Raw genomic sequence first — 144,179 nt, 5'->3', positions numbered from 1 at the left:
TAATTACAATTGTTATATCTTCTTCTTGGATTCATCCCTTGATCATTATGTAGTGTCCTTGTCTCTTGTAATAGTGTTTGTTTTAAAGTCTATTTTTTCTGATATGAGAATTGCTACTCCAGCTTTCTTTTGATTTCCATTTGCATGGAATATCTTTTTCCATCCCCTCGTTTTCAGTCTGTATGTGCCCCTAGGTCTGAAGTGGGTGTCTTGTAGACAGCATATATACGGGTCTTCTTTTTGTATCCATTCAGCCAGTCTAATTCTTTTGGTTGGAGCATTTAATCCGTTCATATTTAAGGTAATTATCGATATGTATGTTCCTATTACCATTTTCTTAATTGCCTGGGGTTCATTATTGTAGGTCTTTCCTTCTCTTGTATTTCCTGCCTAGAGAAGTTCCTTTAGCATTTGTTGTAAAGCTGGTTTGGTGGTGCTGAATTCTCAGCTTTTGCTTGTCTGTAAAGCTTTTAATTTCTCTGTCAAATCTGAATGAGATCCTTGCTGGGTAGAGTAATCTTGGTTGTAGGTTTTTCCCTTTCATCACTTTAAATATGTCCTGCCACTCCCTTCTGGCTTGCAGACTTTCTGCTGAAAGATCAGCTGTTAACCTTATGGGGATTCCCTTATGTGTTACTTGTTGTTTTTCCCTTGCTGCTTTTAATATTTGTTCTTTGTATTTAATTTTGATGGTTTGATTCATATGTGTCTTGGCATGTTTCTCCTTGGATTTATCCTGTATGGGACTCTCTGTGCTTCCTGGACTTGATTAACTATTTCCTTTCCCATATTAGGGAAGTTTTCAACTATAATCTCTTCAAATATTTTCTCATTCCCTTTCTTTTTCTCTTCTTCTTCTGGAACCCCTATAATTCGAATGGTGGTGCGTTTAATGTTGTCCCAGGGGTCTCTGACACTGTCCTTAATTCTTTTCATTCTTTTTTCTTTATTCTGCTCTGCAGGAATTATTTCCACTATTTTTTCTTCTAGGTCACTTATCCGTTCTTCTGCCTCAGTTATTCTTCTATTAATCCCTTCTAGAGAATTTTTAATTTCATTTATTGTGTTGTTCATCTCTGTTGGTTTGCTCTTTCGTTGTTCTAGGTCCTTGTTATATGTTTCTTGTATTTTCTCCATTCTCTTTCCAAGATTTTGGATCATCTTTACTATCATTATTCTGAATTCTTTTTCAGGTAGGCTGCCTATTTCCTCTTCACTTGTTAGGTCTGGTGGGTTTTTGCCTTTCTCCTTCATGTGCTGTGTGTTTCTCTGTCATCTCATTTTGCTTAACTTACTGTGTTTGAGGTTTCCTTTTCATAGGCTGCATGCTCGTAGTTTCCATTGTTTTTGGTGTCTGTCCCCAGTGGCTAAGGTTGGTTCAGTGGGCTGTGTAGGCTTCCTGGTGGAGGGGACTAGTGCCTGTGTTCTGGTGGATGAGGCTGGATCTTGTCTTTCTGGTGGGTAGGTCCACGTCTGGTGGTGTGTTTTGGGGTGTCTGTGGCCTTATTATAATTTTAGGTAGCTTCTGTGCTAATGGATGGAGTTGTGTTCCTGTCTTGCTAGTTGTTTGGCATAGGGTGTCCTGCAGTGTAGCTTGCTGGTCGTTGAATGGAGCTGGGTCTTGGTGTGAAGATGGAGATCTCTGGGAGATTTCTGCCATTTGATATTACGTGGAGCTGGGAGGTCTCCTGTGGACAAGTGTCCTGAACTTGACTCTCCCACCTCAGTGGCCCAGCTCTGACACCTGACTGGAGCACCAAGAGCCTATCCTCCACACTGCTCAGACTAAAAGGGAGAAGGAAAAAAAAAAGGAAGAAAGAAAGAAAGAAAGAAGATAAAATAAAATAAAGTAAAACAAAATAAAATAAAGTTATTAAAATAAAAAATATTAAGAAAAAAAAATTTTTTAAGTAATAAAAAAAACCAGACATAACCCTAGGACAAATGGTAAAAGCAAAGCTATACAGACAAAATGACACACAGAAGCATATCCCGGGAGGGGAGGTGTGGAGAGTGACCTGTCCTAGTACACAGGCTTCTTGGTGGCTTCAGCAGCAGCCTTAGCGTCTCATGCCTGTCTCTGGGGTCCGCGCTGATAGCTTCGGCTCGCGCCTGTCTCTGGAGCTCCTTTAAGCGGAGCTCTTATAATCCCCTCTCCTTGCGCACCACGAAACAAAGAGGCAAGAAAGTCTCTTGCCTCTTAGGCAGGTCCAGACTTTTCCCCGGACTCCCTCCCGGCTAGCTGTGGTGCACTAGCCCCCTTCAGGCTGTGTTCATGCAGCCAACCCCAGTCCTCTCCCTGCAATCCGACCTCCGAAGCCCGAGCCTCAGCTCCCAGCCCCCGCCCGCCCCAGCGGGTGAGCAGACAAGCCTCTTGGGCTGGTGAGTGCTGGTCGGCACCAATCTTCCGTGCGGGAATCTCCGCACTTTGCCCTCCGCACCCCTGTTGCTGTGGTCTCCTCTGCGGCACCGAAGCTTCCCCCTCCGCCACCCGCAGTCTCTGCCCACGAAGGGGCTTCCTATTGTGTGGAAACCTTTCCTCCTTCACGGCTCCCTCCCACTGGTGCAAGTCCCTTACCTATTCTTTGTCTCTGTTTTTTCTTTTACCCTACCCAGGTACGTGGGGAGTTTCTTGCCTTTTGGGAGGTTTGAGGTCTTCTGCCAGCGTTCAGTAGGTGTTCTGTAGGAGTTGTTCCACATGTAGATGTATTTCTGATGTATTTGTGGGGAGGAAGGTCATCTCCGCGTCTTACTCTCCCGCCATCTTGAAGCTCCTCCCCGTCCTAGACTTCTTACTTCTGAGCCTGTGCGTGTGCATACCTTGGATTTCTGAGTGAGATGTATAATTATTCTGAGTTGATTTTAACAATCCATCTCTCTCTCTTAATTCACCAACAAGTAAGTTTTGAAATATTACATTTTGGTTTCTCTCTCCCTCACCCCCTTGGGTGTAAAATTACTCAAAAAATATCTGTTGGATGAATTAATGCATTTTGCTTTATTAATGAGATAAAAGTATTGGCCTTTTATCAATATTTTAAATTAATGAGCCAAATAGGTAATATTTTAGGGTATATTCAAATTGTGGTTATTATTGAGCCACTCATATATTTAAAGAAACATTAATGTGTTTAAATATCTGTGAAGTGTCAGGACTCTCAATAAATTGATTTCTTTATTCAACTTAGGCATCTTTAGGGGATATTTATGGAAAGAACAAAATATTCACTAACAAATAGTACGATGTGATTCAGGAGTCTGAAGCCATGGCCAAGATCTATCATCTTCAGAAGTTAGTTGAATCAAACAATTCTCATGATTCCAAGATGGGGAATTTTGTTCCTGCTCTTAGATCTAAGTATAGCGTGACTTGAGATGACTTTTTCTAAGTTTGTAAAGAAACAGAGTTTACTGGTATAGGCTAAGAGAAAAGTAAAAATAACACCTTTCCTGTGGAGTTCCACAGATTTATATTTTAAAACTGGCCTCTATCCCTTCCTGTATAGGTTATTCAGTAAAGCTTCAAGGAAAGTTGAAATTCTCCATGCTTCTCAGTAATGTTGCCAGAAATTGTGCAACTCTGAGAAAACATGTAGGGAAAAGTTGCTTTGCACCCTAGTACAATACACGCAGTTCATCTGCCTCTGACAATGCAAGGCATATCTTAGTTAAATGAACAAAGAGAAGTGGCAGCTTGGAAAAGTAAGTAAAGAAAGGAGAAAAATATTTTATTAAAGTAACATGAAATACAGTTATAAAAACCTTAGACTCTGAGGACTAGAAGGGATTTTAATGCCTATCCTATCCAACTTACCATCAAAATCTGAATCTCTTTTGCAGCTTTCTCTCTCACTGGCTACCAGAACATATTTGGAAATTAGTTGTGACAGTGGACTTATTTTATATATAGCAATTCCTTTTAACTTTGAACAGTATTAATAGCAAGTCATGTCTTTTACTGAACATCGTCATATTCAACAATGAGGGTATGATCATTAATATTTTTGGAGTCAGTCTTCCTGGGCTCAAACACTGGCTCTTCTGTTTTCTAGCTGTGTACTTTGAGCAAGTTACCAATGAGTAAAACATGTTCATAATAATAATATTCACCTCTTATAGTTCTTACTTTCCTTCTCTTTATGGAAATGGAGATAATAAAACTTCCTTTGTAGGAGTGATGGAGGGAATGAATAAAACTGATGAATAAAGTATCTATTACAAGTCAGTGCTCAATACTGACAGCAATTTTTATTATTAAATTACTTCACTATATTGTCCTACATTCTCTGACTTTATTCTAGGTCATCTATTTAAGGGGTGTGCCAAGCATCAGATGCAGAGCTTCAGATATTATCAGATCATACCAGTGCAAAGTAAAGCAAAATTATATCACTCCCTTTTTGTAAAATACACAACTTCCATTAAAATCTAAAAATTCAATTTATGTTTTTGGTTTGATCTGTTATTCATACTATTATCACATTTATTGTTGAATATTGTCCTGAAGTCCTTGGGTAATCTTTTTATTTAAAATATCTTCTGTCCACTCTCTGATAAAGTCTCAAACATCTTCTAGAATGCCATTAATGACTCATGAACTGTGTGGACATATATCTTTCAAAACAAGCACTAGAAACCAGCATTGATGTCCAGTCTCCTACCAGAATTTCACAGGGATTTCCATTAACTAAGAACAAAATAATCAATATTTTAAAAATTGTCATTGTGAGCCCACTTCTGTTTGGACCATCTAAACAAAAGTGGAAATATTGTTTTCCCCTGCCACAACATCCTCCAGTTAAAAAGTACAATATAAATGACAACCAGAACACAACACCTATTATTTTTGCTTTTCTTTGAAAAAAACCTGATTACTGAATAACTACTCATAGTCTTAATCCTACAATCTTTCTTCATTGGATGTATTTTTGCTGATGAAATTTCTCCATATGTTATAAAGAAAGCCTGCTAGAAGCCAGGAAATGAACATCAAACTACTGATCAAACTAATAGTGAATCAGGCTACTATTTTTACATCATTGTGAAGACTGGAACACATAAACATTATTAGGCAAGATGGAAATTATACACACACACACACACACACACACACATACTGGTTTCACCATAAAAAGTGTAGACCGCTCAAGTAAAGATAGGATAAACACTATGAGAAGTAGTCATACTTAGGATTGTAGTTATTTTATAGTCATTGTGACCCCATGATAGAAAAAAATTTGCCTAGCAAAACATTACTTCATGAATGCCTACTGGAAGCTGGGGATTGGACATCAAACTTCTCATCAAACTAAGGAGAATAGGTCCAAGGGAAATTATTATACCATCCTTTGTTTAACTGGGGGTGAGTAAAGAAGTAAAAGCAGTTTTGTGATCTGCATAAAAACAAAACAAAAACCCCACAACTTTTAGAACAAGGGGAAAAGGGTATCATACTGCACATTCAATGGAAGATGAATTTTCGAATATGACTTACAGGAACTGGAAAAAACAATAAAAACTATCTTATACAGTCAGAAGGATGATGAAGCATGGTATCTTTGAAATAGGAGCAGAAATACATTAGCAGATAAAAGATTGAGAAGGAAATGCAACAGGATAGTATTTTTAAAGGATATGGGTAAGTTAAGAAAGAATTTGGAATAAAGTGAGAAACAACAAAAAATTTAAAGCACATTAAAAATTTACTCATGACTGCAAAGAATTAAGTCAATATGATATTTACAGATAACAAATATCAATTTTCTCAGATTCCAAAGGAAAAGCAATAATTGATTAAATGATAGAGAAAGAGGTAAGACATGGAAAGTGGATAATAGAAATATAATATGGAACTCCCTCTTGTGAGAGCAATGGAGTCACAACTAACTGCTGAACAATCATCAACAGAGAGACACTGGAACTCACCAAAAAAGATTCCTGACATCCAAAGACAGAGGAGAAGTCACAATGAGATGACAGGAGGGGCGCAATCACAATAAAATCAAATATCATAACCATTGGGTGGGTCACTCACAAAACTGGAGAACAATTATGCCACAGAAGTCCATCCACTGGAGTGAAGGTTCTGAGTCCCACATCAGGCTTTCCAACCTGAGGGTCCTGCAATGGGAGGAGGAATTCCCAGAGAATCAGACTTTGAAGGCTAGCGGGATTTGACTGCAGGACTTTGACAGGACTGGGGGAAACAGACACTGCACTCTTGGAGGGCACACACAAAGTAGTGTGTGTATCAGGACCCAGGGGGTAGAACTCAGCCTCACCTATCAGCAGACAAGTGGATTAAAGTTTCACTGAGCTCTGCCCACCAGAGCAACACCTGGCTCTACCAACCACCAGTCCCTCCCATCAGGAAGCTTGCACAAGCCGCTTGGATAGCCTCAGCCACCAGAGGGCAGACAGCAGAAGCAAGAAGAACTACAATCCCGCAGCCTGTGGAACAAAACCACATTCATAGAAAGACAGACAAAACAAAAACGCAGAGGACTATGTACCAGATGAAGTGACAAGATTAAACCCCAGAAAAACAACTAAATGAAGTGGAGATAGGCAACCTTCCAGAAAAAGAATTCAGAATAATGATAGTGAAGATGAACCAGGACCTTGGAAAAAGAATGGAGGCAAAGATCGAGAAGATGCAAGAAATGTTTAATAAAGACCTAGAAGAATTAGAGAACCACTTAGAAGAAATAAAGAACAAACAAACTGAGATGAACAATACAATAACTGAAATAGAAAGTACACTAGAAGGAATCAATGGCAGAATAACTGAGGCAGAAGAACGGGTAAGTGACCTGGAAGACAGAATGGTGGAATTCACTGCTGCAGAACAGAATAAAGGAAAAAGAATGAAAAGAAATGAAGACCGCTTAAGAGATCTCTGGAACAATATTAAATGCACCAACATTCACATTATAGGGGTCCCAGAAGGAGAAGAGAGAGAGAAAGGACCCAAGAAAATATGTGAGGAGAAAAACTTCCCTAACATGGGAAAGAAAATAGCCACCCAAGTCTGGGAAGTGCAGAGAGTCCCAGGCAGGATAAACCCAAGGAGAAACATGCCGAGACACACAGTATTCAAATTCACAAAAATTAAAGACAAAGAAAAATTATTAAAAGCAACAAAGGAAAAATGACAAATAACATTCACAGGAACTCCCATAAGGTTAACAGCCGATTTCTCAGCAGAAATTCTACAAGCCAGAAGGGAGTGGTATGATATATTTCAAGTGATGAAAGGGAAGAAGCTACAACCAAGATTACTCTACCCAGTAAGTATCTCATTCAGATTTGATGAAGAAATCAAAAGCTTTACAGACAAGCAAAAGCTAAAAGAATTCAGCACCACCAAACCAGCTCTACAACAAATGCAAAAGGAACTTCTCTAAGTGGGAAACACAAGAGAAGAAAAGGACCTACAAAAACAAACCCAAAACAATTCAGAAAATGGTCATAGGAACATACATATCAATAATTAACTTAAATGTGAATGGATTAAATGCCCCAACCAAAAGACACAGGTTTGCTGAATGGATATAAAAACAAGACCATATATATGCTATCTACAAGAGACCCACTTCAGACCTAGGGACACATACAGACTGAAAGTGAGGGGATGGAAAAAGATATTCCATGCAAAAGGAAGTCAAAAGAATGCTGGAGTAGCAATACTCAGATAAAATAGACTTTAAAATAAAGAACATTACAAGAGACAAAGAAGGACACTACATAATGATCAAGGGATCAATCAAAGAAGAACATATAACAATTATAAATATATAGGCATCCAACGTAGGAGAACCTCAATACATAAGGCAAATGACAACAGCTATAAAAGAGGAAATTGACAGTAACAAAATAATAGTGGGGGATTTTAACACCTCACTTACACGAATGGACAGATCATGCAGACAGAAAATTAATAAGGAAACACAAGCTTTAAATGACACAATAGACCAGATAGACTTAATTGATATTTATAGGACATTCCATCCAAAAACAGCAGATAACACTTTCTTCTCAAGTGCACACGGAACATCCTCCAGGATAGATTACATCTTGGATCACAAATCAAGCCTCAGTAAATTTAAGAAAACTGAAATCATGTCAACCATCTTTTGTGGTTATGTTTTCCAACCACAACGCTCTGAGATTAGAAATAAATTACAGGGAAAAAAACGAAAAAACACAAACACATGGAGGTTAAACAATACGTTATGAAATAACCAAGAGATCACTGAAGAAATCAAAGAGGATAAAAAATATCTAGAGACATATGACAATGAAAACACAACAATCCAAAACCTATGGAATGCGGAAAGAGCAGTACTAAGAGGGAAGTTTATAGCAATACAAGCCTACCTCAAGAAACAAGAAAAATCTCAAATAAACAAGTTAATCTGACACCTAAAGGAACTAGAGAAAGAAGAACAAACAAAACCCAAAGTTAGTAGAAGGAAAGAAAACATAAAGATCAGAGCAGAAATAAATGAAATAGAAACAAAGAAAACAATAGCAAAGATCAATAAACCTAATAGCTGGTTCTTTGAGAAGATAAACAAAATTGATAAACCTTTAGCCAGACTCATCAGGAAAAGAGGGAGAGGACTGAAATCAGTAAAATTAGAAATGAAAAAGGAGAAGTTACAATGGACACCACAGAAATACAAAGCATCCTAAGAGATTACTACAAGAAACTCTATGCCAATAAAATGGACAACCTGGAAGAAATGGAAAAATTCTTAGAAAGGTATATGCTTCCAAGACTGAACCAGGAAGAAGAAGAAAATATGAACAGGTCAATCACAAGTAATGAAATTGAAACTGCTTAAAAATCTTCCAGCAAACAAAAGTCCAGGACCAGACAGCTTCACAGGTGAATTCTAGCAAACATTTAGAGAGGAGCTAACCCCCGTCCTTCTCAAACTCTTCCAAAGAATTGCAGAGGGAGGAACACTCCCAAACTCATTCTACGAGGCCACCATCACCCTGATATCAAAACCAGATAAAGATATTACTAAAAAAGAGAATTACAGACCAATATCACTAATGAATATAGATACAAAAATCCTCAACAAAATACTAGCAACGAGAATCCAAAAACACACTAAAAAGATCACACACCATGATCAAGTGGGATGTACCACAGGGATGCAAGGATTCTTCAGTTTATGCTAATCAATCAATGTGATACACCATATTAACAAACTGAAGAAGAAAAACCATATGATCATCTCAATAGTTGCAGAAAAAGCTTTTGACAAAATTCAACACCAATTTATGATAAAAACTCTCCATAAAGTGGGCCCAGAGGGAACCTACCTCAACATAATAAAGGCCATAAATGACAAACCCACAGCCAACATCATTCTCAATGGTGAAAAACTGTAAGCATGTCCTCTAAGATCAGGAATAAGACAAGGATGCCCACTCTCACCATTTTTATTCAACATAGTTTTGGAAGTCCTAGCCACAGCCATCAGAGATGAAAAAGAAATAAAAGAACTCCAAATTGGAAAAGAAGTAAAACTGTCACTGTTTGCAGATGACATGATACTATACATAGAAAATTCTAAAGATGCCACCAGAAAACTACTGGAGCTCATCACTGAATTTGGTAAAGTTGCAGGATACAAAATTAATACACAGAAATCTGTTGCATTTCTATACACAAACAATGAAAGATCAGAAAGAGAAATTAAGGAAACAATCTCATTTACCATCCATTAAAAAGAATAAAATACCTAGGAATAAACCTACCTAAGGAGGTAAAAGACCTGTACTCAAAAAACTATAAGACACTGATGAAAGAAATCACAGATGACACAAACAGATGCAAAGATATACCATGTTCTTGGAAGAATCATTATTGTGAAAATGATTATATTACACAAAGCAATCTACAGATTCAGTGCAATCCCTATCAAATTACCAACGGCATTTTGTATGGAACTAGAACAAAAAATCTTAAAATTTGTATGGAGACAAAAAAGACCCTGAATAGCCAAAGCAATCTTGAGGGATAAAAATGGAGCTGGAGGAATCAGACTCCCTGACTTCAGATCATACTACAAAGCTACAGTAACCAAGGCAATATGGTACTGGCACAAAAATAGAAATATAGATCAATGGAACAGGATAGAAAGCCCGGAGATAAACCCATGCACCTATGGTCAACTCATCTATGACAAAGGAAGCAAGTATATACAATGGAGAAAACAGTCTCTTCAATAAGTGGTGCTGGGAAAACTGTACAGCTACATGTAAAAGAATGACATTAGAACACTCCCTAACACCATACACAAAAATAAACTCAAAATGGATTAGAGTTATAAAGCAGAAACTAACACACCATTGTAAAGCAATTATACCCCAATAAAGATGTTAAAAAAAAAAATGGATTAGAGACCTAAATGTAAGACCGGACACTATAAAACTCTTAGAGGAAAACATGGAAAGAACAAGCTTTGACATAAATCTTGGCAAGATCTTTCTTGACCCATCTCCTAGAGTAACGGAAATAAAAACAAAAATAAACAAATGAGACCTAACGAAACTTAAAAGCCTTTGCACAGCAAAGGAAACTATCAACAAGACGAAAAGACAACCCTCAAAATGGAAGAAAATATTTGCAAGGGAATCAGTGGACAAAGGATTAATCCCCAAAATATATAAACAGCTCCTGCAGCTCAATGTTAAAAAAACAAACAACCCAATCAAAAAGTGGGCAGAAGACCTAAATAGACATCTTTCCAAAGAAAACATACAGATGGCCAAGAAGCACATGAAAGCTGTTCAACATCACTAATTATTAGAGAAAATCAAAACTACAATGAGGTATCACCTCACACCAGTTACAATGGGCATCATCAGAAAATCTACAAACAACAAATGCCGGAGAGGGTGTGGAGGAAAGGGAACCCTCTTGCACTGTTAGTGGGAATGTAAATTGATACAGCCACTATGGAGAACAGTATGGAGGCTCCTTAAAAAACTAAAAATAGAACTACCATATGATCCAGCAATCCCACTACTGGGCATATACCCTGAGAAAACCATAATTCAAAAAGACACATGCACCCCAATGTTCATTGCAGCACTATTTACAATAGCCAGGTCATGGAAGCAACCTAAATGCCCATCGACAGACGAATGGATAAAGAACTATGATACATATATACAATGGAATTACTCAGCCATGAGAAAGAATGAAATTGGGTCATTTGTAGAGATGTGGATGGACCTAGAAACTGCCATACAGAGTGAAGTAAGTCAGAAAGAGAAAAACAAATATTGTATATCAACTCATATATGTGGACTCTAGAAAAATGGTACAGATGAACCAGTCTGCAAGGCAGAAATAGAGACACAGATATAGAGAACAAACGTATGGATACCAAAGGGAGAAAGGGGAGGTGGGTGGTGGTGGTTGTGGTGGTGGTGGTGGGATGAATTGGAAGATTGGGATTGACATATATACACTAATATGTATAAAGTGGATAACTAATAAGAACCTGCTGTATAAAAATAAATAAATAAAATTCAATATTCCAAAAAAATAAATATGGGAATAATTTCTATTCTGAAAGAAGAAATCACCAAGTATTATAGAAGGCAGTATTCCTAAACTGGAATTATGCATACTTAATGGGATTCCTAAATTATAGTGAAAATCAATGAAGAGCAGCCCATTCTACAAACCATACTGATAATCTAGTTTGCATTACAAGAATAAAGTAGGATCTATCAAGCATTCAGAAAATAATTATACACATAAGATTGAAACATATAAGTATGATATTTAGGGCATTAGAATTTTTCTCCTGCAGTATCAAATTCCAGAATTCAATACAGAATTTTGGAAGGAAAATTTGTGAACTAAGAATTTTACTCCAATTAAATTTTCTTTCGTGTGAGGGTTACAGAAATACAAACTGATATGAAACCACAGGAGAAATACATCATACATACAAATGTAAAAATGTTGGTGCATGATGTAATTCACCCACTCTGCAGAAAGGTTAAAATTAATAATCCAGGATTGCATAAATCATATAATAATAATAATAGTAATAATACACTTTATCAATTACAGAATACCCAAGGTACCATAAATATTAAAAGAAACATTACTTCAGCAAACCATATCTGATTGACAATTCTAATGTACTTACTTAAACATTACTCTAATGTACCTTTTCTAGTGATACCTATCTGCTGCTTAAAAGCAAACTACTTTATTGTTATCCCTTACTATGAAAACCAATATGCAATTCTACAGAAGAAATTCTTCTCTAAGAACACTTCATCTATCAGAGTTTAGTATTGTTTGGTATCATAGCAAAGTAATTCACAGAAATCATATATGCATATCTATCTATCTATATAGATATATATATATATAATTTACACGATATTAAACTCACATGAAACAACTGGGAAAATAAATCACATATATAAAAATTGAAATGTTAGTAATGATGTAGGAAAATATAAATTTGTATATAAAATGAAAAAACAAAATATATGAAAGTATTATGGCCATTATTGTTGGCTCCTTTCTAGATTTCTACATTTGCTGAATTTTCTTTGATAAACATGTACTACTTTTAAATTAAAAAAAAAGAATTTCATAAAAAATAAGTTTTGGCCAGCCACTCTTTTTAATCCATATAACTGTATCTTTACTTATTTAAATGGTTTTCAGAACTAGTATAGGATATATTGATTTTTATTCTATTAGATTAGGTCAAACTTTTTTCAAATGGATCTTATTACTTAATTTATTTACTACGAGGTCCAGCCTAATGTCATCCACTTATTTGATGAGCATGTCCTCAATCTTTTATCCAAACCTTAAGTTAGAACCAAGAGCAGAGCCAAGAGAATCTCACTCTATCTTGATATAAATCCATTCATTAGTAATCCTTGGTCGATTCAACCAATGACTAATTTACCTAACTGCCCTGGATTCACATTCATATTCTTCCCCTCTTATTCACAAGTCTAGCATGAAGAATTAACATAAACACCTTACTGATTTTCACATATGTCCTGAGGATTACTTTACTCTGATCTACTAATGTGATACCTGTCAAAGAAGACTAGGATAGTCAAATATCTTGTTCATACCTATGTATCTAAATGAAAATGTTGCTGATGAATTTATAAAGATGTCAAAAATATGTAAAAAAGTTTACTCTTTATACCCATTAAAATAAAAACTCATTATCTCAAAATACTAAAAAACATTTTACTAGTTGACTAAGTATTATGAGAATGTATAACATGACATGAAATTAGCGTTAACTCACCAAATACTTTGTAAGCCTTCTAAAATTCTTTTAACAAAATACTTTTTAAAAAAATTATAAGGAAAAGGCATTTCAGAAAGTTGAAAAGTAAACCTGAAAACTACAAAAAATGATTAAGTTGCTGCCACTGTGAACATTTTCTGGAAAATACTTTTTTTAAAAAGTCAAAGGGTTTGGTTGATATTTGTAGAGATGTGGATGGACCTAGATGGACTTAGGGTACTCATATATGAGTATCCTAAGAATCAGAGACAGCAAAAAAGGAGTGAGGGAGCCAGAGGCTTTAAACAAGGAAACTCAACTCCATTTAATGGTAACAAGCTACCCTGTCCAGGGACCCACAGGAATATCAGAAATCAACAAATACAATAGGCTTATTCTCATTAAAGAATACAAAGCATATAGTGGCCACCCCATGCACCATTCCTCTGTGCACTAAGGATTTGCTATCATTTTACTACATATATTATAAACATTAAATAATACCTAGAAATAATTATTTAAAAAATTTTAATGATAAAATTACAGCTTGCTATTTTTCATTATTCTATTGTCACACAATCTTCAAATAATTATTGGCCGAACATGCACATGATTGCTCTAATTGTGTATTCGCCGGCTAGAGTACCAATTTAATTCCACTTTTCTAGTTCTACAATGTAAAGTGTTGCCCCAGCTGATTTCTCAGTGAAGAATTTCAAAAGAATAGCTGAATTCTTTCACCCCTAGGTAACTTACAAAGACCCACAGTCTTATCTCTGCCTAGTGGGTTATAGAAATTAATGTATTCCTTGACTGAATAAAAGGTACATGAATGAATGAGTGGAACATAAATGAATGGTCGATTTCTCATCAAGAATTAATAAAAATGGAAAGGGAGAAAAAAAGGAGAAAGTGTACTATTGTAGAAAAAATGCTTAAATCAACTATAAATCAGTATAGTTAGACAGGTTTCTGGATGGATTTACCTGTCCTTAGACTAAACAAATATGAAGATCCTGGGGCAAAACTCAAGTATTAACTGTTTGGTCTAATCTTGAACTCTTTCTAGCAAATGGAATTATATATCTTTAACATTTTAATTGCTGAAGTGTATAACATGTTAAGTATTTTAGTGGGATTGAAAAACACTTTCTGTTTAGGGTTTCATCAAATTGTATTTATAGGACATTGTTTAGGAATTTTTGCTAGTGCAAATCCTAGCAAACTGGTAATATTTTGGCTTTAAAGTAGATAAACCAGGGTTCAAAATCCAAATGCAGCTCTAACTAGCTACTGGCTCTCAGATAAATAACTATCAGTGAAATAACTTTACTGTAGTATTTCAATATAATCATGTAAATAAAGCAAATGTCACTTTGATTCATATAAGCTTATCATTCATTAATATATGCAACTTACTTAGACCATCAGTTTATTTGTAATCACAGATATTAATTCCTTATTAATTTGCAGAATAAAAGGCTGTTCAAGCACTTAGAAAGTGGCAAAGAAGTCCATGTATGTTCGAGCTAATCATACTGCTTAAAAAAATTTCCCATAGTAGGCTTTATTTTGTTTTCAGCCAGTTGGTAGGAGAACACTGTCCTGCCAAAATCAGAGCAGGTTGGAAGACTGTCATTCTGCAATGGCTCAATTAAAAAACAACAAACAAAAAAACACCTAAACTAAAATATTCACAGCTAATCCTGTCACCCTGTTGTAGCATCACCATCCAGGGACAAATGAAGTGTTTGGCACACCAGAAATGCTAGAATTCTAATTTGTTCCAACCAACTTAATCCTCAATTTGCATACATGGTTTGGATTGCTTTACTGACCTCCCTGCCCCATGTCATCTTCCATCTTCTGTAAAATTGGATTGCCTATCCATAATTTCATTCGTCTATTTAAGCAAGTTCTTTTGGTCTTGCTCTTATGTGTCTCTTCATATGAAGGAGAACAGGTTTAGATCCATGTTATTTCTGATTTTATTAAACCAGTGGTTTTTAATTAGGGGCAATTTACCATCACCTCTCCCCCAACGCCAATGTCTGGAGACCTTTTTGTTTGTTACAACTTGGTGAGGGGAGCTACTGGTATCTAGAAGATGGAGTCCAGGAATACTGCTAAACATCTTACAATACACAGGACAGACTCTCACAACAAAGATTTATTCTGTTCAAAATGTCAGCAGTGATGAAGTTGAGAAACAAGAAACTGTACATTAAAAATAGATACTGAGGTCCATCATGTACTCTTCTATGTGGTAACAATAGAGTGAATACGACAGAGAAAATCCCTGCTCTCATGAAGCTTACATTTTAATGAGAATTATAGAAAATAAACAGATAAATAGCTAATATAGTTTTAGAATTGGCAAGTGTCATAAAAACAAAACAGTAAATGAATCAACTGTGAGTGATGGAAGAGGTAGGGATGGAGATAGGAGCTAGAATATTATATTCAATAGAAAAATACATGATTGCCATATAATGTTCATTTCCACCCATCCTCTCTCATTGGTTTTACTTTCTTTTATACAATTACCTTGGTCATAAATTAAGCAGAAAAAAAAAACAGGAAAGACATCACACATTTATTAAACACACTTCAGGCTATTTTTTGGTGTGTTTTGATTATAGTAGGCTTGATTTCATAAAATTGGAAAATATAGTTTTTAATCTAAATATCTGCCTACGTAGATTAACCTATCTGGCTCTTCTATGGAGGGTTTTACTTTAATTTCAACTTTTTAAAACAAGAATCACTCAAAAAGTGTTATTGAAGATGAACAAAAAGTAAAAGCTAGAAAGCAATGTTATCTAAAACCCTAGGTTGAAAAACAGTTAAGACAAGCGTAAGGGAAATACAAAAACACTCAGGAAAAGATGGTGTACTCCATGTAATTGTTGTTGATCAAAATCCATATAATGCAGATGGAGCCAGCAAACCTTCTATAAAGTAACTCAAGCTGCATTGTGATTTAGAAACAGGTAATTCATGAGATTAAGGTGTCCTTTATATATCATCAGGAAGCAGTCAACCTAAAATGTAATCAATGTAAAATAAGCCATAAATTTAGAAAAGTTATGAAAGTATATTGAAAAAAGAATGAATGAGGCTATAAAGATGAATACAAATGAACAATGCTCAGCAAGGAGCCTGTCCAGAGATGCGCTGGAGGGGAAGGATGCGTCCGTGAGTCTCCGTCACTGTGGAGATGTATCTCTAACCTCTACCCAGAGTAGGGTGTCAATTCAGCCGATGAATCTTTCACAAATTTTCTGATTATAGTTCGCTAAAAAGATATGAAATGAACTACTGGTACACAATCCAGTCTGTATTGAGCCCCTTTTTTCTAGTACCAAAGCGCCTCAAAAATGGAAATTTTATTTTGTGTTTGATCTAAAAATACCTATTTACATTTCTCTGCATACCCTGTAACATACTTGTTTGTTTTAATACAAACATTTTTAAATGGCTTAACTAATTCCTGATAGAAAAAATAAAATTTTGTAGTAAAATTAGTACTCTAAGGCTATGCAACATGTACCCACACGTACTCTCAAAGTACTTCAGTTTGGAAATGACAGTTTAGGCTGCCAGCTGGAATAAAAATATATATTCTCCTAAAGCTACAACTTACCAAGTAGATTTTTCAATATTAATTAAGTTTTTCAATTGCCTCGATTCTTGGAACAGGATCTCCTGACACTGGACACGGATGTTTTGCTATGATAACAGACTGATTCCCAATACAAATTAGTAAATTGGCATTTTCATTTACAAAACCATCTGAGAATGTTGGTTATATGACTTGCACATTTGTCTCTACTAATAATCATGTCAGCCTTTCACAGGCTAAAGAACCGGATGCTATATCCAATGGTTCTGACTTAAGAACACTATCTCATGCAATTCATCTGTAAACAGGGGACCAGTTTGCATCTATGCCTTGGTTGGCTTCTTTGTGTGAATGAGGAAACCCAGTGAGAAAGATGAGAAACACAGAAGGGCGCTAATGTATCCTTCTCTCCCTGCCAGCCCTTACTTCAAAACTTTAAATCCTAGACTATTTTATCACTCCCTCAACCAAACAAAATTGTACCCATCTAACCAATACCCTACCACTAATGTTGGGACAGAGAGAGACTATAGTCTATTACCAACAGATATTCAACAGATGTTAACAAAAGATTAATTCTACATGCAAAGACCCAAGAACATACAAAACACGTGTGACTGTAGGTCTGCATTATGATTTGTAAGCTGTAGAGCTCCATCCAGTGAAGGTCTAGGAGTAGTGTCTCAGTTGAATCTCATGGTATCTCAGTTGTTAACATATGGCCCCTGTGATAACCTTTGTCTGGCTCCTTTACTTCTCTGCTTTCCTCCCCTCTCTCTCAGGACATTCAGTCTACTGACCTTTAGCTCCCTGATTTCCTCTCATCTCACCCTGAAAATGAGTACCTTTATTTCATTATGTGCTTGGTCTTCAGAATTGGCAGATGTCATTCAAGAGATTCTGGTTCTGTTATTAGAAGGGAGAATTAGGGCTCTGGATTCTTTGTGTAGAAAATGGCTAAACGGAACCTTTAACAAAGTCTTCTTTCTATCTTCTTTGTCTTAACATGTGGTAGGGAAATGTGGGAGTAGAATGAGAGTGAATGAGACTAAATATACAAATATATACCTCTATAAGGCAGACTTCTAAAAAAAATTCATTTGACTGATAATCTTAAAAATAAAAAACTTGAGGTAGAAGGAACACTAGAATTAGCCCCTATGAATGCAGGAAAAAAAATACTAATAGGCAAGGTTGACCAGAATCCTGTTGCTATGTTGTCTTACTTTCTTTCCCCATCACTCTGTAATGCAATTTAAGATACAGAGCCAGAAGTTATTTTAAGATGCGATACTTCTACTGTTGAAAAATCCTGGAAACAGAGCTGATGGCTTTATTTCATATCAAGTAACCAAATAGAAAGGTGGCTGATAAATAGACGGTTTGCCAGCTAGAAAAGGGGGCATGACAATTTAGATGGTATGAGTTCCTGACATGTCTTCCAGAACGTCTCAGTGATACACAAGTTGGTTACCTCACTACCACTCAACACCTTGTATCTGCCTGGAACTAATATTTAGCATCTCTTACATTTTATTTTAGGACTAAAAGACAGAATAATGGTTTGAAAAGGAAGAGTGATGTGGATACTTCTCTAATAGAATACAGTATTAGTATGTAGAAAAGAAGTGTTAAATATGTTTCACTTTGTTGGAGCAGCCAGGATTCAAGTATAATGTCCCATGTAAGAAGTTCACTATGGCCCAACTAAAAGTAGATATCTTTTAGTACACTGTGAAGGTTTCTGTTTATTTTGCCAAGTTGACTTAAGATTTATAATTACTGGACTTCCCTGGTAGCGCAGTGGATAGGAATCCACCTGCCAGTACAGCAGACACAGGTTCGATCCCTGGTCTGGGAAAATCCCATTTGCCGCAGAGCAACTAAGCCCATATGCCACAACTACTGTGTCCACGTGTCGCAACTACTGAAGCCTGTGCACCTAGAGCCCGTGCTCTGCAAGAAGAGAAGCCACTGCAATGAGAAGCCCACATGCCGCAACGAAGAGTAGCCCCCGCTCACCACAACTAGAGAAAGCCCACACACAGCAACAAAGACCCAATGCAGCCAAAAATTTAAAAATTAAAAAAAGATTTATAATTACATAGTGACATAATATTTGAAAAATATTTTTAAAATACTTGGTAATTTTTTATGTGTAATTGATAGTACAACACACATAAAAAGGAAAGATATGGACCTATAATGTATGTCATATATGATGGTCAAATTGCTACTGACAGCAAAGATAATTTGAGGAAATCACCTGACTTTATAGCTGAAAAGCCTTAGAGTCTCATGTCCAGAAAACAGACCATTTCTTGATAACTCATGAATGGGTTACCATAGCACTGTACCCCAGAAAGCCCATACTTTCACTCTGTTGATCATTTGTGGATACTTTTCTTAATTACTTGCAACTAGGAGATATTGAACTATTAATAGCATGTACTTTAATTAATTGCTTTGTTTTCTCTTCAACTATTTTTTATTTCCTTGGCATAAAATCTGCAACAACTTTTGATATACAAATAATCAACTTTCAAGGGGAAAAGTCTGAGAAAGAAGAGACTACCCTGCCTATTCCCACCACTGAGGCAACTGCAAGAAATGATTGCTCGGGAGGAATGAAATGCAAAGCCTCAAGCTTCTTCAGAACTGCTGACCAAGGTCTTAAAAACAAACCTTTCTTTAAATCTAGGTTTTGTCCTCTGGAAAATGGGCATATTGTATACCCTGATATGGACATTTACAAATAAAAAAATAATAATTCCTCCTGAGTAAAACAAACAAACAACAAAGCCTTCTAGAACTACAGAATGTAAGAGCTAATTATTAGTTAATTTAAATTGAATCCAGAGGAGCTTCAAGAGGGCATAAGAGTAAGACGTGGAGATCACCTTCCTCCCCACAAATACAACAGAAATACGTCTACATGTGGAACAACTCCTACAGAACAACTACTGAACGCTGGCAGAAGACCTCAGACCTCCCAAAAGGCAAGAAACTCCCCACATACCTGGGTAGGGCACATGAAAAAAGAAAAAACAGAGACAAAGCAATAGGGACGGGACCTGCACCTCTGGGAGGGAGCTGTGAAGGAGGAAAGGTTTCCACACACTAGGAAGCCCCTTCATTGGTGGAGACTGGAGGTGGGTGGCGGGGGAGAAGCTTCAGAGCCACGGAGGACAGCACAGCAACAGGGGTGCAGAGGGCAAAGTAGAGAGATTCCCGCACAGAGGATCGGTGCCGACCAGCACTCACCAGGCCGAAAGGCTTGTCTGCTCACCCGCCAGGACGGGTGGGGGCTGGGAGCTGAGGCTCAGGCTTCAGAGGTCAGACCCCAGGAAGAGGACTGGGTGAAGCGGGATAGTGCGCCACAGCTAGGCGGGAGGGAGTCCAGGAAAAAGTCTGGAGCTGCCGAAGAGGCAAGAGACTTTTTCTTGCCTCTTTATTTCCTGGTGCACGAGGAGAGGGGATTAAGGGCGCCACTTAAAGGAGCTCCAGAGATGGGCGTGAGCCGCGGCTATTAGCGCGGACCCCAGAGACGAGCATGAGACGCTAAGGCTGCTGCTGAAGCCACCAAGAAGACTGTGCGAGCACAGGTCACTCTCCACATCTCCCCTCCTGGAAGCCTGTGCAGCCCGCCACTGCCAGGGTCCCGTGATCCAGGGACAACCTCCCCGGGAGAACACACGGCGCGCCTCAGGCTTGTGCAACGTCACGCCAGTCTCTGCCACTACAAGCTCGCACCACACTCCGTACTCCTCCCTTCCCCCGACCTGAGTGAGCCAGAGCCCCCTAATCAGCTCCTCCTTTAACCCCGTCCTGTCTGAGTGGGGAACAGATGCCCTCAGGTGACCTACATGCAGAGGCAGGTCCAAATCCATAGCTGAACCCCAGGAGCTGTGTGAACAAAGAGAAAAGTAAATCTCTCCCAGCAGCCCCAGGAGCAGCAAATTAAATCTCCAAAGTCAATTTGATGCTCCCTGCACCTGTGGAATACCTGAATAGACACTGAATCATCCCAAATTGAGGAGGTGGACTTTGGGAGCAACGATATACATATATTTTTCCCTTTTTCTCTTTTTGTCACTGTGTATGTGTATGCTTCTGTGTGTGATTTTGTCTGTATAGTTTTGCTTTTACCATTTGTTCCAGGGCTCTGTCTCTCCATTTTATTTCATTTTCTTTTCTTTAGTATAGTTTTTAGTGTTTGTTATCATTGGCAGATTTGTTTTTTGGTTTGGTTGCTCCTTTCTTTCTTTTTTAAAATTATTTTTAAAATTTATTTTAATAATTATTTTTTATTTTAATAACTATTTTATTTTATTTTTTCATTCTTTCTTTTTTCCTCCCTTTTATTCTGAGCCATGTGGATGACAGGCTCTTGGTGCTCCACCCAGGCATCAGTGCTGTGCCTCTGAGGTGGGAGAGCCAAGTTCAGGACATTGGTCCACCAGAGACCTCCCAGCTCCATATAATATCTAACGGTGAAAATCTCCCAGAGATCTCAATCTCAATGCCAAGACCAAGCTCCACTCAACAACCAGCAAGCTACAGTGCTGGACACCCTATGCCAAAAAACGAGCAAGACAGGAACACAACCCCACCAATTAGCAGAGAGGCTGCCTAAAATCATAAGGTCACAGACACCCCAAAACACACCACCAGACGTGGACCTGCCCACCAGAAAGACAGGATTCAGCTTCATCCACCAGAACACAGGCACTAGCTCCTCCACCAGGAAGTCTACACAGCCCACTGAACCAACCTTAGCCACTGGGGACAGACACCAAAAACAACAGGAACTGCAAACATGCAGCCTGTGAAAGGAGATCCCAAACACAGTAAGTTGAGCAAAATGAGAAGACAGAGAAATACACAGCAGATGAAGGAGCAAGGTAAAAACCCACCAGACCTAACAAATGAAGAGGAAATAGACAGTCTACCTGAAAAAGAATTCAGAATAATGATAGCAAACATGATCCAAAATCTTGGAAATAGAATAGAGAAGATGCAAGAAACGTTTAACAAGGACCTAGAAGAACTAAAGATGAAACAAACAACGATGATCAACACAATAAATGAAATTAAAAATTCTCTAGAAGGGATCAATAGCAGAATAACTGAGGCAGAAGAACGGATAAGTGACCTAGAAGATAAAATAGTGGAAACAACTACTTCAGGGCAGAATAAAGAAAAAAGAATGAAAAGAGGGGCTTCCCTGGTGGTGCAGTGGTTGAGAGTCCGCCTGCCAATGCACAGGACACGTGTTCGTGCCCCTGTCCGGGAAGATCCCACATGCCGTGGAGCGGCTAGGCCCGTGAGCCATGGCCGCTGAGCCTGTGCGTCCAGAACCTGTGCTCCGCAACAGGAGAGGCCACAACAGTGAGAGCCCCGTGTACCACACACACACACAAAAAAAAAGAATGAAAAGAAATTTGAACAGTATCAGAGACCTCTGGGACAACAGTAAATGCACCAACATTTGAATTATAGGGTCCCAGAAGAAGAAGAGAAAAAGAAAGTGACTGAGAAAATATATGAGGAGATTATAGTTGAAAACTTCCCTAATACAGGAAAGGAAATAGTTAATCAAGTCCAGGAAGCACAGAGAGTCCCATACAGGATAAACCCAACGAGAAACACGCCACACACATATAAATCAAACTGTCAAAAATAAAATATGAAGAAAAATATTAAAAGCAGCAAGGGAAAAACAACAAATAACATAAAAGGGCATCTCCATAAGGTTAACAGCTGATCTTTCAGCAGAAACTCTGCAAGCCAGAAGAGAGTGGCAGGACATATTTAAAATAATGAAAGGGAAAAACCTACAACCAAGATTACTCTACCCAGCAAGGATCTCATTCAGATTTGATGGAGAAATTTAAACCTTTACAGACAAGCAAAACCTAAGAGAATTCAGCACCACCAAACCAGCTCTACAACAAATGCTAAAGGAACTTCTCTAGGCAGGAAACACAAGAAAAAGAAAAGACCTAAAAAACAAATCAAAACAATTAAGAAAATGGTAATAGGAATATACATATCGATAATTACCTTAAATTTAAATGGACTGTGTGCTCCAACCAAAAGATATAGACTGGCTGAATGGATTCAAAAACAAGACCTGTATATATGCTGTCTACAAGAGACCCACTTCAGACCTAGGGACACATTCAGACTGAAAGTGAGGAGATGGAAAAAAGATATTCCATGCAAATGGAAATCAAAAGACAGCTGGAGTAGCAATTCTCATATCAGAAAAAAATAAACTTTAAAACAAACACTATTACAAGAGACAAAGGACACTACATAATGATCAAGGGATCGATCCAAGAAGAAGATATAACAATTGTAAATATTTATGCACTCAACATAGGAGCACCTCAATACATAGCACAAATACTAACAGCCATAAAAGGGGAAATCGACAGTAACACAATCATACTAAGGGACTTTAACACCCCACTTTCACCAATGGACAGATCATCCAAAATGAAAATAAATAAGGACACAAAAGCTTTAAATGATACATTAAACAAAATGGACTCAATTGGTATTTATAGGACATTCCACCCCAAAACAACAGAATACTCTTTCTTCTCAAGTGCTCATGGAATATTTTTAAGGATAAATTATATCTTGGATCACATATCAAGCCTTGGTAAATTTAAGAAAATTGAAATTGTATCAAGTATCTTTTCTGACCACAACTCTATGAGACTAGATATCAATTACAGGAAAAAATCTGTAAAAAATACAAACACATGTAGGCTATTAATACACTACTTAATAACCAAGAGATCACTGAAGAAATCAAAAAATACCTAGAAACAAATGACAATGAAAACACAATGACCCAAAACCTATGGGATGCAGCAAAATCAGTTCTAAGAGGGAAGTTTAGAGCAATACATCCTACCTTCAGAAACAAGAAACATCTCAAATAAACAACCTAACCTTACACCTAATACAATTAGAGAAAGAAGAACAAAAAAGTGCCAAAGTTAGCAGAAAGAAAGAAATCATAAAGATTAGATCAGAACTAAATGAAAAAGAAATGAAGGAAACAATAGCAAAGATCAATAAAACTAAAAGCTGGTTCTTCTTTGAGAAGATAAAAAGATTGATAAACCATTAGCCAGACTCATCAAGAAAAAAAGGGAGAAGATTCAAATCAATAGAATTAGAAATGAAAAAGGAGAAGTAACAACTGACACTGCAAAAATACAAAGGATCATGAGAGATTACTACAAGCAATTATATGCCAATAAAATGGACAACCTGGAAGAGATGGACAAATTCTTAGAAATGCACAACCTTCCAAGACTAAACCAGGAAGAAATAGAAAATATGAACAGACCAATCACAAGCACTGAAATTGAGATTGTGATTAAAAATCTTCCAACAGGGCTTTCCTGGTGGTGCAGTGGTTGTGGGTCCGCCTGCTGGTGCTGGGGACACAGGTTCGTGCCCTGGTCCTGTAGGATCTCGCATGCTGCAGAGTGGCTGGGCCCGTGAGCCATGGCCGCTGGGCCTGCGTGTCCGGAGCCTGTGCTCCATGGCAGGAGAGGCCACGGCAGTGAGAGGTCCGTGTACCACAAAAAAAAAAAAAAAAATCTTCCAACAAACTAAAGCCCAGGACCAGATGGCTTCACAGTCAAATTCTTTCAAACATTTAGAGAAGAGCTAACACCTATCCTTCTCAAACTCTTCCAAAATATAGCAGAGGGAGGAACACTCCCAAACTCATTCTACAAGGCCACCATCACCCTGATACCAAAACCAAAGATGTAACAAAGGAAGAAAACTACAGGCCAATATCACTGATGAACACAGATGCAAAAATCCTCAACAAAATACTAGTAAACAGAATCCAACAGCACTTTAAAAGGATCATACATCATGATCAAGTGGGGTTTATTCCAGGAATGCAAGGATTCTTCAATGTATGCAAATCAATCAATGTGATACACCATATTAATAAACTGAAGGAGATAAACCATATGATCATCTCAATAAATGCAGAGAAAGCTTTTGACAAAATTCAACACCCAGTTATGATAAAAACCCTCCAGAAAGCAGGAATAGAGGGAACTTTCCTCAACATAATAAAGCCCATATATGACAAACCCACAGCCAACATTGTCCTCAATGGTGAAAAACTGAAAACATTTCCACTAAGATCAGGAAAGAAACAAGGTTGCCCACTCTCACCACTCTTATTCAACATAGTTTTGGAAGTTTTAGCCACAGCAATCAGAGATGAAAAAGAAATAAGAGTAATCTAAATCAGAAAAGAGGAAGTAAAGTTGTCACTGTTTGCAGATGACATGATACTATACATAGAGAATCCTAAAGATGCTACCAGAAAACTACTAGAGCTAATCAATGCATTTGGTAAAGTTCCAGGATATAAAATTAATGCACAGAAATCTCTTATATTCCTATACACTAATGAAGAAAAATCTGAAAGTGAGATTAAGAAAACACTCCCATTTACCATTTCAACACAAAGAATAAAATACCTAGGAATAAACCTATCTAAGGAGACAAAAGATCTGTATGCAGAAAATTATGACACTGATGAAAGAAATTAAAGATGATACAAAGAGATGGAGAGATATACCATGTTCTTGGATTGGAAGAATCAACATTGTGTAAATGACTATACTACCCAAAGCAATCTACAGATTCAATGCAATCCCCATCAAACTACCACTGGCATTTTCACAGAACTAGAAGAAAAAATTTCACAATTTGTATGGAAACACAAAAGACCCTGAATAGCAAAAGCAGTCTTGAGAAAGAAAAACGGAGCTGGAGGCATCAGGCTCCCTGACTTCATACTATACTACAAAGCTACAGTAACCAAGACAGTATGGTACTGGCTCAAAAAAAGAAATATAGATCAATGGAACAGGATAGAAAGTCCAGAGATAAACCCACGCACATATGGTCACCTTATATTTGATAAAGGAGGCAAGAATATACAATGTTGAAAAGACAGCCTGTTTAATAAGTGGTGCTGGGAAAACTGGACAGCTACATGTAAAAGGATGCAATTAGAACACTCCCAAACATCACACACACAAAAAAACTCCAAATGGATTAAAGACCTAAATGTAAGGCCAGACACTATAAGACTCTTAGAGGAAAACATAGGCAGAACACTCTATGACATAAATCACAGCAAGATCCTGTTTGACCCACATCCTAGAGAAATGGAAACAAAAACAAAAATAAAGAAATGGGACCTAATGAAACTTAAAAGCTTTTGCACAGCAAAGGAAACCAGAAACATGACGAAAAGACAACCCTCAGAATGGGAGAAAATATTTCCAAATGAAGCAACTGACAAAGGATTAATCTCCAATATTTACAAGGAGCTCGTGCAGCTCAATATCAAAAAAACAAACAGTCCAATCCAAAAGTGGGCAGAAGAGCTAAACAGACATTTCTCCAAAGAAGATATACAGATTGCCAACAAACACATGAAAGAATGCTCTACATCATTAATCACTGGAGAAATGCAAATCAAAACTACAATGAGATAATATCTCACGCCGGTCAGAATGACCAGCATGAAAAAATGTACAAACAATAAATGCTGGAGAGGGTGTGGAGACAAGGGAACCCTCTTGCACTGTTGGTGGGAATGTAAATTGATACAGCCACTATGGAGAACAGTATGGAGGTTCCTTAAAAAACTAAAAATAGAACTACCATATGACCCAGCAATCCCACTCCTGGGCATATACCCTGAGAAAACCATAATTCAAAAAGAGTCATGTACCACAATGTTCATTGCAGCACTATTTACAATAGCTAGGACATGGAAGCAACCTAAGTGTGCATCATCAGATGAATGGATAAAGAAGATGTGGCACATATATACAATGGAATATTACTCAGCCATAAGAAGAAAGCAAATTGAGTTATTTGTAATGAGATGGATGGACTTCGAGTCTGTCATACAGAGTGAAGTAAGTCAGAAAGAGATAACCAAATACCGTATGCTAACACATATATATGCAATCTAAAAAAAAAAAAAATAGCCATGAAGAACCTAGGGGCAAGACAGGAATAAAAATGCAGACCTACTAGAGAATGGACTTGAGGTCATGGGCAGGGGGAAGGGTAAACTATGACAACGTGAGAGAGTGGCATGGATACATATACACTACCAAATGTAAAATAGATGGATAATGGGAGGGGCCGCATGGCACAGGGAGATCAGCTTGGTGCTTTGTGACCACCTAGAGGGGTGGGATATGGAGGGGGGAAGGGGGGAGATGCAAGAAGTAGGAGATACGGGGATGTATGTATATGTATGGCTGATGCACTTTGTTGTAGGTCAGAAGCTAACACACCATTGTAAAGCAATTATACTGCAATAAAGATGTTAAAAATTTTTTTAAATAAAATAAAATGTATCCAAAGACATGTGGCCCAAATAAATTTTGTATTAATATTAATTAATAGATTAAATTCAAAGATAAAGCACAAAGCAAATTTTGGAAGTAATGGCAGTTTGTTTATGTTTTTATTATTTTACCCTTGTTTTTCTCCATTAGTACATGATATCATTTATCTCTCCCTTTTAAAAAGTCTCTTGCTCCTTACCTCTTGTCTTCCTTCTGTTTGTGTGTGTGTATGTGTGTGTGTATTTATATCTGCATTTCCTTCTAGGATCATATTTTTCTTAAGGGCTTTTGAAAACATTTTGGTAATCTAGTAAGTTGAGACTTCTTTACGTACTGAAATGTTATTAATAAAATCAAAATAGTTACACTACATAATGGAAAATCATTCTTCCTACAATATCTAAACTTCAGGCAATACAATGATACCTAAGAATTAAAACACCTTTCTTTAGAATTTTTCATAGTCATTTAAAAAATAAGTATACAGTTTACACTGTTACTTATAGGTATTATCAAAGAAATGAAGTTTTATTATAACAAAGAAATTGGTTAAATATGACCAACTTCATAGTTCTGAAAAATTAAAAGTGGAATTATATATTGGTATTCTGTTCAATTTGATATTCTGAATAATTGAGCATTCCCACATGTATTCTTGATGGAGTTCCAAATCTCAAAAAATAATAAAATAAATCACTAAAACTATAATGAATACTCTTTAATTATTAATGAGGCACTTTGGGATGATTAGTCATACTAAACATCAATTAGCTTTTCTCTTGTATTCTCATGTTTCCTGATTCTTTTTTAATTTTGATTGTTTCTATTTCAGACAAACAGGAGGTTACTGTAACAGCAATTCACAAAAAGGTTTGCATGGTGTCTACTTTTTAAGTAACATTAACTGCAGTATTTCTAAAAAAGGGAGGGGCCTCCTTAACAATGCTACAGGAGGAAAGGAGGAGATGTTGAGGTTAATTGGAAGAAAAGATTTTTTCTAACAAATGAAAGAAATGTCAAATGTCATAGCAGTTCAAACTGTCATTTTTTTTTTTTAATTTGCACTTCTGTATATCATTTTTGGAAACTTCTAAAATGTCTTTCTTTCCTAAGATATTCTGGCTGGCATTCAGCATATTTTATTTTTATGTTATCTCATGTGACTTTCGGTTAAGAGACACTTCAGGGTATTTTTCATAAAATTTGTTCAGTTTAGAGCCTCGGGTTTATTTTATTTTTTACACTAATGGGGCATTATCTTTGCTTGCCTTACAAGAACAAAGATATCTCAAAAGAGTAAAGCTTCCCAAGGTCATTGGCCTGTGTCTTTCCGACTCCTAAACTAGGTATTCATTTTTCTTAGTTTCTTGTCAGTGCGCCGTGATACCCTTCACATCTGTCTGTGCCTTTGCTTTTATTAGCAGAAAATACAGCTATAGCTCTAGTGTCATGTGTACTATAAAGACAGGATTTTCAAGAGATTTGACAACTCTCATATTTCCCGAAGTATTCTCAGTGTAACACAGAAACAGTTTATTACTGTTAAGTAGTGACTGTCTCTCCAGCTTGAATAATGAAGTTCTCCAGGTCAATATTTTATACAATGATACATTTAAGGAAGCATTCCTCTTCAACTTGGCACTAAAACAATGGCTGTCATAACACAGATCTACGTATTATCAATCTCACACGCCACCAGAATCAATCTAATTCGCAGTGCAGGGAAAGTATGTTACTGACTTAAACCAGGAATTCTCTTCTACCAAAATGTTTATAAAGGAGCATAAAACAATTATTTACAGACATGAACTCCTACTCTATAGCATGGAATAAATTTAACCTTCTGTGAAGAGTGCTTACAGCTGCAGGTGATTTACCTGTGTTGCTGAGAAAGGCCTTTCAGTTCTTAAAGCCTCAAGGCTGAGCTTCACAAATCCATTCAGTCATGAGATGGGAGAAAGAGGCAGATAGGCATTAAAAAAGTCTGGCTCTTGAATCTGACAACACACACACACACACACACAAAAGCACAACACACACACACACACACACACAAAAGCACAAAGTGGGCTTTATGGAATCATTAAAAATTAAAACCCTGCCTGTCTTTTGTTTGAAAATTTCATGACCAGAGACCATTTCTAAGGGAGAACTGTTTCCTTGCTGGTCAGATAACAGTGGGTTTTGGCATGGAATAAATTCACAAACTTTTCATATCAGTCTAAAGAAGTCAAAGTGTACATCTGCATCGATCCTCTTGGCAGCAAAAACAAGTCCCTTTGAAGCTTTAAGTTTGTACCAACACCTGTTAAGACTCTGCCTGCCCTCGATTCCATTTTCTATCTACCATCATTGCAAGTTTACTCCAATTGAAGATGTTTCCATAGAATAAAGAAAATGTACCTTGGGCCAGAGATACACATCTATTTTTTCTTTCTCATCTTTTTCTTCTCCTCATATCCTCTGCCCCTGTTGCTCTGAGTGAGGAAAATCTCACTGGGTAAGTCTTCTCATCACTATGGATTGGTGAGTAATTCATTCCAAAGGGAAAAACCATTTTGATTTATACTTTGACCTGCATTTTCCACTGAAGCTTTATGCATTATCAAGCTGACTCCTGTATATATTTTTCAATTGGTTCAGAACCAATAGGAGGAAAAGTATGATTGGCACCCCAGAACAAAGCACAATAAACATGCTCATCATTTTTCATCACTTTTGACTTCTCTCATGGCAGATTGCATCATACCGAGATGGATACACCTATATATATTCTGTCCAACAAGTTTTTCTTTAATGTGACCGTAATACAACTCCATCAAGAGACAGGGCTTCCCTGGTGGCGCAGTGGTTGAGAGTCCACCTGCCGATGCAGGGGACATGGGTTCGTGCCCCGGTCCAGGAAGATCCCACATGCCGTGGAGCGGCTGGGCCCGTGAGCCATGGCCACTGAGTCTGGGCGTCTGGAGCCTGTACTCTGCAACGGGAGAAGCCACAACAGTGAGAGGCCCGCGTACCGCAAAAAAAAAAAAAAAAAAAAAGAGATATAATCCATGTTCTTTCCTCTTGAACTTGGTGCATCTTTGTAACTGCCTTAAATAGAAGTTGGTGAAAGTAACTCTCAAATTTCTGTGACTATATTATACCAGGTGCAATGACTTCTGCCTGGTTCTCTTTCTCTGTCTGTCTTTCTGGACTTGGCCAACATGTTGTGTGGAAGGCTAGACCATATGTAGACATCATGTTAAAGTGTTCCAGGGAACAGTTTCAGCTAAGTCCCCAGCTGATAGCCAGCGTCAACTGCCATACATGTTAGTGGCATGACTTCAGATTATTTTAGCACTCAACTTTCAACTTTTCCAGTTGAAGCCCAAAATGTCATGAAAGAGACAAGCCATCTCCATTATGCCTTACACACATTTCTGGCACAGAAATCATGAGAGATAATAAATTATTTTGTTTTAAACCACTAAATTTGGGGGGGTTTGTTACACAGCAGCAGATAACTAACATAGTCTTCCACATCTTTTAATCTCTTATCTTTCAAATTTGTGTTTGCAAACTGCTACACTAGGCTCTGTATGCTGTCATTCTCTCAACCGTGGAACTCTGTCCCCTGCCAAAACCCTTCTTAACAGTGACCCTCTCAGTGTCAAAGGAAACTGTCTCTTTTCCTGTATTTTCCCATTACAATGTCTACAGAAACCTTAGTGAAGTAATTATGTGTTTCAAGATATACTGATTTGGGACCTGAGAAAATAAACGTGTGCCTCAGATGCCTCCAGAATGATCTTGTCTATAAAAACGCCTTAGGCCAAGTGACCTTGTCCAGAGCATGATGTGTAACTCGCCAGAGCAGAGGCCTGAAGGATTTAGTGAGTCCATGAGGAGGACCTCTTTCTGCCCTGCCTGCTCTGAGCACTAGAAGCCTGAATATAATCATCACTGCATATCATCAAGTCCACATACTATTCAAATCAATATCCAAAAAGGGGTTCTTTGACTCAAGACTTTCCATAGAGATCGTAATAACTGCACTGATACTAGTAAACGAGAAGGACATTGCTATAAAGTTTATTCTAACAATTGTGTTCAAGTATTACAAACACCATAAAGTGATAATTTACAGTTCTTTTAGTCATGGAATTATTTCTTCAAGTAGAATTTTTTAATGGTGAGCTCCATACATAAAACAGATGAATGGCTCAGCTTTGAAAGGACACTTGGAAACCCAAATCCCCAGCTGCTCTGCCCTGCTCTATTTCCCACTGCAGAAGTCAGTCCCAAGGAATTTCTCCAGAAACCCTGCTGTGATCCAGGGGAGCAGTTTGTGAACCAATATTTTCATTCTTTAACTCCTCTTTAATATGAAACCAATTTTGAAACTAGTAAAAAAAAAAAAAAAGTCCTCAGTTTGTTATGACAGGGGAATATTGTTTACAGGATCTAGGTGGGATTTCTCATAGGTTCTTTAGATTCTACCATTTCTGAGTAACTGAAGAACTCGCATGCTAACAGAAAGGGCCTTATCATTAATTTCACAGACCTCTGTTTCTGTAATTGCTCCAAGTAAAAAATTCAAAATGACTCATCTGTATAACTAAGAATATTTTGCTTTTTCCTTCAGCAAGCTCTATAAGAAATGCCTGATTATTAATTATTATTGGGGGAAATTACTTGATCCTGTGTATATTTGACTGCTTCCACTTATTTGTCCCAGTTTCTAATCATTTTTCCAAGTTCCACCGATTCCATCTCCTCAAATTTACCATCTCTGTCTAACTCCTACACACACTGCTATATTCTATTCATGACCTCAGACTGAGTTTTTACCTCTTAGCTCACCTCCATGCTTTCTGTTCCCTTCCCTTTCTACTTTTTAAATACTAATGACAGAATAATTTCCAAAATCATTATGACCTCTCCTGTTCAGGTATTTGCACGCACCCCCTCACTGGGTAAAGATCTTTGCTTGATTGGCAAAGTTTTCCAGTCTCTGATATTCGCGTGCAGTTTTTGTTTTTTGTTTTTGTTTTTGGTTTTTTTTGCTGTACTCGGGCTTCTCACTGTTGTGGCCTCTCCCGTTGCGGAGCACAGGCTCCGGACGCGCAGGCTCAGCGGCCATGGCTCACGGTCCCAGCCGCTCCGCAGCATGTGGGATTTTCCCGGACCGGGGCACGAACCCGTGTCCCCCGCAGCGGCAGGCGGACCCTCAACCACTGCGCCACCAGGGAAGGCCTCGTGTGCAGTTTTTATCATGACTCTTCACAAACCCTATACACCAACCAACACCAATATCATTCGGCTCACCTAAAAGGATTTGATGATGCTTAGAGAAACTCAATGGTTAAAAGAAAAAAGTAACTGGATGAAGAAAGCAGGGTGAAGAATAAAATAAATAGGAATTTTATTCAAAAAAGATATATAGTATCAAGTCCCATTGAATTTTCAAATCAGAATAAAAATGGAAACATGATCATTGTTAATATTCATAGCATCCATATATTAAAATTAGATTTCAGTTCAGGGTGTTATATATACACATTTCTGTTTCACTGCTTTTTGGAAAAATGACCATTATTCCACGGTAGTAATAAAAGCAGTTTTAGCAGCTGCAGAAATGCTATTTATTATATACCCAGCAGTGTGTTTATATTACTTATTAATCACACCTACTCAGGGCATAAGTCCAACTTCTACTATCTTTGATAGGGAAACTGAGGTGAAGAAAATTTAATTAACCTACCCTATGGACCCACAGCTTCTTAGTGGCATTGAGGCACTAAGCTAATTCAGAGCTAACATTCCCAACCATTATTCCAAGCTGCATTCAAAGGCTCTCATGGATATCTGTTGAAATAGTGGACAAGTGAAATTTATGTGCACTTCCTCCAGCTCTCTCACAGAAATGTGGTGGGGAACACTAAAGGATACTACAGGGAAGGATACATGTCTCAGGTTTGTGTCCATATTACCTTCTCATTCACCACTCATTCTTTTTGTACCCTGTTCTTGGCCTATCACTGTGACTCCTGTGTCTGTCTCTGAATATGTTTGGGAAATCTGGGGAACTATATGAACTGTTACGGGTATGGTTTGTGCTAACCTGCTGATCTTGCCCTACCTCCATGTTCTACTCTGCTAAATACCCTCGTGTATTGAACTCTGGTAAGAGGTCCTCCTATATATGGGCGTCCTCAGCCATATCCAACAACCCTGCCCAGGCCCTACACTTAGGCTTTCTCCATCTTTTTCCCAAGCCTGTCAGTTATGATGAGTGTTTATACCCCTGCCACTACAAGCCGCCTCCCTAAAGCCCTCATATACTCACGTACCTGTGGAGATCTGAGGAGGCAGGAGATGGGTTGTTTTCGTCCAACCCATGATATCATCCCTAATTCTCTTTAAGAAAAGTTTCCTAATAAATTTAAACTCTTTCATGTCTTGAGTTTGGTGATCACGTTAAGAAGAAAGCCAAATTTTGATCACCTTTCTACTAAGAAAAAGAATAAATCACTTCCAAATATGTGAAATTTCACCAATGTTCCACGTTCCATTTCAATGCTCTTATATCCAAAGTCCCCAAGGACACAAAAAATATTGAGATATTTTCTCCCCATTCTACTCTTCTAATTTACAGAAGTTTCTATTTGCTCGGGTTTGATTTTCTACATGAATTGTAACTAAGTTTCATAATATCTGTGATAGAGCCCTGATACTACATGTGAGCAGGCTATGTGTTTTAACATAATTTTGTGGCTTCTTTCCATGAAGACTTAAAGCGCAATTAAAAGACATGCAAGATGTGGGTATTTAAAATAAGAAAGAAATCACTTAAAAGCATATGTGTTTATATTAAAGTAATAATACTGTATAACTTCATATGTAAGATAATGATCTTGTTGAGAATTTGCTATGATGCTCAATGTCTGGGTTTAGTGTCAAAAGCTCAACAGTGAAGCTCTGGAGAAGGCTTCTTAGCTGAAAGGAAACACTGAAATAAAATCATATTTCCCATCTTTAGTTTTATAGGTGTGTTTCTACAAAAGGATGTAGTAATTGCTTCTTAGGAGGGGTTATTTTGGTTTTGGAGAAGATATATTAATAAGAGAATTGTACTTAATGAAAATATAATGAGAGTGAGGTAATAAAAATATACTCAGAGGAAAATGAAACTAAATATTATAAAGTGTGATTGAATATAACCCTAAACATTATCTGAACCAATATAAATTAATTTCATATAAAGTATGTAAAATATATAAAATAATTATACTTTAATTCAGGGACCTCATTAAGAACATAATATTGTTGTATTAATAGACACTGTTAAATGTCTATCAAAAAGTTTCAGGTTTACTGGTCAGGATATTCTAGTGTATGCTGTAGTCAAAACAATCCCCAAATCTCAGCGGCACATTATAAGGAGTTTATTTCTCAGTCACATAAATTCCACTGTGGGTACAGGTAGCTCTTCAGGGCTGCAGCTAGTATTCTAGACTTCTCTAAACTTATGGCATCTCCTATATGAATGTATCATTCCAACTCAAATTTTATTGGTCAAAGCAAGACCCATGACCACACAGAACTCCAGGGACGCAGAGAAATACAGTTCTTTCTGTGTCTAGAAAGTTATTTTGGTGAATAACTGTAACATTGACCACGAAAGTCAACTGGATTTTCATAATCGCTGACAAATGCCCTCTGTCTCTGTTTGCAAAATCAAATTGTCATCAGGTTACTTTGTGAATGTAAGATGAGAACAAGGGTGGTTAAATTATTTTCTTCTCTTATGCCATCAAGTAATTATGTCTATACTAGTATAATGCAACAGAGACAAAATATTAATTATAAATAATATCTGAGTTTATAAACAGCTTCTAAAAATGTTAAATGAATTGGATTAACCAGTCAAAATATATTACCTGAGAACCCATAAGGAAGTTACCAGTGTTTAACATACTTAGGGCATGGACAAAACCAAAAAATAAGCTATTGTCAGACATAAATAAAAAGCTAGGCACATATTATATATTATGTTAGAAATGGGTTGACCACAAAATTGTAGAAATCAATCTGACCAACTCCTTCATTTGAACAAAATGTTATATAATTAATTAAAGGAAACCTCTATGATAATGAGTTAAGTGAAATACAAAAAGTTCAACTGCATATGTAACACACAGAATTGCTTTATATCAAGGTCACTGAAGTAAGTTGGCACAACTAGTTAGCCAGGAGTCTGTAGGGTAAACCAGAGACTTCCATATCTGTCCTGATCCAGCTATACCTTTGTGCTACCTGGCAGTTGTCCACACAGATGGCCAAGAGGCACATGAAAAGATTCTCAACATCACTAATTATTATAGAAATGCAAATCAAAACTACAATGAGGTATCACCTCACACTGGTCAGAATGGCCATCATCAAAAAAATCTACAAACATTAAATGCTGGAGAGGGTGTGGAGAAAAGGGAACATTCTTGCACTGTTGGTGGGAATGTAAATCGATACAACCACTATGGAGAAAAGTATGGAGGTTCCTTAAAAACCTAAAAATAGAATTACCATACGACTTAGCAATCCCACTACTGGGCATATACGCTGAGAAAATGATAATTCAAAAATACACATGTACCCGAGAAGATGTGGTACATATATATAATGGAATATTACTCAGCCATAAAAAGGAATAAAATTGGGTCATTTGTAGAGATGTGGATGGACCTACAGTCTGTCATACAGAGTGAAGTAAGTCAGAAAGAGAAAAACAAATATCGTATATTAACGCATATATGTGGAATCTAGAAAAATGGTACAGGTGAACATATTTGCAGGGCAGGAATAGAGACGCAGATGTAGAGAATGGACATGTGGACACATGGGGAGGGTGGGATGAACTGGAAGATTAGGGTTGACATATATACACTACCATGTGTAAAATAGATAGTTAGTGGGAACCTGCTGTATAGCACAGGGAGCTCAGCTCAGTGCTCTGTGATGACCTAGATGGGTGGGAGGGAGGGGAGGGAGGTCAAAGAGGGAAGGGATATATGTATACATATAGCTGATTCACTTTGTTGTACAACGGAAACTAACACAACATTGTAAAACAACCATACTCCAATTAAAAAAAAAAGGATTTATAGGGATGAAGCAAACCCTGTGGTTCCGTGATTTCTAGCACAGTGGCCATCATTTTAGTAAATCTTTTAGCTAGTAGATGTGCATTTTCTAAGGCTGTGGAGTTTGGGTCAGGAGAATACTAGGGTTAAGGGAAACTGGCATTCGATTTCTCCTTCCCCCCAAAGGGGACTGCCTGCTGTTTCCTCATCCGGCCTAACTTTCCATATACTCCCTTCCCACGTCCAACAGTTTAAAAATTTACCCTACTCTGATTCGACAACAGGGCTGGATGGGTAATGGTAGCCTGTAGAAAATCGAATCATATGTATTTATATTTTAAATTCAAGCAATTCTGAAAGTTCTAAAGTAAAAGAGTAAAAGTCTATCTCTTAACTCCATCCTTATCCCACCCTCCAGACAAAATACTTTATTCTACAAATTCAAACATGGTGACATACACAATCTGAACATACCATTTAAAGTCATAATACTTTTTAATAAAAGTATTAAGAGATTATCTGTTACCTTTGTATAGTACAATACTAAAGAGAGTGGGTATTTTGCTTTCACTTTGCAACTATGATACAAAAACTAGATATAAACACAAAACCAAAGTTTGGAAAATTTGATATTAATCAAATTAGTGATAATCACCATTTAATTTAGAAGGAAAATACCTTAATAAAATACATTTGGAGACCTGGATTTCCATTTTATGTCCTAAAATAAATTGCCAATTCTTTATTATACTTTAATCTTTAATATTTCTTAAGCTGATGAAACATTTTCTACAGAAATGTTATTAACTTACCAACTCAATGGGGCTTAATCATGAATAATTTTCAACATTCTTAAAGTTGTACACCACCCATCAGAGTTTCCATTGAATCAGTTCCCACAGCTCAACCAGTGCTTTTATAAGTATATCCAGCTTTAAGCAATTATTGCAATTTTAGAAACCACAGGCATTTTGATTTTTCTCCTGATGAATTAATTTAGTTCTAGTAATTGGTCATGGCCTTTGTTCAGAAGTTCCAACTCAGTAACCCAGTATTAAAACTTGATTCTTCTCTTGTCCACTCTGCATTATTGATTCTATATTACATAAAGATTAATCCTCCAATCCCAACACAGTCATGTCATTTCACCACTAAACTCATTTCATTGGCTACCCTTCACATATGTTTAAATTCCATTTTCTTCCTCATTGTCTATAAGGTGTTTGCCCACTCATCCAACTTCATTTAGTCCCATTTCCCCTCTGTTCACTAGGCTCTAGCCACAATGGTAAATTTTTAGAAGAAAGTATATGGGAAACATCAATATACTGTACTGCATTGAACAGATATTTTCTAAACGGTACTCCAGTGACTAGATACAGCTCTTGTCACTTCAAAAGCTACACATCTTATTCTTCACTGTTTACTACTTGAAGAATCAGCAGCAACTTAATACTAGCCATTACAGCATCCTATATTTTAGTCATTTTTATGTTATTTCTAGAGGCATCTGCCATAGTGTTTAAGTGGAAATTGATTCAGTTTCTGCTGTACAGCTTACACTATAAGTGTATGTAGGCATCCATTTAAGATCAAGAAGGAATTTAAAATTTCCATTTCTGAGATGATATGCTCTTAAAATTTAGAGTTCACAGATATAAGGCTCTACAGATAGAATTAATTTGAATTCTATGAAACTAGAAGTCTATACCATAATTTTGTAATTAATTATTCATATATGTTCACCTTAATTATTTAAACCAATTTACTTGTTAACTCTATATACTTTTAACAATGTTCTTTATGCTAGAGAGAGCTATAACACAGAAATATTCTTAGCTTTTACTCTAGATTCTCCTCGGGGCCTCAAGAGATTTAATGTGTCAGTCTAGCTCTTGTAAATGCCCTAGCTACAGCTCTTTTTATTATGTTCTCATATAATCTTCTCATGTCAAGGGTCTTCATTCGTTTGGAGCATACTTTTGGGCTTAGACAGAGACTCTGCAGACTCAGCATATTTCCGTATTGTGTCTTTGAGACCTATTATTGGAGAGACTTGAATAACTGACACAAAACAGCCATTAGATGACACACAGAGGATTTGATGAACTGATATGATATCCTCCCAAGCAAATTTTAAAAATCAGAATTCAAACTCTCCTTGTAAGTAACAAAATTAGACAAACATATTTTCTTCTTGTTCTTCTTTTTAATACTTTTGTTATTTCACATCTTTGTTTGATTTCAAGAGGTCATAATAAAACCTGAGTTGTGGTATTTTCTAACATGATTCAAATCTATTTGTTCATGACATAATTGTATGTGTATAAAATCCAAAAGAATTATTATAAAGCAAAACCAAACCAAAACACTATTGATCTAATAAGTGAATTCAGCAAAGTCTCAGTATAAAGGGTTGACATAAAAAAGTACATATGCATACAACATACAGTAGCAACACACAAATAGAAAATAAAATTTCAACATTAATGCTGGAGTTTACAAAAATTAAGACTGTTTACGAAAATAAACTGTTAAAATAAATAAAAAAGCAAGCCACTGACTGGGAGAAAATATTCCACATTACATATATCAGACAAAAAGATGCGTATCTAGACCTTTACTGTCTCTTTTGCCACTAGTCACATGTGGCTATTTAAATCAGAATTAAAAATTCTGTTCCTTGGTCACACTAGCCTCATCTTAAGTGCTCAATGGTCATATCTGGCTAGTGGACAGCATATAAAGTTCTATTAGACAGAGCTAACCTATATAACATAAAGAACTTTTTAAAAGCAATTAATGAAAATACTATGTCCACAAACTGGGAACAACTCAAATTTATAATCAAGAGGTGAATGAATAAATAATGCTAACTTTATAAAATAAAATACTACTTACTAATAAAAAGAAACACAAGTCTCATCAATATTAAACATGGAAGAATTGCAAAGGCCTTATGTTGAACCACAAAGGCCAGATCTATGTATCATGCGATTCCATTTAGGTGAAGGTTAAGAACTTATAAAACTGACCTACGGAGACTGAAAACATAGTTGTTACCTTTAAGAGGGATAGACAGAGTATGAGGGAACTTTCTAGAATTAATAGCCACTACACACACATGTGTAGCCAATACTTCAGAGAAGATGATCACCTTCATCGACCATCACAGAATCAACCGCAAATTAATCACACAAACCAATACTAGTATGCACCAACCCAAATGTCTAAAATAAAAACTGCAGTCACCAGTGCAGTTACTAATGCTGAAGAGTCAGGATTAACTGGAACACGCATACACTCCTGCTGGGATTATAAACTGGTATGACCACTTTGGAAAATGCTTTAGCAATATGTGATAGAGCTAAATATGTGCATATGTTATGAACAAGCAATTCCACTCCTAGATATTTACTCCAGAGAAATTCACACATCTGTTTGCCAGGAAACATACAGAAGAATATTCACAGCAGCACTATTTATAGTAACTCTAAATAGAAACAACATAAATGTTCTATAACAATATAGTGGGTCAATGATGTAATATCTGTATGATGAATTTCTATACAGCAATAAAAATGAACAAATCACAACTATATGCATCAACATGCTTGAATCACATAAATACAGTGTCAAGTAAAAGGATCCAGGCAGAAAAACAGTTCATACTCTATGATGCCATTTATATAAAGTTTAAGAATAGACTAAACTCTTCTATGGTGTTAGGATAATGATTATCTTTTGAGGGCAGGAAGAACAGGAAGTGGTATAAGGGAGCCTCTGAGGTGCTGATAATGTTCTAAGTACTGCTTACATGGTAGGTTCACTTTAATGAAACTCATCACTTCTGTACTGTTCTGACATGTGCCATCTTCTCTACTTATTTTACACTTAAAATATTTATGAAAGAACTTTTGTTCATCAAAAGATACCATTGAGAAATTGAAAAGAAAGAACGAGAGAATATATTCGCAGTGCATGAAACAGATCTATTGTATCAGGGAAAGTTTATTGATGGTTCCCTATGAGTTACTAAATGGCTGCCTTAACATCCATCATCTCAGATAATCTTCACAGCAACCGCATGATTAACCCCATTTTACTGAGGAAAGTAAGGCTTAGAAGGTTTGAGTGATTTTCTTCAGGTCACAAACACAGGCTGACTTCAAACCCACGCTCTCAAGCTCATAAGTCATACAGTAAACTGCTGGAAGGATTTGCCCAGCCATTATTCAAGCCATAATTATATATCCATTTTTCTTCAGATTGTATAATATAAAGAATTAAGATAGATCTTCGAATGTACATATGTACATACAGGTAATATACTCCCTGAACTACTGTACAAAGAGAAGCAATATGGTATATCAGAGCACAAGTTCTGGAGTAAGAAGGACTCCTGGGTCCATCAATCACTGTCTGGTCTTGGAAAGTAACTGCTCTGAACCTTGGTCTCCTCCTTGGTAAAATGGTAGTACTTTCATAGGTATCTAGAACAGTGCTTGGCCCTATGGAATGAATGAGTACTCTTTTAACATGACAAAGTGGTAAGTACTTATAATGAATATTCTTTGTTTTTTTAAGATTCTATGTAGAGAATTTATCTATCTATCTATCTATCTTTTGGCTGGGTTGGGTCTTCATTGCCGCGTGCAGGCTTTCTCTAGTTGCAGCGAGCGGGGGCTACTCTTCATTATGGTACGCGAGCTTCTCATTGTGGTGGCTTCTCTTGTTGCAGAGCACGGGCTCTAGGTGTGCGGGCCTCAGTAGTTGCAGCATGCAGGCTCAGTAGTTGTGGTGCGTGGGCTCAGTAGTTGTGGCTCATGGGCTCTAGAGCACAGGCTCAGTAGTTGTGGCACAAGGGCTTAGTTGCTGCATGGCATGTGGGATCTTCCCAGACTAGGGATTGAACCCATATCCCCTGCATTGGCAGGCAGATTCTTAACCACTGCGCTACCAGGCAAGTCCCCTGAATATTCTTTTAAATGTGTTTAAAAGTATGAAATATTATCACGTGCAGTCTAGTGTGTTGCACAATTTAATTTGAAGCTGAGTAATAGTTTTGTGTTTCAATACATTTTATAATGTGCAGAACAGGTCTACTGTATAATAATAAATGGAATCATCATGTATAAGAAACTAGTGGAAATATAACAAAATCTATTTTTATGAAAAGATTATATGTTTAGCATAATAGTTTTAGATATATTTTAATTTCAAAATAAATATAAAACATGAATAAATAAAAGTTTAATAGCAATTTGTTACTCCTTTGACTTAATACCAGAAGGTAAGTCAAAAAGTGTCTGTCCATTTTCACAGTATTTGAGATTTTTAAATCCATATATATATGTGTGTGTTTTCAACCTTTAAAACTCCAATTTTTGGAAAGTAATTCAGGCCATCACTTATTTCATTTCTGGAATCTGATATTAGTATAGCAAATTTGGACATGTTATTCCTTTCCAAATGAATTAAAGCACATATTTGTATAACTACTTTTGAACTCATTTGCAGAGAATTATTCAAAGTGTTTATTCAAATGAATTATAATGCCAATTTTAAAAAAAGCCAAGTTTTTGATCCAATATTTTCTAGTGAGATGACATAGCCATTTTCTCTCAAATGATATTAACAAATTGGTGTCTCTCATAAGTAAAAATCATCTCTTGGTGTATTATACCAACATTGTCATCTGATCTCCCTATAGTACACCAGACCTCTATATTCACCAAGCAGTCTTAAACTTACTGTGACTTAAATCAAGATTGTTTAATTCATGATGATCATTGCCATATCCATGACTTGCTCCATTTTTAATATTTTAGCACCCCCCTCCCGCAAAAAATGTTCCTGGAGAATAATGCAATAAAGAGAACTATGTTCAAAATAGTGTCACCTTGAATTTATCTTTTATAATCAGACCAGCCTCAACAGCAACCAATGAAAAGAAATCACCTTTTGTGGTTTTGACTTATTTACATTAACTTTTCAAGACATTTCTTAACATATAAAAATAATTTTTTATTGTATTCAGAGACACTCGATCAAAAATGTCTTTAATCACATTGTTGTTGGTTGAATCATGTAGCCCCATATTCATATGTTGAAATAATATAGGGCTACATACCATAACCACCAGTTCCTCAGACTGCGGCCTTATGTGGGAAAAGGGTCACTGCAGATGTAATTAGTTAAAATGAGGTAATATTAGAGTAGGGTGAGCCTCTAATCCAATATGACTGATAACCTAATACTGTAGAAAACTTTGATGTAGAGGCACGCACACAAGGAGAACACTGTGTAAATACTGGAGATACACTGCCACAAGCCAAGGAAATACCAGAGGTTAGGAGAAAGATCTGGAATAGATTCTTCCCTAGTACCTTCAAAAAGAAACATGGCCCACTGACACCTTGATCTTAGACTTTTGGCCTCCAGAACTATGATACAGTACCTTTCTGTTGTTTAACCTACTCAGTTTCAGATACTCTAACAGCCCTAGCAAACTAATATATACATCATATACTTTTTAAGACCATTAGTAAAATTAAGTGACAGGAATTAACTGAAATGGTAGGCACCTACAAATTATTTCTCTTTTCACTTAACTTCCAAGTTCAGCTGCATATGCAAGACTAAATGAAACAATACTACTAATTAGACTATCTTTGGAAATGCTTCTTTCTGTTTGGAACACGTAATTCTTACATTGCTAAGTAGACAATATTTTTTAAACTTTCCATCTGAAAATTATGGTATCAGATTTATATTTTTAGTTGTTAAATAGCTTTACTTCATAATACTGTCATTATTTCATTTTCATTCCCAAAAACAGACTACTGAAATCTTATTCAATTTCACTGAAGTTTTTTTTTTTTTTGCGGTACGCGGGCCTCTCACTGTTGTGGCCTCTCCCATTGCAGAGCACAGGCTCCGGACGCGCAGGCTCAGCAGCCATGCCTCACGGGCCCAGCCGCTCCGCAGCATGTGGGATCTTCCCGGACCGGGGCACGAACCCGTGTCCCCTACATCAGCAGGCGGACTCTCAACCACTGCGCCACCAGGGAAGCCCTTCACTGAAGTTTTTATCATATATCTTTTCTGAAGTGTACTTAGAGTTCTTACTACAGATTTTTTCACAATGACATATTTTCAGTAAAGGTACACTCTGCACATTAAACAGATACCAGTAATCTATACCCCCATCAAGAAAACATTTACTCCAATTTTCCTTGAATCATGTAGCCTATTGGACGATCTATTATATGTCAATTTCTAAATAAAAGTTTTAAGTTCTTTTAAGAAAGAATGCAATGTAATAACAAACAATGCCCAGCCCCAGTGTTGGGAGACGATAGGATGTAATGGAGCTTCCTGAGGTCATGTCCTGTATACAGGGGGTGTCAGCCATTCAATTCCAGTGACATCCTCCTAGCATGTTGACATATCTGCCAATTTTAAATGATAGTAAATTTTAAGAAAACACAGTGGAGATTTAAACATGTGTTTGGTTCATTTATGCCTTCTGGGATTCCAGTTAGACACTTTTGATCTGTGAGTGTCACTATGTACTCACAGAAACTTAGACTCAAAATAGCCAAGCTTTTGTTTGTCTTTGAGCCTGTGGCCTTCGTTCGTGGCCTCCCAGGCTGAGACATGACTCCTGATCAAAGCAGAAAAACCAGAGGTTGTGGACTCCAGGTTACATTCCCTGATTCCCCCACCCCAGACACCCTCCTGTGAGCCACATGTGTAGAAAGTGCTGGCCTGTGATGATCCTCTGGGAAAGGCCAAAGGGTGCAAAAGCCCCACCCCTGGATGAAGGCAGCAGGGAGAAGGAAGCTCATGTCTGGCAGAATATAGGCCTAGGTCCCCAGAAGACTGGGATGGAGGGAGAGCCTACTGCCACCACCATGGGGCCTGGGGAAATTCCATGCACTCCTGGGCTCATGGGAACTGGCAAAGGGAAGCTTCAGCATGGAGTTCTAGGAGGGTGTGACTGGGAGGGATGGGTCATTTCTGTACCCCTGTGAGGGGAGGTAGGCATGAAGGGAGAACTTAGGGATCTCAGAGGATGGGAGGCCCCTTCAGTGTCCATTGTTGCAGACCTGGAGGCTCATCTGAGTGGCCATTTCAAATAACCCTTCTCCTTGGTCCTGACTGAGCACCAGAGATAGCTAATAGCACTGATCAGGCATGCCATGTCCCAGCCTTCCTCAGAACCAGCTGACTTTGCTCTGCCTTAGCCAGCTCTCTCCTGATATGTCTGTCCTGCCTTAGGTCCTTCTTCTCCACTAGGGCACATTGGGGCATAATTATTCTTTAAACTAGATCCTTTTTTTTTGTAATTTTTGCCTCATCATCATTTCACCTAGACATCCAAGAGCAGAAATCTTGCCATCATAGACTTACACATCCAAACAGTACTTCTGTTTTTACTTTTTCAAAACCTTAAACCTATCCTTCTTCTTCAAATTCTACCTTTTTACAGATTATCATCATCAATGTTCTTTTCAAAGTTTTTTTTTAAAGTTCTATTAATAGATTTCCTCTCTAACACCAGAGTTCCCTTTCGGCAACAAAAACTATATATATATAAATATATATATATATTTATATATATATATATACACACACATACACACACATGAATACTTTTAATCAGAGATATTTAAATTCCAAAATGGAAAAGTATAAAACAAAATTAAACCAATAAATAAATGAATACCAGTTGGTTACTTCTTTAAGTTGGTATCAAAAGTCTGACACTTTTTCATTCGCACTAAGGTCTCACTGTCAGGGATTATATTTTTCAAGATCTATAGCATTCCAGGCCCCTTGCAAAATGGTGACTGGGATAAACTGGTGAACAAAACTGGTAGGACTCTACCTTCTTAAACCTTATATTTTATTAGAATAAAATTTAGTTATATAGACAAAAAAATGTGTATAATATTAAAATATATGGCCTAGTATATAAAAATCCAAATTCCTAAGACTTCTTGGTCTTTCATGGTTTTGTACCTGACGCACCTTTTCAAAATTATTTTGTCTCACCCCAGACAAAATATGAGAGCAGAGTCTGAGCTATGAGCTACTACTATGAGCTCCTTGAGAGTAGCGTTTGCATCATTCTCCTTCATACCCTGACTTTCTTACATAAGCCTGGGACATAATCAGTAATCACATGTTTTTTAATCAAAAATGATTACTCTTTATATTGTTCTTTACTTGATCATTTCTTTAACCTCTATAAATTCCTAAGAAGAAGAATTGTTCTTGTTCTCTTTCATATATCTATTCTATTTCTCTAGAACTACTATTTCTATTTCTCTAGAATTACTGCTGAGCTTATAGAGGAATCTTAACAGTATATGCTGGATGCCTGATTATTTTCAACATGCTGGACCAGGTTCCCCTGGAAAAAGGTAATAGTGCTTTTGTAAGATACATACATTCCTTCAATAGTCTCAGTACTCTGTATCCTACAGAGAAGTGTGCTAGAAGCTTCTGAAACTCATCACTTTTACCTATATAATTTAAAAAAGGCTGATAAAAATGATTTGTGGTTGTTTCAACAGTTACGTTGATTATGCTAAATGACTAACCTGTAAAATGATGTAGAAAGTACAGATAAAAGGAGATAAATAAAACAAATCATCCTTAAATGGTCAATTTTAATGTAGTCATACACTGAATAACTTACACATGGAAAGAATCTGATTTAGTTTTTGACTTGAATCATCTATTCCTTCATTCAAATGACTCTGTATACTGAGTATCCTAAGAATATAGGGTACTTTTAAACATTTCTTTAATACAAATAATTAACATTTCTTATTCCCAACTGAGAAATAAATTTGGCCATATATAAATCTGATAGTTTGATTGTATTAAGTAAAAAGTTTGAATGAGATCTAGGAATTATTAGGTCTGTCTCACATCCTTTCTTACACGATTGTGGCTTATAAATTCCAGAAATATCTTAATCCCTGTGATAAATCAATTAACTAAAATTAGTACTGTACTTTGCCACATAGATAGTGAATTGGCACCTACCTCCAGACAATGAATTATGACATAATACTATATAACATCTTTATATTTCATTTAAACACTGATATATAACATCAGTTTGTATAATGTAATAGACCTTTCAGAAATTATAAACTTAGGATAAGTGTGTACTAAAAGAAAATAATGGAAGACAGTGGAGAAGTAGGAGGAGGTGGAGTTTCTCTCTCTTCACAAATGCATCAAGGATACATCTACAGATGGAACAATTCTCACAGAGCACCAGCTAAACACTAGCAGAAGACCTTGGATGCCAGAAAGGACAGGAAAGGTCTCCACATAACCAGGTAGGATGAAAGAAAAAAGAAGGGAAAAAGAAGAGGAACGGAAGTGGGATGGAACCTGCACCCCTTGTGGGGAGCTGAGGAACAGGAGAGGTTCCTGTATGTGGGGAAGGCAGCTCATCGACGGGGAAATCAGCTGGGACAGAAGGGGAGCATATGAGGCTCTTGGAAGAGGATGAAACAGCCAATCTGTGGCAGAAAGGACAGAGTGAGACTGTCACAGCCCTGCGTGCCCCAGACTGGGATGTGTGCCCACTGGTACTCACAAGGGCTGGGAGCTGGAACATGGGGACTGGAGAGCAAACCCGGGGAAAGGACTGCCATTGGCTGTGAGGAGACAGCCTGAGGGGTTGGAAGGAAGGAAATCTGCAACCAGGAATGCTTATGAAGGAAACTTGGTCTGCCATAGAAGCAAGGTACTGCTGTTGAGTGATACGCAGGGGGTGGAGCCACCATTGCAGCCTCTCTCTCCCCATGCACCACCCCTGCCCCCCAGGCACTAGGAAAGGGCCCTACCAGGGCTGGCCTTCTCACACCTGCTGCTGGGCACTAGGAAATGCCACCAGGGCCTGATCCTCTCATGACGCCTGCTAGGCTAGGAAAGGCTCCCATTAGGGCTGGATCTCTTGCATCCATGGCCGCTGGCTAACCTGTGCACCTCCTTACTGGTGGGACTGGATCTCTCACGGCCACTGACCCACCCACCCCCATGTACTTGGTGCCACTGGGGTTTCCTGTGATCCTGGCAACCATGACACCTCCATGCCCTGTCCTCACCAGAGCAGACCTGAGTGCTCCAGGGCAGCCTCAGGAGCAGAACCCTGTGGGTGGCCCACACCCAGAGGTGGGGCTAAAACAACAGCTGAGCCCCAGAGGTGGGGTGACTAGGGAAGAGGAACAAAAATTTTTCCGTGCAGCTACACAAGCCGCATATTAAATCTCCACAATCAGCATGCTAAACTCTGCATCTATGGAATATTTAAAGGGACAAAAAGTGTTCCCACAACTGAGAATGGTCTAGCCCTAGCAGCTGTGGACTTTGGGGGCAAGTGCACGTGGGAATTGGGTCAGGTCAGAGTCTGAGCTGCCCCTACAGTGACCACAATGGGTCCAGAGACCTACCCAAACGTATTGGAGGGCCTCCTGGGGAGGCAGAGTTCAGCTGTGGCTCATGGGGGGGCAAAGACACTGACAGCTGAGACATCAGGAAAATATTATTATTACTATTGTTTTGTTCTGTTGTTTTATTACTTTTTAGTTTTAATTTTAAAAAAATTTTTAATATATTTTTATTTTTTCATTTTTCTATTTTTACTTTACTTTTCATTGCTTTGTGTTTTTTTCCTTTTATTCTTTGTTCTGTTTTTAATCTTTTTAAATCATTTTTGTGTGTTTTATATTTTCTTTGCTTTTTTTTAGTTTGCATTCTACCTTGTCTCCTGTTTGTTTTTGTTAGTTTTCTTTTTAATTGCTTGATTTCATTTTTGGGTCCTATTATTTGTCTGGTGGTTCTCTTCTTTTTTGTTTTCCCTGTTTTTCTTTTTTTAATGTATGTGTGTGTGTTTCTTTGTTACTTTTTGTTCTTGTTTGGTTTTGCTTTTACCATATGCCTTGGCTTTTATCCATCTGTTCATTTGTTTTCGTTTTTTTTTTAATTGTTGCTGTTGCTGTTTGTTTGCTTTTGTCTTTGCTATTTCTCTTGGGTTTTGTTCGTCTGTTTGTTTTCTCCCCGCCCCCTCCCTTTTTTTTTTTTTTTTTTTTTTTGCCACACTGTGCAGCTTGCAGGGTCTTGGTTGCCCAGGCAGGGGTCGGGCCTGAGCCTCCAGGGTGGAAGCTCCGAGTCCAGGATGCTGAGCCACCAGAGAATTCCCAGCCCCAGGGAATATTAATTGGCAAAAGCTTTCCCAGAAGTCTCCATCTTGACTCCAAGACCCGGCTCCATCCAACTGCCTGCAGACTCCAGTGCTGGACACCTCACACCAAAAAACAAGCAAGACAGGAACACAAAGCCACCCATCAGCAGACAGGCTGCCTAAAGTCATACTAAGCTCACAGACACTCCAAAACACACCACCTGATGTGGTCCTGCCCATCAGAGGAACAAAATCCAGCTCCACCCACCAGAATGAATGCCAGTCCCTCCCACCAGGGAGCCTACAAAAACCCTGGACCAACCTTGCCCACTGGGAGCAGACACCAGAAGCAAGAGGAACAATGACCCTGTAGCCTGAAGAAAGGAGACCTCAAACACAGTAAGTCAGACAAAATGAGAAGATAAATACGTTGCAGATGAAGGAGCAAGGTAAAAACCCACAAGGTCAAATAAATGAAGAGGAAATAGGCAATCTACCTGAAAAAGAATTCAGAGTGATGACAGTAAAGATGATCCAAAATCTCAGAAATAGAATGGAGGCACAGATCAAGAAAATACAAGAAATGGTTAACAAGGACCTCAAAGAACTAAAGATAAACAGAGATGAACAACACAATAACTGAAATTAAAAATACACTAGAAGGAATCAACAGCAGAAAAATGAAGACAGAAGAATGGATAAGTGAGATGGAAGACAGAATGGTGGAAATAACTGCCAGAGAGCAGAATAAAGAAAAAAGAATGAAAAGAAATGAGGACAAACCCAGAGACATCTGGGACAACACTAAATGCACCAACATTCTAATTGGGGGGTCCCAGAAGGAGAGAAAGAGAAAGGGTCTCGGAAAATATTTGAAGATATTATAACTGAAAACTTCCCTAACATGGGAAAGGAAACAGCCACGCAAGTCCAGGAAGCACAGAGAGTCCCATACAGAATAAACCCAAGGATAAACATGCTGAGACACGTATTAATCAAACTAATGAAAATTAAAGACAAAGAAAAAATATTAAAACAGGAAGGGAGGGCTTCCCTGGTGGCGCAGTGGTTGCGAGTCCACCTGCCAATGCAGGGGATACGGGTTCGTGCCCCGGTCCGGGAATATCCCACATGCCGCGGGGCGGCTGGGCCCGTGAGCCATGGCCGCTGAGCCTACGCGTCCAGAGCCTGTGCTCTGCAGCAGGAGGGGCCACGGTGGTGGGAGGCCCACGTACTGCAAAAAAAACAAACAAAAAAACAGCAAGGGAAAAGCAACAAGTAACATGCAAGGGAATCCCTATAAGGTTATCAGCTGAGTTTTCAGCAGAAACTGTGCATTTAATGTGATGAAAGAGAAAAACCTACAACCAAGATTACACTAGCCAGCAAAGATCTCATTCAGATTCAATGGAGAAATCAAAAGCTTTACAGACAAGCAAAAGTTAAGAGAATTCACACCACCAAACCACCTGTACAACAACGCTAAAGGAACTTCTCTAGGTGGGAAACACAAGAGAAGAAGAAAAAGACTTATAAAACAAGCCCAAAACTACAAAGAAAATGGTAATAGGAACATACATATGGATAATTGCCTTAAATGTAAATGCATTAAATGCTCTAACCAAAAGACACAGACTAGTTGAATGGATATAAAAACAAGAACTGTAATATGCTGTCTACAAGAGACTCACTTCAGACCTAGGGACACACAGAGACTGAAAGTGAGGGGATGGAAAAAGATATTCCATGCAAATGGAAATCAAAAGAAAGTTGGAGTAGTAATTCTCATATCAGACAAAATAGACTTTAAAATAAAGACTGTTACAAGAGACAAGGAAAGACACTACATAATGATCAAGGGATCAATCCAAGAAGAAGATATAATAATTGTAAACACTCATGCACCCAACATAGGAGCACCTCAATACACAAGGCAAATGCTAACAGCCATAAAAGGGGAAATCAACTGTAACACAATGATAGTGAGGACTTTAACACCCCACTTACACCAAAGGACAGATCATCCAGGCAGAAAATTAATAAGGAAACACAAGCTTTCAATGACACATTAAACGAGATAGATTTAATTGACATTTATAGGACATTCCATCTGAAAGCAGCAGAATATACTTTCTTCTCTACTGCACACGGAACATTCTCCAGAATAGCTTACATCTTGGGTCACAAATCAAGCCTTGGTAAATTTAAGAAAATTGAAATCATATCAAGCATCTTTTCCGACCACAACACTATGAGATTAGAAACCAATTACAGGAAAAAAAACTATAAAAAAACACAAACACATGGAGGCTAAACAATATGCCACTAAATAACCAACAGTTCACTGAAGAAATCAAAGAGGAAATTAAAAAATACCTAGAAACAAATGACAATGAAAACACAATGACCCAAATCCTATGGGATTCAGCAAAAGCAGTTCTAAGAGGGAAGTTTATTGCAATACAATCCTACCTCAAGAAACAAGAAAAATCTCAAACAACCTAACCTTACACCTAAAGGAACTAGGGAAAGAAGAACAAACAAAACTCAAAGGTAGTAGAAGGAAAGAAATCATGAAGATCAGAGCAGAAATGAATGAAAGAGAAATGAAAACAATAGCAAAGATCAATAAAAGTAAAACCTGGTGTTTTGAGAAGATAAACAAAATTGATAAACTTTAGCAAGACACATCAAGATAAAAAGAGAGAGGACTAAAATCAATAAAATTAGAAATGGAAAAGGAAAAGTTACAAAAGACACCACAGAAATACAAAGGATCATAAGAGACTAATATAAGCAACTATATGCCAATAAAATGGACAACTTGGAAGAAATGGACAAATTCTTAGAAAAGCACAACCTTCCAACACTGAACCAGGAAGAAATAGAAAATATGAACAGACCAATCACAAGTGATGAAATTGCAACTGATTCAAACTGAAATTTTCTAACAAACAGAAGTCCAGGACCAGATGGCTTCACAGGCAAATTGTATCAAACATTTAGAGAAGAGCTAACACCTATCCTTCTCAAACTCTTCCAAAAAAACTGCAGAGGAGAGGCCTGCATACCGCAAAAAAAAAAAAAAAAAAAATAGAGAGGAATGGATAAAGAAGATGTGGTACATATATATAATGGAATATTACTCAGCCATAAAAGCAATGAAATTGGGTCATTTGTAGAGACGTGGATGAACCTAGAGAGTGTCATACAGAGTGAAGTCAGTCAGAAAGAGAAAATCAAATATATTAATGTATATATGTAGAATCTAGAGAAATGGTATAGATGATTTATTTGCAAAGCAGAAATAGAGACAGAGACATAGAGAACAAATGTATGGATGTCAAGGGGGGAAGGGGGAGTGTGGGATGAATTGGGACATTGAGATTGACATATATACACTATTGATACTATGTATAAAATAGATAACTAATGAGAACCTACAGTATAGCTCAGGGAACTCTACTCAATGCTCTGTGGTGACCTAAATGGGAAGGAAATCCAAAAAAATAGGGGACATATGTATACGTATAGCTGATTCACTTTGCTGTATAGTAGAAACTAACACAACATTATAAAGCAGCTATACTCCAATAAAAATTCATTAAAAAACAAGAAAATAATGGGATACATGATTTTCTATTATTTGTCTTTCTGGTAATAAAGTTTACATATTTCATAATTCTAGAGAGTATCTGTGGATATATGTTTTCTATTAATAATGGCATTCAATAAATGATCTCTAAGACTTAAGTAATTTTCTATTTTTCTTTATGCTATTTTATAGCATAGAAATATAGAAATAGCTATTAAACCAGAAACAGAATTAACAGAATTTGAACCCACTTAAAAACCAGTAACTTTTTTTCAAAGGAGATGTAGCATCAATATCAACCTATAAAATTATATGAACACTTCAGTAAAGCAATCCTTATATCTCATAGGAAGAAAACAGAGTGCGAGAAAACAAAGCACTAAAAGTAAGTCATTAAAAGTAAGCCATTATTAAGAAACTATTCTAGAAGTAGTACACATTACCAAATTCCAGGAATTCTAGAGATGCGCCTACTCCCTCAGAATACTTAGAAATAATGCAAATAACAGTATCTACTAAAAGTTAAACATGACAACCAACACAGTGGATCACTTAAAAAACCTGACTGAAGTTCCTAACATAAAAAAGAAAGTAACAATTAAAAGAGGCACTTGGCAATAACAGAAGCAATGATGTATTCTATTAGCAAGCTCATAACCATTTCCAGAAAACAGATATTCTGAGAGCAGATGTGAACATGCCTCTAAAAAGATTGGGTGCCTCATGATAATATAGCCTAGTGCCATTACACATCCAGACTTGTTCTTCTGAATACTGACTACCAAGCAATATCCTAATTATAATTTGGCTAACATGGCCTATAAGGAGAGATTACACTAGCCAGAAATTGTTTGTAGGTATCCTCGCACCACATATGAAAAATTAGAATTGTAAGGTATTACAATCAGTGCCAGACAATTTTTCTGAAGTCAGTCAACACTAAATGATCAAGAGTACTAACAACTGTATCAGTAAAATTACAGTGATGAAGCTAAAATTGACTGAAGGCTTTACCATGTGCCAGACACCATACTGAGCACTTTAAGACTTTAAACTCACTATCTCATTTAATCTACCCACACACCATCCCTGTAGGTAGGTCCTTACATTATTATTGTATTATTACATTATGATATCCATTTTTCCAGTAGACAAATTAAGTTGCAAAGCAATGAGGCCACTTGCTCAGGGGCCCTAGAAAGTAGAACACAAGTGCAATTACAGGTCTGTCTGGGTTTGGAGCCTGGGCCTCAAGCTTCACTCCACTATTCCCAGAGCCATGCTACTTTAGGAATGACCTCTTGACCTCATTGACCAATTGTTTTATTTTAGATTTCCACAAGTAGTGTATTTGAAGGGAAAAAGATACGGTAGAAATTGTATTTGGGACCTGCTGGGCCTATAAATTTTCAGTCTAAAACAACTAAATCAGTGTTCTGAATAGGAGTTTTAGAGAAGAGATAAGAGAATCAAAGGGGACAAGGACAGGGGCAATCCTTTGTTAGGTATGAGTGCTGCAGCATAGTAACAGGCACTGACTGCCCCTCCTGAGTTGTAGTTGCTTTCTGAAACTGAGGCACTTTAGTCTTCATGGATGTCAGTCTTCACAAGCATTCATGTAGCTTTAAAAAAAAAAACAAAGCACGGCAGCTCCATCCATCTCCTGAGACGTCGTATCATGACTTACTACAGAAGCACTGTGTATTTAAAGCACTGAAAATATTCAGAAACATTATGCTTTGAATCTAAGAGTTAGAAGCTTTAAACACAGGCTATAGTAACCAACTTAAAGCAATGAACATAGAAATATAGTAGCAGTACCATAAGCAATATTAATGGATGATCCCGTGACTCAGTGTCGCATTAATAAATGTATGACATAAAATCCAATTTGACAATCTACTAATAAAAACCCCCGCAAAGGACAGGAAATAGATAAATGCATGCGATTAGGCCCCTATGTTTTCAACTTCATAACTCATTGGATGCCATCATTTTGCCAGCTTTAACTCCATCATACATTTTTTTAAAGAATTTTGTCATTTCCTTGGTCTTCTATCAGAACAGCATCACTGAAAGAAATATTTACAGATAAAACTATATCTTATCATCCAATCATTTATAACTAATAATGTATATTTGGAGAGAAGAGAAAAAATTCTGAATGAAAAAGAAATAGTGTTAAATCTACTTCATTCTGCAGTAAAGACTAGGGAATAAAAGTCAAGAGCTACTCCCCTAGGTTCACGAGAGAACCTGTTTCCTAAAGTCACCAATGTTGTACTTTGAGCTGAGTTAGGAAAATACCACTATGTGGCAATTAAGAGTAATGGCTTGGTATGAATGACATGTCAGGTTGACACTATATTCAGAATTCCAAGAGGTTCAGTGTTTGATAAATATGATTTAACATAAATGATACTTTCCCACTAGAAGATTCAAATAGGATGTGCCTATTCATAAATATAATCAGTAGCATCAGATATATATATAATAAATGAAGAATGGGGATGAGCTAGGTTCTGACTTCAAGGAATTCAGAATCCATCTGAAAATAAGACATATATGTATATAACAGAAAAATAAAATACATATAATAAAAAAGAAATTAAATATTCAAGTGAAAGAAAGTAGCTGAGAAAGGAGATAATGTGATACGAATCTTAAAATTGGTAAAAACTTCATCACCAAAGAAGCTGGTCAATTCAGGAAGAGGGTGATGACATAAGCAAAGTATAAAGAAGCATACATCTAACATTTCTCAAACGCCAATATTCATCAGGAACTAAGCTATAAACTAAGTATGTTTACATCATTTCACTTAGTCTTATGAAAAACTGTCAAGTACACATTATTATGCTCATTTTATACTTGGGTAAACTTAGATTCAAAGAAAGTTACTTGACTAAGTCATACAAGCATGTAATAGCTAATAGGTAACAAATTACATCCACAGAGGTAAAATGATAATTAGGATAGTACATACAGTATAAGCCAACGAAATATAGAATTTCAGAAAAAGGTGGTGTAGCAGAGAGGATAAAGTCATGGATCTGTGCTCAGAAATACTTGGTTCTAAACTCTGGCTCCATTAGACACCAGCTATGTGACCTTGAGGATGCTAGTAGGTACTTATAAATATGTAAAATTACATATAAGTATATATCATATGTATATATGACATGTAATACCAATTTTAACAAAGTTTCATAGAGAGGAAAAAAATATGACCATATTTTATTAAATTATTTGAAGTGAAGATATTTACTTAATTAAACATTGTCTCAGAAGAAGCAGATGATCATTGTATAAGGATTACAGTTACAAGGTTGGCACTCTACAATTTTTCCTTTGTCACTGATGCACAAAAAGTTACAGAAATATTCTTATTCTATCTCAACTCTTTCAGGATCATGGATAGCAAGATCAACACCTAAACATAAAGGCATATTAGTCAGGACACTTTTGGCTATTTTATGGAATATGCTCAACATCTCAGTGGCCCAAAATTACGTTTCCTTCTCTATTCATGAAAATATAATCTGCTGACTCCATGACAACTAGCTTCCATGCTTCCATAACAGTTCAGACTGACAGAAGGTCCACTACTTTATAGTTTCCTGATTCGGATCATAAGGTCTCCAGGTCAAAAAAGGCAGGGGAGGAGAATGCTAGATGTCCTCCACTGAGAGTAACTCAGAATCTGTTTCTATTTAGAACCCTCTGATCCTACCCAAGAAAAAGAAAGTGGGGAAGCAAAATCATCCGTATGGAAGAGAGAAGAACCAAATGAACCAAATACGAACTGGCACCAGAAGTCCAACACAGAGCAAGAGGAGGTGGGGTCTGAAACTTGAGAAGTGTGGAACATGTTTGACACAGTCACTGAGAAATAGGAGAGTCACAAAAAGCTTAACAAAAAGCATAGTCAAGTAGGACTGAAGGTCCAATTAGAGATCATGGATTTATGATAGTTTCAGTCCTCATGTGATTTTAATTTTTGGAATATATAAGAAGAAAGACTATGAACTGACATAGTTGAGAGTCAAGGGGGAGAAAATTACATTGCAATCTCAGGGAGAATTTAAATAATTTTCTTATAAAATATTGAGTCTAGGCCAAAAGCCAAGTGAAGCCAAAAGGTTCTAAAAGCCTGGGCCAAATGGATTTCAGTGGTGACTGCTGCTGTAGGTGCCTAAATGTATGAGTAGGTAAATTACAGTCAAGTAGTAAGAAGAGCCAGTTTCAGCATCAGCATCTTTTCTGACCAAGGGTCAATAACATCTCTGAAGTCTTAAATTTAGAAATAAAATTGTTCTATTGGATGAATGGACAGTGAAAAAAGAAGCTATGTACTCACTGCCTACCCATATGAGCCTAACAATGACCTTTTGCTAAAACTGCCTCTCTTGAGTAATGCTTTACTTTTTGCATGACAGGCTGCCTCCAATCTCACTGCTAAAGCTTATGGTACTATTTCACAGGCCACTAAAAAGGAACAGATCACACTTGAAGTTGATGTTCATATGAACAAAGTATTGTGCCAGAAAAAAGCATGCTCTAAATGAAAGAAAACAGCACATCTAGGATTATTTTTTGCTATTTGTATGTTAGCCTGTAGTGTATAACAACAATAGCAATCATATAAGAAAAAGGAAAAAGAAAAGCCTGATATCTTCATCATCATTATGAAGAAGTTAGAGAGTAGTAATTTGGACCAGTGATGGGGCTCTTTGGCCTCCATTTTGTTGAAAGGAATGACATCCATAGATTAACCTGAACTATGAAATTAGTTAATCATGCAAAACCACTTATAATGTGACTGCCCCTCATCAGTTAGTTGTCACTGTCGTTTGTTGACAAAAAGGAAAGAGTATTCATTAAAAATACTGACTCAAGTGTTTGATTATATTTTCAGATTAAAAGAAAACTACAGTTACTTTAAACAAGAGATTGTTAAACATTTTAGGAAAATATTTGTAGTTTCAGATGACCAATGTGTCATTGAAAATGTACTGTTGGGATTTTATAAGTCAGAAGCATATAATCTTAAGTTATAAAGCTTTGATTTTGGATCTCTACCCTACTTAAAACTTTCTCAAGAGATGTCTCATCAGTAGCCAACTTGGCATTTAAGCTATTAAAGTCCATCGTAAGCATGTTTGGGGTTTTGTATCTAATTTCACTGCTAGGTATTTGGTGATTTAAGCCAAATTCAGTGTCATTAATTTGTGAATATCTCTGCTTGGTCCTTAAACTGGCCCCAGTCTGATCAATATTCGAAATAAAATCCTACAGAAGCCTCTAGGTCATATGTATATTACAAATGTGATACCAAAAATATAATGAACCAAAAAAATGATCATGTGAATTTTTTTCATTATTTAAAGTTGAACTGAAAGGCAATTAATTATGATTTAACATTTAGAAAAATATATTGAAGAATGTAAAACTTTCCCTTTGACCTTTTACTACAAAGTCTTCAATGAATGGGTATTCCAAAGGGTGAATATGGATTAGGGCTTGGTGTGTTTTCCTCTCTACTGTTTTCTTGTGTGGGCTGAAAATACACTTTTTCTCTACCTTGCTAGCCCTTATCACATAATTGATATTAAACAAATGTTTGTTTATTAAACAATCACATTAAACAATTCTGCTGGACGTCCTTCTACTTATCACTAAAAGGCAATTTTTTTTAAATTAAATTCATACTGAAGGACATTTTCCTTCTATATTTCAGTGTACTCTCACAATACAGTGCATTCTTTTTGCTTCTGTCACAAAAACAAGTTGTTTTATGAACTATGGCTTTGTGTTAGAGTTTTATAATATTTATAATACTATATTTGAGCTTTATTCAAATCAAAGTCTTGGCCTTCTTGCTTTCCTTTAATATGTATTGAATTTTTTTTATTTGAATATCATTTCTCCTTATATTTTTCTCATCTAGCACACTGAACATATTACAGATACAATAAATTTCTGCTTAATGAAAAAAATGAAGGAATAAATGAATACACTAAGGACACTTACATGGCATAGTTGCAAATAGGAGACAGGACTGGTGAACTTTGAAATGAAATGCGTTGCTAAGGAGGGAGCGGTGCAAAGGTCATATCTACTGTTCATGGTATAGAGTAATCCTTGAACATGTAAGGCTTACAGAAATTATTTAACAAATATTTCCTATTGTGTAGTCAATTATGTTCAGATAATTTATAGGAGTAAATGGGTGGTTAACAACATAATCCCCCTTTTTACTTGTGAAGATAGTTGATTACAATTTTTATTAAAACAGGTTTTGCTCTTTTTCATTTTTTATTAATTAAAAGTGGCAGACAATAAATTAAATTTTTTAAATGGCTTACCTTAAATAAATCAACACATAATTTTATAAATGTTTCCAATGACTTTGGCTATCTAGAAATGTTGTTCTATGAAAATAATGAAGCCATTTGAAGGAGAAGATTCAGGTTTTAAGGAAATGTATGCAGTGTAAGCCTTAGCTATTAACACAGAGCATAGAAGAGTAATTGTGTAGTTCATGAGAGCATGTCTTTGCAAACTTGCCAGCCTATAAGAGTTCCAATGTCATACTAAGCTCTCAGGGTCCCCTCAGTCAAGAGACTCCTCATGTTAGGTTGCCATATAAGCCCATATGGCTTCATCTTGAATTTTAGATTCCTTCAGGGGAAAATCACCCCCTCCCAAATTTTCTATGCTCCTTTGTTTTTTACAGTCTCTGAGGCTGATTGGGGAAACTCCCCTAGAACTGTCCAAACTATCATGTCTCTTTAAGAAAAATAAATTATCACTAAGATTCACCCTATATACACACAAAAATACACACTAATTAGAGATTATATCGCAGATACACCAGGGACTTGTTTTCAGCACACTGTTTATGATATATTATTCTTCTATTATTTGCATTTATAAGACATCAGAAAATTATAAATAAGAGCTAAGTTTAGATTCTATGAACATACAGCAAGATCATTTGGGGACTCAATATTCACACATTGTTGGATACTAATATTTATTGTGAACACAGCATAAATTTATCTTGGCTAAAACCACAAAATATTTACTAGTTTTACTTGTTAACACATACAATATGCAGACCATTAAGAGTTAACAGCTCTAGGCCAGGTCTAAGTCAGTATTATATTCACACATCTTAGCTTTTCTTTTTCCAAAATCAATATCTGCAAATAATAAATGAGATCTCAGAGGGTTGAGTTAAGCTCCAACCACCACAGAGCAACTCTGCAATTGGTCATTGACTCAATAACGCAGGTGAGTGCCACACTATAGAGCATCTCTAGCACACGGTAATAGAAAATTAATAGCTTTCAAATCAGCACTAGGGTTACCCTAAGGATTATATAATAGCTTGAGTTAGAACAATCGTCCAACTCCAAGAATTATAAAATGCCATAAAACCTGAGAAAGATACAAAAGCCTGAACATTATGCTTAATTTGTTCCATGCACACTGTTTTCTACTCAGACAACAAAAGGCTAATGATATGAAAGTGTCATGTTGAAAACAATGTGCTAATAAGCCGCATTGCAGTGGTGTCCATGGTGTCTATATGGAGTTCATATATCACTGGACAGAGATTTGCATATCAGAATCAGGAACCTGTGCATTGTGAATATTCCTTCTTAAAATCAGTAATAAGTTAAACATTCTACACATGTCCTCATTACTATCCTAACACTTACAGAGGTAAAATTTCCCCACCAGAAGAAAAGCTTTATTTCCTCTGCTGTGTGACCCTTTCATTCATGGAGTCCAGAATGATTCCCTGACTGTAGGTTTGCAAACTAAATTCAAGCAGGATAGCATAAAGAAAAAAAAAATTAAAGGGTAACTTTCTTATTAATACATACATTAGTTTACAGGGCTGACTACCAGTAGTAGCAACAGCTAAAAAGCACTCAGTCAAGAAACCGGATCACCACCATCCTAACATGATGTCAGAAAACTTGTGAGCTGCACAGCATAAAACATCCTTCTGTAAGGAAACAATAGCGTGGGATAAAATATCAATTACTCATTTATCCATTTTCCAATGCTAGAGAAATGTATGGATACAGAGGGCCCAAAAAGAAAACTTGGAAGAGTACATTTCTACAATGAGCATGTTAAAGACAGGCAGAGAGGAAACAAATTATTTCTAAGCTTCATAAAGTTATTCTGTTTCCTTCCATTACTTGACATTTTAAAAACAGATCAGATCATATCTTTACAAAATTGTTCTTTTCACCTCAAAAGTCACAAATAAGTCAGATTGTTAAAGGAGCAGATATATCTCCTAATGCCTTGTCAAGGAAAGTACATGGCTTAAATGTATATTTCTGGGTGTTGGATATGGAATCCAAATTTTAATAACTATATCTCAAACTCTAAGATTGGCAATTAATCTTAAAACCCAAAACCAAACAAGACAAAAACCACAACAAATATTCTTGAGAAAGCATAGACACTAAAGGACAGCAGATACTTACCCACAGGCTGCCAACATCCAGTCATTTGCTAAAGCTAAAAGCATATGACATTTTCCTGCAGGCTACTTGTCTTTTACTTTTCAAAGGAGTTTCATCACCTAATTTAGCACTATCTGCAAAGATTTGGGATAGCAAAAAAAAATTTTCCTTCCTGGTTTTTTCCTTCTAGTTCTCTTAGTGGCTTATGCCCCACACACAAAATGGCACCTTTCTTTCAATGTGGAAGCAGGCTTTTATATACCAGGCATGAATGTGAGTATGCCACAAAACACCCGTTCCTTATCATGCGCTTGTTAGCTTGTCCAATCTATGGCAATCACTTCCGTCCCAGGGGTTGAAAGACACAGACGCAGGGAAAAAAGAAAGCAAAAGCTGAAGAAAGATCAATACTGCACAGTGAAACAAGAAATGTAGGCTATTTACTTTTCATTGATCTGATGATGCAGGAGAAACACCTCAAACTGGCATTAAATTGAAGGAATACATCTTCTGTGTTTTTTCACCTCAAGGTCAGGAAGGAGTGAAAAAGAAATTAGAACAAACAGAAACTAATCACACGAGTACAATAAAACTATTAATCCACATTACAAACCCACATAGTAACATAATTAAATTTCAGGTTGAACGAGATTCACGATAAGACAGATACCATCGGGTTTTTCGGTTTGTTTAAGTTGTTTTAACTTGCACCTAGAACAGCTACAAAACATACACAATTGTATATGAGGACTGAATCAGACCGACATTTAATGCTTGGCTAGAGGCCCAGCCTTATTTTGCAATAATCCCAGAAAACTAGAAACAGGCTCTATTCCAGCCACAGAGAAAAGTATTGAACATTAATTCTTAGGTTCTACAGTAAAGATCACAAATGGTTTTCCAAAAGAGTTTATCCTAGAATTCTGTGCCATTTTTTTCTTCAGGTTAGAAAACTCTAATATATTTAGATAAAAGAAATTTCAATATATTCAAACAAGCCATAGACTAAAACATCTGCAACTCTTATAGTGATATGATGTGACTGGACTTAAGAGAGATTGGTTATACCTCTTTGACATCAACGTTATGTGAAGAAAACCTAAACTTTTATTCATTTATCTGTTCACTCATCCATTCACGTAAGTTTCTGTAAGGGTAACCATATGCACACATATATACACAGACACATATTTTTACTATGATTTTTAAGAATATCCTGGTTTTATCTGGATCAAAATTTTGGAATTGGAGAAACAAAGGCAGTAAAATTAAATGCTAAAGTTAATCTTCCGTGTATCTACTACAGATTTTTTGCTTTGTAGTTATCTTGAGGCTTACATAAAACATAATTATAATGATCTATTCTAATCTGATAAATTAACATTTAAAAAACTTGAAGTATAGTTGATTTACAATGTGTTAGTTTCTGTTGTACAGCAGAGGGGAAGGGGAATAGGATAAATTAGGAGTTTGAGATTAGCAGATGCAAAGTACTATATACAATAGATAAACAACAAAGTCCTACTGTATAGTACAGGGAACTATATTCAATATCTTGTAATAAACTATAATGGAAAATATCTGAAATAATATATATACGTATAACTGATAAATTAACTTTGATCCCATATAAAAACTCTACCCTTTCCCACATTTTGTGTTTTAATGTCATAATCTACATCTTTTTATACTGTGTATCTAGCAACAAATTATTGTACCTATATTTATTTTTAATGCTTTTGTCTTTTAACATTATACTAAAGTGATTTACACACCCCTATTAGTTTTTTTTTTCTCCCTCTCAAAACTTTGAATGTATCATCCATTTTCTCCTGGCCTGCAAGTTTACTGCTGAAAACCCCACTGATAGCCTTACAGGAGCCCCCCTGTATGAAATTAAGATTTTTCTTTTTTTCTCTTGATGCTGTCAAAATTTTCTCTTTGATTTTTGATAGTTTTATTATGATACCTCTCAGTGAAATCTTCTTTTGGTTGAATCTGTATGGAGACCTATGAGTTTCATGTACCTAGATATGGGAAGTTTTCAGTGTGGTAAATATTTCACAATGTAGACATATGTCAAACCTTCAGGTTGTACAATTTAAGTATATAAAATTTTAGTTGTCAATCATGCCTCAATAAAGCTGGGAAAAATAAAACTAAAACATAATTCAGGTGATAGAAAAAAGTCAAGTTTATCAAATTCACCCTAAATCATCTAAGACAGGTATTTGTTTTCTAACTTCTGAATTCATGCATTTTAATATTTAATCACAATTATGATGCATGCACTCTCTATAAAAAACATCCTGCTTTGAGTTTGCTAAATGAGGATCTTGGACATTTTAGAAGAAATAAATGACAAAAACTCAGGGTCAGGCATGACAACTATAAAATTTTGTCAACAAGACAGAGACATTGTTCTTGCCTACTGTCACAGTCTTGCTCCATTCTCATCAAGTTTGCGACAAAAGTTATTTTGCAGGCTAAAATTTTTTAATGCAACAGTTATTTCTTTTTCTTTGATCCAGAGCCAAAGATGAGATAGTCCTTAAAATTGATTTTATTAAGTGAAACTATTAGTGAAGTTGTACCTCAACTTTTCTATTTCTAAAATGTCACCATAATTTTCCTTTAAAGTGCTGAAATACACAATATTTTTGCTATGAGTGCATCTTAATGTCAACGATTTTATATCTAAAAATCTTAATGGTAATTCATTTTAATTCCCCCATGTATTCATTTCTAGAGATTCTATCATTTTGTGTCTATTTTAAACATAAATTGAATTTTTAAAATTTGAAATAAGTTGTCATTGCTGAGTATTCAAAATATGAACGAGTCTGGAAACAAATAATTATAGAGATACATATTTATGAAAGCTATAAATATGTAAAAATAAGCTAATATCCCTTATTTGCTATGGGTAGCTCAAGCATTCTTTTTATATTTGGAACCATCTTTGAAAATATATTTCCATGTTTCCTATAAAATCTTAATTTTGTACCTACTCTATTATGAGGAAATTGAAGAGATTTCTCATGCATTTAGAAATTTTTCAAAAGCTAGACACTCTTTAAACTATCATTTCAACGTTCATTTAAATGTTTTCAATTTATCAAAATTTAGAGTAATAGTTGAACAAATCTGAAGATGAACTTTTATGAAATTTTAAAATTAACGACATGGGAATTATTTTATTCTAAAGCTTTGTTTACCTGAAAACTAATTATGGAATGACTTTTTACAAAGTGAACCTTTTTGTATTCATACCTTTTTTAATACAACTTCACTTTAAATTGAACAGCTTTGTGAATATGTCACTATTTTGCCTGTTTGGCAGAAGTCCAGAAATCTTCTCTATTAGGTCAATCTGCTAAGAGTATGCTTGGCTACGAAGTAACTTTTTGGAAAGAAACCAACTTGATGCAGTCACTGTAGCAAGGATGGTACTTGTCAGATGCTGCCCAGTCCAGACTCATTCTCAGAAACTAAGGCTAATCATGGCTGGCAGAAAGGGCAAAGCGGCAGAACCAGTGTTACAATGAATGGTTTCTTAGGTGGAACATGATGGAAAGTTGTCTTTTCATCATAAATTCTACATCTTATTATAATTCATTTGGTGGGGTAATAACTGACAAGGTTTTGTTTCATAATCAAAAATTGTTCAATGTTTGAATCTCGAAAGAGGTAAAGGAGAAATTATCTTTCCATCCATGCAATCTAGATTCCCATCTTTATTTCTGAAACATTATCCCTACAGATTTGAAGAGTTTTAAAGAATCTGCATAACTTCTATAATCCCAGTTTTCCTACAAAACATTTTAAAAGTTGAAGCATTTTATTTTTTTAAAATATATTAAACTTCATTTAAAAAGGATCTAAGATTTATTATATTGAATGAATCTAAAGATACAAAAATATTTTACAGTTATGTTTATTATTCTCAATCCCCACATGCTTTTTAAGGTTTCTTGATTGATGATGACCTGTTTTAACCATATTAAAATATTAAAATAACTATAAGAATATAATTATTTCTTTTAACAAAATTACCAGGAAATATGAATTGAAATTAATTATAGATTAACATTTTGGGCTAAGATGAGGGTCATTTCTATGTTACATTTCCTAACATGACGTAAACCATGATACCAGTTCTTGGTCATATTCAATCACCTAACTGAAGTACTGTGTGTGTCAATTAATTTCACATCCATCACAGGATCTTTAGACAGTAGAAGTTGTTGGAGGTCACTTTGCTGAGTTGGTTAGGACCTTCAGGCAATAAGGAATCAGGAGGTTTTTTAGAGAAGAGTATGAGGAAGTAACTACAAATTTAACATGTCACATGGTAACATATATTCTCTAAATATCATTCTTGCTCTCATCTTGAACAAATAATAATATCTTTCAATGGAGAATTTTTGCATACATTTCTACTTTTTATTCCTAATCTATGCTTCTCAACTCTCGAAATATGGTCTACATCTGCCCATAATCATGTCAAAACCAAATGTTCATTAAGTACTTACAAGCAATATTGTAACTCTAGTGTTTATTTAAAGAAACAAAAGAGAGATTCTGTGGTCTTAAAATGTGTAATGACATCATGAAACAAAGAAGCCATGTTTTTTTAAAAAAGGAAAAAAGAATGCCAGATAACCACAAAAAAATTTTATCTTTATCTTTCTTTATGGCCTTTGTTTTAAAGTATATATTGTCTGATAAAAAATTTTAATGTTATATAATTATTCATTACTTATTACATAGCTTTCAAAGTTTTTATAATCTTGTCATTAAAACTGTCCATATCAGCTCATCCCAATCCAGCAGGCAGATTGTTGAGCAAGGGGAAATGGTCCTAATAATTCATCACTGGATTGCTGTTCAGAGTTCCAGGAAATTGCTCATTACCTTTCATTGCCTAAAATCTCTGTATAAAGGAAAGAATAAAAATGCACTTTTTGTAATTTAGCATTTCCATATTTTCTATTTAAACGTTGACATGTATCTCTTTGAGGGATTCATCTTGACATGCCTGTCAGGCTTGCCATCTCCATTTTTAATAGGGTGAATAATAGGTGATAAAGGTTGATTAGAAATGAACCTGAAGATGTATTTTATTAAAGTTTTGCTTTATTTCATACATAAGCATGAAATCTAATTTTTTTGCCACTAAGAAGTCACATGAAGGGACTACATTGCTTCTTTAGAATTCTGAATTGAATATATTTTCAGATGTGTCACATTGGATCAAGCATACGATGATCTTGAAAGGTGGTCTTTTTCAAAATAAATACATAGGAAAATTGTGAAATTATTACTTGTTAAACATTTCTTCTTTTACAATTAGGAAATAAATTTTGCCTTTGATATTGAAAGTCTTAATGTGAACAGTTCTGTAATAACAAATTGGGCATTTATAAGCTCTGAAAACTCCATTACATGAATTCAGAATTTATCAAAATTTATTTATAATTCTTGGGTATTTATTCATAAGATCCTAGATATTAATAAATATATCTAACTAGTTCTTTTTATAACTGAAATTTTAAGTAAATCAATGAAATCTGATTCCTCCTCCTACAGTGGTTTTATCTGATGCTTTAACTGAAGGAACACTGTTGCTTCTGGAAGCAAGGGTTATATGATACCTTCCTTGGTCCTAACTGGAAGTCAGTAATCAAGCTGCTGAGTGCTGAATGTCAACCCCAGAAGAAATTTATCTTTATCCTGGTATAAATGAAGCTATGGAACTCTACCCTCACTCACAGAGAATGGGGAATAATATGGTCCTAAATCTGGAGTTAGATGCTGCAGAGGCTACTGAATTGGACAGAAAATAAAATAAGAATGTTCTCACTCTTGATAGAGAAGGGCAGCAATAAGAAAGGAGGCAAAAGAATGAGGGTAAGAGGATAAAGAGCAGAGAAGGGGCTGATCGAAGAACTGTTAAAGGAGAGCTTTTTAAAAAATAGAGATGACTAGTATTAACTCGAGATTAGTATTATTGCAATATAAACCTACTTTGCTCCGAACTCTCAGTAAATTCTGCCATTTATATAGCTACTGAAAGAGAGGGAGAGGGAGGAGAAAGAGGGAGGGAGGGAGGGAGAGAGAGAGGTAGGAAGGGAGGGGGAGGGAGGGAAATACACTGTATGTATAAGCTATGGAAAGAGAAGACATTTCACATCATGTTCAATAATGTACAGAGAAGGACAGCAAAATGGAACCAAAAAAGTCATGAAGAAATTCTACTGCTCCAAGTTTGAAGCCATTAGGTGTAAGGTTTCCAGTCTATTTTAATGTAGACCTTAACAAGCTGTCTGATAGCAACTAACATCAGGAATGAAGAAATGATCTAAATATTTAGTCAGTAGTTGATGGTATTAGATTTTAATTTTATTCATGTGAGGAGATCATACTCACATGATACCTCTGTCCCTACTTTCTAAGAAGGATACTGATTTACTTTTCATAGGATAAGAGGCAGAAATTCACAAAAGCAGGATATGAGAGTGTAGTATAGCCTATTCACATCCAAGTCTTCTCTCTTGGGTGTAGAAGAGGATTATACTTGCTTGCCCCTTTATAGACAATCACATCCATGTGACAAGTGATCAGATCGTCCACTGGGCTGTGAGAGTCACGTACATCATCTATGGGTAGAAGCTTTCCATTGCTGTGTGAGACCCTTTAGTGCTCTCTATCCTCCTCATGACAACAATGACAGCTACGCATTCCAGATGGTGGAACCATAAAATTGTAGGGACTCTAGTCATGCTGGATTACTTGGTTGTTGCATGTATGACTATTTCCTTGGAAACTCATCCAGGCCTGCAGTGTATTCTGCAGAAACAAGAAATAAATGTTTGATCTCTTAAGCCACTGAGATCTTAAGGTAGTTTTTTTTATTGTAATGTATTTCAGCTTATCCTAACACAGAAATTAATCCTCTAAGTCAGAAGTTTCTGAAACAAATAACTAAAATATGTGACCTTGCTTTACTGATAGGTTGAGGAAGACACTGATCATTGTCATCTGGAAAGATAGTGATCTTTCTACTGCTTATAGTGACAAAGAATGTTTGGGAAACTAGATCATAAACCTAATGAATGTGAACTCCTAAGAACTGATTTTAGAAAACTAAATGTTACTCATCTGAGTTAACTGCTGTTATCTACTTTTGACAGGGTATTATTTAAAAATTAGTAAGCTCAGATAAGAACTGGTTAATTTGCAGGTTAAAATGAAAGAAATGGAGACATTCAAGGAATTCTGGAATTTGTAGTATGGGACAAACCAAGTGCCCTGAGATAACAAACACTAGGAGATAAAATTGAATTATTTTAAGTAACAAAGATAATTTAAACTCAGCTTTGCAATAAAGAGGGAACTAAAGATGTTGCTTCCATACCTTCTGTTAAGATCTTCCAAAAATTGAGACTCAAGGTAAAGATCATATTATAAATGCAGTAAATAGTAACTCTTTTTATATGATACAATAACTCAGAGGAAATATCCTTTAAAGGGCTGATATTTATTCAACAAGAAGCCTACTAAGTTTTTAAGGGAGATGGTTTGCCAAAGAAACCACAGATTGGTTTAAAATTGTCTGGGCTTAAAACACATCTTGGTTTCCCGAACTTCTAAGGGCAGGAACAGACTGAGAAAGCCATCCAGTCCCAAAAAGGACATGGACTTGATTTCCCATTTGAAGATGTGACTAAGAAGGAAAATGGAAAAAAAAAAAATCTGAGAAGGAAAAGCCAACAGCCATAGAGCAAAATGAACAAGAGAGTTCCTCACAGAGGGCAAAAAATAATGTGTATAAGCCTTCAAATCAAGCAAGAATTGTCAACATCTTCAAATGAAAAGAGTAAGACAAAGAGGTTTTATATCAGGAAAACATCTATGTCAGCACTCTTTGAATATGACTGGAATTAGTGTTCGCTACATCTATAAAATTTCCATATTATGGAACATGGAGTTAGAAATATAGTTAAATATTTGTATGGGCAAATGTATGTAAATAGTCTATTTTAAGAAAGTTTTATTAACAATAATCTGTTGAAAAATTTTCAAAGGCTAAGTCAAAATTAGAGAGAAAAGCAGGTAAATAAAGTTACTAGTTTTGTGACTTAACAAGTATTCCTCCCCAGTCTTATTTGAGTAAGAAAAATCCCAACAAGAATTGAATGATCTGATGGAGGGGTTATTTGGTTATAATAACGGAGATCAAGAGAGAGGAGAGAGGGGAAACCCCATTACTCCATCTTGGTTGTGTGAAGGACTTGACGGTCCAGAGTGTGCACTACCTGTGAGATCTGACTTTCTCTACAGCCTACTCCCCACCCCAACCCCTGAACTTCTGCGGAGTGGAGGTAAAGTTATCTGGATCACTGGTAACGTATATTAGAGATTCAGAGAAAAGGTAGGCACATTGGGAGGGTAACCAAAGAGGATATGGAGACTGAGAGGATATAGGAGAAATGAAGAAAATGGAGAAAAGTAGTGATTAGTTAAGTCTAAGGGACTTTAGATTTAAAAGACAAAAAAGGAACCAAGCAGTGAAGAAGTCTGGTTAAGTTGAGTAGAATTTTTAAAAAATGCTCTGGAACCCTAATTCCATGAGTCCTCTATAGGATGGAACATATGCCTTGAATAATGGCCTTTAGCACATTCTTTTAGATTTCTTATGGGTCCTCAATTGGATGTAATAGCATTTTTAATATTAAATAGTAAATTGTACAGTTAATTTCCAATTTAAGGCAAAACACTTGAGTCCCAAATTTCAAAAGGAGGAGTGGGGAAGAAATGCATTTTGTGATATGATTTGGAAATTTAAGGAGGGAGATTAAAATATAATTGAAAGTTGTGATTTGAAATAATGTCAAACTTTTAAGAGTAGTTTCAGCATTAAAGTTATAAAGTTTACTAAAGTTATAAAGGTTATGGAATGGTGGAGGTGAAAAGTTTTTAAATTTGTTCTCTCTTCTCATACTCTTTGGTCAAATACAGAAGCCACATCCTTATTCCAGACTCACATAAACTGTACATTTCTCATCTGTTATTCTAGCTTCCCACTCTGTTCTTCAATCTAGCCTTCTATTTTGATTAAACTCTTATAAAGACTGTATTTCCTGCACTAAGTCCTACCAAGATTCACATTTACTAGCTTTGATAGGCAAAAAAAAAAAATGTAAAAAAAAAAAAGGAATAAAAATGTATTTAATAGAACACCATTTAACTTATATACGAAGATTTGGCTCCTGCTGTTTATCTTGTGTTAGTCAAATTTCAATTTGTTCCAATGTGTTCAAATGGCAAAAATCACAGGGTTTCCATAACAAACTGTGCTTATATAAATAGTACTTATTATGTGCACCATAATTATCTATGTTCTCTATGCTTTCCATTAAGTTTGAAACAGGACTAATTTGTGTCTCTCTCAAAGATCTAGCTCAACAGCTGGTAAATTGTGGTCACTTCATAAGCTTTTGTTATTTTATAAGTAATAAAACACTAAATTCACAGATATGATCTCTGCCAAGTAACTTTGGTTTGGCTCCAGACCACAACTTTTCTCAGCTACCCTGTTCACCCTTAACACAAGGGAAAGAAATCAATTTAAAATGTTTAAAAGACAACTGGCAGTGTATATTCTACTGATAATAGATTACTTGGGTACTAAAATCTCAGTAAGGTTAAGAGTGACTAACTAACCTGGGTTTTAGTCTATTTGTTGCAATATTGTCCACATTCAGTGCTAGCGATAGGGGATTTTAAAACCAAAACACCACTTCTGGTTATATATTTTCTCCTAAGGAAATTGAGAGCAAAACTCAAATTTTAAATCAAAGCACAAAATGAAGGTTTGACAGAGAATGAATTGGTAAAAGAGAACTAGTTATTAGTTACCATCAGATCACCTTTGCATTCAATTACTGATTCTTAGTGTTTTGAGTTAGTGTTAACTGCTAATTTAGTATATGTTTGTAAGAGAAAGTTATGTTTATTTTTTAAATAAGTTTATAAGAAATGAACTACACTGGATACATATGAAAACTTTCCACTTTCAAAATGTGATTAGTTCTACAGGTAACATATAAATCTATAACTAATCAATAAAAGAAAGTTTGCTGGATTACGAGATGCAACTAAGGGAATATGGAAACCAAATTTCCCTATTTTTGTCTCCAGCTTGATTATTGGGCAGCCATAACTATAACTTTGAATTTAAATTTATCACGAAGATGGGATGAACACAGAATGATAAACAACTCATTTCAAATATGGTTCAGACTAGAATATAATTATCTCTAGCCCTAGAAAGCAGAAATTGAGTTAGAAGCTTTGTAGCAGATAAAATTGTATAGCAAAGCAAAGCTCAAAGCTTAAGAGAATTTTAGGGCAGGCTTAGCGAATACCAAGAGTGCAAGTATGGATAGTTGCCCACATAATACACATTCTAATATGCCTTAATAATAAAACCACAATTTTACTGGTAGCAGCTCTGTTCCCAGTTAAGTAATGCTTGCTGCTCCAGATTTTACCTACAGTACCCATGTTCTACATTGCTGGATTCCCTAACAAGAATTTCCCCTTCCAAGCTACGCTTTTCATTTGATTTCTACTTGGCTTATGGATAGAATGCCTGAATATGAGACAGCCATCTTGTAACTATCCTAACAGAGGCCTCAGCTGACAGACAGTATAAACCACCAGACCTGTGAGTAAATAGAACTTTAGGTGAATTTACCACTCAGTCTAGCAGTCCTCCAGCTGAGACCCTAGACATTGTAAAGCAAAAACAGGCTATATACCCTCTATGCCCTGTCTGATTTCCTGACTCATAGAAGTCATGATCATATTATTAGATTCGGGATAATTTCTCACACAGCCACAGCAACTGGAACAATAAGTTGTTGAATATGCAAATTATTGTTGAATATACAAATTAGGTAAATAGACATAAAAAAGGTTCCAAAGAAATCAACAATCAAATATTTAATATATCTCTAGAAAACTTGTTCACAAGAAAAGTCTTTATCCAGTTTAACAACATTTGACAGCTTTGTTGTAATGCATTAGAAACATTGCTGTAGATGTACTAAAATTTTCTCTTTTTTTTATTGAAGTATAGTTGATTTACACTGTTGTGTTAGTTTCAGGTGTATAGCAAAGTGATTCAGTTATACATTTGTACATATTAATTTTTTTCAGATTCTTTTCCCTTATAGGTTATTACAAAATATTGAGCAAGTATAGTTAAATTTTCTTGAAGCTACATGGTATTATCTGGATTTAAAACCTACAATTTCAAAGAAGCCAGTCTCATTAAATTAAAAGGTGCTTCCAGTTAGTGACCACTCATTTGAACACATCGTTTTTGGTACCAGAAGGAAAATCTGAAGGACTATGTAGAGAAATTAAACAAATTCATAAAGTATTTTCTCATTATTTTGGGGAAAAATATTTTTGTTACACAGTAAGTTTTGGAATAAATCTTGTGTGAGATTTCATCAATTTTAGTTGTAAAGAAAGATGGATCAAGAAGTAGCATTTCCACAAGCTTTGTAGAATGTCCTATTTCCACATTGAATGCCACCACAAATTAAGAATCATACAGAAAAGAAGCCTGAGATATGAAAGGTTGTTCTTCTATATGTTTCTCTTCCCTATGGAGATCACTTTCCATCATTTGTCTGACCTTTTCCTATGAGAACTTTTTACTTCTAGGTAGCAGTCAGGTTCATCTGCTGAAGATACTTCTGTACCACTTCTATTATAATTGTCAAAAGTTCAGACAAATTAAGCCTGAAAATTTTTTCCATAGAAAGGGGAAAACACATTTCCTAAATAAGGCAAAATGTAAAACTTTTGTATAATCTTTGCAAACACTCACTTTTAATCAGATTATTTACTTTACAGTATGTACTAACATACATAACTGTTATGTTAATCTAAACATAACAAAGAACACATTTTGGAAAAAGATGAAGTATAATAAAGTTATGCTACTTTTAAACAAATTTTTGAATGATATGGGTGTACAACTAAAGTAAAGTGAGAAAAGTTCAAGACTGTAATGCCTAATTTAATGACCCAATATGGTGGGGATCATTTATCAGCAGACTATTTCACATAGCGCCAAGAAAAACAGAAAAATGATTTTCACATTGTACTTATGTATAAAACTAACATTACATAAATTCAATTTTACAAAATACTTTAACTTGAAGAAATATGTTTTGTGCTTAACCATACTTTCATTTCATGAGTAATAACTGTGATAAAGTTAACAAGTTTAAGACTGAAGAGTTTAAAGTCCTCTACTGTGCCTATTAAAGTTGAAATCTGAAAGAAAAGGCAAAAATAGTCTAACCTTCTGATGATAGGTAAGCTCCTGTTTTCGATATTTCTTACACATGAACATTAACAGGGTGTCTCAAAAATCTTATTACTGATGCCAAGAGCCATATTTAAAAGTAAGACACTGAACAACAAAGACAAGTGGGTTGCATTTAGTGAAGCAGCACTGTAATTCTAAACTTCAAACAAGTTAAAATTTCATGAGATTTGGAAACACAGTTATCTTGCAATAACTTTCAGCTGCAGATAAAAAAAGGAGAGAAGAACTCAGTAACTTCAACTTCTGTAACATTCAATCTCATTAATTTGATTGATTCAGATACAAGTCAGAACTGCTGAGAATTTCTTGACAATATATCACCAGGAAGGAGAAATGTTTCTTGAAATGGTAATCAATGCACAAAATATTAATGATAGTGGAACAGTTTCCTTTTTCAGAGAAAAAGACCATAGTAAGTTAAATGTTAATATTACTTTCTGTACCCCAAATAGCATTCTAAATAAATAAATATCTTTGAAAGCACAGGCAGAAATAAAGCTAAAAACATTCACCAACCAGGATTCAGGATAGTTGAATGGCAAGATTAGTACTGACAACTTACTGAAAGTAAGAGAGGTAAAAGTTGCTTTTATTCTCTCGGAGGTGATTCTCACAAATGAGCCAATACTACTTAATCTGTGCATAAAACAATGAGGCAATGATTTGCCTGCAGTGAAAACTAATGAGGTAAATAGCAACTGTTTCCACCTACATTTAAATCTTATTTACTTCAACTCTAACCTTCTCTTCTTGATCATTGGACTTGATATGTGTTGATCAACATGAGGGTATATGGAATAGGAGCAGTTTGAAAGTCTGTCATATGATCTTATAAATCTGAGATTTATTCAGACAAATTAATGATGAATAGAATTAGAAGTTGTGCACTGTGTGTAACCAGGTAGCTGAAGATACTCTAGGAAGTTTGGTTAACAGTCCTTAGGATTTCAACTGGAATGGTTAACCCAAAAGGATTTAAAAGTTTTGTTCAGGTGGAGAATGAAGGAAGAAAGAAACAGAAGACACATTTGAAACAAAAACAGAATTTTCTCAAATTAATGTCAAACACTAAACCATAGATACGGGAATTTCAGACAACACCAAGCAGGACAAATGCCAAAAATTTACACATAGTCATATCATTTTCAAACTTAAGAAAATAAAAGATAAAGAAAAAATCATTTAAAAAGCCATGTGAGGGGTGTGGTGGAGAAATACTTTACCTATTGAGAAGCAAAGAAAAAACTGCGTTCCATGTATACTCAGAAACCATGCAAGCAAGAAGAGAGTAAAGTGAAATATTTGAAGTATTGAGAGAAAAAAGAATAGGAACAAACAACGTGGACCACAAGTAGAAAACAGTAAAAAAAAAAAAAAAAAAAGATATATATTTCCAATTATATAAAAAATCACTTTATATATCAATGGTCTAAATACACCAACTAGAAAACAGCGATTGTCATAGTGGATCAAAACACAAGAACCAAATATATGTAATCTACAAGAAACCTACTTTAAGACACATACATATGAACACACATATAGATTAAAAGTAAAGGAATGGAGAAAGATGCACCATGCTAACACTAGTCAAAAGAAAGGGTGGAGTAGCCATATAAATTTAAGGCAGAGCAGAGCAAAGTATGTTATCAGAGATAAAGGTGGCCATTACATAATGATAAAACTGTCAATGCTTCTAGAAGATGTAACAATACTTAATGTGTATGCACACTTAACAACAGAGCATCAAGCTACATGAGGCAAGAACTGACAGAACTGCAAGGAAAAAGAGATGAATCCACACTATTATAATTGGAGACTTGAACACCCCTCTATGAGGAATGCACAGATCCAACAGGCAGAAAAATCAGTATAAGTATATCGTTGAACTGAATAGCACCATCGATCAACTAGGTGTCATTGACATCTATAGATTACTTCATCCAACAACAGCAGAATATACCTTGTTCTCAAGCTTACATGAAATAGTCACCAAGGCAGACCATATTCTGCGCCATAAAACACATCCTAACAAATTTGAAAGAATAAAAATCACATCATGTCTGCTTTCCAACCACAATGGAATTAAACTAGAAATCAGTAAGAGAAATATAGCTGAAGAATCCCCAAACACTGGGCGATTAAACCCACACATAGGCCAAAAGAATCTTGAAAAACCTAAGAATATTTTGAACAAAAATAAAAACACAACTTATCAAGATATGTGAAATGACAATATAAGCAAGATGGCTAAATAGGAGACCCCACACTCATATCCAACAGCAACAATTATTTAGCAGCCACCCACGGACAAAAAAAATGCCTTTGTGGGAGCTTTGAGATCTAGATAGGAGCTTGTAAAACCCTGGTGGAGCCCAAGGTAGTGGAAGAACATTTTGAGAAGGCAGGACTGTGCCCAGGTGCCAGGATTGCCAAGTATGGTCTTGGCTACAAGCCCAGAAAAAGCCCCAGCCCCTAAAGGATTCAGCTAAAGCCCCATTTGGTCTTGGTCCTGCCACTAGTGGATCTGGAAGGAGTTCTGCCTATCCATGCCTTGGGTAATGGGTACACCAACCTTAATTCTGACTGGGTACCTTGTAGAAGCCTGTGAACCCTGAGCACTCCTGCCCACCCAGAGAACCAAGGAAGACAGTCTATGTGCCCCCAGAGGCAGCCCTGCAGACCTCAGTCACAGCTGTGGTCTGAAGAGGCTCTATGGCTTTGATCCAACCCCATGCAGACAGATTTCCAAGACAGTCTTAACTGCCCAGCAACCTGTCCAGTGACCTGATGGGATCCCTCCCAGGGAACTGACACGAGCCACATCCATCCATTCACCTGCTAAAAGGCTAGCCATCTGAGGACCCACTTGTGGACATTTGTCCCAACACCAGCCCTACAGATCAAGGTATTGGAGGCAGTTCCACCTGTCCAGAGACAGACGGGGTACATGCCCACCTAAGCCTCTGATAACAGGCCTAACAATGGTGAACCCCACTTGGGCAGAGCAGCAGCCATGTGACCAGGCTCCAACCCCACTTGAGTGGTCTCCCAGAGATAATCCCATCAGCCCAGGGACGTTATAGGAGAAATGTCTTTACCAGCCAAAACTATCCTGTAAAGACTATAAAAGGTATTTTCCCCTTCAAATGAGTAGGCATCAATGCAAGGCCGTAATGATCATGAAGAATCAGGCCAACATGACACCATCAAAAGAAACTAAGAAAGCTTCAGTAACCACTCCAAAGAAATGGAGATCTACGAATGACCTGACAAAGAAATCAACTTTTAAGGAAGCTCAGTGGGATACAAGGGAACACTGACAACTAAATGAAATCAGGAAAACAATCCATGAACAAAATGAGAAGTTTAATAAAAATATAGAAACTATTCAAAAAGAACCAAACAGAAATTCTGGAGCTGAAGAATACAGTGATGGAACAGAAAAATTCAGTAGAAAGCTTCAACAGGAGATAGAATCATACAATATTATGTTGGCTATTCTTTGTCTTTTGCCTCTCCATATAAAATACAGAATCTTTTTATTATCCATAAAATAACTTGTTGGGATTTAGATTGGGATTAGATGAACATGTAGGTCAAGTTGGGAAGAACTGATAGCTTGACAGTCTTGAATATTTCTATCATGAACATGGAATGTTTCTCCATTTATTTAGTTCTTTGATTTAGTTCATCAGATTTCTATAGTTTTCCTCATACATATCTTGCACATACTTTGTTAGGTTTATACCTAAGTATTTAACCTTGGGGGTGCTAATATAAATGGTAATGTGTTTTTAATTTCAAATTCCACTTGTTCATTGCTATTATATAGTGACTCACTTTTGTATGTTAACTTGTACCCTGGAGCCTTGCTATAATTGCTTATTAGCTCTAGGAATTGTTTTGTCAATTCTTTCAAGTTTTTCTACATAGCTGATCACATCATCTGCAAACAGTGTTATTTCTTCCTTCCCAATCTGTAAGTTTATTTCCTCCTCTTGTGTAATCACACTAGCAAGGACCTCCAATAAGATGTTTAAAGTAGTGGTGAGTGGGAAAACTTCAAGTTTCTCACCATCACGTTTGATGTTAGCTATAGGGTTTTTGTAGATATTCTTTATTGAGTTAAGGAATTTCTCTTCCATTCCCAGGCACGGAGAATTTTTAGGGCAGTGAAACGATTCTATATGGTACTACAGTGATGGATTCATGTCATTATACAGTTGTCAAAACCCACAGAATGTACAACACGAAGGGTGAACCCTAATGTAAATTATGAATTTTAGGTGATGTTTCATCAATGTAGGTTCATATATTGTAACAAATATACCACTGTGATTCAGGATGTTAATACAGGGGGGAGGTTGTGCTGTGTGGGGAAGGAGCTATAGGGGAAAACTTTCTGTCCAATTTTGTTATGAACCTAAAACTACTGTTAAAAAATAAATTTTATTAAAAAGGTAGTTTAAAAATTTTTGATGTAGTAACATAATAGCTGCTTATTCTTTCTTCTGTGGTACAAAGATTCATAGGCCAATAGATGTATATTTAATTAGCCTATTGCCACATTTATTAATTGTGTGACCTTGAGCAAGTTGGTCTCTTTCGGCCTCAGATTTCTAATCCAACAGTGGGGCTAAAAAGATCTATTTCTCAGGCTTGTTATAAGTATGCAATGTAAATACTGTTTCTGACTATAAATTCAGTATTGTAATATTATTCTTATTGACAATAAACCCTGTCATTTAGATCTTTTATTCCATTACTATTACATTCAATTTATATTGGACTTTAAGAAGATTGTGTGTGTTGTTATTTTTTAATTCATTCCTCCTTTGCAATTTATTGTACAGTTTTTCAGAAATATATGGTGGTTTGCAAATAATGTACAGTCTCAAGTTGGTAAAGGGTTTTCTCTTTTCTCTCACAAATTGTGTTGCTCAAATCTTCTTTGGCCTTTCTGATTTTCTAGTTTAGAATCCATCTGTCATATTGGCTATCCATTCTTACTATGATTTTTCTAACTAATGCTAACATTGTTCTATATTTCTGGCCTTCCTAAAGGAGATACGGTCTTTAATGGACTTCTTTGAATATTGTTGACTAGTACAATAATCTCCAAACATTTCTGATCACAATCACTGTAAGTAAAATGGTTAAACATGTACACACTGCATGTATATTTTAAATAAAGTATACACATGTGTGACTAATATGATTTGAGCTATAGATTCTGAAAGTAATGAGAAGAACTAAGCTTAAGAGTATGAAAAAATCGGACTACCTTTGACAGGTAATTTTCTCAGGAAAGGTCATGAGGCAGGACAAATGTCTCAATCACTGAAGAGGTTGCTTATGCTATTCAAGGAGGCTCATTAGAGTTTTGGTGTTTGGGCTTAGACATTCCTAAACCTGTTTAAGTGTCCCTGTTCTAATTCTCAGGGGCCCACTCTCTCCCAATAAATGTTCTGACATTTATGTAAGAAACCTGGAAAAGCTGTGAATTGAACTTACATTGAAATTCAACAAACAGCGGATTCTAGCTATGCATCTAATTTCCAGCTGAGAGGCTTTCAAATTAGAAGGAATAAGAGATACTTTTAGGGCCCTCATAGAAACCCCTTGGTCTCTGACCTTGCCAAGGCATTCAAGTGTTATTTTCTTTATTCTCTTTATTGTATTGAGAGAAAGCCAGCCCTGTATACTCCATTCTTCTTTTAATCGTCCATAACAGCAAATGCTTGTTCTGCCAAAGACTAGCCTTAGACACCTCACCCATACAATTCTAGATAATAATGTAATCATTTATTTTACCCCAGTATACTACAGATCTCCCTATTTCTAATAGTAATGGAAAACCAGATTTCAAACCAAATCATGTCAAATCACCAAACCATATTCCCATCCTTAGGGTCTCTAAGTATTGTTAAGTAGGAAGTGATTTAACTCAGGAAATTAAGGGCTTATAAAAATTATTGGAAGAGTTAAAGACATGTGTTCTAGGTCTAGAATGATTTCCAGAATACTCAACTGACCCATGGCTTGATAAGAGCAATTTCCTCTGGACGTGTGTTAAAATCAACTGCTACCAGTATAACTGCCTCTAGACACCCAGGGAGTTGGAGAAAGAACCAACTGCGATTCAGTAATTGGCCAGATCAGCAAGACTCCTCTGCTATTGATGCCTTTAAATAAGTGTCTCAACATTGTAGAAGCTGAAGAATGGTTGCTAGAACACTGCAGCAGAGACAGTTCATGTTCCCCAACAATTCCAGTTTTATTACTACTTGTATTGTTTTATAATTCCTTGAAAGTTGGTATGTGTACAGACATACGTAATACGTATACATACATATACGTATGTGTATATATAGAAAATCTTTCATTAGCTCTTGAAGATTCCTAAACATTTTCAACGTTTAGGTTGTTCTATTTTTAGTTTTTCTGTAGTAAATAACTCAATTTTTGATTTTTTTAAGGTAGCTTTCTTATTAATTTACCAACATGTTTTCATATTGTGATTTAGATTCTTAAGCTAGGCAGGGTTTTTTAAGTTTTGTTGCTCCTTCTCTCTGCTTCTTCTGTGCTCCACTATCTTTGTGTAATAAAGACTTTTATTTTCCTCCACAGGCACTTTTGGCTTCCTCATCCAAAAGTAGGTCTAATGTTGGTTCTTGGTCGCTCCTACCCTGAGGGGATATTGGGAATATCACATATCGGGTCTCTAATTCCCACAGAGCAATAGAATACCTCAGCGCCATCTGCAGCTGTACTGAGTTCAGCAGATTTGCAGCTTCAGCCCTAATAATCACAGTGGACACTCTCTTATGATCCACAGCAGTTCTCATTTTCGGAAATGGCTATCACTTTAATCGCTTTTTATTAGTATCTTTTGCAATGTATGTATGTGTGTATATACATATATATGTAAATTAGAAAAACTGTCATTTAGAATTTAGGTTGGAACTGAGAAGAGGCTGCCCCCTTTACACGATACTTGAGGACTCATGAGCGTAAGTTGGAGATGGCAATTTTGTTTCTTTTACTGCCTGTGCCAGTTACAGAAACAGGTACTGAAGTAGGCCATTTTAAGTATGGCAAAGTCACAATGAACAAATACCTGCTAACATCTGACAGCCAGGCAAGGGGTTATGCACGTTAACACACTCTTCAAGTGAAGATCTGACCAGTACCCAGATGAACAATGCTGGGAATCAAGGAAAATCAGACAGTTTTTAAACACAATGTCTGTATTGATCTCTATTCATTTAAAATGAGGAGGGACAAATGGAAGGAATGAAGAAAGGGACACAAAGACTATTATGTACAAAATTATTAGAGAAGAGCCAATAAAGAAGTTAATGCCTATGATCTCGAAGAAGATGTCTCTGGACATTATCTTTCATTGAAACAAGAAGAAAACTTTAGAAAATGCTCTGAGGCTTTAGGGTTAAATGGTGGTATGTAAGATACATGTAATATTGTTCCTACTGAGCACCAATTAAAGTACTCATGATTCAAAGTGAACCAAAGAAAAGGCTATGGGCGTAAATCTGGGTAAGATTTCTGCTTAATAATTCATGACACATTCTTGTACTACATATAAAACAATCCATACTCTGGACCAAAATAAATCTCCCAAATAAGATAGGATATGCACAAAAATTCAAACTACAGTGAACAGCCCTACCTCTAACAAGTACTGGCTTCTCTCTCTCATATCTAAGTAGAACTATGTTGATACAAACACTATATTCAGAAGTATAGAACTGAAAAAAAAGCAAGGAGCAGGGGAAGAAGTAAGGACTTAGCATTATTTTGTTCAAAGAAGACTTCCAACAGTAAATGAAAATTGGAACAGGAGAAGTTTAGCATTGAAGCAGCAGATGATGTAAGCTCAGTTTATAGGACTACTTTACAAATTGCAAATCAAGCTTAGGGTGATGCTTCAGGCTGAGATATAAGAGGATACACCACCTACCATCAAGTAAATAGTGACGGCAGCTGTGAGATGTGGCATCACACCCTGAGGGTAAACACTCTGCCCACTCAAGACAAATAAAAATACATCTATGAATTACTACCTCCGTATAAAGAAAAAGGAAATTACACTTAATAGTCAAGGGAAAAAAATAACTGAAAATAACCTTCACAAGAAAAATATATACTTAAAAAAAAAGTCAAGCAGCAGCTTGTTGTCCTCAAAATAATACAAGAGGAAATGAATTATAGGAAGCAGAAGCAAGAAGCCTTAAGGATAAAACTGAGTTAAGATAGAAAGGGTGCTGGCAGCATAAAAGAGTGGCATAATAAAAATCCACATTGGAGGTAGTCCCAATTGGATCTGATTACAGAAAATCAAGTCACTGGTATGGAGGATAAATTTAAGACGCTTATCCAGAATGCAGAGAGAGATTAAAAACTAAGATAACATGTAAAAAGAAGGCACAAAAATCCTATCTAAGAATTATTCGTTTTCCAGAGGAAGAAGCAGAACATCACAATGCACAGTGATGTAGACAGAATTATTTCTTGATCTAAAAAAAAAAAAAACTGAATTTATACAAATAAGCTCATCAAATAGGCTCATTGAGGGTACACCACAGCCCCTTTTTGATGGACATTTATTTGATGTCCACTGTTTTGCTGTTATAAATAACCTACATGAGAAGCCTTGTGTGCATTCTGCTTCATATTTGTAGAGAACTACCTTAAGCGTGGATTTTAATCAGTGAAATTTCTGGGTCAAAGAGAAAATAACTTATTTTTTCTGGTAGTGCCAAATAATCCTAGTGGGTTTGTATAATTTCTCATGCTTATCAGTAATACATGAGAATGATTGTTTTCCAAAGCTTTGCCAACTGAGTTTACAGTCAAGCTTTTGAACCTTTGCCACTCTGCTAGTAAGAAGCGGTATTTCAGTGTAATCTTGATTTACATTTGTCTTCATGTAAGTGACGCTAAACATGTATTCATATTGTTATGGATAATTTACCTTTCCTTTGAAATGATCATATTTATTTACATTTTATCTATTAATTTTGGTCCTTCCAGTTATTAAGAGCTATTTATTTGGAGATTATCCCTTTAAGAAAAAAGCTGGTAATATTTTCTTCTAGTTTGTCACATTGAATTTACTTTACGGAGCTTCTCTTACCCCATACACACAGACTTTAAACATATATTTGAATTTAGTAATTAGAACTTTTACCAATTCTGAATGTTGAATCATATTAGAAAGGTTTTTCATGTTCCAAGGTTATAAAGGAATTCACCCTTGTTTTACACTAGTAGATCTATGGTTTTTGTTTTAAATATAGATTTCTGACCCATTTGTATTTTACTAAATGGCTAGCCATACATCTCAAATTTTTAAGTCTGTATTTCCCCCACCACAGGCACACTTATTTTAGAAGCCACATATACCACATTTTATCTTATATTTTAGGATCTATTTCTAGATTTTCATTTTACTCCATTGGCCTATCTACCTATGTGCCAAATTTTCACAGCTTTAACACTGTTTTAACAACAATTTTACACATTATGTTGTAATATCTGGCAGAGTTATCCCTTACCTTTTTTTCCTCTCTGGTCTTGACTAGTTTTCTACAGGAATTTTTATTGAGATGCATTTGATTTATATACTAACTTCAGACCTAAACCCTCATGATGTAGAATTATCCTACCTAAGAACACTAATGTCTATTTATTAGAGTTTATTACTGTGATATCCAGGTATATTTGAACTTTCTACATTTTGTGCTTTTCTTATTTATGTTCCTAGGTAATGTATCTTTTACCCTATTTGAAATCTTCTCATTGTGTCCTCTAATGAGTTACAGTATGCTACATGAAGGCTATTGATTTTAATATATTAATTTTATATCCTGTTCCCCCAATAAATTCTCTTATTGTCATTGTTTCTCTTGGTTTTTGATCAAGTGCACTATCATATCATATGCCAATAGAGAGAACTTATCTCTTTTCCAGTGCTCATGCCTCATAATTTCTCTTGCCTGATTGCATTTACTAACACCTACAGTATCTTCTATAAAATCATATTAGTGACATTACGTATACTTTCATTTTTCCTGACTCTAGTGGAAAAATGTTTCCTCATTTTAAAAAGATGCTGACTTTTGTAATGAGGTACATATACTTTACCATATTAAGGAAATATTCATTGATTTCTCTTCCATTAACTGTTTTTTTTCACTTTTAAAAATCAAGAGTAGATATTGGATTTTATTGAATGCCTTTTTAGCATTAATGGAGGTGATCATAAGATTTTTTTTTTTAGGAGTTAATATGTGAATTATATTGATTTCCTAATATTAAACTACACTCATATTCCTGCAATAAACTTGGCCATGATTTATTATTTCTTAACATGATAAAATTCTGTGTTAATATTTTATTTAGCTTTTTGATCAATCTCTAGTTTCTTTCTAATACTCGGTAAACACTGTACATAGTTACCAATGTTTACTTCTTTTAAAACATATTTCTTGTTTCATGCTCTGAAACAATTTTAGTAGCATTGAGATTATCTGTTTTTTGCTTAATTGGTAGAATTTCCTTGTGATACCATTTTGCCCTGGTGCTTTTCTTGGAGGTGTGGATGGCATAGGATGTGGTCATAGGTTTTGATAAGTTTATCTATTCTAGGAAAGTTAGTCTGGCTTAATTTTCTTTGTCTTCTTTGGTCAATTTGAGTATATTTACTTAAGAAATTATCTAATTCATTTAAGTTGTAGATCTATATGCAAAGTAGTCTAATGTTCTTATTTTTTAATTTCCTAGGTTTCAATATTTATATGGCCTCCTAAGTTATTTTGTCTGTGTTTTTTCCCTTTTAATTTTCTTGTTTAAATTAGTTAATAGTTGATCTATTTATCTGTTCATTTCAAAGAACTAGCATCTGACTCATTTATTATTTCTGTAATTTTTCTGTACCTACTTATTTTCTATTTTCATTTGTATTTCATTCCTTCTTTTCAGAATACTTTACTATTTAATGGCTTTATGTTCAATCACTATATTGATTCAGAATTTAGTTATGAATAATGCTGTGGTTAATGTTTTAGCTGTATTCTAGAGTCTGATATGTAGTGTTTTTATTATTTTTTAGAAATACTTAAATATTCTATTTAATATCTTTTAAATGAAGTTTTAAAAATTTATGTATACATATATATAGTCAGTCTTTGTCTTATTCAAAGCTTTTTTATCTGAAATCTATCTTGGCAAATATCAATCACAATCTTTATTTTTTATTTGTTTTTTTTAATATATATTTTTTAATGTATTTTTATCTTTTCTGAAGCTTGTTTTCAGCTTACAGTTTGCTCTGTGATCCAATCCAAAGCTGTATCTTAACGTGAGTTGAACCCTACTTAATGATTTTAAATATTTGAGAAATATAGTTATACGAATGTTTTTAAAAATAAAAGGTAACAACTAATGCAATTAACAAAAATAATAACTTAGTAGCCATGGCATATAGTGAAACGACTTTAAAAAGAAGGATCGAAAAATCAAACAGAAGATTCTAACTTACTGCTTACTACCCAAGTGTTTGATCATTTAATTACAACCTAAAATTTACATCTTGAAATGGAGATAACAATAGTATTGTTAAAAGGGTTAAATGAGATGATAGTGTCATTGTACTGGGTACCTAGCATGTATTTTATATTTTCAGTAAAGCATAATAAAACATAAAATTAAATTTACACCAGTTATGATAATTAAAATACATTAGTCAAATTGAATTAAAAGTCAGGTATAATTATATGCTGCTTTGAGAAATTAAAATAATGTAATGGACAAAGAAGGCATAAGAAAGATCACCAATACGTGTGTTAAGCAAAAATTTTTAACTTATAAGGAAATGATCACAATGAATCCCAATAACATGTGAGATTAACAGTCTTTTCTCCATCTTTGGTAGACCAGAATAACATATGAGTATAGAAAGGCAGAGTTTGAGACCTAAAATTAAACAAATGGCAAAATAATAAACACTTCACAAATACTGTTTCAAAATGTGTACTTGTATAAAACAGTGAGGCATACACTAATATGTAAAAGAAATCTCTCAAGAAATTCCCCAAACCAAAACTTAGACAAATAACATTTTTGGATAAGATGTCTTACTTTAATAATGAAAGTTCAGATAAACTAAAACAACAACCTATCAATCATTGTAAAAGTAATCGCCTAATAGTTCTTAGATACATGGTTGAGTCATCAGAACATTTTTCGGAGTATAACAAACACTGCAAGGTCTTCAGCCAAACCTGAAGTATGGGACAAATTCATAACGTTTGTACATAAATATAGGAGAGTAAAAGTATATGAACATATAATTCTATTCTAGAAATGAGAAAAGGGGTAGGGAGTGCTAAGAAAGAACGGAGAAAGTTTTCAGAAAGAAAAAAATTATTAAAGAAAATCATACATTTGATCATCAATCTTTGATCTTTAGATAAAAGAGACCAATAAAAATAGAATACAAACTAATGAGTTTTTTTTTTATCAGAAGCAAATCAAAGAATGAAAGAGGGAAAATACAATAAAAAGTTGAAAGGAGCCATGGCCACATAGTAAGGGTTTATTTATAGTAGTGTTACAGTAACATATTAGCTATAAGTCTATTTTAATAAGCTAGAACATTTCAAAGGAAATGGAAAAATATCAAAATTAAAACAGAGAAAATTTAAAGAAACAAGTAATCATGAAATAAACTTCAAAATGTAACATAGCCTTATCTAAAAAGGTGTGGTAGAATAGACAAAAACCTAAGATGGTCATAGCTAAAAACACATTAGAGAGATTGAAATAAATGGCTGATTCTCAGATGAATTGGTAGAGTACCATTCTGGGTTTTCTGCACTGATCATTTAGGTGGAAAAATATATTGTCTAAGATAATTAAATTTCTAACACAGAATGCTTTACCTATTGAAATTGTTAAAAGACAAAAAAAACCATATCGTATATTACACTTTCAAGTAAATTTCCTTTGGCACCTGCCATACACACAAGTTCTCACTTAGAAATATGAGGCCTTGTAACATTTTTTAAAAGCCCTTTTTATTACCATGCACCCTCTTTCAAGAAACTTAACTCTTTAATTCTAAAAGCTCTTAGGGGGAGCCTGAAACTTTCTTTTGGATACAGAACAGACAAACTTAAGTTCTCTCTTTGAGTCACACGAATTGAGAAGCATTTCAATTCAGATGTGTGCGCTGTAAGTTCTCACATTAGGAAGTAAGTTTCTTGGTAGCAGAAGATGCAGAACTGGTGCCAATTATTTGTCAGCTGATCAGATAAATTTCTAGTCCAATAAATAAAAGATACAAATCTGGTAGAATTAATGTATAGATTAGTTTAACAGAATAGTTTAAAATAATAGTTTGATTAGTTTAAGGTATTAGTTTAACATCTACTTATTAAGATCAGTGTGTTAATAAGTAGTTTGATTAATTGTTATCTTCCTGGATGTGCATGCTTTAAATAATATTGTTAGCAAGTGCCTACTAAATTTGTTTTTAATTTTCAGTACTAAACAATTCAGCCTTTTCCTTCTTATAGGACATGCTTCTCCATTGCAGTGAAGCTTAGGCTTTATTCACAAAACTTGCCACATGCAAATTTGTAATGTGTTGATTTTGCTGTTCCTTCATCATTTGTTTATCAATTCTTCAGAATCTGTTGTGCATTTATGTACTCTTTCTCTTGGCCTTTATCTCTGTTTCCACTTCTCCAAGTTGCCAAAATCTCATTCTCTAACATTTCCTCTGAATCTCACTTTATAGCTCAGTTCATCAGACCCTTTGATAAAACAATCCCACCCAGAAGCCAATGATTAATCAAATAAAATGGCAAAACCTGATGTAGCCCAATTTTCCTCAAAGCCTCTGCCCCCACTGCTTCCTTCAAACTCTAAATATGTGACTGTAATGTCTTAGTCTGCATCGTCTAATTATTTTAGTCTGAGGTACAAATTCTAAATAAAGTTAATTAAATTATAATCAGATAGAGGAAGCTCTTAGAATGCGCCAACAAATCTGTTAATCATTCTATGGATAATAAATTAGTCCTTCCAGGAAGGGGTAACAAATTACCCAAGTAAGATATTTAATAAGAATAAATGCCTCAGCCAAGCTACAAGAGATACCAGGAGTGACCCCTTCTTAGGAAATGCAGGAAAGAAGAGGATCAATCAAAGTAAGTTGTGGAAGAATTTGATTATTTATTTTAAAGAAAAGGAGACTATTAGAGACCCTTAAATCATATAATATAAGCACACATGCTTATATAATAGAATGTCTATATCTCACATAAGTATCCTGAAAAAAGTGTCCATTTTCAAGTTTATTTCCCCCAATTTTAATTTATAATTAGGATTCTGAGTTTAAGTCTCTCACAATGAAAATATATTCAGTAAGTTGTCAATATGTCTTCTAATAGTATTAGCTCGCAGTTTCTAAAGCCCAAATCTTTCTAAGTTATACTTTTTCAAGATATAAACATACCAAAGAATATTTCCTTTTTAAAGTCCAGTTTCATAGTACAACTTTCTCTCAGATTTTATTAACCATATTCCATTTATTCAGTACTATCTTATTAAAAATGAATCAATGCACTTTCACTAATTTAGTTAATTTGGCATTTTCACCTATTCCAAGAAAAATATGGCTTCTATAAAGTTGCTAAATAATTAGCAAATGTAGGTAAGAGTGATCACTTCATTGATTTTTTTCATCATCAAATATGTACATTAAGGTGTAACTCAAAATATTAGTAAATTGATGTAGCAAAGTGTCTTTAAAAATTGACTCTACCAATATTAGAAATTAATGGTTTACTCACCTGGGCACTTATATGCTCATATGTTTTATATGCTACTAGGTTATAGTGCTCTAAAAATTCACCAAATTATCATATCATGAAGTTTAAAACTTTGAAAGAAATTTTTGTGAATAGAGCTAGTATTCAATATAGTCTGAGCCAATTGAGTTTAAATTATTAATTATAGTATAATTAAGGGTCAAAAGAGTGTTTCAACGTATAGTGAGACTATCTTCCAGATGTAAAATATAGAGACTTTAGGAGTTGGATGAAATTTGAAGTAGATTTTAAGGGTCTACAATTCTACTATTCCAAGTCACTTAGATATTTGCAGTTTCATATTGAGTGTTAGTACAATGGACATATCAAAAATAAAATTAACCCCTATTTCAGTGAGGCATAACATCTCATTGAATGTTACTGCTTCTAAGAGTAGCAAAAACTTATTTTGATGTGTATTGCGTGGCATTTTGGGATTAACATTGAATACGGCCCCAAATGATGATTTCCTTTTTAATGTACCTGTAAGTATGCACACAATTATAGCTAGATAAGATAGATTAGTATTTATTAGGTTCTGATTATTCAGTAGTCACTAGGCTAGATGAGTTATGCATTATATTGCTTAACTATATATTCAAATAAAGATGTATGTTTATAAAATTCACTAACACTATTAGCAAAATTGTAGGCATATTGACACTTAATACTCCTAGCATGTAATATCGCATTCTTAATATGAGTGCAGCAAATTCTAAAACCAGCATGTCAGAGTCAGTTTTGCATTTGTTTATGTGATTAGCATCTTTATCTCCTGATAGACTATAAACTCCGTGAGGGCAGAGACTGTAGCCCCAGTGCCTTATTTAGTGATTTAGCAGATAACAGATATCCAATAAATACTGATTTACTGAATGAACAAATGAATAATATGAATAGCTTAAGTGTGCTCTGAGGATCAAATTATTGAATTAATTTTAAGTACAATTTCTCATGTATATGTTCTTTAAAAGTTATCCTATGTTTCTGTTACTTAATAAATATAAAGGACAAAAACAAAACCAGAAAATAGAACTAAATAAGGATATTTGAAAGGAAATTTGACTATCTAAGAATAGCTAAAATATATTAAGTGCCTTTCATATCTAGGCATTGTGTTAACTGTTGTTCGGTAGATTACTCATTTAAGCTGCACAACCTGCTTGTTAAGTAGTTGTCACTATCATTGCATTTTCGCCAATAACTACACTGAGTTCTAGAGAAGTTGGTATTTTCCAGAAATTCTCCGGCTACTAAGCAATGCAACCAGGATTCAAACCCATAATGTCTAACTCTAGTCCAGGATTAAAACCTTTAATATACTTCCATTTTCTCATACAGGACTAGAAAACATGCAATATATATGCTTGCCAGTTGTCTGATTAAATATTTAGGAAGTTTCAGTTTTTCCTGAAGAAAATAAAATCTCAATGTTCAACTACTAGTATATTATTTTAAAAATTTTCACTACGCTGTAATTAAAGACCTTCTGTGAATTCAGTGTAAATTTCCAGACAAATACTAGGTTCATTGTTAAACTGAGCTTATTAGTGTGTATGTCACTTTTGTATGCATGTTGACAAGATGACTCACTGATACAAGATACTTCAAAACTAAAGGTTTAGCAGTTCTGGTTTGATACATAGCCATCATTCACAGTATTTTCGGAAGGAAGGTCGTTCATCCTTCTTTCAGGCTCACATACTCCCATCTTTGATAAGAGTTAGTCAAGCACCAAAATACTCTGCAAAATACACAAAACAATGCATACCCTCTGATTTCTTATGAAGAAACTAAGGTTTGAGGTCAGTTTTGTTATTATCCTTACTTGACAACACAGCATCACTTGGCTTTGACGCTATTGCAGACATCATTTAAGGTCAAGATACACTGACTAACAGGCACAATTTAACCATGAATTAGTAATTGTCTGGAAATTTATATTATGATTTCTGGATTTGGAGAATCTAGGTTAAGCGGTGGGTGCATTTTAGCTTGTCTAATTCCAAGGATCATTTATGTATGCTTCAATCTTCTAATCAAAGTTGCTACCATTTGACACCTGTGTGCTCTGCCAAGGCTAAGGTCTCTGGAATCCTGTCACATTCTTACAGCCTTTTTATATATGCATTATGAAGTTGGGTAAAGTTGCTGTAATTCCTGTAGGAACAAAGGGATGAAAATGAAGGTATGTAAGAAACACAGAATGTAACAACTGCTTAACAATTTCTTGGACATCATACTAGTCATCTATCATCTGATACCTTTGTCTCTAATAGAAAATGTTTTATCTTACCAGTATCCTTTCATGACGTTTTATTATGTTTCTTTCTTTCCTTAGGGCTACCCAAGCCCTAAGTCATAATAACTATATTAACTAACTGGTACACCAACTAAGACCAATTTTGCTTCCTTTTTGAAAAACTCAACTCCTTTCTCTGAACATATATTACCTATGTCACTATGCTTATCCTAGATATATTCTATTGATCCTTTTACTGCCTCATATCCAATTAGTACTGTAGCTTTTACTTACCTTCCTACTAGCTATTGTTTCATGTCATTCTCTCTATTCCTACTACTACTAAGCCTTTGTTCAAGTTTCCTTTGCTCCTCTATAAGCTAAGTAGTCTCCTAACCAGTTCTTATATCTTGAATCTATTCTCTATACTGTACCAGAGTGGTCTTTCTAAAAAGTAAGTTGATCAGATGTATAATTATCAATTCCTCTGCCAATTTTAAGAATAAAGTTCAAACCCCAAGTTTAACATATAAGGTCATTGGCTACCACCTACCTATATAAGCCTAAATTCCCACCCTTCCTATTATAGACTGTCTTCTAGTTGTAACCATCAACCTGTAGTTTACTTGCAAGCCTTCTTACATACCCCTCTACCAGAAACGCTCTTTTCAGCCACTCCCACATATGCCACTGCCTACTGGCTCTTCTAAACTTTTTTGGATCATCTTTCCCATTCAACAGTCTATGTAACACCCTCAGTCTGTCAAGATATCCTTCCTTTGCACTCTACAAACACTTTTATCATGGCACAACATTCTACTCTAACAGTTGGCTATCTGTCTCTTTTGCTAAGCCATCAGCTTTGTAGAAGGCAATCTCTAAAAGGGCCCACAATGATCCCCACCTCCTGGTGTACATAACCTTGTCAGTCCTCTTTCTGGAGTGTGTTTGACTTATTGGCTTATTCCTTTGTTAGAATACAACAGAAATGATGGAATGTCCCTTCTGATACTAGGTTGTAAAAAGACTGTGGCTTCCACCTTAGGTGATCACTCTCTCTTGCTTTCTTGGCCTGAGGGAAACTAGGTGCCATGTTGTGAGCTGCCTTATGGCAAGGCCCAGGTGGCAGGGAACTGAGGTAGTGCCATGGTCAACAGCCAGCAAGACACTGGACCCTGCCAACAGCCACATGAGTTTAGGAAAGGACAACAAGGCTTTAATGAGACTCTAGCCCTTCTTGGCAGCTTGACTGAAACTTCATGAGCCTCCTTGATCCAGAGAAACCCAGCTTAGCTGCTCTTAGATTCCTGACCCACAGAAACTGAGACAATAAATGTTTGGTACTTTAAACTGCTAAGTTCTAATGGAATTTGTTAAGTAGTAATAGATAATACAAGTATTAGTATTTTTAAGTTTAGAAAACATGACTTATTTGACTTTGAGTCATATATACCTATCATTTTTGTTAAGTAAATTAATCCTCTTCACTTGAACTTTTACTTTTAACCCACCAATAGACTTGAGGCATTCAAACTTCAAGCATTCTGAAACATAGTTTACAACTTTGCTCATAGGAGTTTTTCTTCAAAACAGAAAACGAAGTCTTCTAATAACACAAATGTATTATAAATCAACATCTGAATATGCATATCTAGGGGCATATGTGCAATTGTACAAAGATAAAATTAGGAGAAATGCTTAGAATGTTTTTCTCTAGGATCCTATTTTCAATTCAGCCATATAATGGCATAATGTAAGGCATAAGTTTTATGTTAGGTTTTAAAAATCAAACGACTCTCACAAAGGTGACACCATGTCTATATATAAGAAGGATGCCTATTTCCCTAGGCATTAATTTGACTTCTTAAGCTTAGAAAACCCATCTTTTTCCTAGAAAGAGAACCCCACCAATTATCCTTTTATTATATTTTCATAATAACAAATATTGCCTCGTGGAAGATCTCCCCATTAGTGTTTTATATTTAAGTGCACAGTCTGTTTAATCCTTCGACTTTATCATACTTCACTGATTAATCTAGTTTAAATACCATAAAAGTCCATAATCATTGCTATAAAAACTTACGCTTATTAAACTCGCTACTTTGCCACTGTCAAATGCAAGCAATAAAATTGTGCATAAATATAATGGAAGCAAACAGTTTTGCAATTGCTAAATAGATGACACCTGGTGCATATGAATGCTTTCAATTTAATCCAAACTTATATGATAAGCACCTAAAATATATTTGGTATAAATATACTTAAATATTTAAACTGTGCCTCTGGCTGACTGGTATGATGCCTCTTCATTGAATAGTCCTTGACATGATATATACATATATATGTACGTGTGTGTGTGTGTGTGTATGTATATATATAAGACACACAGAAGGCTGTTAAAATGTTCAAGAATTTCATAGTGAAAAAGCAACTTCAAATTCAGAGAAGTCTAGACAGATAAAATGTACCTGATTTTTATTGCATAAAACTTAAATATCTGTTATCTGACCTTTAAATAATTATGGTTGGTACACTAAGAGATTTTTGTGGGAAGTTTGAAAATGAAGATGGCAAGGAAAAATACCTGAAACTTGGCACCACCTGTCTGAATTAATTTGTCATTATTGCCCAGGGTAGTTGCCAAAATCTTTGCTATCAAAAGAGTTTTAGCAATTTCTTTCCGAAAACCTTTATGTCATGTTGTCACAAGAACTTTGAACACCAAGCACTTTAGGAAGAAAAGTCACATAACTGAAGGATTGGGTAAGATCTCCTCGAAGTCCACTCAAGTACATGCTCTTATAATTAACAGCAATGGGTTGTAGCATCAGCTCAGACTGGGGCTCGTTCATCACTGTGATGACAGATGGCTTTAAAAATTGCCCAGCACTGGACTGAAATGAACAGGCTGTTTGGTTTCTTACTCAGAAGTACTATATATACACACATATATGTAGTTTTTTCCTTTCTTGGTTTATCATTGCATACTTTTCACATCCATAAGGAAGATTAGCGTTCTCTGGGAAATGGAAATTGTTAATACACATCCATCAGCACAGAACAGAATGAACAGAGATCAACACAAAGAAGAACATATTCCATTTTTTATCAGATTCAGAGAGAAAATGATCTATTTTTATTCAATCAATGATGGCTAAAAATATCCTGGACTTACTATTCCTACTTGTATCTAAACACAATTCATAAGTCTTAATTCATTAGACTAATGTGTTTATAAGGCAGTTGAAATGTCAAAGCTCTGCTGGATTTAGTATAAACTTAAATTCCATTACCTGGCAGGCATTAATTGCTTATGGAGCATAGGGATTCTTCCCAAGGGTCTTATATGTTTCCTTTTGTCATTTTGCTAACTATTCTGTCTAGACGAACTTAAAGCCCTTAATCCTCCATAGGGATCAATAAACTGCACAATAATTCAGTCTTAATAATTAGCTTTCACTTAAACACAAATGGTCATTTCATTGTGAACTGCAGTACAAAATGATAATGAAATAATTAAAAAGACAGATGAAAGAGTGACTTAATAGGGAAGAGGCCTTACTGTTCAATTAGAGGCATTACCATTCAACCTTTTTATTACTGCCACAACCTTTCAATTTTAAAAAAAATAACACTTCAAGCTCTGCTCATTTAACCCATGGCAGTATCACTATTATAGGCAGTCTTATGATGTGATTCTTATGCTACAGACTGTGGAGAAGCAGTTGTCTCCCTGAAATTATTAAAATGGTGAATATTTGATTCAAAGGTCTATAAATTGTATATAAATCATAGTACTATACATATTGTCCTGATTGCTCACATAAGGGATTTTCTTGAGCCTTCCCAATTTCTTTTTAAACAGGATTAGCTCTATACAGTTCCTTTGAAACAGCCTCAGAATTGTGTAGAACAGTTTTAAGATACTGGATGTTCTGAAATAAATCGTAAAGGCATCTCATTTTTTCCCTCAGAGAATTTCCTGGGATAGTCTATAGTACAAAAATGTTTCATATTTGCTGCACTGACAATTTAGTTCTAAGTCCAAAAAGGTACAAAACTTCATTAACTTTTTAATACCTTCTCACAGATGTAGGGTGATACGTTTGAATCTTTATGATCAAAGCACTAGCCTAATAGCAAAATCTTTTACTTTACCTTTGCTGTGCCCTGCTTTCATTTTAATTTCTACTCTATCCTCACATGGATATGGACAGACTGTACTTCAGCTTTGCCCAGTAGTTGGAGACATTCATAATCAATTTCAGCAAAACCTGCCACTGTTCTTGCTATTGGCACAGGTGACAGAGCCCTTGGGCTTCCCCAGTCTCTTTGAAATGAAGGTAAAAGTCTCCAGGAAAAGACTCTGCTCATTAATCCTGATCAAACTTGGAAAGATATACCACAGAACGGACATCCGACATGAGACGTATCCGTATGTTCTCAAATACTAAGGGAATATGTCTTCAAGTTAAAAAAATTAATTCGTATCGAGTCAATATTAAAAAGAAGACTATGACCATAGTCTTCACATAGAATTACAGTACCTGGCACAAAACAGGGATAGGGACTCAAATATCTAATTGAGGGATAAATGAAAGGCATTTTTAAAACATAAAGGCATTCATTCATTTCACTTCTCTTATCCCTCTCATTCATTACTATTATATAGGTTTATAAGCTGTCAACTGTTATTCCAAAGTAAAAAAACAAACGCACAGAATTCTTTTCCTCAAGTTTGACACAGAAGACTTATTAAGAACCTGACCTGAACCAACAACAGGAAGAAAGACGCATACACACACGAACTTTTCTCCATTTATTATAGAGCACATTCAATCACACTCGGTACATGATGTAATATATAGCAAATTTCCCATTTTTATTTTTTAAATATGAATCATTCTGAATTTCTAATATATTTATTGGCAAGGGTTTCGGACAAGCTACTCCAGATTGGCAGTTTACTAACTGTAAACTATAATGAAATGACCTGTATTTAGGCACAGGTCAGATAAAATCTTCCTTTGAAATTAAAGTGGTTAGTATCCACCCAAAATATTGATAAGTGAGACCAATTTTCTTCAAAATAATTCACCAGTATATGGTGTGGAAACATGATACTACAGAGACCAAGTCTTTAGAAATCAAGTGTTATACTTATTTCTCAGATAAGTCATAGCAACTAAGAAGTGTTCTCAGGAATAAGCTATTAATCCACAAGAATTTTAATATTAAAAACCTGGACAGAGAAGTCAGAAATCTGCACAGATCATATTTGAGAAGGAGAAGTAAGAAGCAAGTGCTGATGCATCATGCCAATGTTTCTGAGACACTTCACGATAAGAATCACCTGAGACACTATGATCTCCTGGTCCCACCCCTGGAACTCTTCAGTCACTATATCCGGAATGGGTCTCAGGAATTCAGAGAATTGGGTATACAGATAAAATTCTTTTAGACTACAGAATGGTATCTTGTCCAGTTCTAGTCTGATGGCAATTCAAAGGCATTTTATTTATTTTACTTTCATGCAAAACACACAGTATTCTCCCATGTAAATTTTCTTTCATGTAATTTTGAGCGAAAAGACATCGTATGTTAGTAACTAGTATTTTGTGAATGAATAAATGAATGTCATGGTTTATAATTTAGTTTCATGAGTTTTGTTGCTCACAACTAAACTTGAGTCAGACTTCAAGAAGTTAATAATTGAGTAATTTTTCAAACTGAATTTCTGGAAATGTTAAGCTGAGAATCTGACTTGATAGTTTTATACCCAATAGGACCTTTATGACCTGCTGCTTTTTATCCAAACTAGCCAGCCAGCCTCCTTTTAAAATCTATTATAACAATATTTTCCTTTATAAAATTTTATTCTGTCTTATGTTATCATTATACAAGAATAGTATGTGATATTTACAGTGTTAATATTGACTCTGGTTATATCAACTAAATTGAACATGAAATGAACCACATAATCACGAAGGCTAACTTAATACAGAGTCCCAGTACTAATTATTGATGCCAATTTCTGTGTGACTATTTCTACATTCCTAAAATTAAATGAGTAATTTAAAAAAAAACTACAGTATCAAGATAGCTTTGTGTTCAAACATTAGAAATAGATGTTTTAAATTTATATATTTCTCCTGATCATTTGTCATATTCACAGCTCATTTTATGAATATAACTTGATTTCTAGTTGGCCTTTAACCTTATTGAGTTTACCCCGTTAGTAAGACTTTTTATTGCATTCGTGTCATTCTCAATTTGCACGTACTCTTCAACTGAGATGGAAAAGTGAGAAAGAAAATGGACCAGAACACTAAGACTGTATATTTGACTATTTCAGTATTCCCTTCTTTGATTTTAACTCTTGTTTTTATGGCCACAAGTATCTTAAAATTTCTGAGCACGACGTGATGCTTAATACTATCTACATTGCCATACTCTGTTCCCTTTGCTAGGGATCCCTTTCACTACAGCCAGTCACTTTTCTGTGAAGTCAGCCCACCAATCCCATCTTCTGAAGCCTCCCTTCAACTTATACCTTGACCCTGACAGAATAATCCTACTCCTTTTCTTGGTAATAATGACTGATTTTTCCCATATTTCCCGGTTCATTCAATCTCATTACTTAGCCAACCAAGCTGGAACCCTCCTAACTTTACTTCTTTCTTTCCAAATCCTTACTCTTCACCTTCCATAGCTGGTCTGTCTGCCAATTCTACCTTCTCCAGGCACTCTACATGTATTTGTAAGCTCCCTCCCAGTACCATTCTCTTTCAGTCCTAACCAGCCTCTATACCTCCACTTTCTCCTTGTCCAGGCCGTCTTCCACATTTCAGCCAGGGTCATTCTTATAAAAATATATTGTTGATCATGGATAAAGTCAAAAAGTTTCAGCAAGATACGAGATATTTCACAATTTGGCTACATTTATCATTCTTGTTTTATCACTTGTTTTATTCCCTACAGTTAATGGTCTGCATTCCAACCACAGCAAATCCCCCCCAACTCCCTAAATGCCTGTGATAGTTCATATTACTGTTCAATTATACACTCCTTTTCTTCCAGAGAGAGATTGTAATCCCTGCTCATTGTCATGTGCCCTCTACTACTCTTGAGAGAGAAACATAGTATATTGAACCCTACCTCATTGATTTGCGGCTTGACTACATGCCTTCCTTTGATTAACAGAAAGTGGAGATATGACACAGACCACTTCTGAACAGAAGCTGTAAGTGTGATTGCACGGTTCAGCTCACCCCCTTGCTCTTCCTTTTTGCACGACAGTGGGAAAGCCCCACTTTGGGCTGCTCTCCTACCCTGTCCCTGCATGAGAAAGCCTGAGGGCAGAGCTAAAGCCACAACAGTTTCATCTGTCCTTTCTGTTTGCACTAAGATGTATTTTCCTCAGTCCTTCTAGAAATATTTCTATTAAAACTTCAAGAGCTACTGAATCACCTTTGTGAGACCCTCCTTTAAGTTGAAATTTATAGCTCTTCCAACACTATTTCATAGCACCAATCACACTGTATTTTAATTATTTATTTAGATGTATGTTTCAATCTCTTCAACCAGAATAGACTCTTTTAGGGCAGCATCTTTTCTTTTCCTAGTCTCCAGCAGGTAACATTAATCCTGGCAAATACGAAGCGTTCCACAGCTTGTTGAACTAACAATGCAGTATCTAATATCAAATGAAGGAAAAGTGTTTACCTCTAGCAGTTCCACTGATTGGCAGTCTTTCAAAGGAAGGGTTTATATGATTTGAGTGCATTAACATGATTAAATGATTTATTTTGCAAACACTTATATAGCACTTAATTGTATACTATGCATTATTATAAGTTCTTTTAAAAAGTTACCTTATCTTAATCATCACAGTAACCTTATGAGATAGTCATTATCAGTATCCTTATTTTCAGATGAACCAGCCAAGACACAGAGAGGTTAGTTTGTCTGAGTACTTAGTGATAGAGCAGGCATTTATTCCTCAATAAATAAATTCCTCAATAAATAAATAAATATATATATAAATAAATATTTATTATAAATAAATATTCCCATATCAGAGGTCATTGGTTCAATCACAAGTCTAGCAATATTAATAAGTAATTTAAAGTCTCGATTTCCTTAACTTTAAAGAGAAGGTGTAAAATCATATACCGCCTATGTGAAAGTCTGTGGTACCTAAAGACCAAAAGTGAAATGCATTCCAGAAGCTACAATTTTAATTTTCCATACTAAATATTAATTCTGTGTAAGTTTGAGGTAGCTCTGACATGTTTCATGGGGCCATGTACCTCTGAAGGGAGTTAGATGGTGACCGCCACCATCCCACAGGTCAGGCCAGTTTGTCTCTTTGGGTTCACAGGGTTTCCAAGAATTTAGAAATGGCTTCAAAAAAATTGCTTCTTTTTAGTTGATAGGGAAAAAATAATGCAACTAGTTAATAAGTATGAAGAATGTTATTCAGTTTCTTGATGGAATAGCGAAGGTTAAATGGAAAATGATAAACGTATGTGCTCCAAAAATTCACGTATTCACAGATGAATTCCTCATTTGTGTGTAATATCTCTATACGTATTCCTAAAATGAACATAAGGTGCATTCATTGTTCAACATATTTTGAAATAAAGCATAATTGTATTTTATATGTAGGCAGATGCCAGAACATTTGAAAAATCCCATGCATTAAAAGAAAAGTAAGGTCATGAAACTGAGACAATTACTCTTGCCACCTAGGAAATTAAAAATGTACTAGGGGAAAAAGAGGAAATATCAGAGAGCACTAAAAAGGAAACTGTAATCCAATTACTTAAATGAGTGTAGATACCACTTTTGTCCATTGTACGAACGTGGTTTTTAAGCACACAGTTCTGCATTTATTTGAAGGAAAACAGCACTAACTTATTTACTTCTTTAGTTGACTAAAAATAGTCTAACATTACTTAATGAATCATTTATTTGTATGTATTCAGTCCATTTTTTCTCCTACCCATGTGTGAGCACTCTCTATTTCACTATCCAGAAATTGTGTAGATAATTAGAGGAACCTGTTATCTGTGGAAGCCAACTATTTGAGTCAAACCAATGATCTTTTACCCCCAGGATTCTAACTCATACTTAGAGGGGGCCATTAGGTAAAATTTTTCAATATCGGGCTTCCCTGGTGGCGCAGTGGTTGCGAGTCCGCCTGCCGATGCAGGGGACATGGATTCCTGCCCCGATCCGGGAAGATCTCGCATGCCGCGGAGCGGCTGGGCCCGTGAGCCATGGCCGCTTAGCCTGCGCGTCCGGAGCCTGTGCTCCGCAACGGGAGAGGCCACAACAGGGAGAGGCCCGTGTACCGCAAAAAAAAAAAAAAAAAAAAATTTCAATATCAATTTTATGTATCTTATTCCATACTATAAATCTAACTCACAGAATCTGGAACACTTTTATTATAAAACCAATACTGAAAACGTCTTTTAGACTTTATCTTTTATCCAAGAGGGAGACCCATTAGCTGTCATATTTGGATTCATAACAATTACTGGAAATATGTTTATTTACAACACAACCGTATATAAAATTCACATAAAAGTTATCAGTCCACTAGAATACATTTTTCCCTCAATCCTTAGAGAAAACACATCAAATGGAATTAGTTTTTTTTTTTAATATAAATCAACTCTTCTCTGTTACTGCTATAAATGATCCATAATTACATATGATGGAGAGGAAATACTCTTATCATAAATATAACGATGGGAAGAATGGGTTGTTCTGAAAAACTTTATATGAAGGTCAATTGCTATCATTAGAATTTTCTGTTTTGTCCAAGGACCACTGGAAGACAGATTTTATATTTCCCTGTCATCTCATGTTTGACTTTTGCCATTTAAATAAATACAATGTAAAAAGTCATAGAAGAGGTAATGGGTGCTTCCAGCTTTTCTACTAAAACAAGAAAGATGCAAGGGCTCTAATATTCTTAGTCATTGACATTTACAACTATGGGTTTGTTTTTAATACAGGGCAGTGAGCAATGTACTTAAGGCCTCAGAAAATGCTTTATGGCATACAGTAAAGGTGAATCACTTTTTTACTAGATTTATTAGCTAGAGGAATTGCAATCTCAAGAGGAAATTTAGCCAGTTTGAACCCAAGTAAGTGCTTCTTAGAGTTATTTCCTCTTGAATTCTCAGCAGGACTCAGGCATTCTAAATGTCCTGTTCAGGGATCCTGATTTCTTTCCCCCAGCTGGTTTCTGCCACCTTGGGTACCAACAGAGTACTCATTAACAAACTAATTGATTTTTATTAATTATCTGTGGTATAATCTTTCCATTGTTTTCCCCCCTAGTATCTAAGCTTATTAACTCCAAATATACACACACACACAAAACATAATTAGTCCTGAAGAAACTTTGGAATGAGAATGAACTCAAACAAATTGCACAAATCAAAGTATTAAGAAAAGCTAGACATTCTATTTTAAAACTGCCACTCCACAAAAGTGATATAGAATTATAAATATTGACCTAAAAAGAAAGAGAATTGGAGAGAATATTAAGGTAGCTCTTAAAAGCAGTTACATATTAGTTAAAATATACAGTTGTATATTTAAATCATAATTATAAGAAAACTATTCAAATGAAAACAATTCTGTAGAGAACAAATTCTTAGCCATCCAAGAGAACAGACTCTTCCGTAATGTTTTTCTGAAGTGTTAGTTACAGTCTTTAATAAAGATTTAAGTCAACATAAACTGCATTATCAAAATGTTATCATAAAAAGATAACTGTGGCAGTGTCTATCGAATAGCCTCAGAAGGATGCAATATCATGGTAGTTGTTGAAAACATGGTGTTTGGGATCAAAGTTCCCATATCCAAGTCATTGCTCTGCACCTTTCTAGCTGAGTGATTTGGGGCAAGTTCCTTAACCTCTACGAGCCTCAGATTCCTTCCTTCTTATATTGGGTTAATATAGTACCTGTCTCATCAGGTTGTTATGGAATGAAGGGAGATGAGGCTTACTGCCATTCACAGCACATAATAAAGCGTCAATAAATGATATATCTGTGATGATCATCCCATCATCCTTTTTGTTATTTAGTCCTGGGTTTACTGATATACACGTATCAATATAGATAAGCTACCAAGTTTATTTTAAAAGAAAGTTACTCTATATTTCCAGTTTTACCCAATATTTTACATTGAGTCTTTCGCAGGGTCTAATAAAGACTCATTAGCTAGTCTCTACCCCCCCATCACACACACTTTCTCCATCATTCTCATCATCCTTAGTACCACAGGTAGCACAGTTGACTTCCACATTAGTGTCGTCTTCTATTTGTCTCTTGATCAGTTCTCACAACCAAAACCACTATTGGATCCAAATGTTTTTTCCCTGCAAATGGCTAGGCACTGTTATCCTCACTACTTCTGTGGCTTTACTCTAGCTTATATACTCCTTACTATTAATTGTACTATTAGGGCATCCTCTTTATTAGCTTTCAAACCACCTATGAATAATTCTCAAAAAAGTATTTTTGACATTTAGTATATAGTGCCTTTACTAAAATATACCTATAAATGATAGGTGAGAAAAACAAACGTCCAGAATCCAACCAGTGAACAATTATCTTCCTCTGGTAGTTTTCCGATGGTTTTCATTCTTCCCTCAGAACTCCTAATATACTCTGAGCTGGGCCTCATATTTATACACTTGAGCACTTACCTCTTTATTCAAAATACATTATTTCCTGCTAAAGTTCCTTATGCTTTACTGTTTTCCCCTTGCACCAGAATTAATGTCAGAAATGTGGTCTTGATTAAAAAATCACCTCCAAAATTTTTTTTAAATTTTTATCAGAGTATAGTTGCTTTACAATGTTGTATTCGTTTCTGCTATACAGCAAAGTGAATCAGTTATACGTATACATATATCCCCTCTTTTTTGGATTTCCTTCCCATTTAGGTCGCCACAGAGCACTGAGTAGAGTTTCCTGTGCTATACAGTAGGTTCTCATTAGTTATCTATTTTATACATAGTAGTGTATATATGTCAACCCCAATCTCCCAATTCATCTCACCCCCTTGATATCTATAAGTTCATTTTCTACGTCTGTGTCTCTATTTCTGCTTTACAAATAAGTTCATCTGTATCATTTTTCTAGATTCCACAGAGATAAAGCCACACACATATGGTCACCTTATTTTTGATAAAGGAGGGAAGAATATACAATGGAGAAAAGACAACCTCTTCAATAAGTGGTGCTGGGAAAACTGGACAGCTACATGTAGAAGAATGACATTAGAACACTCCCTAACACCATACACAAAAATAAACTCAAAATGGATTAAAGACCTAAACATAAGGTCAAACACTATCAAACTCTTAGAGGAAAACATAGGCAGAACACTCTATGACATAAATCACAGCAAGATCCTTTTTGACCCACCTCTTAGAGAAATGGAAATAAAAACAAAAATAAACAAATGGGACCTAATGAAACTTCAAAGACAGCAAAAGAAACCATAAACAAAACAAAAAGACAACCCTCAGAATGGAGAAAATATTTGCAAATGAAGCAACTGACAAAGGATTAATCTCCAAAATTTTCAAGCAGCTCATGCAGCTCAATAACAAAAAAACAAACAACCCAATCCAAAAATGGGCAGAAGACCTACATAGACATTTCTCCAAAGAAGATATACACACTGCTAACAAACACATGAAAGGATGCTCAACATCATTAATCATTAGAGAAATGCAAATCAAAACTACAATGAGATATCATCTCACACCAGTCAGAATGGCCATCATCAAAAAATCTACCAACAGTAAATGCTGGAGAGGGTGTGGAGAAAAGGGAACCCTCTTGCAGTGTCGGTGGGAATGTAAATTGAAACAGCCACTATGGAGAACAGTATGGAGGTTCCTTAAAAAACTAAAAATAGGGCTTCCCTGGTGGCGCAGTGGTTGAGAGTCTGCCTGCCGATGCAGGGGACACAGGTTCATGCCCCGGTCCGGGAAGATCCCACATGCTGCGGAGCGGCTAGGCCCGTGAGCCATGGCCGGTGAGCCTGCACGTCCGGAGCCTGTGCTCCGCAATGGGAGAGGCCACAACAGTGAGAGGCCCGCGTACTGCAAAACAAAACAAAACAAAACAAAAAAAACTAAAAATAGAACTACCATACGACCCAGCAATCCCACTACTGGGCATATACCCTGAAAAAACCATAATTCAAAAAGAGTCATGTGACAAAATGTTCACTGCAGCTCTATTTAAAATAGCCAGGACATGGAAACAACCTAAGTGTCCATTGACAGATGAATGCATAAAGAAGATGTGGCACATATATACAATGGAATATTACTCAGCCATAAAAAGAAACAAAATTGAGTTACTTGTAGTGAGGTGGATGAACCTTGAGTCTGTCATACAGAGTGAAGTAAGTCAGAAAGAGAAAAACAAATACCGTATGCTAACACATATATATGGAATCTAAAAAAAAAAAAAGGTCATGAAGAACCTAGGGGCAGTACGGGAATAAAGATGGAGACCTACTAGAGAATAGACTTGAGGACACAGGGAGGGGGGGAAAGGGTAAGCTGGGACAAAGTGAGAGAGTGGCATGGACATATATACACTACCAAATGTAAAACCGATTGCTAGTGGGAAGCAGCCGCATAGCACAGGGAGGTCAGCTCGGTGCTTTGTGACCACCTAGAGGGGTGGGATAGGGAGGGTGGGAGGGAGACGCAAGAGGGAGGAGATATGGGGATATATGTATAGATGATTCACTTTGCTATAAAGCAGAAAATAACACAGCATTATAAAGCAATTATACTCCAATAAAGATGTTTTAAAAATAAATAAATAAAAGAAGCTGAAGACTGACTACTGGCCAAAGGAGGAGAATAATTTTTACAAAGGTGTGAGGTAAAAGAAATGTCTGTATATCTTAATTTTTATCTTTTTTCTTAAAATCTACTTGTCCTTTGTAACCCCGTGCAACATACCAGAGCATCTTAGAAATCACACATACTTCTCAGATTTTCCACCTAATTTAAACAAAACACTATTAAAATTCTTTGGTTGTAATTCTGGTGTGTAAGTGAATTTTTCTTTGCTCAATACAGCCCACTGAGAGGATCATAGAAATGGGGCTTTATATGGATCTCTCCACTTCCGCTGGTTACAGTAAAACCAACCAAACAAACAAAAAACACTACATACCACATATAAGACATGTAAGATTGGATTGGACTACATCCAATCACAGAATCCGAAGTAGCCGAGCTGAAATGACTCGAATCAGACAAAATCCAAAGTACATCCCATACAGTGAACAACTCATATATTGCTTATTGATGACCTTTCATCTGATGTTGAATAACTAGTTTTAAGGGTAAATTCTCAAGATTACAAACATTGGCAAATTTTTTAAATACCTATTTTCCCCTATTGTTCAGTAAGCAAAGATCTATAGTCTAAAAAGAATGAAAACTATTGGCATTTTATTTCATTCTTAACTCTTCTAAATTTTGACTCCTCAGCTTTGATACTTCTAGGTGAAAAAGTAAAAGCAAATGAAACAAACTTTTAAAACCTAGAGAAAGAATGAAGATTGTACAAGAGTTCTAAGATTCAGCTCTGTAAACCAATCAAAAAAATGTTAACATGCAAAGATAATCATATTATATAATTTTTCAATAAATAACATGGTAGGAAATTAAAACACTACAACCACAGACAATATATATAAACAAGAAGCACAATTCTCAGTGTTACAATGTTATGATGAGCTGCACTGGGGTTTACCTTCGGTTTTTTTTTTAATTATCAAATATAAAATCAAAGGCAATGATTTTAAAACAAATGCACACAAACTTCTCCAAGTAGGTTATATAAACTCACTGAAAAGAAAAAGGAAAAGAAAGTCCTCAATGGCAAGGAAAGAGACAACAGAATTAGAGAAATGTTCTGTATCTAACACCAAAGTACTACGGCAATTTTGTGAGACATAAATAAGATTACTATAAAAATTGCAAATTATGGTCTATGGTATTCCTGAACCTCCATTTACTTCCTTACCAGGCATGTTTCCTCTGAGATTTAATGAAGTCTTGCTAATAGGAATAAGCTCAGATCTTGGTGAGAATCAAAGAATAGCAAAGAGGAAAATCAATGATTCTACTAGTTAGCTCTTTTGAAAAATGTTCACTTGCACAGGGAGCAAGGGAATTAGATATCTACCTTTGTGCTTTTATCCTTGTAGGTCAGTTAATAGTCCTATCACAGGCCCAATAGGATCTGATTCTATTTTATGCATGAACACTAGTCAGGTGATATATTGCTCTTTAAATTCTAGCATCACATTCTTTTTCTTCACTGTGCTTATTTTGAAATTAAATTTACTACTCATAAAAATAAGCTGTTGACAGTGATTGAATGCCCACAAAGAAAGACTGCTATTTACTTGTTTCTCTATGCATTCCCAGTTTCAGGCACCAACATTAAATAAAAGGGTGTTCCAGTATTTCGGGATGGGAGAGAGAGAAGGGGGGGGGGACGGGGGTGGGGAGAGAATATGCATGTGTTCATTTGAAAAAGAAGTAATCATTTACAAACTACAGTGCAATGACACTTTCAATGACACTATTATTTCTTACATTTGTCCTCCTTTTCCATTTTATTTATTTTAACAATAGGCACAAAAGAAACCTAAAATATTCAGGAATTTGGGGGGACTTTTTAAGCTAAGATGAGTAAATTATTTCTATAAAGGATTTGTCAAGAGGTAAAAACATTCTGACCCCGATACTACAAAGTCAACTTCAGAAAGCCAAAAAAAATTGCCTTAGATCTCCGTGACATCTGCACGACCCCTCTCTGCCTCCCAGCTATCTAGCAGTTCGGTGACTGCAATCCAAACAGTGGAATCATTGTCCTGCACAGCTAATCATAAGAGTAAAGATTCCCATGATATAATTTGAGGCACCCAGGATGTCTGAGCCAGTCCTGAGACATCACAGTTTCAGCACAATTTTAGGCGCACTGCAATTTCTCACTACTTGTTTTGTTTTTCATCTTCTCAAAGAAAAATGCTTGGCTCAGAAATAATTCTAGTGAAGAAAGAGTTCTGATATCAAAAGATATACAGATATGTACACACACATATAAATGCATGTAATATATACATACATATTAGCCATATAACCTATATTATATAACATTTTGTAGATAAACATATAACAAAACACAATATATTTTCACTCAGAAGAAAATCGTTGTTAAATACCGGCTTTATTTTCCTTCTTTACTAGAAGATATTAGCCATGTCCTAACAAACATGCCCTAGATGTTCAACTTTTGGCAACATATAAAGAATGAGAGGTGGAATTGAATGAGAGAAAAGAAAGTAGCCATGGAAAATGAGTGCATGCATTAAAGCAAAATTGTGTGTGTCTGTGTTTAAATCCTTCAAAAATTTTGCTCACCACATATTAATCCTGTATTATTGGCTTTAGTGGTAATATTTGGAAATGCAAAATAGAAAATTTGATTTCTGTAATTGAGGAAAAATCTATTCTTACTAGTTTTATGGAGCAACCAGAATTTTTTAAAAATACCACAATATTCTAGAAATGGGAAATTTTAATAAAATAAAGATACTTAACATTTCTGGATTTACTTAAATATCAAGAGAATGACGAGTTGAGTAGAAAGTATAGTTATACTCCTGCTCTTCAGTTCTCTGTATTAGACTCAATGCTATAAGGGAATAGGGACTGGAAGTCAGAAGACTTACCTACTCACTTTGTTCTAGCTGCATCTTGGATGAATACACATAACTCATTAAAAGTATGAATTATGTATTTTAATTTGCTTTTACAGATTTTTTCAAGATGCATAATTTCATACATGCTGAAATAACATTTGGAGTAAAAAGTTTACCTTTACAAGTACTAGCTTTTTTTTTTGCATTTCTTTTTTTTCTAACATCTTTATTGGAGTATAATTGTTTTACAATGGTGTGTTAGTTTCTGCTTTATATGGGGATATATGTATATGTATAGCTGATTCACTTTGTTATCAAGTACTAACTTTTAAGACTTATTTATAAAACTATTCTATTTACAAAACAGTGAATTATATCTATATAGTTTTCCTGATAGATCAAACTATTGTTAATGGCATATTCAGCTCAGTTAGGGAAAATCTGCAAAAACAATTTGCCAAGAAGGACTTTTCAGAGATTCAATACTTGTAAAAATGTCAATTTTTGCATATGAATGCTAGAAATGTGAAAAGCATTTTAGTTTTTGTAAGGTCTAATTCTAAGACTTAGTTTTCATGACTTAATACTGATAAATTTGTACGATAAGACACATTTCTTCAGTTGTACATTTATGATAAGCTAATTTCTAGAAGTGGATTGGCATTTAAGGCATCTTTATAGACAAGCTGAAATAAAAGCCGACTGGATTCTTCTTGTTAATGGGCTTTACAATACTTAACCGTTTTAGGCTACAGTGGAAGAGAAAGAATAGTGGAATATCAAGTCTGATGTATTGAATCCCAAGCAGTGAATGTGATCACTGTTACACATGGCTGTGGAGAGGGGGTAGAGGAGGAAATGGAGAAATCTGTGTGTTTTGGGAGAGGAAGAAAGCAAGGAAAGGCACATAAGAAATTGCTTTATGATGATAGATTCATGAAATACCACCTTGATATATTAAACAGAAATGTCCCTTTATTTACCGAATTCTAAGATAATCTTGATTTTCAACTGGTAGCAACTCTGCTAAGAATCTGCCTCCAATATCAAACGTCAGATCAGTTTTATAGAGGGCTCTGTGTAGACTGAACTGATTCTAGAGGTTTGAGCCACTGTCCCTCTTAGTTTGAGACTCGGGACAACCTCGATTTTTTTAAAATATACGTAAGTTTCCAATTAATTTGCTCTTGTCAGTTGGGAAATACAATGACCCGAAACTGACATAAATCCTTTGAGAACACCATCAGTAGCCTTCTTCAAGAATTATGTAGCTAAACCTCAGTTTAATAAGGATCTGGCCAGAAAGAGATTTGTTCCTTACTCATAAATCAGATAATCAAGTCGATGATTACATCCATGTGATTCTATTTAGCGCTTTGACTTCTAGTAATATCAAAAGAATGTTTTTGCTTGCTTAACTTTTTGTTTTTGTACAATTTTTTAAATAATATGCTACAATGTCTACACTCTCCTTTAACTGGTATATTTTCTTCCACACATCACAGCTCAAAAAGTACCAAAATATGTAAGATGTATCTTAAAATCATTCATCTTCTTAAAGTGTTTGTAATTCAATGTGTTGGAGAACTAGTATCAAGTACTTTTATTAACTACTCACGTTCAACTTTTCAGAGTAACTTCTTTTTCTTCTCATATATGGGTATATTAGCTTTAATTATTAAAATAAATTATTTTTGAGGGATTTATATATTTGATTTCTTAGTCAATTAGAAAATAGGCATGAGAACAAAATATTCTTTATATAACTTTCTACAGTTTAGGAAGCCAGTTACCTGAAGTGAAATTGTCTAAGATAAATATAAAGCGCCTGTATTTGAAGAACATGTTTTGGAAATTTTTAAATGGCATTTAAATGTTTTGAAGAATTTCTGGGTTTTCGCAGTGATCATTTTGGTAAGAAATTTAGAAACATTAAACATAGGTCAGTTACTATTTCTTAAAATGAAATAAAAATAGGTGACAGGAAATAGGAAAGTTGAAAAAGTCTTATTTAATGAAAATAATGGGTGAGAATAATATCTCCAGATACAAGGAAAGAAAATTAAATGTCTCTTAGGAAATATCCTGGTCAAGGCGATTATATCTGTATCTTGTTTTATAGTACAAGCCAGGCTGAAATTTTATAATGAAATGACCCTGACCTGAAGCCTCCCTTGTAAATGACTAGTGCCTTAATTATTTGCATCTGTGAACTCAAATGAACATACTTAAGGATATATCAATATGCTCATAAATCATCTGCAGGCGATAAGTAGTCCAACATAGATAATTAGAGAATTTACGGAAGGCTTACTCCCTCTGTTTATCCGCTTATGACATTTGCAGTACAGCCCTAACAGCAGGATAATTACTAGATTTATTCATCAAACAAAATCACGCCTTCTGGGAATGCACAGTGACTCCGGTTTTAGGACTAATAAAGACATTTTTCACCAAAACTCAAGTACTAATTTGCTCAATAACTAGCTGCAATAAGCTTTTATGGAAGCACTCAAAGAAAAGCCTTGGCACCAGAGGGCAGATAATTAAAGGTGCAGTATCCCTATACAAAAGGATCTGAACAATTCCCTGACCATATTAAAATTTAATTGTTGAATGTTAATTGAAAAAAATATAAGTCGCTTCTGTTTTCTGCATTTCAGTAATTATTCTCCTCAGATCAAAAACACATCTTTATGTCAAATTTGGCAACAAAAGAAAACCTAAAATAAAGGGTTCTTAATACTTGTTATAGAATACCCTTGTAAAATATAAAAATTAACTTTTTTTCCACAGTAGTTATCTTAACTAAAGCCAGCATGCATCTACTTTGAATTCTCGCCCACCATTTCCCCTCACACACACAAATGGAAGAGTTATGGTCACGTAACTTGTTTTTCATTAAAAGTTTCAACAACTTTGTAAGTGATAATGGCTCAGAATATTTTAGTGACTTGAAAACATAGGTATTTCTCAACTGCATTTCCCCTTCATAATTCTTTGAAAGCCTGATTATTTTATTCGTTAGGATCTCTCCTCTACATTCACAAAATGGAGACACTTCTAGAAAAGCATTCTTAACCAAAATCATTGAGCATTAAAATTAGGTAAAAGGATCACAGCCTAGAGTTTACTTGTCCACATAGAATGTTGTTTCTCAAGGAATTATTGAGCCATCTCAGTTAAATTCTAAATATTTATGCCATCGTTCTGCTCAAAGAAGAATTATGAAGTATTACTTTTAAAATGTTTCCATATGGGACAGTTAGGGTGTTCCCTAGAAGCTAAGCTTTTACTACACCAAAATCAGAAATTCTCAGGCCCTAGGGTTCACTTTCTGCTGCAGAGGAATGATGAACTACACAAAATGCAGACTTTTAAACTCATATTTAATTGTTTAATGTCATGGCTTTTGGTAGAGCATTGTTGCTTGAAAAATAAATTGGGTAATTCAATTAAATGGCTACAGAAGATACATCATATCAGATGTAGAAAGGCACTAACCCCAGCTTGAACTTGACGTCCCACATCGCTTCACTTATTTGACAAATGGATTCTTGAAAATAATTGAAACACATGGCTGCCACCATAGGTCAATAATACTTTTTTGCCATTCAGCCTCTTAACAGCTTCCATTTTTTCTTGCACTGTGCCATTCAGGGCAAAGATTGCATTTGCCTGGTAAATCATGCAAGCATTATTACTAAAATGGGACTAAATGCAATGAAAATGGACTACATAAAAGTAATGGCACTTAAGTAAAAGGAAGACCATCTACTAGGGCAAACACTAAATGTCAGAGTTAAATAGTATATGACATTACTTCCATTACAAGCTCATATTATGCACATAAGAAAGCAAACTCACTAACTACAGCTGCATACTACATTTTCATATTGTTAACTTAAACAATGTTTTCAAGACAACTGCTGCTAATCCAGATTTAAAGCAGAGCTATATATCCTCTATTTCAAGTTTTTTCTCCCATCTCTCTTTAGGTATAATATTACATTTAGGCAAAAAACTGAATCACTGCCTAAATTTCCAATTGAACATCACTAACAGTTTTAAAGACCAATACTTGGTCTATTTGAAAACACTGGGGAAAAAAAGAAAAAAACTGAATTATAAACAAAGAAATTTAAAAGTACTGTCCGGATGAAAAGGTTCTGAATGGGAGGGAGAAAAAAAGGAAAACGTGTGTTTTAACCTAGAGTATACATACTGGGAGGTTTATTTTAAAAATCTAAATTCTTAAATCTCAACTTTATTATATTACTACGCTCTAATCAGTCAAGAGGGAACTAGAAGACAAAGCAGATATGAAGGCTCAAATAAAGACAGATTTTTTTTTTTTTTTCCATTTGGAACCAGAGACTACCAATTTTTTAGTATTTGTGGTTCAGTGTGGTTTTTGATAAGTAAAGGTGCCCCAGTTTATTAATGGTCAAGTCTTCCACAATTATTTCACTATCAGGCGATGCTGCTTAAAGAATGTGTTCAAAATGCCTCGGATTGACTCCTGCCCCCAACCCTTGGCCAGAGAAAATTACTAAACCTCTTTAGGCCTCAGTTTTCACATCTGTAAAATGAATATGAAGTTAGTTCTCACCCTCATGAGTCTCTTAAGAGGATTAATGAAGAAAGTATTTAATATAGTGCCTAACAATAAAGACTCAATAATGTTTCCAAGTATTGTAAATAGACAAATATGAATCAATCATAAAGGTATTTTCCTGACAAGAGATGTTCATAAACGAACGTGTGTGCATTTTAACACTGGAGTCTCATTTAAATCTTCTCAGGTCATGTTTGGTTTTTTGATCCTTTCTGAATCATAAAGATCTTTTAACTTTCATTTCATCGATCATTGTCTTTCCTGTTGAAATGATAACTTCTTAAAGTTACACTGCAACTATCAACATCCATGGATGGTAAACTTCAGATGAACTGAACCCAGTTAGCTTCCTTTAGGAGCTAATTGTACCATTTTCATTTCCGAAGTATATTAGACAACTCTTCTCCAATCAAGGTCAGTAAGTACCAAGAAAGCAAACTGCTTTGGCTGCTCAAAGAATGTAATTATGGTTCACAAAGCTCTCCACTATTTAGCAAGTCACTCATTTGTTATTCTTTGCCGTTTTAAAGCATTCCTCTGGCCCCCATCCTGCCGCCATTATTCAGCTCCAGTACAGCCCTCCCTTGAGTCTTTTACTGCAGCTAAACATATATATATCTGATGGGGGTGGTGGGAAAGATTTATGAGAGAAACCTCTATCAGCATTACAGTTTTGCTGGTTTATGCTTCACAAGATTTTGGTTATTAAATAAAGTGATTCAGTCAAGAAAAATTTCATATGTCTATGGAATTACAAAACTTTGGGTATGTCTTGGGCTTTCAGTAAACTGAAGCTCTGTTAAAAAATTACACTTGAGGGCTTCCCTGGTGGCACAGTATTAAGAATCCGCCTGCCAATGCAAGGGACATGGGTTCGATCCCTGGTCCAGGAAGATCTCACGTGCCACGGAGGAGCTAAGCCCGTGTGCCACAACTACTGAGCCTGCACTCTAGAGCCCGTGAGCCACAACTACTGAGTCCTCGTGCCACAACTACTGAAGCCTGAGAAGCCTGCACACTGCAACAAAGAGTAGCCCCCACTCACCGCAACCAGAGAAAGCCTGCACGCAGCAACAAAGACCCAATGCAGCCAAAAATAAAAAATAAAATAAATTTATATATATATATATATATATATATATATATATATATATATATATATATATATATATATATATATATATATATATAAACACTTGAAAGCCCAAAACACTGAAGCGGATAGAAAACAGAGTAACCTTATTTGCCAGAACTATTCTTCAAGCAATACAAAGAAAAAAAATGTAAAAATCATTAAAACTGCAGAGAGAAAGGATAAATCACAGATTATAGACACAATTGCATGTTTCAAGCATCAGGATGATATTCTTGATGTGTTATGAAGACCAATAAAAAAACTAAAATTCACAGATTCATATCTACCATTCAGGAGTGTTCCATGAAATTAACTTAGTTATGAAAATTAATATTATTCTGCTATCTTTATCTTCATACATAAAATATAGTAATTTAAGGGTATTAGCTTTGTTTTGAAATACTACTATTTCTCTGCTAGTCACTGCTTACTATGGTATAATTTTATTTTGTATATTCTTTTGCAAAATAGTCATTCTTCACATTTGAAAATCAAAGACCTTAAAGCTAAGACATTTATATTCACTCATAGGAATAAATATGTTTCATTTCATTCTAAAATGACATTCACACAAAAAATACATAACCCATTTTTAAAAGATTCTCAAAAAACCAAAAAATCTAATGAGAAAATTTCCTGGCCCAGAAGCTTGATTTAGGCAGGGTATTTCAAAATTCTCAAGGCTTACTTTTCTCAATTAAGGATTATGGAAACAATCCTGGTAAGCCTAAAGGGTTTTGAATTGTGCTTGTAGAACATTAAGCAAACATGGGTATCTCCAGATTCACAAAGCTCCAATAAAACCATGTGTATATAATTAGATCAATCAACAGGAACCATTATGAGATATATGTGAGAATAAGTCTCATAACAAGCAGTCATATAGAAAGAATTAACTCTAGCCACCTAAGGCCTAAAACACGCAATACACAGACATCATTTAAATCACTAATGGTATTAAATCTATTAATGGTGTATGGGATAAATATATTTTAAAACCAGGGAAACATATTACTACTTCTAGTTTAATGTACTTTGTACTAATAAATGACAAAAGTAGTGGAGTTTTTACGAGATAAATTAGATGTTTTCCAACGAAGTCTTTCTTTTCTAGATAAAATACCAAATGCTACCATTGCTACATGGTAAAACAAAAAGACCTTACACCAAAAGGATGAGGGGGTATAGAAATAAGCTTTTACCTTCAAATTAGACAAAATAAAAGGAAAGAAGTAACAGGCTAATTACATTAACAAGAGCTACCACCTCTGCTCAAAACTTTCTTTCGAGTCTTGTGGCTTATTCAGCCCAAGATATAATTAAACAACTGCAAGGATGCTTTGTATCATTTCTTCCAAAATATTACAACATTTGTGAGCTTTCGTGAAGATGAATTCCAAAGTAAACATAGCACTTTATAATAGCAAAAAAACCCTTTGAATTGATTTCACTCAATCCAAAAGTTCAGTGATTTAAATACATACCTGCATAAATTTGCTAGGACTGCCAAAACAAATACCATAGGCTGGGACGGCTTAAACAACAGAAATTCATTGACTCACAGTTTTAGAAGCAAAAAGTCCAAGATTCAGGTATCTGCAGGTTTGGCGTCTTCCCAGGCGTCTCCTTGGCTTGCAGATGGCTGCCTTCTGCTACGTCCTCAAGTGGTCTTTTCTCTGTGAGCATGTGTTTCCTAATTGCCCCTTATAAGGGGACTAGTCATATGGGCTAGGGCTCACCCATGTGATATCATTTTACCTCAATTACCTCTTTAAAGGCCTTATCTCCAAACATATTTACATTGTGAGGGGATATTCAACCTATGAATTTTGGTGAGACACTGTTCAGCCCAAAACAATACGTTTAAAATTTCATTATCTATTTTTTTCTAATTTGAGTCCAGTTAAAAATATTTGCACTTATTATTGTGGTCAAACTTACAAACATCCAAATATTGGTTGTCAAACGGCAGTGTTTATCAAAATCACCTGGAGAGCTTGTTAAAACACTGATTATAGACCCTAACCCCAGAGTTTCTGATTCTGTGGATCTGGGATGGGGCTGAGAGTTTGCAATGCTGACCAGTTTCCAGGTGATGCTGATACTGCTAGTCAGGGGGCTATACTTTGAGAACCAATGATCTAGTACCAAGTTTTTAAAACTATGTTTGCAGCACTAATAGTCCATGAGATGTTAATGGGGACTTTTACAGAAAAGTGACTGATAATCAAGTCATTTTGAGCTATGCTACAGATGGAAGTATCCTCTTAGATATTTTAACATATTATTAGCATACTAATAACAGACATATTTACTATATTAAAATTTCTAAGAATTCCTTTAATAAGAGAAAATTATTCAACTCTGTTAATTTTCTAAATGAATTCGACTATGTAACTCAGGTTTTCAAGTAACAACTTTTAACATATCATACATCTTTGGAAACATAGGTTTAACATCTTCAATTGTCTCATATCAAACAAACATTTCCCAAACTGTGTTCCATGGAATATCAATAGTTGTTTCAGAGATGAAAGAAAGGTCTTCCATAGTTTGGAAAATCTTAAAATTAAAAAAGCCTTGCTATTTTACTTTATTTGATTCTGAATTTTACACACGCACTTGAACAAAGTATATATTTTATAATTTACACCCTATGTTTCATGGAATCCAAATAGTTCCCTGAAACTGAGCTTTATAATCACCTTATTGAACTATAACTAAACAAATTTCCCAGTTTAGACATTACACCTTTATGTTTATTTCCATAATTAGTTGAAAAGACTTTTTTGGAAAGACTAGGGATATATACACATACACACACACAATAGCACGTCTGCCAACGTCCCCCAATTGTCTGTGTCTCAGAAATTTGTAATAAATAAATGAAAAAGGTAGATAATCGGTGTGGATAGGAACAGTTTTAGTGTTGCCACATGGAAAAGGACTAGAAAATGCATTTGGCAATCAACTGCATACCAAATGCAGGCCATTTGAAAATTTCGTTTAGAAATTTTCACAAATAAAAAGTGTGTTCTCATGACACAGATACTTTTCTCCAATTCTAAAATAGAGAGTATTAAAGGAGGGTGAAATAAATAGAACTAATTGAGCAACAATTATGTTTAAGAAATATGTTGGTTATTTTACATACTTAATCTCAATTGATACCCTAATTTATCTTGAATATTGTCATTTTCATTTTATAGAGGAGAAAACTAAAGCTCCTAAATGCAACTTAGTTGCACTAAAGATAGTGCCCCTGATACCAATGCATTCAAATCTTGTGAACTAAGACTATTCAAGAATTTAAATACTAATACCATATGAAAAATTCTGTACTAGATTCGAGCCCACAGATGAGGCAACAAGAAAGGTGGGAAGAAATAGAAAACAATGGCATGAATCTCATTCTAGAAAGAAAAAAAAAAAGCCTTTAAGAATATACAGAGGCACTCAGATATATTTGCTGAGAACTATATTCATGGGTTCAAATCTCTACTCTGCTGATAACCAGCTGTGTTAACTTAGCCATGCTACTTAAACACTGCCTTACTTCCTTCATCTATTAAGTGTGGATTATAGTTGTAGGTAAACCATAAAGCAGTTGTAAAGATCCAATGAGTTCGTACAGAAATCCTGACTGATATTAATTGCCAAATATGCTATTTATTGTATTTTATCAGAGATATGAAATGTGAAAAAAATATCATGATAACATTATTATAGATTTTTATATAAAATTTATACTTTAAGTGTAAATTAAAAGAATTCCAGTAAAACCAAATAATTCCACTGAAGCATGAAACTCATATAAAGGAAAAGGTGAGCCATGATCATAAATGGATGCATTAGGAAGCTTATCTGGGTATTTTTAAGTAAAGCTGAGTAGCTATGAATTGAAATCTGTTTTCTCCATTTTTAGACATTTCTCATGAAGAGTTTCTTTCCTTAAACAATGCTACTCTGAAGAAGGACTAAAGATCATTACTAATCAAGAGAAAAATCCATAAGAATAATTATTTGAAGAGAGCTAATGATTTTTTTTTAATATAGCAACCTACTAAGAGAGGAGAGCAGAACCTCAATCTTCACTTAGTCATTATAGAGGCTCTGCTCTGTTGAAAGCCCCCACTATGAGCACCATGGATGCAGCTGATCAGAAGATGAATCATTCCTTCCATCTGGAAGCATTCACTCTATCCTAATGAAGGGATGATCAGTTCACAAAGAGTTATAATGTTACATCCCAAAAGGAGGTGGAGGTGCATTTTTTCCCTTAAAATCAAGCAAAACACCAGGAAAAAAAGTTGAATTACAGTTAGGCTTTGAGATAGATGAAGATGGAGGAAGAGAGAAATGCACGTGGAACGATCAGCATAGGCAACTGCATAGAGGAAAGAAATCACAGGGGAAAATATTACACAGAGGAAAGTGTTGTTTAGAGAAAAATAATCCTGTTTGATTTTAAAATACAATTACATAGGAGTGTCAGAGGAAACTGTTTTGAACATACTTCAAGTCATCTTGGACAACTCCAAACATGGCAGCTACAAGCAGAAGACCTGGTTAACCTTGTCCCTTAACATCTGTATTTTAATCGTTTTAGAATAAGTTTGACTTGTATTTATATGAGGACAGAGTGAATGTATGAGTTACTAAACTTTAGCTTCAATGGTCTGAGGATTAAGGTATGTATTGAGTTAGCAAAGAATGATTTGTATATAATTATTAGAGGCAAATATTATTTCATTTGATCTAAAATGTTTATAAATTATAATTATGGTTTGTAGTCTATAATAATGAGAAAAATCTGAAGTAATGAGCAAATAGAACACTGAGAATTCTGTTCATTATTAATATCTAATCACCTTGTATTGATTACTTTGATTGCAAACACTTGAACTTTTCTTTAAACTAGGCCATTTCTTTTCAGGTATTGTCATTTTGACAGACATTGAGAAGTTTTACATGTTACTGCTCTGATGCTTATGCTGGGAAATGAGTCAGGGATGATTATGACGACGAACAGAAAGTTAAAATCAAAGGATTTTCATTTCATTTTGAAAGTTCGAAAAGTGTCATGGGTCCTCATTATATTGCAGGAACTTATTTTCCACTAGTTTTAAAAAAAACAAAAATGGAACACACTATTATTATGAATAACACTCTGAGCAGAGATTTCTTTAAAATGCATAAAAATAGCATGGGAACAGAATTTGCATACATAAAATAAAATGACTGTAGAGGCATATAAAAATGTGGCAACACAAGTACACAAATATCAAAGTATCCAAAAGTACAGCTGTCAACTCTGCTTCTTCAGTCCTTGCAAACTTATATGAGAGGAACCGAGTAAAATTATCACGAGTGATTATCATTTATATAATTGCATACAAGTAAAATCTTCCAATAAACAAGTCCCAAAGCTACCATCCTACCATATTACAGAATTTTCATGAGGGTAGTCTCAAGAATCCTTGATGATGATTTTACACACACACACACCCACACACACACACACACACCCTGTGCTCTTATCTCTCTTTGTATTTCTCCTCTTTCATAGCCAAGGGTAATATATTAGTTTTCTATTGCTCCTATAACAAATTACTACAAACCTGGTGGCTAAAACACAACACTAATTTATTATCTTAAAGTTCTAGAGGTCAGAAGTCCAAAATGGGTTTCAACCTGTCTACAATTCAGGTGTTGGCCCAACTGTCTTTCTTCTAGAGTCTCCAGAGATTCATTTCCTGTGTTTTTACAGCTTCTAGAGCCTTCACATATTCCTTAACTTTCAGTCCCTTTCCATCACTAAAGCCATCAACTGCATCCCTATGACTTCTGCTTCCATCACTACATCTCCTTCTCTGACTGTTCTGCCTTCCTTTCTTAAAAAGACCATGTGGTTACATTGGACCCACCCAGATAATTCAAGATAATCTCCCCATTGCAAAATTAGTAATTTAATCACATCTGCAATGTAAAGTAACATACACGTGCTGGAGAATAGGATGTAGACATCTTTGGGGATCATTATTATACCTACTAGAGGTAATACAGAGAGCTTTACCTTTCTGCCCTCTAATTCCTCAACTCCTAATGCATTCCTTAAGCTAATTCAATTGGACTTTTGCCCCAATTGCTGGTCTGATGTTGTTTTTATTCAGAGCACAAGAAAATCCTGCTGCTGAATGTTCTAAGGTTCTTACCTTCTCTGACTACATTCTTTCACTCTTATTTAACTTCTCCCTTTTTCCTTAAACTTTCTTCCCTAGGGCTCCCATGCTACTGTCTTCTTTTTCCCCAAATTTTCCATTGATCTTCCATAGTTTTTTTCATGAACTCTTCTTCCTTCTTTCTCTCAGTGCTGGCTGTTGTCCTAACTCTATACATTTCCATCAGCCCCCATGATCTCATCTATGTCCAAGGCTTCTATAGGGATCAGTCCCAAATCTCTGTCTTTCATTTAGACCACTCTCCTGAATTGTGTAATCAAGCTGCTTGTCTATTTGGATGGCAGAAGAGAACTTTAAAACAAACATGCATTACTCCTGGTCATAGTCACATATTGCATTTTTTGATTCCACATACTCATAACTAGTCCTTTGTCTCCAGCCTTAGCCCCCAGTAATCCCAGCCTTCACATGGTTACCAAAACTATCTATGCAAATACAACAGTCACAATACTACTTAAAATTCTTCAGCAACTTCAATATAAAAGCATTAATTATTTCTTCCCATTCTGCATCCCTCCTCCAGTTTCTTGGGCACGTGGACTATTTTCCTTTCCATGCCTCCCTGCTGCTCTACCCTCAGTGCTTTTCCCTAATTGTTTTTCTCTTAATTCCACTTTCCATAATGTTTTGAAATTTAAATGAGGCAATGTAAGAAAAACACACAGCATAGTTTCTAGAATACAGTAAACATTTAATGACATTAATTCCCCGTATTCTCCTTTTCCTCCTCCTTCTCTTATTAGCACTTTGCGTACAATTCTCTTGATCACTGAATGTTATTGGTTCAACCAGTTAAATTTTGATCTAGTGGCCATCTATTCATCAGGGCCAATTTAGTACATTTCTCCTCCTTTGGATTTTATAAACAACACATCTCATTCCTAGGGATAGAATACCAATGAAACATTCTACCCACTGCTTCAGGATAAAGCTCCAAACTATTAACCTATCACATTCCTTGGCTAATTCTTTAGCTTCCTCAGTTTAGATAAACATTTTATCTTTTTTTCTTTTAATTTCAGTCAATCTATAACAGAACCACTGACATATCATAGAGCAATGCCATATAAACATGACTATCATATATCCATGTGAAAAGGATATTTCTACTCACAGAAGTTTTAGTTTTTCTTTTTTTAAATATATACTCTTACAGATTCCATCACATTTAAAATAGGACATTTTATTCCTAACGTGTACTTCGGAATCTCTACAACCACAGATTAAACTTCTACATCATCTCACTTCCAACCATTTCTCATCCCCTCTACCATCTCCAGCCTGGTTCACTTGCAGCCTAGCATCTTTTCTCAACTCAGCAACCGGAATGATCCTCTTATAGTAGAATTCAAATTTCATTATTCCTCTGCTTCCTAACTCTCTCTGAATACACAGCCTGCCAGATTGACAAGATCCAACCTCTGGTCACGTCTACTCCTTCTATTGTTGCACTCACTCTCTGTGCTCCAGCCCCTCTGTTCTCCTCACTCTTTCTCAAACATGCCAGGATCCTTGGATACATGGATTTCCCCTCTCTCTTCTGCCAAAATCCTTGGATACATGGATTTCCCTTTCTCTCTTCTTCTCCTCCTTCAGGTCTTTGCTTGAGTGTCACTTTTTCAACCCTCCTTCTCCAACCACCCCTGTTAAAAGCTGAAACTTCATATTTTTCTTTCCTGCTTTACCTTTCTCCCTAACCTAAACAACATTTTAATTTTATTTGAAAAATATGTCTCTGTCTTTTCCTTATTAGACCATAGGACTATGAAGAGTTATTTTTGTTCACCATATCATTAGTGAGCACCTCAAAAAGTGTCTGATACACGGCTGGTGTTGAGTGAATATTTGGGAAATAAATAAATTTCTGTGATATTCTGCAGAGATTTAGTCTTCACTTTCACTTGACATCAAGTTTTTCAATTTATTTGGTTATTGTGATAGGCATGGGAAGTTTATCAGGATGGCACAGATAAATCTAATGGGAAGGAAATAAGCTTCATACATCATATTTTTGCCCAGAGCTGTTTTTCAATGACATTGTACTGACAGTATAATCTGGGAATTTGGTACTGGATTTTAAAAATAAAGTTAAAAGGCATCAGATCAGTTTCATGGGTGCATTAACATTTATGGGACAAAGACCCCTAGAAGGAAGGGTATTTCATGCTCCTAGTCACACAAAAATAAACAATGATTTTTCAGAGATCTTAGTAGTACATGAATTACAATATTTTGAGCCAGTGTGGTAGTAAAAACTTGCTACAGGGACTTCCCATAAAGGAAGGTAATCATGCTACAGGTTTTAAGACAACTAGCAACTTATGTTATGTCTACATGCAAAGGGAAAAAAAAGATCTCTTTGGATATTAAATCTCTCTATGAATATTCATAAAGCAAAATATTTAAAGATTTTTACATGTATTCTCTTTATAAAACTATTTTTGAGTTATAGGACAGGACTTTTTCTGTAAGTACTATACCAAATACTTGCATACTATCACTAATAGTCAACTTTCATATAATGTCCCCTGCAGTACTCATTATATATGTTATTTGAAGGTGTTACTCAAATAAATACATTACATAGGTTATGTTAATCATTGGCCAATCACAGCTACTTATGTGTGTACCTTTTTTCACAATTTAATGGTATATGTTTTTATTTTTTAAAACCAAAGGATTCCAGGTAAACTAATGTCTGAACAAAATGAAACCTCTACCCTTGAAAGTATTGTTAATTGGTAAAATGTAATTAAGTTAATATCTGAATATTTTTAGTTAGTAAAGAACCATATTCAAATGAATTTGAGAACCAAAAAAGCTATTAAAATGATTAAAGTAGCTTTCATAGGTCACTTAACAGGATATGGGACATTTTTAGTCCTCTCATCTTTTAAGGAAAACAAAACATTAATTCTCTCTAGTCAAGAATCTATACAATTTCCTAAGTACAGTGGGTAAAACAACTCAACATTTACTGGCCCTGCCTTACAAAGCTTTTTAAAAAATTTTTCTAAACCTGTAGCTTAAAATAATAATATGTATGTAACAAACTTCTTCTGTAAAATTATAGTAACTGTAAGACTTCTCTTGGGGACACATTCATCTAAATGTTTGACTCTAATCAGATATTTACAGAGGATTCTTTTATCACATTACCTTCACAAAATTATTCAAATACTGCCTAACAGTTTTAGTGAATTCAAACCCCAGTTGCTGAAAAACCTAGGGTTAAGTATTTTCATAGAAAAGATTGTAATGAAGTAAATATTGTTCCTGTCCTGTTTCCTTGACTCCAAACATATATTTAGAATCAAAGAATAGAGTGAGTTCAGTCAAGTTTTGTAGGTCTAGATAAAACAATATATTTTATGCGTTCATAATCCCACCTTCAGCTTTTTTTCACAGGTGTACCTTTAGCGATTAAAAAGGTTTAAGGACTACAAAGGGACATTCCTGTTACCTTCAGGTCTTCACTAATCTAAGTTTGCAATTCTGTGGATTGTTGATAAGTGAGCTATAAAAATATGCTAGAGATTATGTGGAGATAATACTTTGCAATATACTATCATTCCAAAATATTTGTATTTTTGAAAAAATATAAAGTTTGTGAAAATCTAAGTAAAAACATAAACGTTAGTAAATGACATTGAATATGATAGCAAATTTGAAAAACACTTTCTATTGATTATACAGACATTTTTAGAAACTATTTTCCCTATGAAAATGACCATCAAGTAAGTGTGTGTGTGTGTGTGTGTGTGTGTGCGCGCGTATATATATATATATATATATATATATATATCGAGAGAGAGATTATTTTACTAGATTATAGATAGTAACCTCAATTTCTTTTTATATCCAAGGAATAGATAGTTCTGAAATACCTTACTAAATCACCAACATTTATCTTTTACCTATACTTTGATGCCATGGTATCCAAAGGGGCTCTGAGGGAAGAGGATTAAGCAGAACTCAACAACATAGCTGTCATCACCTTATATGCCATGAAATATGAATAAAAAAAGAAAATTTGAAAAAGCTCTGCCATCACTCGCTGTCCACATTCCTTCTCTAGCTACTACAATACAGTAGGGTAATAGCAGAAGCCAATGGAATCCCGTCTCATCAGTGAGACCCTGGAAACACCCAGTTTCTCTCTACACCCTGCCTGTGCGAGCCGCATCTTGGACTTACAATATGGTGTGAGTAAAAGATGCAGAAATTCCTCAGCCCTTGCCCAGCACATATCCTTACACCTTCCCAACTCAAATCCAGCACTATTATTTAACCTATATACTATTTCTTCCCTTATAAATCCACCACTTTATGACTATAAAAGGAGGCAAATTAAAAATAGTAAATACTTTTTGTTCTCAAAGAAATTACCATTTAAACAGTAACATGAAGATACATTAAAAATGCAAATGAGTATTGTACGGGGTGTAGGTCCTACAGTAAGAAATAAAAGGAAAATTCAAACTGAGTATTTGGAGGGGAATCTAATATAGAGAGATTTACAAAGTGTAAGAAGGATACAGGGAAGTCACCAGAGGGTTAGTGCAGTAACCAGAGGTTACAACAATATAAAAACACCTGTACCTCCTCCCGCCTCTAGGCCCAGAAGAGCAGGAGAGGGCAGTTACCAGAAGCAGGTGAGACAAAAAGAGGTCTGTGGGGTACGACCACCTGGAGGGAGTTATAACCTGTGATGGAGGGATGTAGACAGCCTCAGACAAACCTGCAGGGAGAGACTGTGGTGGAATAAACACCTAACCTCAATTTCTCCCTTCCCTCACATCCCTGCTGAATCCCACATGCCACATTCAATAGGAAGCCAGAAAGCCAAGAACCTTATTAATATAATCCATTCAGAAACACCTCCTGGGGAAGAGATCAAGATGGAGAAGGATGGAAAGAAGACCAGGAGGAGGAAATGGAAGGCATCCAGTACGTGCCTTTAAAAAACATACATTGCTGCCTTTAATTCTAAGCATGCAAAGGTACAAGAAGGGGCATATGTGGATGAGCTGGGTTCTCATTTAATTCCAAAGAAGTGCCTCAAATAAACCACTAGCCATAATAATTTGTCACATGATGATTAACAGCAGTATTTTCTTTGTGTGTACTTTAGTGTTTTGTCTTTCTCAGCTCTACTATGAGCTATAGAAATTCCTGAAATTATAGCATATAGAAAAATTTCTTTTGTGGAGAAGAGACTAAACAGCTCAGATTCCCCAAACAAAATGCAATCAGGAAAACATTGGTCTGAGAGAATTTACAATCTCTAAAAATATGAAAGATTTAATTGATGAACATAGTTTTTTGAAAAAAAACCTTTGAATAATTGAATGTTTTCAGAACTTCAGTAAAAAAATAAATAAGAAATGAGAAAGAAAGTCTTCATAGAGCAGACTGTAAATATGAATTATTGTACAGGCCTACATCAGACAATAACAGAAGCTAATACTTATTGAGGGCTTTTTAGGAGGCAGCCATATTCTGTTAGGCACATTTAATGTGTAGTCTCACATGATACAACTTGCCTAAGAAGTAGAGGATTATTTGTCCCATTTTACGCATAAAGAAACCAGTTTAAAGACTTTAAATAGTTGTCCAGTCCACATGGCTAGCAAATTGTGGAGATAAGAATGGAACTTGGCTGAGTAATATTCCATTGTATAGATGAGCCACATCTTCTTTATCCATTCATCTGTCGATGGACACTTAAGTTGCTTCCATGTCCTGGCTATTGTAAATAGAGCTGCAATGAACATTGTGGTACACGACTCTTTTTGAATTATGGTTTTCTCAGGTTATATGCCCAAATGGAATATTACTCAGCCATAAAAAGAAATGAAATTGAGTTATCTGTAGTCAGGTGGATGGACCTAGAGTCTGTCATACAGAGTGAAGTAACTCAGAAAGAGAAAAACAAATACCGTATGCTAACACATATATATGGAATCTAAAAAAAAACAAAATATGGTTATGAAGAACCTAGGGGCAGGACAGGAATAAAGATGCAGATGTAGAGAATGGACTTGAGGACACGGGGAGGGGGAAGGGTAAGCTGGGACAAAGTGAGAGAGTGTCATGGACTAATATATACTACCGAATGTAAAACTCGATAGCTAGTGGGAAGCAGCCGCATAGCACAGGGGGATCATCAGCTCGATGCTTTGTGGCCACCTAGAGGGGTGGGATAGGGAGGGTGGAAGGGAGGGAGAGGCAAGAGGGAGGAGATATGGGAACGTATGTATAGCTGATTCACTTTGTTATAAAGCAGAAACTAACACACCATTGTAAAGCAATTATACTCCAATAAAGATGTTTAAAAAAAAAAATTGAACTTGGCTCTGACACCCAAATCCCACTCACTTCATAACAATATTATTGCATTATTATCCTTTAATTTTAAAAAGTTAGTTCTATTATACTCAGTAAAGACAATACCTATATTCTCAAGTGAAATGTATCTAAACTATAAATATCTGGCAGTTTAGAAATTGTAATGCTGCAAGATCATATTTTAATCCTGGAAAATTGTGGGGTTTTTTACCTTATTTAAATCTGTAGTTGGCATCGTATTGGTTATGCCATTATTCAGATTAAAAGTGCAGATAATTTTTCTGTAAAACTGATCTTTGTCCACTGGCCAACAAAGAATTATTTTTATTGTTTCCTTGGTAGCAAATTTATGCTGATAGTAACTGCTGAGTAGAATAGCAGGCAAAATATATTGATTCTTTAAAAAACAGGGCTCATATTTGTAAAACTATGGTTGACACAATACTGAAAAATCAGAAAAAAAACAGATATGTGAAGCTTTATAAAATGTCTTAATTCTTATATCCTTCTAAAGGTGTCATCAGCTATTTAAATCATACGTCCAACCTTAATAACTTTCCTTGTGCATATTATATACTCACAGAGGTAATACACTGACACTCAGCTATGCCAAAATACAGAACCCTCTAAAATGTCTAAAATTACTTTGGAGATTTTTATTTAAAAGAGTACATGAACTATTTTTGTGCTTTGCTTCTCCAATTATCTTAAAAATTTTACATATCAAAACTTGACATGCTATAATCCATCAGTTGACATAATACAGCATAGTAAATCATGAGGTAATAGATCGTTTGCCATGGCCCAGTGCTTCCAATAATGATGTATCATAATTTATAAGAAAGCATGTTTAATACATATATTTTAAAAATTCAGCTCTCCGAGAATGGAAACATACTAAATATTAAGCACTGATCTTAAATATTTTTGAACAGAAAATACCAGTAAAGTATCCTAAAGAAGAAAATTTTTAGTATATAATGGCATTTTTATCATTAGGCTTTGTAGAGATTTCAATCTTATGCCCTTCATACATCTTAATCTTCCACATATAATAATAAAAATCTTTATGATCTATGAATAATTGGACTGGATACGTATAATCAACCCTCAATTATCATTTCAGAGGCAAGAAAGAAATCACATAGACAAATGAAATTCTCAGATAAAACAAGAATCAGAGAATCATGAAGTTTAGAGCTAAGGGACCTCAGAGATCAGCTACTTCAACTCCCTTATTTTACAGATGAATAAATTGAGCCCTTTGAAACGAAGAGGTTTTCAAAACGTCACAGAGCAAGGTTATTTGCAGGTCAAGGACCAGCGGGTCTTCTGGCTCAGGCCCTTTCCACAGTCCTACACGTTTTATATATATTTATATCTTTTTCAGATTCTTTTCTGTTATAGTTTATTACAAAATATTGAGTATAGTTCCCTGAGCTGGACAGTAGGTCGTTGTTGGTTATCTATTTTATATATAGGAGTGTGTATATGTTAATCCCAACCTCCTGATTTATCCCTGCCTCCCCCCACTTTCCCCTTTTGTAACCATAAGTGTTTTCTATGTCTGTGGGTCTATTTCTGTTTTGTAAATAAGTTCATTTGTATCTTCTTTTTTAGATTCCACATATAAGCAATATCATATGATATTTGTCTTTGTCTGGCTTATTTCACTTAGTATGATAATCTCTAGGTCCATCCATGTTGCTGTGTATGGCATTATTTCATTTTTTATGACTGAGTAATATTCCTTTACATATATATGTAGACATATGTGTGTATGTATATGTGTGTGTATATATATATACACCACATCTTCTTTATCCATTCATCTGTCGATGGACATTTAGGTTGCTTCCATATCTTGGCTATTGTGAATAGTGCTGCGATGAACACTGGGGTGCATGTATCTTTTCGAATTATAGTTTTCTCAGGGTATATGCTCAGGAATGAGATTTCAGGATTATATGGTAACTCTATTTTTAGTTTTTTAAGGAACCTCCACACTGTTCTCCATAGTGGCTGCACCAAGCCATTCCAGGTGAAGTTCAACCAGTGACAAACATATCTCAGAACACTGAATTAAGGTTTTCCAACCCTGCCCTCCACATTACTTCAAACTCCCACCTAACAGCTTGAAAATGTTGCTCAAAAGTAATCATTGTTTTTTAAGACCTACAGCGATGCTTAGAATATCATTTGTCAATTGGCTAATAAAAGCAACTAATTTTGCTGAGTTCAACACCCTTCTGCTCAATGTATTTTGATGGAGATATCAGGAACAGAAAAAGCAGGAGAGCCACAGAAATATATACTTGATTAAATGTCCTCAAAGAGGAAACTCCAAAGAAATAAAAATGGACTCATTCATTTATTTATTTGACATGGTTTTATTAAGTACTTAAATGTTAGTGATTTCCAAACTTTCCTTCTGATAAAACTCCTTTCTACTACTCCTCAGAATTCTGATGCAGTAGCCAGGCTGAACCCATGAGTCTGCATCCTTAATTGTAATTCTTATGATTAGACAAATTTGAGGAAACTTGGTACTATGTGAAAACAACCAGTGCCCCTTTAGGAATATAAGGATTAGTAAGAAAGAGACACTGGCTTTGTAGAGTTTGCAGCTAGAGGTAGAGATAAAGATATAAACAAGTGATAGCTGTATATTGAGCCCTCATCTGAGGAGAAAAGGAAAACTTCTTGTGATGTAATATATGAACAATGAATGAAACTTTTATGGACAGCGATGGAGAACATTACAGGTAGAGGGGATGGTATGTGTGCAGTTAGACAATAGACATAAAGAGAGGTGGGAAGAAAAGGAGGAAGGAAATTACACAGCCAGTTTGTGAATAAGTGAAGAGTGAGGTTTGGCCACAATTGTGGTACATGAAGAAGTGCAGGTGGAGGCTGCGTAGGAATGGTATTTTGGAATCAGATCATCATCAAGGATATAAAGATCCAGACTCAGCAGCCTCAAATTGTCCTTGAACATGGGGGAAACTCACAGTCAAAGGTTGGGATCTTTTATCTAAGTAGCTTTTATGATGAATTGGAGTAAGGATAAACTAAAAAATGGGGAAAACCTTTGGGAGTTGGCTGGCAAGACCAAACTAAACCTGAAGAGTATTTCCCAAAATATGAATTTACATTTGGTGTTTCCAGACATTTTCAGAGCTATCATAAAATAATGAAAGATGCCTCAGGATTGCCTACCCAAATCATTATACAATTTCAAATGTTAGGATCTTCCAGAATTACTAGAAATCAATCCAATTTTTAGAGACCTCCAAAGCAGTTCATTTCAATGTTTAATAATTCTCACTGTCAGAAAATGGGTACCAATATCTAATAAAAATTCCCCCCATTTTTGGTTCAAACCTTTCTATTCAATAGTCATTGGGTAGAAGTAAATTGTAAATTGTTGTCAATCCTATTGTTTTTACAAAGGCCATTCATGGCTTTCTCTCTTTCTCTAAAATTAGCGGTTCAATTCCATTAACTTTTCCTTATATTTCTTATTTTCAACTGTCTTCTTAGCTTGTACTTATAATTTTGGCTTTTCTGTTAGCCCTACTCATGTTTAGCCATAAGGCCTAGCTGTGTATTAAACATACGTTAGCTTCTTTTTTCCTTTTTAAGCAAGTCAGACCCACTTTTCATAAAGGAAGTATATTTGTTAAGTATTTGAAAAAATAGTTTATGTAAGACAAAATAGAAATATTTTGTACATTCTGTTAAATTTAAAAGACATTGCTTATAGTCCATTAAAAGGAATAAAATATTTCTACAATTATAGTTAAAACTTACCAAAAACAAACAAGATGGTAATTGGAACTAGAAAGGCCTTTCAAAGCATAACATGAAAACTGTAGACAATTTACCTATAGAAATTTTGTGAGGTAAAATGTTATAGACCAGTTTTTAATTTTAAAACAAGCGGAAATATGTATGTAACATATACAACCACATATAATTTAACTACTCCTAACTCTAATAGTTATATTACACCTAAATAAGAAAGAGCCAAGTTTAAAAAAGTGGGGGGATACAAAGGGCAAAAACAAACATTTAAAGAACACAAGATTTTATAAACACATAAAATAACTTTAGGGTTGTCTTTTACTTATCAGAAAGGACACACACACACACAGTGATAATGTTTAGAATTGACGAGGGTGCAATAGATAGAAGATATTATATATTGTTAGTTATCATGTAAAATAGAATAATTTTCTCTAAAGGCAATTTGGCAATATCAAACAAAATTTTCAATGTGTACCTTCTTTTGCGATACGCGGGCCTCTCACCGTTGTGGCCTCTCCCATTGCAGAGCACAGGCTCCGGATGCGCAGGCTCAGCGGCCATGGCTCACGGGCCCAGCCACTCCACGGCATGTGGGATCCTCCCGGACTGGGGCACAAACCCGTGTCCCCTGCATCGGCAGGCGGACTCTCAACCACTGCGCCACCAGGGAAGCCCAATGTGTACCTTCTTGATTCCTTTGCAGGAATTGGTTCTACAGAAATATTCACATAAACATGTAAAATTATATGTACAAGGATATTAATTACAATTTTGTCCTTAGTAATAAAATATTGGAAATGATCTTTAAAAATATGCTAATCGGATAAATATGATTTATCCACCCATTGGTATATTACGTAGATCTTAAAAAGTGAGGAAAAAAAATCCCAATTGAAACAGAAGAGATTCACAACATATTAGTAAGTGAAACAAGCAAGTTGTGTGTGTGTGTGTGTGTTTGTGTGTATACATATATATATAATTCTATTGCTTTTTGTATGTAACACTTGTAGGACACAGATATGAATCGGGGGGTTGTATATCAAATACTATTGGAAACTCTTTCTGAGAAATGAGATTATTTGAGAAGTTTTTATTTTTAACTTACTCCTTTCTGTAATGTTTAAATATTTTGCAATAAATTTGTATTGCTTTGCAAAAAGGAAATAATCATTAAGTATTTTAAAGTAATAGTCTTATAGAGCCATTAAAAAAAAAAAAGCAGTGTAGACAAGGAAATTTTATCATATCCTTCCTTTCTAAACCAGTGTAAGTTGGTACTGAGTGGAAATCAAAATACTTTGCTACAAGGAGATTAATTGTGACATGATAAATTACTTGCTTTTTGCTGATAATTTAATTTCTATTATGTAAACAAGTTCTATGACTCTGAGAGAGTTGGATAAAAAGTAAAAACTGTAGATTGTATGTACTCAACTGGGAGTGAATGCATGGCAGAAAAAAAAATTGATGATACCATTACAAATGGAAAACACCAAATGTGCCCAAAATGACACTCTCAATTGGTGACATGCAACTTTTACACAGCCAAAGTGTGAGCCATCTTGTTTCAACTCAGCATCTTTCAAAGTTTGTACTTTTTCTTTTCACAGAAAGTAAATCAAACAACCAAGTACTTACTTCCACACCGAATTCTGATCAACAAAAACTAATCTGTGGATTAAAAGTGATACAACATTTCAAATTAAGTGGCCAGGTTTTGTTAGAGTTTGGGATAATCAAGGAGGGAAGCCTGACACAGTAGAAAATTTCAAAAAGGTCACATAAAAGACCTTATGATTTAGTAAAAGAGAAGATGGCTTGAGAGTAATGAACAACTAGTAAAATTCTTACAATACAAGAAATATATACAATACTGGTTTGAAAGAGAGGGGAGATATTGAAAAGTTTAAGTTAACTTTTACAAGAAGAGAGTAAGTTAAAAAAGAAAAAGCAAAACCTGCCGAAGTGGCATATAAGCCCACCTGTCACCCCACAATAAAAAAGAAACAAAAAGGTACTTAAAGGATAAATATGTAAAAAGGGATTTGTCATTTAATAAACACATGAAATATATGAAAGCCCAGAAGAATCAGCCTTTTGAAAAAATGCTAAGATCCATAAAAAGGAACATTTAAATAAGAATATAAAAAGATAAATAAATGCGCCCCTTTGTTGGGGCAAATAATATTCTAGTGAGAGATGACTGATCAACTATCATCTATTTAATTTTTAACCTTTTGGATAAATGACAGTAAGATTATCATTATTATTTTTGTACAGCACTATGTATTTTAGTTGAAGCATTTCATATGTTATAGCATACGTATCTCACTTTGTTCCTATAATGTACGTCTTGTCACTTGGTCATTCTAATTTTATAGAAAAGAAACAGAGATTCAGTGGTGTGACATACATCAAGTCACACAGTAGTAATGAGGCGCTCTGAGATACGCTGAGTCCAAGCAGACTATTATGTAGTGTATCAGCCTGCTTTTTTGTTAATTAGAAGTCCACATGATTAGAAGCACATTTCAAGGAAGAAGGAGATAAGTTTGATGGAAGTAGTACTGAGTTTCAGGTGAGTGTAGGCCTTCCAGGAAGGGATCTCCAGCTGGCAGTTGGATTATATGTGTTTGTACTCAGGAGGGAGACCAGAGTGGACGCTACATTTGCAGGTATAACAAAGACTGGTTGTAGATTAGATCACTGCACTTTGTGAAGCCAGAAGAGTATGTGAAGAATGAATAGAGTGAAGAAAAGAGGTCAGAGTGTAGAAGCTAAGGGAAGATAATACTAATTTCTAAGAAAGAGCTGTGAGCCATAAACTGAGAAGTGAATAGATTAGGGACAGCAACAGTGAGAAAAAGTATATTGTTCAGTAAGCATACCAGAGAAAGGTGAGAGAAGTTGGTCTCTAGCGGGAAACATGGAAAAACAGGAAAAGACTTGGGCATGTTTTTAATGCTGATACTGAAGGAGGAAGTGGAGAGGAAAAGATAAATACACAGTTGGAATGGGGAATAATAAAAGAAATGATGTTTTTATGTACAGGTACATTCAGAGCATTGAAAGAGGTATTTGTTTTAGGAATGAGGATCTTGCTCTTGCCCCTTTTTGGGGGTGGGGGTGGATTTGGTGGCACGACGTATTTTTATCCAATTTCTAGCATTTTCTCTGTAAAGTAGGAATCACAACCATTTTCAGAGTGTAAATACAGATGTGGTTGGCTAAAAAGTTTGAAAGAAGAAAAATTTCAAAGTAGGTACAGTCAATAGAAAAGAGAGCCAACTGAAGAAAGAAGAGCCGCCAGACAGCAATGAGGTTCCACTTGAAGTAGAGATCATGGATTTGCAGTGGTTACTCAGTGTGATTTCCTCCCATCAGCACTCAGCCTCCCTGGTATAGTCTAAGGAAATAACAACACTGGATTGTTGTTGAAATGGGAATGGGGGTAATTGACAAGAGAGTGATTGAAGTGATAAGCTGTAGACTTCATTGGATAGTACAGCAAATGAAGGCAAGACAGTTTAATTCTAAGGAAAAAAAAAAAAAAGGAGGGTCAAGGTATTAGAAATCTTCATTTCGTTGAAGTACAGTTATAAAAAGAAGCTTATCTTTAGTCAGACCACTGACACTCTGGCTTATAAATAATTTTGATCTCTAGAAGTAACATCTGGTAAAAATAAACAGCTTTGCAGAATAATCTTAGGATCTGGTGACATCAGCCTAAGGCACAAACTGCACGAGTCAAAAATCACATTCAGTCAAGCGAATGAGAAGACAAACCACAGACTAAGAGAAAATATTTGTAAAAGACACATCTGACAAAGGACTGTTATCTAAAATGTACAAAAAAACTTAAAATTCAACAATAAGAAAACAAACAAACAAATTAAAAAATGGGCTGAAGACCTTAACAGATAACTCACCAAAGAAGATGAACAGATTCACATCATAAGCCATCAGGGAAAGGCACATTAAAACCAAGATACCACTACACACCTGTTAGAACAGCCAAAATCATGAACATTGAAAACACTAAATACTGACAAGGATGTGGAACAAGAGGAAGTCGCATTCATTGCTGGTGGGAATGCAAAATGGTGCAGCCACTTTGGTAGACAGTTTGGTGGTTTCTTACAAAACTAAAACTCTTACCAAATGATCCATTAGTCTTGCTCCTTGGTATTTACCCAAAGGAGTTAAAAACTTATGGCCATGCAAAAACCTACACATGGATGTTTACAGCAGATTTATTCATAATTGCCAAAACCTGTAAGCAACCAAGATGTCCTTTAGTAGTTGAATTGATAAACTGTGGTATATCCAGACAATGGAATATTATTCAGTGCTCAAACAAACAAACAAAAAAGAGCTAGAACCTTAAATGCATATTACTAAGTAAAAGACACTAATCTGAAAAGGCTACATGTTATATGATTCCACCTGTATGACAGTCTGGAAAAAGACAAACTATGGAGACAGCAAAAAGATCACTGGTTTCCAGTGGTGGGGAGGGATGGATTGGTGAAACACAGAGGATTTCTGTACAATACTGTCGTGGTAGATACACATAATTATACATTAGTTCAAATCCATAGAATTTACTACACCAACAGTGAACCCTAATATAAACTCTGGAGTTTGGGTGATTATGATGTGTAATACAGGTTCATCAATTGTAACAAATGTGCCACCTTGGTGGGGACATTGATAATGGAGGTGGTTGTGTGTATGTGGGGACGGGGAGTATATGGAAATCTCTGTACCTTCCTCTCAATTTTTCTATGAACCTAAAACTGCTCTAAATAAATAAAGTTGTATAAAAAGAAATCAAAACACATTCAGCATGCAATCCCTATTATATGAAATAATGTACTCTTTGGCAAACTATTAAATCATACTTTTCTAAAAAGCCCAAAATGATACAAGATATCCACCATATTATAAAGGTTCAAAATCATAAGATTTAAAATATCCTCTGGCTTAACACAACAGTAGCTCTCAAGATCAGCAAACCATAGGAATTTGTTGAAAATGCAAATTCTCCATCACCTCCATGCTACTGAAACAGAAACTCTGGAGGTGGGACTGGGCAAGCCCTTCCAGATGATTCTGATGCGCACGAAAGTATGAGCACTACGGCAATATAGTCGTAGTGGTGTAAACTGGTGTAAATTGACTTGTCCAAAAGGTCAGCCTAGATTTCTCTAATAATTATTCTCTCTTATTCTCTGCCAAAGCTTTCAAAAAAACACATAGTCTCAGATCAATTTCTTACTCCAAGGAAAGACTGACTAGGCATGAGAAAGACTCAGTAGCTGTGCAGCTAAAAACAAAAACAAAAGTAAAAAGAAGCACCATCATGCTCTGAAACCAGTTGTTAAAAGAGTACAAAGAAAAAAAAATTCAAATTTCAATGGAATACTCTGGATTTATATACCTACAAACATAGCTGGCTCTAGTTTCTTCAGTTGGTGCTGTTGCTGGAAATACTGCCATCCATAAAAGAAAGAAACCAAGGACTTCCATAGACAGTGGTACTGGTTATATAATTTAAATAAAATGCAACAAAGTTCCAGGATTAATGAAACAGATGCGCTCGATGGAAATTTCCTGGGCCCTGCCTCCAAAGCAAAGTTTGTAATGAAATCATGGGGATGTTATTCATTACACTTTAAGAGATCGGGCAGTGATAGAGAAAAAGGAGTAGAAAGGAGAGAAAGAAACAGGGGGAGGAGGAGAGAACGGAACACGGGGAAGAGAGGATGTGATGACTTCAAGAGAAAATAACTGAATTGTAAAGTTGTTTCTTGAGACCTGGGAGCAAAGACCAAACCTTGGTCCCAAGGCATAGATTCTCTATAAAGATAAGTTAACAGTTCAAGAAAACTGAGCAATACTGTTGTGATGGTATGATAAACAACACTGTGATTTCTTGTTAAATTTTATCTGCTGCTTTTTCTTTTTTCAGCAAAGAAAGCTAAGGATGGCAAGACAAAAGTGAAACATCCAACATAAACTAACTTTCTAGTTTTCCCTGAAATCGGTTCCTTCTGAGAGTAACGTATAAGTAAGCAAGATTCCTTAGTAAGAGCTGATCGTCAGTAATACATCTCTCTCAGTAAATAACTATTACATCACATTGACTGGGAATTAAATCAGAGTGAATTAACCAGTTCATGAGGAAAGAAAAGGGCAACAAAATAAGCAACTGTTTAAAGTCACGACCTAAAAACATTTCAATTAAAACATTTATTTTATAATGAAATGCAGTAAAATCTTCACTAATGCTTACTTTAAACTTTCAGTTACAGTAATATGTTTTGATTGCAATTTTTCAAATTAATTACTATGAGGTTAAAATCAAACACAATATTTAATATCAAATTTAGAATGCCATTCTTGTGTCATGGTGTAACTCATGAACATACAGTAAATTTATAGACAATATAAGCACAAAATATTCAGAATTTAATTACATAACTGGTGCATGTTATTGAAAATTGTGAATTATTATGATGTCATGTATACTGCAATGAAACTATTCTCATAATCATTTATACTATATAGTCTCTTAGATGCTAAGTCACAGAATTTGCATTTCTGTAACAAAGGATTTCATTTTCTTGAAACATGTTATGGCCTGGCCTCATTAATTCAGAAAAAAGAAAATACAATTATAGAGAATCTTCAGAGGTTCCAAAGTCATCTGAATTTTGGAGTGGTTAATGACATGAGTGTTATTAGCTTAAATTAATCCTGTTACTCTGGTAGGTTATACAGAAATAATTCATATTTTAATCTATGAATTTTGCTGTAATTCCACTTGATCTCAGTGAGAGAAATTTAGGAGGAAAAATAGTATTTTATATATATACAAACAGTATGAAAATGAAATACGTATCTCTGTATTGAACTCTATATTGGCTAGAAAACTTCTAAAAACTTTTACTTTTTTCATGTTAAGCTTCTATTCTTCTAGTTGAAAATAAAAGAGCAAGTTATTTAGAATGTGTATGTAGCTATATCTATACCTATAATAGTCCTTCTTCATTTTCCCAGTGTGGAAACTTTTACTTAACTTTTGAACTTAAGTTTCCTTTATATTCACATGACATTTTCAGATTTCACTTTTTGAAATATCTGCATTAGTTTGTATGTTTAACGTATACTTACTACCATATAAATGTCTCGCTTTAGGACAATACCCTATATCATAAGATTGCCTTAAATCTGCCGTTCTGACATGTCTTGTAATAAATTTTGTAACAATACATAGATTCCATATGATTTTAGGACTAATAAATGTAGAGATTTTACTTCCAAAATGTTATGTATTTCAATTTACACAGCTATAAGACGATAGCATAACAACAACATATGTAGGCAACAAAGTTTTGTCACAGAGACCCTTGAAAGCATTCTTTTAACATGCTTTCTTATTTCTTATTGTTTTCTTGAATGAAAAAAGAACAATGTTACTTAATAATTTAATATTAATGTGGATAAGTTAAACATAAAACTGCACTGTCATATTAATGGGTAAAGTTTTTTTGAAGTATGATCAATTTATTGATTTGAGCATGTAAAACTGTTCCTGTTTCTTAGGCAGCTTTCTTTTGTTACATCAAGAATGGTAATTTTATTGAGAAAGGCACAATAGAAGATGATTGATTGTCTGCTTTTGTCATGGAGATGAATTATTGCAGAATGCATACATGAAAAAATAAAAGCATTGTTCTATAAATTGGCCCTTGATGCTTTGTTCATTTGAGTTCATTGTTCGTAGACTCTAGTATGAGCTAATACTAAATAGTATAGTAAATAAAAGCATTTTTTCTTTTGCTGAAGCAAAATTACTTTCTTCACTAATGAAACTCAGCTTTATGAAATAACAGTGTCTGCCAGTGTGCTACATTTAAAATGTGTAATTTAATCTATGACAAAAGCTGAGTAGTAACAGAAACTTTGCATAGCTATTATCATTTTATTAAATTAGTAATAAGAGTGCATAATGAAAAATGAAAAACTTTTTATTTAAAACTTAATGGGAAAGCAGCTCACAAGCAATGCAAATTAAAAAGTGGTACATTTAATTTTAGACAGTTGAATAAAATCTATTAAGAAAAGCATATAATTGTCGGTAACTGTGGAATGACTTCAATAACTTTTTAATCAAAAAATTAGAATGACTATCAAATTTTCTAAGACTTTTAAAAGGATAAAATATTAGAATACAAAAAAAGTTTTATCAACTATTATGTCTTTAAAACAAGACATAAAATACTACTTTTAAATAGAAGAATGTCATGCCAATGTATTATTTGCTTCTTGGAGGAATTCTTTCTTTATATTTGAGGCATGGATAATATCTAACGTAATTAGTCTGTTGTTTTATGAAGTTTGCTTTTTAGATAAATGTTAATGCCAGTGACAATTGGATCTCTTCCGCTATGCTACTTTTTACTTTGTTTTTTCGATGCACTGTGATTTGCTGAGAGACAGAACACTTCTTTCAAGATACAGCTATCACCTGGTGTTTGCTAAATCACTGTGAAATTCTTGCAACAGCTGTTTGTTCCTGGGGAAACATTCACTTCATATTGCAGCAATAAACTGATCATTGCCAATTAAATGCCCATTAATTGTGTAAGCAAGGATTACTGCCAGATGTTTACACTAGAAAGAAAAATATCCTTTGCTTTTTATTTTCCACTTATAGCCATCCCTTTTCATGTAAATAATTATGCCTTTTGTTTTTTATAATATGCCACAAATTTCAATTCAAAAATTAATAAAACAATCTCTCTTTGATTTAATAGAGGATGAGCTAGGGTGCGTCATTCATATAATAAAAAAGAACAAACTTGGGCAGAATCACTTTTTCGATACAAAAAAAATGCTCAAACATTACACAGTGATTCAAATTTTCTAGGTTGTTTTATTTGCTATATCACATATTTCCTAGAAACTGTCTTTCATTCTCTTTGTTCCATTTGGAATAATAAGCCTATGAATTTGTGTTCTTAAAAGTTGAGATAAAACAGACTCTCTTACATAGTCTATAATGGAGAAGAAAACTAAAAATAAGGAATCCAAATGAAATAAAGCAGGTGGCGTTTTTTAATTTTTAACTAAATCTCACTGCCTTTATATTTACCTGGGGCTTCATTCTGTCTCAAAATATTAAGTTCTTTTCCAGAAGGCAGTAGTGATGAAAATGAAACATACACTTAATAATACATTGTCTCAAGTAATTTATTTCTCACCAAAACAAAATGGAATGTAAATATTAACCATAATGAATATATTTATTACCTCTTTTAGTGCCTAAATTCGTGACAAAAGTTAAAGAAAAAAAGGGCTTCCATGGCAATACACACCTATAAATCACGCTTTTTGAGAGGAGAGCTTTCACAGAATACATCATGTACATATTTCCTTGCAGTTGTGCCTTCATGCTTTTATAAGGAATAGCAAATTCATATACACGTCCTCCCTGTTAGAGTCACTGATCCCAACCCCTCACACCCCGGCCATACAATGTATGCAAACAACAGCAACAAAAAGATTAGGTGGTGTTCTGTTCCTCACCAGATTGAACCACACCTCCTCTTTGGAAGGTGATCACAGGACACATTCAGAGCTGCGGAAGACATGAAACAGTAGCATCTGGCTCCTTAAATATCTCCACAGGCGTTTGTAATGGCATCTTTGAAGTTTTCTCTGCATCTGTCACATGTTTAGACTGCACATTGACTGCCCCAGCTGAGCACGATTTTGATTCTTTGAGACTTTGAATAGTGTAATCTGTTTAAGAATAAGGCTCAGGAAAATCCCTCATAATATCCATACACAAGCTCTTTCATGATTCAAAAAAGGGGGTCCTCATTCCCATAACTGTTATTTTTTATGCTGAAATGATGCCAGCCTTTGAGTTAATAATACAGCCTACAATTATATTCCAGCTTTGCACACTTTTTGAGAACCTGTACTCAAAAATCACATCTTGTCTAGTTTTGTTTTTTTTTTTAAACCAGTATTATAGAAATTACTACTTGAGGAGAAAGCCTCTGAAAATGTGATGTGTGCATAATCCTCTTGCCACCTGATTATAAAGGAAATCTGACCACTGTCAACTCACTTTGAAAATCATTTTTGATTCAACCTACCGAGCACCAAGTGCATCAAGTGCAGAATATAAGAATAAAGGGTGATTTGACTTCATTGCTAGTTTGAGTGTTTTTGACTTTGTCTCTATTAAATGAATACACTTCTAACAAGTCATGAAGACTCTACTTAATCCACCTCCATATGTGTACAGACTATTTCCTACTATTAGTGGATACTCAAGATATATCAAACATCCCCATAAATACAAATTGGGACTATCAAGTATAGCTTCATTCCCTCCAGTTCCACAGTTGCCCTATTTTAAATTTTTCAAGTTGACGAAATCTTCTTGGTGTCTGGAAACTGAGTATTTCCAATATTTCTCTTTTCATCAATTGAGCAAAATATCTAATAAATTCACTGACACTAGGTTATCAAAGGCTTAATATTTTACTCCCCCTTAAAGTTTTCTATTTTAACAGAAGACCACATGAGGCAGGTAAATGCTTCTAATGACTACTTTGAGCATGTGTATGTACACATGAACAAACACTAAAATAAACAGAAAACAACAGCTGTTTTAAGACAAAAAATTTTTCAAGCCACATTAAATTATATTATTTTGGCCATCATTTTCTATGTTTATAAGATTACCCTGACTGTATATGGTATTACATATAATTCATGAAGAGTTTCATTTTCTTCCTTTTGTATCATAAAGACCATCACATTTAACTTTTAAAATGCAAATATAAAAACCAGCACCAGGAGAAGCTGACACAGCACACTCCTACCTTCTTCACAGTACATTATCAAGAGAAATTAGACTATTTACACAAATGAGTTGACCAATGGATTTCAGTAACCAGAACCCTGGGGTGAGGCATAGTGTGTGATACAAATGAATATGAAACAGCTGGGAGAAATGGGAACTATTTGTAAATAAGAAATCCAGTTCAATTAATACTGTCAATTAATCTGGAGAATTAATCATGTTCAATTTGTCCTCCTGAAATGTTTCCAATCACTACAGAGTGTGTAGCAGATTCTTTCTTCTCCTTTCTGCCAATTTGAGGGTAATTCTCTTTAAAGTCTTAGATTATGAAGGGCACTGTTTCTACCACAAAGTTCACCATATCATGATATGGCTTTGTTTATGTTTGTGACCTTCATTATATGTCTGTCCAATACACAAATATGCAATTTGCCTGCATATGTGCCTTCATATTTACACAACTCTGTCTCCCAATTCAGATTTGGGGGAATGGTTAGTGTAAAATGCTGGGCTTGGGGATTCTGACTGAATCCATGTCATGGCCCCAAATATAGTACAAAATACAAAAATATCAAGAGTATGCTGGGAATTTCCTGGGTGAGACTCTGCACTTCCACTGCTGGTGGTGTGGGTTTGATCCCTGGTCGGGAAACTAAGATCCCACATGCTTCCCAGTGTGGGGGAAAAAAAAAAAAAGAGTGTGCTACACGCTCTCAGAAAATATAATAATACAAGACCAAAGTGGGGAATTGTGGATTCACTGGTTTAGAGCCCACTGTTCTTCACAAATTAAGAACACAGAGAAATGTCTACCATGAACATACTTGGCAATTATGGTGCACCCGTAAATGATAAAGGCTACTTTGGCATTGATTGGCAGGAAATGATGTGAAGCATGAATGAGAACTCTTTTTCAAGGAATAACTTATAATCTTACTTTTATCTTTGTTTGCAGGCATCCATGCCACTCAGTTTTTTTCCTCATTTCCTTTATGGATAACTAAGGAAGAGTTCTGGAACAAGGTACTGATTTTTATGATAGTTAAAAAGAAACCTGAATGACAAATTACTTTGTATCGGAAGAATTAAGGTTTAAAAAATGAAGCTAGAAAAGACTCTAGGAGAAAGATTTTTATAGATTTTGAAGGGAGATATAGAGAGGAAGCTTCAGATAAAACATGCAGTTACTTATATTAATTTAACCATGTATTTATTCAAGAAACATTTATTAAGTCCATACTGTGTTCCAAGGATTGTGGGAAAGTATAGTGTAATGGGAAAAAAATAATTATTAAAGATTTTAATTCTGGTTCTTCCACTAACTGTCTGCTAACCAGGAGAAGGTCACTCTACTTTTATGAGCACTAATTTTCTCATTTGTAAAACAAGAGTGAAATACATATCTAAGTATCTTCCAGCTCTGAAGCTCATTACTGAATTTTTCATTTTTCAGTCAGATACTGTGCTATATCATACATGTAAGCCCATGGGTCTGCAGATTGTTGCTCCAGACACCTCAAACTGAATAGGGTATTTCCCACTCTCAAAATCCAGTTTATAGGGGCTTCCCTGGTGGCGCAGTGGTTAAGAATCTGCCTGCTAATGCAGGGGACGCAGGTTCGTGCCCCGGTCTGGGAAGATCCCACATGCTGCGGAGCATCTGGGCCCGTAAGCCATGGCCGCTGGGCCTAAGCTTCCAGAGCCTGTGCTTCGCAACGGGAGAGGCCACAACGGTGAGAGGCCCGCGTACCGCAAAATAAATAAATAAATAAATCCAGTTTATATCATGAAATTACTCTGATATTAGTCCTCAAATACAAAAATGTTGGAAGAATGAAACACCTAATACTTAGAAAGGGGGCACAAAAAAGAGATACCTCAGAATGCAAACAGTAGAACCTCATATCCAGAATGAAAGGTGCACCTCCAAATTTAGCACATGAATTTGACAAAACCCCATGTGTTTCATGAGACCTTAGTCCCCCAGTAACTTCCAGAAGAAAAAAGTCTGGATGAAATGAGTCTAAGACATTCTTTATGCTACTAATCTTAAAGGTTCAGGAATGACAGTTGTAAAAATTCTTACAGTTAAAAAAAAAGTTTAAAGTTTATTTTTCCAAATTTATTCAAGCATATGACTGTAAAATCCAATTTAGAAAACATTGCAGCAGGATATTAAACAAAGATTTTGCTGAATTTTTTTTAGGAAAAAACCTAAGGCATTTAGGGCTAGGACATCAAAGAAGATTCCATACTGTAGCCTACACAGAAAGGCACATAACCAGGAGTGTTCTTGGTTGTTAAACTACCAGCATCCCACAAACTTCAGTACTTGAGATATGAGTCAAAGAGAAGTCAGGTGAGTGCCAAATGCCTCTTATCTTTCAGGGAGAACAGACTGTTTTAATGAGTAGCTACTAGTGCAAAGAACACAGATTTTTGAAGTCTAGATGCACAGTACAATGACTACAAAGTTCCATGGAAAGGTGATTTTAGATATAATTGGATTGGATCTTGGTTCTTATCTTTTATCAAGCATATGTTCTCAAACAGTTGAAGGGTAGATTTCCAATTTTCTAGCTCAAAGAGGGATCTGTACAGGAGAAAGTGAGGCTTGGGCCTGGCCAGAAGAGCTGGCAGCCTCTTCTTGGGAAGTAAGGAAGTAGAAAGCAAATTTCTGCATCTACGATATCCTTTCTACCCAATCTGGTTTGGGACAGCAAAACACGCATCATGTTTCATTTTGTGAATCACTCCAGCAGAACCATTAACAGCCTTTATTAATACTTAACCCACAGCAGAAAAATGCCACCAGGGTAGACCAAAGCATGGCCAGGGCAGAGCTGAACCACTCAGAAGCACCCAATTAGTAGACAAATTTGCCCCCATCATGTCACTACTCTTGCAGAAACATGATCTCACATCCATTTTACCTAACGGAATTTTTTGGACCCAAGTTATCACTTACTGGTAAAGTTTTACTAGATATAAACTTAACATTCATGATAACGAGCTCAGTGGCCATGACCACACTGACCAACTTCTCTGGAAAGAAGTTTCTTGGATAGTTGTTTAATAACCACCTCCTGGCCCTTTGAATCATTTTGGAATGATTCTCCTGCAAAGATGTAGAAAAACTGATAAACAGTGTCTTAAATAAGAGGAGCTAATTTTTCTCACATAGGAAAAAAAAAACAAAAAACAAAACCAGCTGCTACTGCTGACACTGAATACTGTTTAACTAGCTCAATAATTCAGGTCCAGGATATCTATTTTTTGGCCTTTCCTTCATGGACACAAGACTGACACTACAGCTCAGGCATCATTTCTACATTCAAAGCTGGATGAGGGTAAAGGATAATATTAGCCACAAATGTCACTATTACCACTGAAAGCAATAGGCTTACCAGCAGGTTTCCACAGATTTTTACTTCAGTCCAAACTATCACATAGTCAAGAGGGAGTCTAGGAATGCATATATCAAAAACCAGGAGAGCAAGGATGGTCAAAGGGTTCAGAGCAGCCACAAAGAATGACATATCCCCTCTGAACATAATTTCACATTCTATGGTTATAATTACAGAGCCTTACAAAAGTATAAAAGCTGAAGACAACTATCTAAATAACCCTATGACATTTCTTTCTCCCTGACAAAAGGCGGGCTTTTAAATTTCAATTTAAAGCAATGTTGTTGGTGTTTTCCTACTTAAATGAGTTGTGAATAACATTGATTTACATAAAGCAATGTAAATCCTTAACAATGTCAATCTCCATTGATGAAATCTCCGTGAGGAATTGCTGATAATTTAATTCAAATCCAAGGTTTCTCTCCTTGCTCATGACTGTATTTCATGACGTTTCTAGGGCATTCTCAATTGCTTGTTGCTTCAGTATGATGGTCGACAACACCTCTTTTACTTTCAAAAGTGTTCTGGCTTAGACAATAAATTATATGGTCACCTGATCCACTACTTT

This window comes from Globicephala melas, chromosome 3 (assembly GCF_963455315.2).
Source record: "Globicephala melas chromosome 3, mGloMel1.2, whole genome shotgun sequence".
In the NCBI taxonomy this organism is placed as follows: Eukaryota; Metazoa; Chordata; class Mammalia; order Artiodactyla; family Delphinidae; genus Globicephala; species Globicephala melas.
Note: the sequence above shows the minus strand (reverse complement) of the source record.